The 118,485-nt window shown below is 35.1% G+C and overlaps 1 protein-coding gene across 2 annotated transcripts; it reads left to right on the top strand.

Annotated features, from left to right (window-relative positions):
• Positions 1-30,447: 30,447 nt before the first annotated feature.
• On the top strand, positions 30,448-64,569 carry LOC149535340 (cyclin-dependent kinases regulatory subunit 2-like). Of its 2 annotated transcripts, XM_089803559.1 has the most exons (5): positions 30,448-30,625; positions 35,138-35,257; positions 63,127-63,196; positions 63,952-64,012; positions 64,129-64,569. In XM_089803559.1, the coding sequence occupies exons 3-5, from the start codon at positions 63,144-63,146 to the stop codon at positions 64,273-64,275; spliced, it is 261 nt and encodes an 86-aa protein (XP_089659685.1). In that variant the 5' UTR covers positions 30,448-30,625; positions 35,138-35,257; positions 63,127-63,143; the 3' UTR covers positions 64,276-64,569. The 2 variants fall into 2 exon arrangements, with proteins under 2 accessions (XP_089659685.1, XP_089659684.1); XM_089803558.1 differs by lacking the exon at positions 35,138-35,257 and having other exon boundaries at positions 30,450-30,625.
• Positions 64,570-118,485: the final 53,916 nt, after the last annotated feature.

Here is a 118,485-nt window from a genome sequence, read left to right as displayed (position 1 = left end):
TAAACTATCTTAAGGTGGAGGTGAGACGATAATAAATCTTAGTTACTCATCCCTTTTGCATTAGGATTTTGTATTGATACTCCCTTGTGTATCAATCAAATCTAATCCAAGGGGTGGATCTTGGTCTTCCCCCTTTATTAATGTATGAGTTTAATTGCTTTCATTTTCCTACCTATAATACCTATATCTCTTTCTTGGAACCCAAGACCTATATCTCAAAGATAGGTAGTTGGTTGTGGTTGACTGGTCTCCTTGTGCTCTTCTTGTCTTGTTCGACGTGGGGGCATCTTGGTCTAATCTCATGGCATACATGACTGTAGTTTCCTAGCTACTATAGGGGATGAAGGCCTCTTCTATGATCTCCCACCCACTACTAGTGTATCCTCTCCACCCTTTACCCCCATCGCATCTCCATTTAGTGAAAGGTAATCATCATTGTTAGCATGCATTCACACCTGAGTTTTAAACTTTGAATTTTCCCCTATAGGAAGATTTTTTGGTGATTTTTTATGCTAATGATGTTGTTCTAAATCTTGATCTACAAATAAGGTGGTGTTTTGATTTTATTTTGAACTTGAACTTTGAACCTCAAAGTTTAGAGGTTTAAGTTAAAACTTCAGGATTCACTAGTTCAAAAATTCAATGCAAAAGTGATGGTTCAAAGAGGTCCTATAGTTCAAGTTCAAATGTTCAGAGTTTGAAGGTTCAACATCTATAATTCAAGAAGGAAGATTCAAAGGTTTAGTTTGAGAGTTTGGAGTCATCAGAGGTACATCGTTACAAGTTCAAAGTTGGGGTACAAAGTGTATGATTCAGTTTCATTGGTTTGAAAGTAATTACAAAATTCAAAACTTTGAATTTGAGGTTTTTGACGTGCAGATTCATCATTCCAAAGATTAGTTCAAGTTTGGAGTTTAAAACTAAATTTGGATTTTAGAATTAAAGTTCAGAGGTTCTTATTATGCTCAAATGAATGGCTATTACAAAACCCCAAAATAGGACACAAGACTGTGAAAGTATAGAGGTCTTTGAGAATGGGCCACTAAGTGTTTTTATGCTTATATTACCCATTATTGAGTTCAACTTACAAGTTTCTTGAAGGCATCGAATGGATTAAAGAACAACATCTTACCCCATAAGTCATTACTAGCAACAACAAATATCAAATCATATGATGAAGCCAACCAAGGCAATGGTATGACCTCATGATGTAGAAGGAGAAGATACTTTCTAAATTAGGTCATTATGCTTTTGAATCCTCTTCCCCACGTAGCTCAACCCAAATGCAATGTGTTGATAGTTCATGATTGACATTCAAAAATAAGATGCAAAATTAGCTTAGCAATTATAGGTGATTGAAGCACAATGACTCACATCAAGGTTTATCCTTGAGAGTGGGATACAAAGCATGAGTGCATGTGATGTTCTTGGTGGATTGCCATCAACCCTAAATTCATAAAAAGATGCTCAAGTAATAGTTGTGAACATATCCAGAGCTAGAGGTTTTGTGATATAGAGAGAAAGATCTAAAGCATTTGACCTGTTAGAAATGGTTTAGAATAACTGAGAGGGTGGGGGGTGAATAAATTATTCAAGATCCAAATGTCCTATTCAAACTTTTCACTAAGTATAGTGAGCCCATTCAACCATTCATTCATCCAAGCCTTAACTTTTCTAACCAACAAGTTATTGTAAATCAACATGTAAGCATAACACACAAGCAATCAACACAACACAATGATTTACGTGGAAACCCAATTTGGGAAAAACTACTGGTAACATGCTACTCAATTCCCACTCTTTTGAAGTGATGCCCTATGATGGGTCTGCCCTATTAAAGGTTTACAAAACACTATTAAATGTGACCTTGTTAGAAATGGGCCTGGTTAGAGGACTTTAGAACATTCACTTGGAATGCCACCTTGTTAAAGGATTTACAAATGGCTATTAAACCAACCTAAGTCCATAGGATTTTCATATCTAATACAATTGCTAGAGAGTATTAGAAAATCTTTGACCTAACTACAATATACAACTTAACTGGCAGATCTCATATCACTTCTCAGCTCATACCATTATCTGGCCTTCAATCTCTGTAACTCTGATAGCTTGCCCTTCTTTCGAGCTTACTCTCCTTGAGTCTCCATGCTCAATGTACCAGTGCAATCATATCTTCATGACCACTTTTAGAAGTAGAGCCTCTGTGCTCTTCCTTCTTCTAGATGCCTTCTCTTTGACACCCTTTTAACTACTTCGCAATTTGGCTCTTTGGTAGTAGCAACATCAACAACATTTTCTTCTTGGTCTATGACTCCTTAAATAGGAGTCTTGGAATTCCTTTTTTTGCTTGATTCTTCCATTCCTTAATTTCAATTTGTATGGATTAGGTAGGATTCATTGCATCTAACCCATATTTTGTTTCCTCTAGAAACTTCTTGAATAATTCTCTTGAATTTGCCCATAAATAGTTTACATAGAATTCTGTGCCACCAACTTATCATCCTTATCTACCAACTAGTTCACAAAATTCAAGGTAACCACTTTGTCAGCTTAGATTTGGAAAATCTTTATCATCTGAAATAATGCAGCAACTCGGCATTATTAAAATATTGGTGCTCAGCACATACTGTGTTACTTGGCATCAACTGCATTTTTCCTGATGCTTGGCACCTGAAGATCACTCGGAACCCACTAAGATTTTTTGATGCTCAGCACCTAAACTTCACTCGGCACCTAAAGATCACTTGGCACACACTAGAATTTTCTATTACTCAGATCCAACTGAGAATTTGCTCGGCATCCACTAATGATCTTAGTTTAAGCTTTGCAGTCAACCTTGTTACAACTTGTTCCTTCAATGTTTCTAAGTATGACCAATCTCTGTATCTTTGAGTATGTTATCAATACATCATTTAACCATTGCCTTAACTGATCCTTGCACTTCATTACAACATCATAACTCAACCTTTTTCCTTAGGTGCTCTTGTTACATCTTGTTGATAAAATCCTCTTCATCAATCAACTAAGTGATAGTACTTGGATCTTATAAGTGAATGTCATCCCTAAAAATAGTAGGTTTGACATCAATGACAAAACAATGATTGAAAACATTCTTTTAACAACAATCTTCCATCTTTACAAGAATCTCTCTCTTTGATCTTCAATAATGAGCTTTTCAATCATATTTCCAACATGACCAAATGTCGATTGAGGGCATTTTCATCAAAATAGTGAGCAAAAATTTCAAAGGTGGATATAAAGGTCAAATTTCATCCTGATAGATCACTCCAAACACTATTCCATGTATTAGATATTTGACACAATTGAGACATTAATGGTGGAAAATAACATAGCAAGATAAAGAGCCCAAACAAACCATCGAATATGAAAAGTGCAAGGCATCAATTGACTTTCCAATTAGGTGACTTGGCTAGTGTTATCTATCAAATTTTAGGTAGAGGTCATTGTGACACATCACAAATTACTTAGCTCAAGTGTCCAATTTGTATCCAAATTGGTATTCTACGCATCAGACCAGTAGGAGGCAGTGATGATATAATTTATAAAATGGCAATTATAAGGGAATTAAAGAAAGGAAGTAAATATTTGATAATATGATGAAGAGGATGGACTCCCAAGAATTGGTTATGTCAAGAATCAAAAGGCCATGGAGGATTATTTATTGAAAATCTTTTCTCGACACCTGGGGCTTCTTTTTCTGCATGTCAGGTGGCTGCCACGGGGAGTATATGTTCTATTTGTAATAGGGAAATACAAGGAGAATTTTTTTTTTGCAAAGTTGATTGTATTCATAGGGATAGAGAAGTCACGTGATTTTGTTTTGTTTTGTGTCTAAGATGAAGAGAAGGTTATGTTGATCAAATTTTGTGGTCTGAATATATCTTTCTTGGATTGATGTTGATCGTGTGGTCACATCTTGCATGTTTTGAATGCAGTCTTGTAGTTACATGTAATTTGTAGAATAAATAATGTTTTCTTTTATTTCCTCTACAATGTAAAGAAGGATTGGATGAATGGTCATTTGGCTATTTGTTGATATTTCTCTCTTTTTTCTAATCCAAATATAGCAATCTCATTCAATCCTAATTATGAATGAATGTCAGAAACCCTTGGTATCTTCAGGTTAAAGATATATCCTATTATTCAATTCATCATAAATCTTTCAATAAGGGAGTTGTACCTATTAATCCAAAGGAGAGTTATCAGCCTATGATAACTCATCCAACTGTTAGTTATGTTTGTTCCTCTCTCTAGGCATTTAAGAGTCTGTTTATTTTGTTAGTTATTTGAAGCACAATTTGTTTACTAACAATCATCAGCACCATCTTCATGTGTATCCTGCTTTTCTCTGTCACTCTATAATATGGACATGGCTCACTTATAGGATAGTGATCCAGGAACACATATCTCACACCCTATACACTAAAATATAGCAGATAATCTCTGGATAGTCTTGCATTGTCTAATATAGTGGAAACCTCTATGTCATCTGGGCTCTTGGTATCTATCAAGTCTATATCATCAACTGTTAAATGAGGTCTAGACCTAGGGCTCTCCTTGTATCTTGTCCCATGTGAATATCAGGATATGAATTATGGAGGATCCTCCTAAAGAAAAAAAATTGTTTCATCACTCTATCATAATAGTAGGGCACCACTATGTACTCATGTTGGAAATATTCAAGATTTGATAAGTTATTGAGAGGGGAGGGGTAAATCAGTAAGTTTAAAACTTTTCTTTAAATTCACCGCAAATCCATCTATACTATTGCATACATTAGTGCTGAAAGATAAAACATTCATCACACAAAAGAACACAATGTTTTGGTGACCCAGAAACCTTCCAAATAGAAAGTAAAATTGGGGTGGGGATGGTACCCACAAAACTTCACTACTGCAGCACAAAGTTGGCCTATTAAGGCTTACATTGACCACTTCTGGTGATTTTCCCTATTAGGAGCACAAAGGACTACTAGGTCCACCTTGTTAGAGGATTTACAAACATACAATGAAGTATGTACTTGGTTAAGAGATTTATACAAAGACTATTAAGTCTACCTTGTTAAAGGATTTAGAAATTGATTCACATGTTAGGATGAAGTAGTGGATCTACTTACAACTGATTTATGATAAGATCCTTTATGCACTGATCACCTTATGTGATAGATATGACTTTTCTGCTTCTGTATGGACCTTGCTACATTCCTTAAACTGCTACTGATATTCCTTCACATGCACTTCTCAAATATTTCATAGCACTTCCATACATTGATATCTTACAATGCATCTTACATATATACTTTTCCAATTTACAAAACTACAAGGTCGGCCAAAATACAAGTGTACAACACATTACAAAGTCAGCCCAAAAGTAAATAACTCAAGTTCACTGAACTCACTTGGTGACCTTCTGATACTTAGCATCCACTACATTACATGGCATTGTCATGCACTCAGTAGAAGTGAAGACTCAGTCCATACTGATCACTCGATGTAGTTCTGAACTCGGTGACCATTGATGACTCAATAGATGTAGTGTCACTTGGTAGATACTGCACGTTGATTTTACCTTGCTTTACTCAGTAAAAACTACTTCTTCCAATGCTTAGTTTACACTAAATTTCCATGACACAAAATTACTACTCAATAGACACTATGAATCTCAGTAGACACTATTGATCTTCACATTGCCTGTATTCACTCGGTAGCCACTGTTCTGCTTGGTGTAAACTACTGAACACTTTGAAGCTTGGTTAACACTAGAATGCTCGATGAGTGTAGGAAACTAAGTGCTGAGCTCGGTAGCTATACTGATATAGATAAGTGTTCTCACTAATAGCAATAATAACTTAATGCCAACAATCTCCCCCTTTGGCATTAGTGACAAAACACTTATAAGCCAAAACATATGTACATAATCTAACTCACTGAATTTTGGTTTTTCAAAATTGATCTTTGTAAAGCTGTTGCATATACATTCCTACATATATCTCCTTGATGACACATAATGTATATACAGAGATACTTATGTACATAACTATACACATATACATGTTGACTCTATTGAGTGCTATCTCCCCCCTTTCACTTATACTAATATCTCTTCTTATATACAATGTTTCCCCCTTTTGCTTAGTTTGATATCTCCCCCCCTTTTTGATAGTAATGCTAAAGGGCTACATATACTATCTATATAGTTATGCCAAAATGAGATAGAAATTATTGATATACCTTGAGAATGAGGGCAAATGAGTTATCCCAATTCTCTTGCAAAATTTGGCAGGTGGAGAGGGCAATCTGAACTTCTACTAATAATTTGATCATGTGATCAGCCACTGAGAAGTTCTGATCCTGGACCAATGTTTTACAATGAGCAATATGTTTCTACATTTTATCCATTATTGGCAAGACCATGTTCTGAATATCAATCAAGTTTGCTCTTATTCTTTCTTCTTCTCTTAAAAGTTCTACCTACACGTCTGCCAAATATTTCACCTTGGTGTGATGAGAGGAGCTGGAGGATGGGTCAACCTGCAACTTTGATGCACTTGATTTCATATCAACATCAATCTTGTTTAGCTTCACCTTTATTTCTTTAGTAAAACTAGAGACATCATAAAGTTTGGCAAAAAGTGATGCTGCACAATTAAAAGAATTTTGAAAATTACCCAAAAATGGAGACAACTCAACTTGTTTGATTGCAATCTGTTGAGCAATATGCTCTAGCACCTTGTCATCAAACTTCCTTTCAGCCTTTTCGATTAGTTTCTCTTGTCCGAAAGAGTCCTCATTATATTTCTATACAACCTCTTCTAACTAAATCAAAATGTGTTGAGTGGAATCCACTTCAACACCTATAGCTTATGTAATTATATTCTTGGCATTCTCAATTATTCTATACTCCTTATCCCTTTCAGACCTTAACTGCTTTTGTCGAGCTTTCTACTCTATGAGTTGACTTGCTAACCTTATCTCTTCAATAGTAGCAATGTCATAGTCAATCTTAGGTATTACTATCTCTATTTCTAAGTCAATGTCTTCTTCAATTTCCTTTCTAGTGATTAGAAGTTTCAATGGTTGCCTTTGTTTTACTTCTGTGATTACTAGTTTGACCTTTGGAATAGACACAATAGTGGAGATAGAAGGGCTAGCAGTGAAAAATGTGATAGGACTCAAGGATTGAATACCAATATGAGTACTAATCAAATCAAAAATTGAAACACTTCCCAAAAATGGTGCCACATTTGATAGAATACCCATAGAAATATCTAAACTAACTAGAATCAAAGTGGATGCAGATAATGCTGATGAAAACAAAACTATAGAGCTAACGAGAATCGATGAAGATAAGATTGTAGAACTCACTATTATACTTACTGATGATGCAAGAGTAGAGGGAGCTAACTTGGTAGTTGAGGAAGTAACAGTTAGCTTGGTAGATGAAGTGCTTGACACTTACATTGCTGATACCTAGAGTTGGGAGGTGGCAGGTGAAGATTGAGCAATTGATGTGACTGTTGTGCTCACAATCTCACTAGTAGAAGTTGTATCCATAGATGTGATAGTATGTGGTGGAGTGTGAGGAAGAGATGCAATTGCTTTGGTTGCTATTTTGACCGGATCATCTTCATCCTTATCATATATATTTAACATAGTTTGTAAATATTAATTTATTAATAATTTTGGTTAAATATTAATAAATTAACAATTAATGGATAGATTAAAATAAGTAATTAGATCAAATGATTATTGATTAATTTAATTAAAATTAGTTTAATTAAAGTTAATTAATAATAAATATTATCTGATTAAATAGTAGATTTGGAAGATTGACTTAATGGAAGTTATTATAGAAATGGGTTAATCGTAAGGGGTAGATATGAAAACTTTGTTACTTGAAATTCGACATTAAACTGAAACATAAACCTTACCTTAACTCAATAATATACTTTCAAATCCGATCTCTGAGACTTTGATGTTGTCTTTGTGCTTTGAATGTTATGGGGTTGGTTTAGCGTTGACCAGTTTAGGTTGTTACCAGAGGCTCGGGGTTGTGAATGTGATTTCATGATGATTTGGTCTCGATCTTTCTTAACCCAACCATGGTAATGTGATGAAGTGCTCTATGACATGATTGTGTTTACTGTTTGTTATTGCTTTCCAGTTTCCTTGTGTGAAGCTGAGGTGCATGTATTTAAGATACCTAACTTAACCATTTTTGAGTCTCGATCAGTTATTTTTGATAACCATTTTTGAGTCTCGATCAGTTATACTTGGATTGCTTTTCAGTCGCTTGAAAGGACTGAAGTGTTTGTTATGTTCTTGATGATGTCATGTGTTGACTTGACCATTTTGGAGTCTTCAATCAGTATTGTAATTTACTATTGGGATGCTTTCTGGTTGCTTATTGGAGAACCATTGGATTTTGTGACTTATCATTGAATGCCTTCAGTTGTTGATAGAGAATTGTCGTGATCATATGATTACTATTTGATATTATCTATTGCTCATGAAGAACTGATATAATTTTGTGGCTTATCCTTTTATGATGTCTTTTCAATTGCTTGTATAGGACTGATGTGGTTTTATTATGATTCTTTGATTTATGATTTCATGAGCCTAGGGTAGGTTATCTATGTGTAGAGTCAGGAAGTGGCTTGCAATGGGGGTCGGAGCCCTAAGAGGCTGCCTTGAGAAACCCATTGTAAGTCATTTTTAATAACTGAAAACATTTACACTAAATGAGAGAAAATGAACCTAACAAGATAATTGTATGTTCTCTCCCATGCCTTGAGTGCTAGTACAGACTAGGATGGGGTAGAGAGAACGCTTGGTTACGACCTTGCATTCCATAGTAGGCCTCGTCAGTACGAGAGGATACTAGTGGCCGTAGGATTAGTAGGGACCCGGGATTCCTAAGGGATTGCTCGGGTAACTTCTACATGACTTTTGCGATGACACTTTCCCGCTTGCATATTAGGTTTCCTACGTGTCTTGTGGTACCTCTGGGATTTAGATGTCGATATTTTTAGGAACCCTTGAGTTAGCATACTTATAGGATTTCCTAGACTTAGAGAGTATTTATGTTTATAGGTTTTGTTATCCTATTTGGGACTTGAGACTATCTCCTCAGCACGGTGGGAGTGGACCGTTTAGGTTCCACGCGATCGGGTGGTAGTGCTTTTACTCTTACCATTGAGATCCGTTCCGTGGTCACCGTGGCTGGAGTTTTCGTGATTGACATTTACCTTCACTATGTTCTTGGATTATTATGATGGATGGTTAGATTTTATGTTAGATGTTTTATCATTATGGATGTATGGATGTATCAAGTATGGTGAATAGTTTTGTATATATCTTTATTGTACTTTGTATCATGGATTTGAGGATGTTGTATCTTGATCTTTACATATGTATATTCTTTTAAGCCTTTCATACCCTATGACTTGTACAGTGGATGATTGGGCATTCCGAATTAATTTGCCGAGAGGCATTCGAAACAAATGTATATTATGGACATGGGACTTTCTGATTATTCTTTCATATGTGTGTGATAGTTGTTAGACTTAGAATTAATTAAATTTAAACGTGACTCAACGTCTTGGGATCTTTAAGAAATGTAACTTACAATGTATGTTTGTCGATGATTACATGTTATTGCTTCCACTACTATGTGTTTGATGTGTATGTTATACTTTCTTACTTAAAAAAAAAAAATGTTTAGCAAACTTAGTGAAACTTTAGGTTAATTCTTTTGGATCCCTTGGCGGGGTGTTACATCTTCCTCTTCTACTTCTTCCTCCTTTTCTTCTTCTTCCTTCTCCTCCATTAGAGCATGCAATTCTCCTGGTGTAACTATGATTGAAGGAGTATTGCCATAATCATCATCATTGTCACTGTTGTCATCATCTTTAATTTCAACATTTTTTTGTAATGGTTTGTTGAGATGATATATATCTCTCCAAACATCTGAGGCATGCTTAACCACTGATTCTATATTCTTCATTAATATGAATCATGTGTTAAGCTTTATAATCATTCTATCTTCATGCTCTTTTATTGCCTTCTTCACTTCTGCATCAGTCAAATTTGGTACCAACTGTCTTAGCTATTGTTCAAAGATTTCCTTTACAGTTTGCACCATGTTCTCCCATTTGACTTTGATTTTAGCAAAAAGATCTACATGGATTTGAGGTTGTATTTGTGCAGGGGAGTATTTCCAAATACCCATCTTTTCCATAACTAAGTCCTCAATCTCGTTTTGCTCAACTGGAGTCTGAGTCTCATATTTGAGAACTTTGAAGTTGCAAATTCCTACTCCAACTCTTAACTGTTTCATTCTTTCCTCAAATGTAGGTGCAGAACGGATAAATACTGGTTCACTTTTACCTCTCCTAGTGAACACTACAGTTGGTTGCTTGTAAGGTTTGGTGATAAACAGTCTACCTTTCTTCCTTGTTGGTTCCTCTTTCTTTGATTCTTCCTCTTCTTCTTTACATTCCTCCTCTTCATCCTCACCCTTGCCCTCAATAAGCATTGGAGGACCTTTAGTTGTCTTTAATTTAGTAACTCTCTTCTTGCCTCTGTTGAGAGCTTGAGGAATCTTAATACTAAGCTCTATCCTCTTCTTAGCTTCCTCATATGTGTCAAATGCAAGAAGATTAAGATTGGCTAGCTCATTTATTAATGCCTCAATGATGTCTCTAGCTTCATCAAAGTTAATTTCATAAGGCAATGGTTTTATCCATGCCACTCTTGGTATGATTGCTTGAATGTACACTTTGTCACAGTCCACCATGAAACTTATATCATCCTTGTAGTCTTCTACAAGCTTGGGTGGCATTCAAAATCTGTTGTTCATTTTCCCTTTGAACACCTCAAAATAGTTATCCAACACCCTTTGAAAAAATTTCACCCATTTCTTCAATAAATTCATTTATCTGATAAAGAATAGGGGTGTCTTTCTTCCACACGATTATGCCCTTAGATGGAAAGAATTTTTGAACATAAAAGAATAAGCAAGTAAGCAATGAACCAAACTTGAAGGGATTGCTCTTGGAACTCTTCACACTGTCAATTTTTTTGTTCAATTGCTTCAGTAACACATCTAACAGATCATATTCAAGGTTCTTCTTTATAACCTTGTATGCTAGGTCAACTGCCTCACAAGGAACACTGTTCGACTGGCTCGAGCTGTAGATCTTGTGTGCAATGATGTGGATGCCAAACCTAAGCTATATGTCAATGACATTGTTTATTCTCAAACCTCTACCATCCCACTCAACTAGGGTTTTCTTTTACAGTTCCTCTCGACCTAGGGTTTTGGTTGTCTTAGCTTTTCTTAGCATTGGCAAACCCATAACCTTGTGTATCATCTTCTTTGTAATCAAAATGGGTTACTCCAACCATAATTATCCATCATGGAACTGACTCAATATGTACCTTATCCATTTTACTTGGAAATTTTGTGACAAGTGAGGGATATGAGTTAATCCTTTCATTTTCAAATGCTTATGCTGAGGTTTCAAAACTTTATCAACACACATTTCAGCTAGGGAATTATCCATTTCTAATGTCCATAATTCTTGAATAGTACATTTAAAATGAGTTCTTATGTCATTAATTAGGAGTATCTTTGATGGGATTTGCGACTGAGCACCATAAGGATCAAGTGATTTGGCAATAGTCGGAATGAGCTTGAAGTTTGGTGCTTTCCATTCGATGCCCTTAACCAACATTTCAGAACCCTTCTTTGGTTTAGTGTTGCTTTCACTGGTAGATGCCATTACTGCTCGGTAGATGATAGAATTTGTGAAGATCTCATTGCTAAATTTCTCAAAAACACTATAATGCTCTTTCAAATCACTCTGCTCTTCAAATGTTATGAATGCGATGAAAAAATGAAGTCAAAATTGCCCCTTTTGTTGAGAAATTTTCATAAATGGTTGGTGCCATAATGACACAGTGCGTGACAGACTGTCATCCATTGACCTAAGTCAGCAAGAGTATCAACTCGGCAGACAAACTAGATTTCCTTTACTCCCGACCTCGCTTGGTAAGGTCTTCAACCAACTTTCCTTGGTGGAATCTAATGCAACTCGGTGAAAGATAACCTTATTGTGATCCTTGTGTATCTGGAATACTGATTGGATCATTTGCATTCTTCATATTTTTTGGAACTACTTATGATTTTCTTGCTGAGTACAGCTCCAACACATTCTTAGGAATTTAGTTTGAGAGGATGGAGTCACCCACTTCTTGAGTGACTTCACTTCCATGATTTGAGCTTGTATCCTTAGTGGATTTAGGAATCCATTGCTGCTTCATTTTTTTTCTTATGTTGTTAGCCCTTGCTTTCTTTTCATCTTCAACTTTGCTTATATTCATGCAATTTTTAGTTATATGACCGAGTTCAGTGCATGTGTAACACCTTATAGTAGTATCCTTCTTTCTTAGGTGATGCCTTGCACAATTTATGCCAGTGTGTCCATATTCTCCACAATAATGACATCTACACCAGGTATAGTAATCCCATCCAAATATTGCCTTCACAAGTTGTTCAGCTGGATTGAATGATTTGGATCTACATTGAGATGCCTTGTGACCATGCTTTTTGCATTTTTGATATTTACCTTCAAATTTTGGTTTCTCCTTGCATTCATTAGCTTTGTGACCATGTTGATTGTAGTTGTAACACTTTCCATTGAATTTTGCTTTTCCATTGCTCCAGCATTTGTTTGATGTATGACCAATTTTCCCACAATGATTGCGTGAGGGTTTTTTATTCCTTTTTGCACCTTGTTTGGAAGATTCACCTTCTTCTTCATTATATCCAAGTCCTACTTTACCTTTTTTCTTACAAAGATTCTGCTCATTTTGTTGATTCAATTGATTCATATCTTCTTGAGATTTCATCATTCTCTCATTGATTTGTTTTTCAGCATTTAGGTCATTCTTCAAATTTTCAATGATTTTCTTTTCAAATCTCAGTTCTCTCATTTCTCTTTCATTAATTTCTCTTTCATAATTTAGATCACTTCTTATTCTTTCATTCTGTGCTTTGAGAATCCTTATTTCTTCATTTGCTTCAGTGATTTGATCAGTAAGGTCTTCATGATGATTGGATTGATTTTGTTCTTCACTGTTTCTTGCCTCCAAGTCTTCTTTTGCCTTATTTCTTTGTTCCACAATCTCACATAGTCTGATTTATTGAATTTCTTGTTCTCTTTTCAATTTTCTTACCTCTTCTTGCAGAGAGCCATTCTTTGCTAGGAGTTCTTTGATTGCCTCATTAGCTTCATCTGAACTGCTTGATGGGAAAGTCTTTAATCTTTTCTTCAACATATTGATGATCATTCATTTGTCTTGCAAGTTCCTTCCTTCTTTTCAAGGATTGGGAAAGATGCTCCTTTGCTTCCTTGAGTTGAGCTATGGCCATCTCCAAATCTAGCTTTTCATTTTCAATTGCTTTGTCAAGTCTGAGTATCTCCATTTGTCCTTAGATCTTTGCTCAAGCTGTTAAACTTTATCTTGAGAACCACAATGCTCTGATAGCAATTTTTGAAAATATTAAAGATTTGATAAGTTACTGAGAGGGGAGGGATGAATCAATAAATTAAAAAAAATTCTTTAAATTCACCACAAATCCATCTATACTACTGCATACATTAGTACTGAAAGATAAAACATTCATCACACAAAAGAACACAATGTTTTGGTGACCCATAAGCCTTCCAAATAGAAAGTAAAACTGGGGTGGGGATGATACCCACAAAACTTCACTACTGTAGCACAAAGTTGGCCTAATAAGGCTTACATTGACCACTTCTGGTGATCTGCCCTATTAGGAGCACAAAGGACTACTAGGTCCACCTTGTTAGAGGATTTACAAACATACAATGAAGTATGTACTCGGTTAAGAGATTTATACAAAGATTTTTAAGTCTACCTTGTTAAAGGATTTAGAAATTGATTCACCTGTTAGGATGAAGCAGTGTATCTACTTACAACTGTTTGCTGATAAGATCCTTTATGCACTAATCACCTTATGTGATAGATATGACTTTTCTGCTTCTGTATTGACCTTGCTGCATTCCTTAAACTGCTGCTAATATTCTTTCTCATGCACTTCTCAAATATTTCATATAACTTCCATACATTGATATCTTACAATGCATCTTACATATATACCTTTCCAATTTACAAAAATGCAAGGTCAACCAAAATACAAGTGAACAACACATTACAAAGTCAACCCAATAGTAAAGAACTTAGGTTCACTGAACTGACTTGGTGACCTTCTGATACTTAGTGTCCACTGCATTACACAGCATTGTCATGCACTTGGTAGAAGTGAAGGCTTGGTCCATATTGATCACTTGATGTAGTTCTGAACTCGGTGACCACTGGCGACTTGATAGATGTAGTGTCACTCGATAGATACTGCACGTTGAGTTTACCTTGCTTTACTCGGTAAACACTACTTTTTCCAACACTCGATTTACACTGAATTTCCATGACACAAACTTACTACTCAATAGACACCGTGAATCTTGGTAGACACTGTTGATCTTCACATTGCCTGTATTTGCTTAGTAGCCACTATTATGTTCGGTGTAAATTGCTAAACACCTCGAACCTTGGTTAACACTAGAATGCTCAATGAGTGTAGGAAACTAAGTGTTGAGCTCGGTAGCTATACTGATATAGATAAGTGTTGTCACTAATGGCAATAATAACTTAATTCCAACAACTCATGCCTACCCTCTAAGACCCCCTATCTTTGCATCCATCTCAACTGCACTAATGAGTCTAGCCATGTTATCATGTGATAGTAGGGTCTTTGTGTGACATCAGTAGACTATAGTCAAATATCAAACCTGATCCTCTAGTATAGTATATCTCCAAATTGCTAGGAATGAATCAATGTATGTGTACATATTCTTGGTGGATCAATTGATATGTTCGTCAAAAACCCTGATGGCCTCAGGCATGAGAAATGATCAAAGGCCCACATCTATAGTAGTGTACATGTAGTAAAGGTTTGTGGTTGGTATTTGACAAACTTCCCTAGCTCATAGTACAAATGTGATAGCATGCTTTGTCCCCATGCATGGGCTATCAACTCTCTCTCCATATGCCTAACTATATGTGCTAGAGGAAGAATAGTGTACCCTTTGTATCGGGTATGACTATTGTGGTGATAACACAAAGCATGATCTTTCTAAGTAGAGAAGTTTATCCATGAACGATGCCCTTAAAGCTCAGTTGGTTAGCTCTCTCTCTCTCTCTCTCTCTCTCTCTCTCTCTCTCTCTCTCTCTCTCTCTCTCTCTCTCTCTCTCTCTCTCTCTCTCTCTCTATATATATATATATATATATATATATATATATATATATATATATATATATATATATATATATGCGTGTGTGCGTGTGCATGCGCGCGCGCGCGTGTGTGTAATACCCATGTAGTACTTAAAATCTACCTTGACCTTAGCTAGTGACCAATTTACCCATGGTCTAACCATTGGTCCACAGACTGGCAAGTGTAAGATCTAATACATGTCCTCCAATGTCACTTTCATATCTACCACTGATAGATGGAATGAACATGTGGTCTCGTCCCATCTCTCCATCAATGATAGTAGCATCCCTTTTTGAAACCTCACATGTGGCTATTGTGCTCCCTAGTAGAAGTTGATATCCCTAAGTATCTGGATATTGGTTGCCTCTAGATCTTTGATGTGCTTTCATATCTATACAATCAAATCCAAAGTATAGTTCTCTCTCATCACTAGTGGATCTAGCAAAGCCATCAAGAAGGATTTCATTAGTCTGTCAAATCAATATCTTTAAGCAACTTGGTCTACCTCTAGACTAGGTTGACCTTCTAGGGACTAGGTTGACTTCCTTCAGACCAAGTCAACTTCCTTAGGGTCTAGGTCAACATCACACTAGGATACTCTAGATGCATCCAGGACTAGATCGATCTCCTGCTAAAAGCTCTTAAAATAACTATCTAGCGAGATTTTATGCCTACAAAAAGAAAAAATGAAGAAAAGACATGGAATGAGACAAAGTACGGGATTTGATAGTTACCTCTTCAAGTGTGGAAACCATGTAACACATCCTATTGGAGAACCTCCATCCTGGTGGGCTACAACACTTTCATTATTGGAAATTTTCTCCTTTCTTTTTCTCCCCTTCAATCACAAGGTAAAAAATGAATTCCAACAAGGTAATTTGAGCATATACAAGCCTTTTTCTAGGTTATTTTTTAATATGCTTTGTAAAACCCTAATTTACTAGTGATATATCTCCTCACTCCTTTCATCATAACTTGAGCTCGATAACATTGACTTCTCTCTTATTACAAGTGTTGGAATAATGATTCTGTTACATAGCCTTCCAAATTCCTTTGAAGACATGTAGAGTTCATCTATAAGTGTTTTGAGGGCTAATTGTCATCATACTTTATATTCAGTTTGTTGTGGCAAGCATGATACCTTGTTTCACCTTTTATGAATGAGAAATTTGAAATAGGGGGCATAGCTACCTGTGAACTTCATCAACCTTTTATACTAAGTCCTAGGTGATTTTGGATTATCACTAACTCGTGGTTTTGTAGGATGCAATTACTAATATTTTCTTGTAGGAATTGCACATATGGACTTAACTATATCCTTTTTACAATTGTAATTAAGTTTTCTTACTTTAGCTTGGTTATGAATGTAGTGTCATATCTCATAAAAGTGGGGGCTAAATGTATTGTCTTAAATTGGATGCACCTCAATTTATGACCTCTTAGCTCCTCTTGAATGTTAAGCATTTCACAATCACACTTTTAGCAAAAATTATCATCTTTTCTCTTCTTTCTCCTAGGTGAAATTAAGGTAGGACCTAACAAGTCCTCCTTGATTTCCCTTTTCCCTCACACATCTTCTAGGGTAGGATTTAATACATAAGTATCCTCCTTTTGAACCTTATATCCAAAATTTGGACTCAGATTATCAATCATGAACACCTGTTACACCCTTGACTTTTGCCAACCTAGAAACTAGAACATTGAGTCTCAGAAGGTTGACCTTCTAGTATGAGTTGACCTAGGGTGACTTGGTCCATGTCTAGGTTGACCCATGTCGACCTTAAATAGGAGATTCCTATGATTTTGGGCTTGGTGCTATTTTACTTTATTGATAAAATCCCACTTTTGTAGTTAGCTCTTGTAAGGAAAATTTAGAAAATCTACTATAAAAAACATCAAACCCCTCATTTGCATATGATAGAGGCAAGAGGAAATCATGTGTGAACATCCCAATCCAACACAGGGAAATTGCAACATGAAAGCAAGGGTTGGTTTCTTATCATTCATTGCAAAGGGAGGCTTTTATCCTTCGTCAAGCATTTAAAGACAATATATCAACATGGAGTTGTGAGGGGATCTTGAAGATGGTTAGAGTAGTAAATAGCCCCAGGGGGTTGGTATGATTTCTACATCATATTTTAGATCCAATTATTTGCACCTTTGTACTTTTACATGCATTTACATGTATTCACATACATGTTAGGGTTTCACTCATGGAGTAGATTCTTAACATTTTAGCATGTTTACATTCCAAATCTACACATATAGGATACATATACAAACATGAATTTTTTCCTAATGGCTATTTGTGGAGGTGGAAATCACCAAAATGGGGGGTTGACTAAGGTAAATCCCTTTATAACCACTCACACACACAAAATATATTACATAATTACAAGATATTAATTTGGCGCTTGTGGATATAAAAAATACTCCTTAAGAGATTTCTGGAGAATTTGGTTTGACCTTTCTATAGTTCCCCTATAACATGGTGACCTCACAAAAACCTAACTAGTCAGGTTACAACCAGGTCAACCTTGACTCTACTGCTTTTCTAGAATTTTTTTTTTGGGTTTTGTCCAATTCATCATTTTATATGTGAATCATAATCAAATATTTAAAAATAGACTTAGATCCACAATTTTTAGAGAAAAAATACATCCTCCTAAGCAAATTCCAAGGTGATTTCTTCATCTCTTATCTTGTCTCTTAGTATTTAGTTATTTTTAGATATAATTAGGTTATTTGTATATATTTCAGATTTACAATCATCTTGCAGACATCACTTAGATCTCATTTTCTCATAATCAATCCCATAGCATTGCATGGAGGCCTTGCTAGAGTACTACCTTGATAAGTTTCTAGATTTTGTATTGGCATCCCTCTACCACATTTGGGATTTTGCTAATCAAACCTAGGGCTTATTGAGAGTTTATGCTTGGAATTTCCTCTTTCTCTTGCATTGAATGACTTAGGGAGAAAGTGTAAACTTGTTTCATTTAGTTTTTCATTGTTATCATTGATTTCATTTCCCCTGAACAACACCCACATGGAGAAGGATAACTTTGGAATCATCAATCTTGACAATACTTCCAAAAGGCTCAAGCATTTGTAGGACAAAAGCCTTTAAAACTACAAGAACATCCTTAAATGCAAGGGAACTAGGGAAGGGGAGGACAAGAACCTCATTACAAATGGAGTTAGGGGACCAACTAATAGCTCTAAAGGTTCAACTAGCAATAACACAAAAATGTCTATTTAAGAACTTTGGATTAAGCATCATAGTGATAAAAATAAATAAAGAAAACATATTTTTTAATCATTCTGTATACATTAACGCAGATGCCAATCTTTTTATTCCAAACATTATTAATTTGTTTATAAAAGAATTTATGAGAAGGAACTTTCAAAATATCAATAGCAATAGAGAAAATAAAAACATCTCTTTATCTCCCCTTTTCCACAGATACAACTTTGTCACCATTTGTTGATTAGATTCAATACACAAAGTGTTAACAGTGCAAGTGGGGTGCTTACCTTTTACTCTACCTATTTTCCATTTCCATTGTCAAATTTGATTAATCACAGTCCTTGTCGAGGGAGACACCACGATTTTAGATCCCACCGAAGCCTCAACAAAATATTTGGATTGTTTAGTGTTAGGGACAACCTCGTTAACCTTAACTAGGTTGGGGCATGGTCAAGGTCAATTGGTTTTCTAGATTCCTACGTAACTCAACAAGTTTGTTTAGTCCTTCACAAGCTAGAGCACTCCCAAAAATAAATAAAACCCCACACAATAATGCATATAAGGAGTGTGTAATGTTGGTGAGGAGGATACTTACCAAACCTACCTCCTCTAACCAACCCTTGTGAAATCCATCAAAGATTCAAAAAATGGTAGTTAAAGCATATGTTTCAAGCCCTAAGCTCAATTCTACATACAAAGGGATTACTTCATCCTAAATTTAGAATGATATCAAGTTTCATTCTCCACAGTGACATACTTTCATTCCACTTCTAGTTTTTAAGATGTCAAGGCTACAATTGGTTCAAAAGACCTTGTAGATGTGATTATAGATGTGTTTGGGTTTTTTATATGGTAATACCAAGGTATATTTGGATCAAGAAGAGCATTATAGGAAAGTAAGAAACACTCGTTAAAAACCTAATATTTTATTTGTCACACATCTTGTTTTAGAGATTGACAAGATAAGTTGCATCATGAACCTATTAATTAATGTACAATTCATATGCTTAGTTTTTTGCAAGATGTTTACTTCCTATTTGGTCTATTTAGTTGGTGCATGTCTTGACTTAGCTTGCTTGTAACAAGGGTTGACATTGACAAGGATTATTTAGTTTCTCTTATGGTATGGGCTCATTTTATTATACTCTTCTTAAATAGGAGATACTAAATCAGCAATTGCAAAATTATTTTACTGAATGCACCCTTGTTTAGATTAGTAATATTATTCTTGGGAAATAGGGCATTATAGGCACATATATCTCGTGCCATTAAACCTCAATTTTAGAAGACTTCAAAGATGAATTGGAGTTCATGATTACCAATAGAGACTAAAGTAATACAATGTAGAGTTGTTAATTCTCAATAATGACATAGACACAAATATATATATGGAGATCTTAAGCTTGGCATATAAAAATGCATTGAATTTTTGGTTATGTGGGAGAAAAGTCACATTTGGTCATGATGTGGGTATTAAAATATTTTTTGTCAAGATTCAAGGTTGACCTTAAAAAAATAGTTTGTACCTCATCATACATGAATTCTATAAGTGACAAGGTTATACCTTACTAGATTTAGATTAAGATTTATTGAATTCACTTGGTGAATTATGTTGAATTAATCAAGGACATCCACTTTAATATTTTAGATGATTAAACTATGGTAAGGTTTGCACAAGTTAAGGTGACAATTTGTTACTAATAATGATGTTCTCTAACAAGACTTGTGAAATTTGATAATAATTAGTCTTGAAGGAGTTTGTATGTCTTTTTGAAAGATTCAAAATTGAATTAAATGATGATACTATTTTTTTACTTCAACTTACATTTCAAATTATTTGTTTCTTTCTACACAATTATATCCACTTATTAGGACTACTAAAACAATTTTGTTTGATATTTGTGATATACATATAATCTACTTTATAGAATTTTTCTAATGTCTATATATCCTTATATACAACAAGGATGACAATAACTTAATTTCAAATTATAAAATTATGAAGCTACCTGTGCATGTTCAAGTTTCACTTTCCATCATTCGTTTACAAATTAGCAATGCCTAATCTTAATATATAAACTAACCTATTCTTAATACACAAACTGCTATATTGGTTTAACTCGTGATCCTTTTTCCCTTTTTGTCTTCACAACCATCCACATTGATGGTCCAAGCACACCCACCATAATTATTGTGCAAATTGCTTCAACCCCATTTGCCCATCTTCCCTGCCCTGTCTAGACCCTATTTGCTATTGGATTCTTCTTTGGATTCCACTTTGTCAACATTCTAGTTCAAGAACAAAACATTGGGGCTGTCAAGAACCTCAATATTGACATCAATCCCTTCTTCTACTAAATACTTATCAAACTAATGGGAATTGTTTAGCCTTTTAGTGTAATATAGAATAGGAAATTGAAGTTATAGTTTATGACAAGTTTCTTAGCTTCAAACTTATCCTAGTCTTTTATGTCCAGTATTGGGTATTTGGGAACTGACCTATTTCTCCACACAAGCCTTTCATAATGCTTTGATTTGAAAATTATTAAGTATTCATTTATATCCACTAACACCCTATTGATATCTATCACATTATCGCCTATGAGGATACTTTTGTAATTTTTCTTTATAATTTCCACCATTTAAAAAAAAGCATGAGTACCACCAAGAACATAAAGGCTATATAAATGATTATACAATCTTTCAACTTCAACTTACATTTTAAACTATTTTCTCATTTGTATGCTTATACCCACTTATTAGCACTATTGTAGCAATTTTGTCTTATATTTTGCAATATACATATAATTTACTTTTTGAGATTTTTTTTCCGTAATGTCTATATATCCTTATAACAAGTGCCACATAGTGGTGTGGTATTTTCCACTATAGTTAATTGTATTTGTTTTGACTTTATGGAATATAAGTTGTTATTTTGTTATATATTTTTAATAAAATTAATTTAGCTGAATGGATAGTTAGAAAATTATTGCAAGAAGTAAGAGAAATCGTAATTAATAATTTTTAAAAAAAAATTGAACTTTATGTTTATATATGTGTTTATAAGAAGTTGAATTTTATGTTTTGTAAATTTTAAAAAATGTTGTTAAATGATAATATACTCTAGTATTAGGCAAGAGCCTACAACACAACGGTGAATTGTGAGCCTCTTAATTGGAAGGTCTTAGGTTCAAATCTACTCAAGATTAACTAAAAATTGAAATAATTTACCACAACAAATAATATTAATTAGCCTTGGCTTTGGCCTCTTACCAATAAAAAAAAAACTCTAAGTATTAGTAAAAAAAAATTATATTAATTAAAATTTAAAAATTAAAAACATAGCTTGTCTCTTAATCAAAAAATTTAAAATGCATATTTTTTAATAATTTTTGTGACTTCGTATGTTGGAATTCTTTAGAATAACTGAGAGGGGGTTGAATAAGTTATCGAAGGTCCAGATGTACAAATAAAACTTTTCAATGCTTAGTAGAGTCATGTCCATAAATCATGCATGCATCCATTAGATCATAAAATACATAACTTTGTAGGTTACTATACTAGGTCAGAACAACTTTGCAGAAATGTAAATATGAAACATAACATATTCAATAACACATTTGACAAAAGGATTTTATGTGGAAACCCAATTTAGGAAAAACCACCAGTAACATGCTACTAATTCTCACTCTTCTAAAGTGATGCCCTGTGAAAGGCCAACCCTATTAAAGGTTACAATACACATTGTTAAATGCGACCTGGTTAAAGGATTTTAATCACCTTGTTAGGAGTGAGCCTTGTTAGAGGGCTTTAAACCATTCCATTAGAATGTCACCCAGTTAAAATATTTACAAATGACTATTAGCTCAACCTAAATCTAAAGGATTTACCTTGGACTAATATAATGATTAGAAAGTAACAGTAAGGCTTGATCTGATAACAAATTACAACTCACTTGTAGATTATAGATCTTTGTTCCTGTCCTCCATTCTGCTTGGCATTCACACACTTCAACTCTGTAGCTTGTTCATGCTTTAGTAATTCATACTCTTAAGCTTTCTTGCTTTGCATGTCAATTGCAGTCACTTCTATTTGGCCACTGAATGAAGCAATACCCTAGACTCCTTGTCTTCCTTAGGTTCTCACACATGAAAGCCTTTTCTTCTAACCAACTAGCTCTATAAAAAGAGAATTAAGATATTTTTTCACTTAACCACAATTGTCCATTTTAGGGTTAGGTAGGATATAATGAATCTACCCACTTTTCCATTTGGTTCCTTTGGAAACTTATTCTTCACAATCTTCCTTAAATTTTCCACAAAATGGTTTACCTTGAATTCTATGCCACCAACTCATCATAGTTATCTTCCACATGCTTCACATAATTGAAGAAAACAAATTAGTCAGCTCAAATTCATCAAAACTTTGGTTTAACATTGTTTGTTGTCACTCGACAACTACACTGTTCTATCACTCGGCCAACACTAGTTCACTCGGCAAACACTAAAGTTTACTGATGCTTGGCACCAACTAAACTTTATTCAACATATATTAACAATCACTCAGCTTGCAGTGTTCTTCATATTTTCTTAACACCTCCTTGTTTTCATTCGACTTCCACTAATTTATGCTCGGCTTGCATTGACTGCTTGGTAAGGCTTAACAGACATGTTTCATACTTGATCTTCTTCCAGTCTTAATTTGAGTAATCTTTCATTTCATACTTTAAGTAGATAAACAATACACCTTAGTATTAATGTCTTACTTGGTCTTTGTGCTTCTTTTTCATGCCAAATAACTCAACCTTTTTCTAAGTGCTATTGTTATCTCATATTTTTAAAACCTCTTCATCAATCGACTAAATGATAGCTTTCAGACCAAAAAATAATCGTCTCACCAATAGGTAGTAGGTTTGAAATCATTGACAAAATAATGATTATTCTATTACAAGTTTTTCACTTCAAAACAATCTTATATCAACAATATCCCTCTTTGGCATTGATGGCAAACCAGTACCAACAACAATACCAAAAAAAAATCTTTGAAATTTCTCCCTCTATTAGTGTAGTATATGTCCTTCCTCTATGTAGGGTAATGTGAGCTTTGTCAAGTTTCCTTTACTGCTCCCTCTTTCTTATATCTCCCTCTTTAGAGTATCTCTTTATGATATTTAGGTATCTATTTCTCTTTGCTCTATTGTTATGTCTCCCTCAATACTTTCTCCTACTTACTAGGTATATGCATGTATATGTATTTCTCCCTTAGTCTTATTTTCAGGTACTCTATCTCCCTCTACTAATCATTTCTCCCTCTTTGACAACAATGCCAAAGAGTTGTCATCTCTGTATGTAGATATAATCAATTTTATATTCTCTCTCTATCACCTTACATGTGACTATAAATCTTCTAATTCAACTCCTTCATTACTTTAGGCAACTCCTAAAGTAATATCCACTGCATCAAGTTATAAGATACAACATTCAAATTAGTTGATGCAAGGCACTACTCAGGCTTCTTAAGTAGCTTTGGATAGGGGTATCACCTCTATTTTACCTCTTAGATCTAACTCATGAGCATCCTTAGGTAAAGCTTTTGTGAAGATATTAGCTACTTTTTCTTTTGTATTCACATATTCCATCCTCACTTCTTTGTTTTAAACTAATTCTCTTAAGTAGTGATACTTGATTGCAATGTGCTTGGTCTTTGTGTACATCACGAGGTTCTTTGATATATTTATAACACTTGTATTATCACACTAAAGTACAACAGGTTTAGTGATTTCCTTTTTCATACCTTTGAGTAGTTATTTGATCCATACTACATATATACAATTTACTATAGCAGCCACATATTTAGCTTCAATAGTAGATTGAGATATGCAATTTTGTTTCTTGTTGGTTCAGGTGACCAATCTCTTTCCTAAGAAAAATGCTCCACCACTTGTGCTCTTTTTGTCATCAATGTTTCTAGCCCAATCAACATCTATGTAGGCTTTCAACTCAAATTTTTCATTTTTCTTGTACTATAGACCATAGTCTTATGTTCCTTTTAGACACCTCATAATTCTCTTAACAACCATCAGATGATTCTCCTTAAGATTTGTAGAGAATCTTGCAACAATCTCAATAGATAATGCAATGTCAGGTCTGCTATGCACTACGTATTGCAATTTGCCAATCATAGACCTATACAATGTTTGATTCACATAAGTTGAATCATCAATCTTTAAAGGTTTGTGTCCTATCACCATAGGTTTGCTTACTAGTTTGGAATATTCCAATCCAAAAGTTTCCAATATTTCCTTCACATACTTAGATTGAGTGATGTATATACCATATTTCATTTGATATACTTGCAAACCAACAAAGAACTTGATCTATCCAGACATAAACATCTCAAATTCTTTCTTCATTTCATTTGCAAATGCCTTACATAATGCATATTGACCTCCAAATATGATATTATCCACAAAAAATTTAGCTAGTAAAATACCTTTACCTCCTTTTGTCTTCAAGTACAGATTGTTGTTATCATCAATCTTCTTAAAACCAATCTTCACATGATAATTGTGAAGCCTTTCATACCATTCTCTTGGGGCTTGCTTTAAACCGTATAAAGCTTTGTGTAGTCTACATACCATGTTCTTGTTGTTAGCATCAACAAATTCTTTTGGTTGTTCTATATAAACCTCTTTTTCTAATATACTATTCATAAATGTTGACTTCACATCCATTTGATAAACTTTAAAACCTTTGTATGCAAAGTAATAAAGCAGAGTTCTTATTCCTTCCAATCTTGCAATAGAGGCAAATGTTTCTCCATAGCTAATTCATTTTTCTTGTGCATACCCATTGCAAACTATTCTTTTCTTATTCCTTGCGACTTCACCATTTTCATCTAACTTGTTTTTGTACACCCACTTGGTTCTAGTCACATTCTTGTCCTTTGGTTTGGGAACTAGAGTCCATGTTTTACTCTGCTCAATCTCTTCTCCCATGGCTTTACTCCAATCCTCATTTTCTTAATCATCTTTCATTGTCTTAGGCTCATGTATGCTCAACAAACATGCATCACTTCTCAGCCTGTTTCTTACATCATTGGTCTAACATCTTTGTCTCCAACAATTTGTTCAATAGGGTGATGTCTTTTGACATACTTTGACAATCTTGGTTCTGCTCTTCTTTCCTCATTGGGTCTATCAACTTCAGAATCACTATGTGCTTCACTATTTGGTAATTCAACATCTTTTTCATGTATCTCACAATCAGAATGAGCCTCAGCTTCTATTTGCAACTCGACTCTTAACTATAACTCGGTTCCTAGATGCAACTCGATATTAATTGTATGTGACTTGATAGTCACTGAAACTTGTTGTTGATTTACAAATTGGTTTACAACATCTTCATCAACAGGAATACCTTCATAAATAAAAATGATTTGTACTCTTCAGGTTCCTTCATAGGTTCAACTTCATGTACCTCAATATATTCATCAAACTTTACATTTGCACTTCCACAACTTTGTTAGTGTTAATATTTGAACACTTATTTACTTTACTTCTTGTGGAATTTCCAAGGAATATACCTTCTTCACTTTTAGCATCTAATTTTTCATTCATGAAATCCTTAAGAATGTAACACTTGCTTCCAAATAAGTAAAAATATTTTACATTGGGTGAGTATCCATACCATAATTCAAAAGGTGTTAAATGACTACCTTTCTTGACTTGCAAATGGTTCAAGTTATAGACAATTGTACTTACAACCCCTCTCTAGTATTTCAAAGCAACATTCTTCTCCATCACGAGTGTATTAGCATAGTCCATTACAGATTTGTTCCTCCTTTCAGCAATTTTATTTTGTGGAGGGGCCCTAGGTGCAAAAGTCAGTCTTTTGATTCCTCTGTCATTACAGAACATCTAAAACTCATTTGATGTAAATTCTCCACCTTTGTTAGATCTCAAACATTTCAAGCTTTTCCTTATCTTATTTTCAATTGTAGCTAAACACTACTTAAGCATTTGGAAAGTATCAAATTTTTGTCTCTGAAACATAACTGTCATCATCCTAGAATAATCATCAACAAATAGGATAATGTATTTGTCACCTTTGTAGCTTTGCACATCAATTGGCCCACACAAATTAGTATGAACAATCTCCAAAATTTCTTTAGAGGTGCGTGTCTTACTCTAAAAAACTAGATTTTGTCATCTCTCCTAACTAACATTGCTTGCATATCATATTGTCAGGTTTCTCCAGTTTAGGAAAACCTTTGACTCTTTTCATGTTACTGATATTGACTAAGTTATCAAAGTTAACATGACATAACCTCTTGTGTCATAACTACACATCATCAAATTCTAGAACAATTAACATCATTCATATCAAGATAAAATAGATTACTTCTAGTTTGATCACCTTTTACAAATAGTTTCCTATCAGTGTCATAGATCTTTGCTATCTTGTTCTCAAACTCAACTTTGCAACCTGAACTATTCAGTTGTGACACACTCAACATGTTATAGTTAAGTCCTTCTACAGAATAAGCATTGTCACACATGATCTTTTCAATGAGTTTGATAGATCCTTTTCCTTTGATTAGACATGGTGTATTATTACCAAACCTTGCACTATTTCTATAATAAAAATCAAGGGTAATGAACTTACTCTTATCTCTAGTCATGTGATATGAACACCCAGTATTAATGATCCATCTATCACTCTTGTTTACATTAGATATTAGTGTAGTTGCCTCATCCTCATCAGAATCATCCTTCATTGCAACATACACCACTTTATCATCATGCTCGTTAGATCCATCTTTGGTTTCCTCTTTATCAACATAGCGAGACTTCTTGCCTTTATCTTTGTAATCTTTGTTGTCCTCATCTCTTTTACTTTTGTATTTGTCTCCACTTCTATTGTTCTTATTCTCTAGACATCCAACAACAATATGACCAACCTCATTGCAATTAAAACACATGATAGGTAACTTACCTTTGAATTTTCCTTTGCCTCTGTGAAATCTCCTTGCTAGCAGTGCTTCAAGTTGTTCTACATCTTCCTCATCTGTGTCACTATCATTAGAAACAAATTTGAATTTTTTCTTATTCCCTTTAAGTTCTTTTAATGAAAATTTGGCTTTGAAGGAAAATTTAACAATCTCAGATTTGAAATTATCAAAATTAGAGAGTTCAAAGGCAATGAGTCTACCCATCAATCCTCCAAGGGTCAGGTTATTACCAGGTGTGCACCTCAGTTCCTGTATGGCAGAGACTCGAATAGCATAGATGGGCAACAAGGTTCTCAATACTTTGTTGATAATAGTCTCATCTTCAATCTTACTAGTTGCTTCTCTAATAGCTTTGACTACTTCTTTTACTCTGGCACAATATTGAACTATATTCTCAGCTTCTTGCATTCTCATATCATCAAAGTTACCTCTAAGAATTTTAGATTTGGCTCTCAACACATTTCTGTCTCCTTGATAGATCTTTTCTATAGCATCCCACATCTTCTTAGTAGTATCACATTCCTTGATGTCATCAAACTTGATGTAGCTTAGGGCAGATGCAATCTCTAACATTGCCTGGTTGTGTTCTTTCTTCTTTTTTAGATCCTCGGCATTTAGAGCTCCAATAGGGTCAACATGCTTAGTGGTGATGGTAGATTGTGCATGGTCACCAAGACCTCTTAGGTGTAGCTTCATCAGACTTTGCCATCCAGAAAAGTTCCCTTTGTTGAGCTTGGGTACCTCTCTTTTGGACATCTTGATCTTTTGCTTCCAGTACCTTCAAACTAGTCCTCTCAAGTACTATGGCTCTACTACCAATTGTTAGAATTCTTTAGAATAACTGAGAGGGGAGCGAATCAGTTATCCAAGGTCCAAATATATAAATAAAACTTTTTGATGCTTAGTAGACCCATATCCATAAAACCTTATCATGCATGCATCCATTAGGTCATATAATACATAAAATTTGTAGGTTACTGTCCTAGGTCAAAACAACTTTGCAAAAATGTAAACATGAAACATAATAGATTTAATAACATACTTGACACAAAGCTTTTATGTGGAAACCCGATTTGAGAAAAACCACTAGCAACATGCTACTAATTCTCACTCTTCTAACGTGATGCCTTGTGAAAAGTCAACCCCGTTAAAGGTTATAATACACACTATTAAATGTGACCCAGTTAAGGATTTCAATGACCTTGTTAGTAGTGAGCCTTGTTAGAAGACTCTGGACCATTCCATTAGAATGTCACTCAGTTAAAAGATTTACAAATGACTATTAGGTCAATTTTAATCCAAAAGATTTACCCTAGGCTGATACAATGATTAGAAAGTAACAATAAGGCTTGATCTGATAACAAATTATAACTCACTTGTAGATTACAAATCTTTGTTTCAATCTTCCATTCTGCTTAGCATTCACACACTTCAACTCTGATAGCTTGTTCACCCTTCAAACATTCATACTCTTAAGCCTTCTTGCTTTGCATGCCAATTGCAATCACTTCTATTTGGTCACTGAATGAAGCAATACCCTAGATTCCTTGTTCTCCTTAAGTTCTCACACATGACAACCTTTGTTTATGACCAACTATCTCTATATATAGAGAATTAAGATCTTTTGCCGCTTAACCACAATCGTCCATTTTAGGGTTGGGTAGGATACAATGAATCTACCCACTTTTCCATTTGGTTCCTGTACAAACTTCTTCTACAATCTTCCTTGAATTCTCCTCAAAATGGTTTACCTTGAATTATGTGCCACCAACTCATCATATTTATCTTCCACATGCTTCACATAATTCAAGAAAACAAATTAGTTGGCTCATATTCGTGAAATCTCTGCTTTAACACTATTTGTTATCACTCGACAACTATATTGTTCTGTCACTCAACCAACACTAGTTCACTCGACAAACACTAAAGTTTACTGATGCTCGACACCAACTAAACTTTATTCAACATATACTAACAAGCACTAAACTTGCACTATTTTAATCTTTGCTCAACACGTCCTATTTTTCACTCGACTTCCATTGATTTCTACTCGGCTTGCGCTCATTGCTCAACAAGGCTTAACAGACATGTTTCATACCTAATCTTCTTCCAGTCTTAACTCGAGTAATCTTTCATTTTAGACTTTAAGCATATAAACAATACACTATATTAATTCTAGGCGAGTTAGTAGGGTCTCCATAGAATTCTCGGCGAGTCAATAGGGTCTCTCAATGTCTTACTTGGTCATAGTGCTTCTTTTTCATACCAAATAGGTCAACTTTTTTCTAGATGCTATTGTTATCTCCTATTTTCATATCTTCTTCATCAATCAACTAAATGATAGTTTTCAGACTAAAAAACAATTGTCTCACTAGTAGGTAGCAAGTTTGACATCATTGACAAAATAATGATTGTTCCATCAGAGGTTCTTCACTTCAAAACAATCTTATATCAACATCATATCTATTTTTTCAACTATTTTCAATAATAGATGTAATGTGTTTCCAAAATAAGTTAAAAATATAATTATCTTTAAATAATCATATGATAAAATATGTTTAAATAATATAATTTATAAATTAGGCAATCATATATTTTCTATAATATTTAAAGTTTGTAAATACATTTAAAACTTTAGAAATATTTGAATTAGTTAAAAATAATTTGTGGTAGTTAGTGAAAATTAATTAGATTTGCAAGAAAGTGAAAACAATAATTGCCTACAATAATGAAATTAATAATAGCATAATTTCGAAATATAACATTCGAAGTTAGCTGCCCGTGTTCAAATTGCACTTTCCCTCTTCCGTTTACAAATTATAGCAACGCCTATAAATTATTGCCCGCCGCATTTGTGAGTTCGAAACCTTTGGCTTTTGTCGTTAAGCCACTTCAAACCAGTGTACATTTCACTTTTCTGAAGCCTGAGTTTCTGGTGGAGATTCCTTTTCTGAAGGACCGATTTGTTTGATTCTCAGGTTGGCAGTTTCTTATTACTCTTTTCACCTTCGGTGCTCTGTCTCAAATGCCTGTAACTCAAATCTTTAATATGCTGATTTCGTTTCGCTTTCTTCAATTTGGGGTTTTGTACACTTTTCTGGAATGCTGGTAAAGCAGGATGATACTCTGGCATCAATTCATCTTATTTATAGTTCAGTTCATAAATTTGAATCTATTTTCTACCAATTTGAAGAACTGCCTGGATGAAAAGATTTTGAAAACCGATGATCTGGGTCACATGATTTAATTATTTTCCCCTGTTGAGCTATCTTTGATTCAGTGCTGGATATTTTTGATCTGCATTTCGTTGTTGGGTAGGAGTAGGATGCATTTTGTTCTTTGTTTGTAAGCTTTTGTTGGCCAATCTTGGATTGCATTTTGGTCTGTTGTGCGACGCATCCTTAAGCGTTAAGCTTTTATTAACCTCACCCCACAATTCTGACGTTGAAACAATTTTGGGCAAGCTTGGGCGGCATTCTAGTGCAAAGATAAGCCTGGGATGCGTTTAGTGCCGGTTAATATTGGGCTGCGATTTGATGTTGAGCGTCAGTTTTAAAGTTTTGAGCTGCATTCTGAAAATTTAAATCTGTCACGTAAGCTTGCTACACTTTCATAAGATGTGAATCTTGTGACTTAATGTACGCGCAAAATCTCGAGTGCACCATATTCTCATCTTGTAAAGTGTCCCCCGGCCACTTTCCAGTGCTACCTATATTCGAATGCATAGTCCTATTGGGTTCAGCGGGAAAGCTTAAACGTAAGTTACCCACTTTGGAGTCTGTACATATCTTCATACAAAAAATCCTTAGCTTATCTCTTGGCTCTCCACTTTAGCTCAGGGCACGTATGCAGAACGCCATGTTCAAATTTGCTTATTTTGGGTTGATTTCTCGTCATTTGCTTTGTCTGGATAATGGTCAAGTGTATAATAATGTTTCTACCCTGGGGTCCCATGGGGCTTGGGCTCTATATTTAAGGAGCTGGAGGTCCCATGATAATATTTTGGGGGGGGCTAAAGCTTAATTTGGAATCTTTTCCTATTAACTAGGAGCCCCTACTTTTTAGTTGAGCTGATGCAAAAGTGGGGGGGTTGGAAATAGCCCCTACTGTTTAGGGAAGAATTCTGCCACTGGGCAAGAGCTTACCTTTCATTTCCCTCCAAATTGAAACCATGCTGCCAAAAATTCTAAAAACAACAATTTATATTTTTAATATTTCCTTCAATTTAGGAGCTAATATTTTAAAGCAGATTTATATGTAATGCCCATGGGACCGCTCCCCTTTAAATGTTCCTAAAAAAGCTTAGTGGCACCCGCTTTATTTTTAAGCAAGTGGGTGCCCATGGGACCCCAGCCTTACTCACACTAAAAGTAGTGTCCTGTCAGCGTCTTAATTTTTTCATATTGCCCGATGACTAGGTCATCTATTATTTGAAAACAGAGTTACAGTTTTGTAGTGATGGATCGAATTAAAGTTGCGGCTTATTAATCAGTAGAAATGAGCATTGGTGATGTCTTGGCCCCATAAGATATTTAACATTTTTATCATAATTTTGAGATGAGAAGCAGAATGCAACTTCATTTTTCCCAATTTCGGAGGCTCAGAAATTTTGAAAACAGTAACCTAGGTATGTTTAAGAAAGACACCAAAGTTCTAGAAAACATGGATAAAGTTTGATATATATCAAGCACAATCATTTTCCTCGGATTCAACATTGCAGTATCATGCGCATTTGGGTCATTGTTTCACTGGTTTATTTACGGTACTTCTCAAAATTTCCAGTAGAGGGCATGGGTTGTTGGGGGCAATACGATGATTCCAAAATACTAGGGTCAGAGGGGTATGTTGAGGGGATGACGATAAAATAATCCATTTTGATTAAAACACTAGTTAATAAAAAAGAAATACAGGTAACTTATATGTTTGTCTAATATAACCACAGAATCAGATTTAATTTGTTCAGTATTACTTCAACAGAAGCTATATTTCAACAATCCCTCTTAGTGAGGGAGAAGTAATAGATTCCTCAATGGATACAAGAATACAGAATGTTTGTATATAACAAATTATCTAACTTTTAACACTCTGAGATAGCGACAATTCAAATAATTAATATCACCATGCTATGAACACTATCATAACATATATTATGATCTCTAATTGTCTGAAACAATATCTAGAGTAATCATAATGCATTCGTTATCAATGACTTCCAACATAGCCAGAACAAACGTCATGATAACAGGCCTATCATTTGCAAGATCATCAGTTTACAAAGGATTACCTTTTGAATATATATGTTCATGAAAGATCGTCACCTTTCATTACATATCTGATGTAACTAAACAACCATAGAAGCATAAACACACATAAATTGATAATTTAAATTCAATATCCAATATTACAACTTAATCATACCAAGTTTTCCTCTGAAGTATTCCAACTTCACTATAGCAAGAGGCTTGGTAAAGATATCCACTGTTTGCTCATTAGTACTGATGTACTCTAGTTTGATAATATCTTGATCCACCATATCTCTAATGTAGTGATAAGAAATTTCAATATGCTTAGAACGATTGTGGAAAATTGGATTAACTGAAAGCTTGATACAACTCTGATTATTGCAATAAATCACAGTGGACTTCAAAGGCCTTTTGAACAAATCAACTAGCAACTTCCGTAACCATACAACTTCTCTGGCTCCCAAAGAAGAGGTAATATATTTTGCTTTAGTAGAGCTTAATGCAACCGAGGATTGTTTTTTACTGAACCAAGAAATCATTCCAAATCCAAGATTGAAGCAACATCCAGAAGTACTCTTACGTTCAGTAGGGCTGCCTGCCCAATCAGAATCTGAATATCCATGAAGATTGATGTCTACTTGATCATATCTGATTCCCATGCTAATAGTGCCTTTTAGATATCTCAAGATGTATTTAGCTACATGTAGATGTATTTTCTTTGGTGCACACATAAACTGGCTTAATGTGTTAGTAGCATAACATATATCAGAATGAGTATTCACCAAATACATTAAGGATCCAATAATCCTTCCTATAGTAAGTAGGATCTGTAGATTCATATTTGATCATATTATCCTTCAACTTGTGTAGGTTGACTTCCGTAGGAGTAGTAGTTGGGTTACATTCTATCATTCCAAATTTTGTCAAAATATCAACAATATATTTTCCTTGGTTTAGAAAAATGTAGCTCCCTTTTGCCAGACTTCCAGTCCTAGGAAGTAGTGAAGAAGACCTAGATCTTTCAGATCAAACTTTGCTGTTAGCTCTTGTTTGCACTTTTTATAAGATGTTCTTCACTTGTTATCAACAAATCATCAACATATATTACAAGAATAATAATGTCATCACCATCTATCTTGAAATATAAGTTAGGATCAACATCATTTTTAGAATACCCTAACTTTGTTAGATAGTTGTCTATTCTTTCATACCACGCTCTGGGAGCTTGTTTAAGATCATATAGTGCTTTCTTTAACTTACACACGTGAGATTTTCTGTCATGAGTGTGGAGCCCTTCTGGTTGCTCAATATAAACCTCTTCTTCAATTTCACCATTTAGGAATGCTGTTTTAACATCCATTTGATGAATTTTCCATCCTTTGGATGCTGTGATAGTCAAGATAGTCCTAACTGAAGTGTATCTAGTAACTGGAGCAAACGCTTCTTCATAATCGATACCTTCTTTCTGTGAGAAACCTCGTGCTACAAATTTGGCTTTATAGTTTTCAATGTTGACATCAGGTGCATGCTTGATTTTAAATAGCCACTTAGAAAAAGCAAGTGATTTGTTTTTAGGTTTTAGTACAACATTCCATACATCATTTTTTAGTATATAATTATATTCTTCAATCATTGCTTCTTTCCAAGGTTTACTTGATAAAGCTTCTTCAACATTTGAAGGTTCTGTTTTGATAAGTTTAGTTAATAATGCTACATAACATGATTGGTTTCTTGTTCTTTTACTTTCTCGAATTACTTCATCAGGTTCAACATGATTCTCTTCTATCATTTTCCTAGCCCAAAGTAGCCTTTTTTTATTGTTAACATTTTCAGTATCCTCAAGATTTGATGTAGTGGTAGAAGAAGGTTCAGTATCATTCTCTCTCACAATTTTTGTTGAGTGATTTTCATCTATTTTAGTGACAAGTTTTGTAAGTGATTCATCATTGTTTTTAAAAAGATTGAAGGCAATATCTTCTTCAAATTTCACATCTCTACTAATCTCAATTGTTCTTTGACCCAGGACAAAAATCCTGTAGCCTTTGGTTGTTTCATTATATCTAATGAGTATCCCCTTCTTCTTAGATGGTTCAAGTTTTGTTCTTTTCTTTTTAGGAATGTGAATATAAACATGACACCCAAATATTCTTAGGTGACTTATATCTAGTTTGATACCCGTAAATACTTCTTTAGGAGTGTTGTATTGTAATATTAAGTGTGGACATTTGTTTTGAATGTAAATTGCAGTGTCAGATGCTTCAGCCCAGAAAGAAGTATGAAGGTTTTGATCGTGCATCATTGCTCTGGCCGATTCAACAATTGATCTATTTTTACGTTCTGCAACTCCATCTTGTTGAGGATTATATGGTACAGAAAACTCCCTCTTAATCCCAACAGTAATGTAAAAATCTTTGAAAATTTTAGAAATGTATTCACCTCCATTGTCTGACCTTAGTATTTTTATTTTCTGTTCTGACTGATTTTCAACTAGAGCTTTGAATTCTTTGAATTTTGATAATACTTCAATTGATTCCTTCTATTTTAGGAAGTAGATCCAAGTTCTTCTAGAATAGTCATCAATAAAAATTACATAATAGAGACACCCATTTTGGGAAGGTACAGACATAGGACCACAAATGTCAGCGTGGATAAGTTCAAGAATAGATTTTGATTTGTGAACACTTTTAAGAAATGATAACTTAGTGTTTTTGCCTAGGGCACATTCTTTGCAAATGCTTAAGTGATAAGCTTTCAGACTAGGTAATCCTTTTACAATTTTTCCTATAGATGATAATGCATGATAGTGAAGGTGACCTAGCCTCCTATGCCAAATTTCGGAAGAATTTGAGGTTTCATGACTGAGGGCTAAATTTTGATTATTACAAAGTTTATATAGACTTTTGTCTCTAAACCCAATAGATATAGCTTTCTTAATGTTAGAGTTCTTTGGCCAAGATAGAACTTTTCCCTCTTGAAAGGTGACTTTGAAACCTTGATCAACAAGACCAGAGATAGAGATCAAACTCCTTTTCATACCAGGGACGTATAAATCATTTTTAAGTTGAAGAGTAATACTTGGATTTAGGTGGATTGAGCAGGACTCAATACCTTTGATTGGATGAGTAGAATTGTCTCCAATTGTTGCTCCTTCTAAGGAGTATTTAGATAAGCTTTCAAATTTGTCTCTAAAATCTGTTATATGTCGAGATGCTCCATTGTCTATAATCCATGTATTTTTGCTTGAATTTAATTCACTTGAAAGAGCTAAATAAAATGCAAAGTTTTCTTTTTCCTCTTTCTCTTCTTTAACTTTTGCTAGGGCTGCTTGAATTCTTTTCTGTTCAGGGCAGAAGTTGTGTGAATGACTAATTTTGTCACATTTAAAACATTTTACTTTTGACCAATCTTGTTTCTTATATGGTTTGTCAACTTCCTTCTTATTATGTTTGAATTTGCACGAAGGGCTTGGATTTCTCCCTCTTGATTTATGCTTTATCCCCTTGAAACTAGTCTTGATTCTTCTTGTGTGCACTCATTTTTGAGTAATTCAAATTTAGGGAGTTTAGGTTGAGAGCTTAGACCTCAAATAGAGGTTTCCCAAGATAGAGGAAGACCTCTTAAGCTATCATGCTCAGTTCTTTGTCATCAACTCGATTTTTAATTGTTGCAAGTTGATCTTTTAGTTCAAAAATTCTTAGGAAGTAAGATGTAATTGACTCCCCATTGTTCATCTTTATATATAGAAGATCTTGTTTTAAAGTTAGCAGTCTACTAGTATTATTCATTTCAAAAGTATCCCTAATAGTAGAGAACATTTCAAATGCAGTTTTAAGACTGGATATGGAGGGGAGAATACGATCCTTTACAGAGTCTATAATTATTTTCATAGCCTTGTTGTTGTGCCTTTTGCATGTCGTTTTATCTGGATCATTTTCAGGAATGTATTTGTTTGATTCTATGTACTCTTCTAATTTCTTTTCTCTTAATATTATCATGACTCTAATTTTCCATGATGAGAAGTTTGATGCTCCCTCAAGTCTATCCTCTAATCTTATGCGATTAACCATTTTTGAATTTAGAGGATAAATTTAAGTTTTATAAATCTGAGATTTAGATTTAAAATTCTGAATAACAAATTTTCTTATTAGGATAGCTCTGATACCATGTTAATGCAATAGGATTTTTGATAGAATAAATTGTATTTCAGACTATAACAGAATATGTAACTTGCTCTCAAATTTGTGTGTCGCAGATCTTCAATTCAGAACAGTGCTTTGGTGCTTGGAGAATTTTCTACTTGAATGATAATATATAGTTGTTCTTCAATAATCTATAAGAGGAACATATCTCTGGGACTGCATATATGACTTGTGATTGTATATGATAAGTCCCACCGATGCTATTTTATACATACATACATACATACATACATACATACATACATACATATATATATATATATATATATACATACATATACATATACCTATATACATATACATATACATATACATATACATATTACTTATATGTATGGAAAGACTTATAGTTATTACAGTTGATCGTTATTACAGTTATTTCAATTAATCGTTATTATAGTTATTACAATTATTTCAATTAATCATTATTATAGTTATTACCAATTGATTCAGTTAATCGTTATTATAGTTATTACAGTTGATCATTATTTTCAGTTGATCGTTGATATAGTTATTTTTGTTGAGCTTTGTTATTTAAATTAATCATTGGTAGTTAAAAGCAATTAATGTCCCATGAAAATGAATTCAATATATTTTTTCAATAATTTGTTGAGGACAACTCTTTCTAGATCGCCTTTATTTTGATATGAAAATCCGTTTGTTACAATGTGGCCTTTGGCCACGTAGGGTCATACCCCTACAGGGATGTAACTCGCCTTTATCTTGAATGTGACAGGTAGATACCTTCGAAGTTGTTTTTGATATGCAGTGACTGGAATGCCATATGTTAACAGGATTGTATTTTGTAATCTGCAATGTCTCTTTATTAGTCCTGGGACTGCAAGTATGTTATGTCTTTCATATTGCTTATATATATATAGTGGTAAAGAGTTGTGACCCTTTAGGGGCATGACTCTACGTGACCAAAGGTCACATAGGATCATGACCCTACGTGGTCATAAACCAATGTTTAGTTAACAATAAACATACAATGATTTAATCATACCTGAGGATATGTTCGATAATGATCTTAATACTTATTGAAGGCTATACAAGTAAGAGCTGATTCTTGATTCGACATAATGGATAATCCTGAAAGTAATCCAATGTAGTCAAAATGACGGAACCCGATGTGAATTGGTAACAACAATATGCTTGATTTGAACCATATCTGTCTAAACTATATGTATACATATCTGTACATATATACGTATGCATATTATCATATATATATATATATATATTATATTCAGATGATCAATATTATTCGACTGAAGCTAAACTTTCAACAAGATTTACCATCGTACTTTGCCACTTGCTTATCTAGAGATTTCACTGCTAAGATTGGGTGATATCTATCATCTGACTGGTCCCATATGTTGTTTAGGATTAGATATGGCACTAAGGTAACTATTAAATTAGAATTACTTGCAAACAATCACAGAGAACCATACGTACCTAGTGCCATAAATGCAATTCTACTTTCTTTTGATAAGGAAGATCATTCTAGTGCTCTTGGAACTAGGACCCACATAGATGATATCCTAGATATTTTATTTGATGATTGGGCAGCAAGTCAAGCTATTGAAAATCATTTTTCTGATTTCAAGCATGCTTGTTTGGGTACTTATGTCATTCATGAGCAAGATGTAGTCATCTTGAACTTAGTCAACACAAAAAATCAGATTGAAGCGGAACAAAATTAGTCGTGGGATTTTTATTGATTGGTCTAAAAGTAGAGATGGTGCTGTTGGAGGTGCTATGTTGGTATCACCTCAGGGTGAAAAGTATTTTTCCGCTTTTCGTTTCTCTTTTGCATGCTCTAATAATGTGGCATAATATGAAGGTTTGATTCAAGGTTTGGAGTGGGCAAAGAAAAGAGGAATCAAATGTATAAAGGTATATGGGTACAATGAGTTGATTGTGAATCAAGTAAGAGGTTTGAGTGTAGCAAAGAATGACATTTTGAAGATGTGCAAACATCAAATATGGGACATTATTAAGGAATTTTCTACTTTCAATATTGTTTCTATTCCAAGAGGTCAAAATCAACAAGTTGATAGATTGGCAGCAATTGGTGCTCAATTTGACATACCTGCAAAAGTCAGTACGAAGAAGACTCAACAACATGTTAAAGTTGTAGTAAGACCATCTATTCCTAATAATAACACTAACTGGTAAGTATTTGATAGCGATGAGCAAATTCTTAACTTTCTGTTGGAAGATGTGTTTTCTGTTTCAAATCAGGACAAGCTGAAACAATTTTATGATGATCAGATTATTCAGCTTAAGTCAAATAAGCTTCCTAAGGGTTTTGTCACTTTGGAGTCCATTTTTAGTAGAGATGATGAACAAGAAAAAACAAAGCTATTATGCAGGTCAAAGAAAATCACTATGAAAGAATTGAAGTGATCGAAGGTAAATTTTTGAAGGTTGGTAAAGTCTATATAGCAAAAGAAAAAGCTGAATTTGTTGATTTATATGCGGAGTTTCCTAATATTTTTTCTTGGGAATATTCAGATCTTAAGGGTTTTGATCCAGACATAGCTCAACATGCTATAGAATTACTTCCTAATACCAAACTTGTGAAACAGAAACAACAGTCTCTCAATCTCAAGCTGGAACCTTTGATGTTTAAAGAATTGACTAAATTGATTGAAGGAGGCATCATATATGAGATCAAAAACACCAGTTGGGTTTCTAACTTGGTTCCAGTAAGAAAGAAAAACAAAGAGATTAAATTATGTGTTGATTTCAGAGATTTGAATAGAGCATCGCTGAAGGATCATTATCAACTTCCCTCAATGGAGCAAACACTTCAAGTTGTTTTCGGTTCAGCAAGGTTCTCATTGCTAGATGGTTTTTCAGGAACCAAGTATGTGTCAAAAGGGAAGATCAATACAAGACAACCTTTACCAAAAAATGGAGCACAATGGCCTATCAAAGAATGCCTATTGGTCTATTTGATGTTGGTGCCACATTTTAGATGACAATGGATATGATTGTGAAGGGTTTGCCGTACAAAATGGTCTTGGTATACCTTGATGATATATGTGTTCTCAAAGAATGCTGATGATCGTTTTGCTCATTTAAAGCTACTTTTTGAGAGATACAGGGAATTTGGAATCTCATTGAATCCAAGGAAATGCATATTTGCAACACATGAGGCAAAGTTGTTAGTACATATTGTGTCAAAGGAAGGTGTAATAGTTGATCCAGAATGGGTAGAAGTGGTATTGGAATTGCCTTTGCCAAGCCACAAAAAAGGGCTTCAAAGCTTCATTGGGAGAATTAATTTTGTAAGAAGGTTTATGCTCGATATTGCTTCTTTACTCAAGCCTCTCACAACGATGCTTAAAAAGAATGTGATTTTTACTTGGACCAAGGAGGGTAAGCAAAGTTTCTAGTTGTTAAAAGAGGCTCTATCATCAACCCCAACCTTGTTTAATCCTAATTTTTCTAAGGATTTCATTTTATATGCATATGGGAGTATCGACACTATTTCAGCTGTTCTAGTACAAAAAAATGATGAAGGATATGAACAACCCATTTCTTTTTACAGTAGGGGTCTTGAAAGTTATGAGCAACGTTATAGTTTTGTAGAGAAACACGCATTTGCTATCATTAAAAGCCTTAAAAATTTTAGGCACTTACTTTCTAATAACAAGGTTCACCTTATGGTCTCTCGTCCAAGTGTCAAATATTTCTTTCTCAATAGAGATCTCAATGAAAGTGTGTAGGTTGGATAACTAAGGTAATGGAGTACGATGTTGATATCAAAATCACCAAATTAGTAAGAGGAAAAGGGCCGTGTGAACAAATGGCGGATCAACCATCACATGATGCAGGACATGATGATGAGATACCATTATTCAATAGTGATGCAAATGCTACAGATGAACAAGCAGCTAGCTGGTTGACTGAAATGATTCATATTTTATAGACTGGTGAATGCCCTCTAGGGTTTGACAGAGCCAAGCAAAGGTATTTTCTCTTATAGGCTATTCCCTAAGTTCTCATTAACAATGTACTATTCAGGAAAGATCATAATGGGATGTTATTGAGATATGTTGATGATGATAAAGTCAACAAATTGTTCGAAGAGTTTCATGATGGAGGGGGCCATTTTTTGCCCAAAGACAACAACCTATAAGATTATGAGGGTTGGATACCCGAATCTGTTCAAGGACGCCCATGCTTCGGTAAGAAAATGTAAACAATGTGCATTGTTTGCTGGAAAAGAAAGATTGGCTGCATTACCCTTGCGGCCTATATTGGTTAATCAACCCTTCATGAGATGGAGCATTGACTTTGCAGGTCCTATAAACCCAATTTCCAGTGCTGGTCACAAATGGATCTTGACTGCCACAGATTACTTCACTTGCTGGACTCAGAGAAGCCAATGAAAATTCTGTTTTGAATTTTTATGATGAATTAGCTACTAGGTTTGGGGTCTCAGAATCTATAATCTTTGATAACACTTTGGCATTTGTGGGTGCTAGAGTAGCTGAATGGGCATTGAGAAATGGATTGTACCTAAATACTTTGTCAAATTATTATCCTCAAAGTAATGGTTTGGCTGAAAGCACCATTAAGAATTTGTTGAAGATAATCAAGAGGATTGTAGAGGAGACCAAGCATGATTGCCATTCCAAGCTAAAATCAGCCTTATGGCTTAATAGGATTACTCCTAAGCAAATTTTGGGCAATTTTCCTTATGTTCTAGTAAATGGGAAAGAGGCCATGCTTCCTATCTCTATAGAGTTTCCATCACTAGAGCTTGCTGATCAGCTGATTTTGTTTGAAGAAGATGATCCTCTAAGGCAAAGGTATATCAAGTTGCCAGAGTTAGAGGAAGAAAGAAATAGAGCATTGCAAAATATGGAATACTAGCAGTTGATAACCAAGAGAGCATTTGATAAAAAGGCTACTGCCAGGATTTTCAAGGAAGGAGACTTGGTTTTAAGGTGGAATGTGTTGAAAAATAGGCTAGACCACCATAACAAGTTTGATTACATGTGGGCTGGGTCATTTCGGATAGCTGAATGCAAGGAGCACAACACATTAGCTTACAACTCTTGAAGGAAACGTTCTACCAATCCTTGAGATCGGGATACACCTCAAGCCATGCTTTGAGGTATGATCTATGAGCCCTATCTTATCTTTAGGTTAGGTTTCATTCTTTCAATAAATGCTTTGCATATTAGTTTAGTTTTTTCCCTAAGTGTTGTCCAAGCCATGTTTGTTTGCTTTATTTTCCTAGTGTAGTTTCCTGTTTTCCTTAGGTCTAGTTGTTGTTTTAAGTTGCTAGTTCAGGTCGAGTCAAGTTCCTTTTCATAGTTTCCTACATCATTCATACATATACAAAGTCATTTGTTAGATAAATGCATGTACTTAGCACATGCACACATATACACATGACTGGTTTATGCAACTAGGGTCAAGTTTCAAAAAGTTCATATTTATAGGCTTTTTGTCTACTCCACCCATATGTATATACATGAGTCTACCAACCACATGCATTTACCCAATAGAAACATTCATACATGCATGACTAATATACATAGCTATGAAAAGGTGTAATGTCCCCTATCTATCAAATTGAATTCCTTGTTTTCAACATTTGCACCTGCAAAGATTTCAGTACTCTAGTGGAGATATGAACAAAAATAGTTCCTATGGCTCTAGTTGTTTAGAACAACTCTCCACTAAGCATCATCCTCTCACTATACTTCCTCCCTTTAAGACTCTATTGATAATTGATCTCGATATACCCATCCTTCCTAGAAGATTTTTCAATCTAGGCCTTATGGATAATCGTAATAGGTATATCCATCCTTTCATATGCATATGCCTCTACTTTCCAGTATACTGACCTTTAGAGATAGATGACCTTTGCTTTAATCCTTATTCTTTTTGGATTCTAAGCTATTATGATCTTCCTATGTTGAAATGGTTCTTAGCTCAATATATCTCAAACTTGAGCCTATTTAATTTGCACAATATTCTAACTTTATGGGTGGGCCTCTAGTTCTTCTGAAATATAGCAATTTGATGATTATCTTTATTTACCTTGCAGTTATGTGAATGTTGTAGCGGAACAATGGATGACCACTTCAGAAGTAAACTTTGTTCCTTCTCTCTTGACTATGGATTATCACAGTCTCTACCGCTTGATTTTGCTTGTCCTCAAGCAATTTGATTGGTTCTTCCCTTTCCCAAGTGGCATCCTCCTTGGGTAGATTTCTCCATTGGATTAAATACTCTATAATGGTTCTATTCCTCAATTTTCTTTCTCGGGTATCTAGATGACTTCGGGTTCTAAGACCAGCTAACCTTCATCATCTAAGGGGGGTAATTCTGCACATGGCTTTATTTGTTTCTCGAATACCTTTTTGAGTCAAAAGACATGAAAGACATTGTAGATCTTACTCCCTTCAGGGAGTTGTAGTTCATATGCCACTTATCCAATTTTCCTCAATATTTTATAGGGTTTATAGAACTGTGGTTTTAGCTTTTCTACTCTATTCCTTTTTACTGAAGTTTGTTTATATGGTTGTAATTTCAAGAATACTAGATCTCCATCATCAAATGTTCTTTCGACGCATTTTCTGTTGGCATAGATCTTTTGTTGATTTTGGGCCTATTGTAAGTTCTCCTTAAGAGTTTTTAAAATATCTGTATTCTCCTGAATAAACTCTTGTGCATGAGCTGTGAACTCCCACAATGAACTTTCTGCCTATCCCGACCAACTTTGCCCCTGCGTGTTTGCATTCTGTGTTGCATTCTTTGCATGGCTCGTCCTTTGATCTCTCTCTTTCCCCACGCTCGGGTGCCCTTCGTCTATTGTCTTCTGTCTTTTCTCTCTCGTGTTGAAGCTCGAATTGTTATTCTTCATGTGCTCAGACTGGTGTATTCTTCATGGGCTTAGACTGGTGTATTCTTCATGGGTTCAAATTGGTTGCTTTCTGTCGAGTTGTTGGTGTTTGTTTCATGGGTTAGAGCTCGATGTTGTTTGTACTCAGACTAGTGTGCCTTCCATCTGTGCTTGGGTCCGTGGTTTCTCACGTATCCAGGGATCTCTGTGTTATTTTCACGAGGTGCATTGTCGGATCGTTGGGTTTTGATATCCCTTAAATTTTTGCTCGCATGATCATCTATTATTCCTCATTGCTTCGACCTAGCTTTGCTATGCTTGCAAGTTATTATTGCCTCACATTGAGTGCTCATTTCTTTGGTTTGTTGGTGTGTGCTCTCTGTTATGTCTAGAGCATATGTGCATCTGTATGTGCTTGGTTTGATACATACACAGCTTCAAGTTCTAGGTCAATTGGTTGTTGCAATGACCACAGGTGATAGTTGTCCACTACAAAATCAACCTCCGACCTACTAGAGGTTATGTAATCGTGTGTACAAGCTTGAGATTGACAACAATTTGCTTGGAGAATAGGTTGCTACATTGACAGTAGAAATTTCAGAGCTCAAACAGTCTACATAATTGAACATCTCACATATCAAATGCTTTTCCAATACCTTCATCTCTGAAACAACAGGCTTAAAATCCAATTTAGAATATGTTATTGAACAATTGGATGGGTTGGAAAAAATCAAGTAACAACAAACTGAAATGGCTGCAATACAGTCTTCTTTGATAGTTGAAACTAAACAAAAGGTGAAATCATGGGCCTCTCTCTGCACCAACACATATACTATTGCACCCCGACTGAGCGTAGACATGATTGTCAAGGGATAGATTGATGATGAGTGCATGCGATGTGCATGTGAGCTCAATTTGCGTGTTCGTAGTCTCTCATCCACTTCCAACCCTCTTGCTATTGGACATTCTTTCCTCTCTGATCAGCTCGGTATCTCCGATATCACTCTAGATAAGTGTTGGTTTGGTATGGAAGATATCCTTTTCATTAGGTTTTTCTCTTTTTCTAACAAGCTTTGTGCCCTTAGAGCGAAGAGAAAGTTGTTCTCTCTCCCTTCTAAAATTTATCTTGAGGAACATCTCACAAAGACACAGGTTACATAGCTGAAACATGCTCGGGGAATTGTGGTAGATGCTAGGCGGGTTGGTAAATGGGTTGTTATTAGGAATCTTAGAGCAATTGTTCGTGATTCTCCTCCTACTGGATGGATAGCGAGGACAACCTCCAAAATTGCATGATAGTTTAGACAGTGGTCTGACAAGAAGTCCCCTTCTCATCTTGTCAACTGTTGGAATGGTAATGGCTCTTTATGGTCATTACTTGGTCTCTTTCACGATGCAGTGGGTTCTATCGATATTTTGGCCGTCACGGAGACTCACGAGAGTCCCATGCGCCCTCTTTTAGGATACCAGAGATACCAATGGCTGTCAGTTTGCAAAAAAGAGGTTCGTACTTCTGGTGGGGTCTGTGGGTCTTGGGGTGTTGCTTGTTTGATTAGAGATGATATTTTCAGTTTCACATCAGTGGTTCACTCTAATGTCTTTGCCAGATTCATGTGGGTTCGTATTGGTCGTCAGAATCACCAACAAAGAGACATCTTTCTTGTAGTATGTTATTTTCCACTGACCTCTTCTCCATATGCCATTCATGATGTTGATGACGAGGATCCTTTTGGTGACCTTCAAGAGGGCATCTCACAATTTGCAGCTTTGGGTGATATAATTATTCTTGGAGACTTCAATGCACGAATCGGGAATCTTTAGACTCCTATACATGACTGTGGTTTTGATTTGATCTGCACTTTTGAGATAGATCTGACCAGTACAGGACTTCAGCACATCTCAGATGATGCTTCTAGACCGCTCTCTTGTTATGGTTGCCACCTCCTCGAACTCTGTGAGTCTTCTGGTTTGTTGATTCTGAATGGCCTATCCTTCTTCTTTGGCTTTGACTTTTTTACCTATTGGCCTTACTGTAGTGGTGCGAGTGTTGTGGACTATGTCATCACCTCTTCTTCCTTCATTCCCTCCATTCACAGTTTCACCATTTCTTGTCTCCCTTTTGCTGACCATGCTCTTCTTAGCATTGTTATACGCGTTTCATCTCGTTTGTCACCCTTCCTCATCCCAGTTGACATTGCCTGCACCCCTACTCGCTTGCGCTACCTTGAGGGCAATGGTGAGCTCTTTTCCAACCATCTTAGGAGACTTCTGACACCAGCTAGTTTCATTGATTCATATGCAGCCTCTGCCATGTTTGACTTACCTGCTTCTGCCATTTGGGTGTCTGCTCTCCTTTCTATCCCTCATTGCTCCCCTCCTCTCAGGTCTAAATGTTGGAATACATGTCCTATGAATCAATGGTTTGATGCTAATTGTAAAGCTTTCCATCGCTCTGTTCACTTTGCTTTTGAGACTCACTATCCTACCTTCACCCACCAACATTTATCTTATCTCTGTTTTCTTTGCCACAAGAAATGTTCTTTTGCCTCTTCTCAGTGCAAATCCCTTTACTCCACGCTTATTCAGAATCCCCAGATCTTCTGGCGTACCCTTTTCCTTCAGTGTCCCCCCCACCCTCCATCCTCAACTTCCACTCTCTGACCTCCCACACCATTATGCTTTATGACATTCCAAGGCAGCCACCTTTTCATTCCACTCTACCTCCTTATTGCCATTTGTTCACCCCCTCCAGTATTTATGAGGCTATTAGATCCATGAGATGCAATAGAATGGCAGACGAGGAAGGTTTCCAGGCAGAACTTTTCAAACTTGGTGCTTTGGTCCTTGGATCCTACCTTCCTACACTCTTTAATAGAGTTGTTTGTATTGGGTTTCTTGAGTCCTGGTCGCAATATGCGATTTACCCTATTCATAAGTTTGGGCTTGCATTTGACCTAGGTAACTACAAGACTATCATGATCAGGCATACATTTGCCAAACTTTATGCCACAACTCTGAACACCATGCTATCTAGATAGCTTGACAGGAGAGGTTGTAGAGTTAAAGGCTAGGCCGGTTTTCGGGCAAACTATCAGACTATGGATCATATCTTCATGTTGCGAGCTATTATTGAGGAGGCTAGGCACTGCTCTAAGAAAGTCTACTACTGTTTTGTGGACGTCCACAAGGCTTTTGATTTTGTTCCTAGGATGGCCTTATTTCAGAGACTTAGCGAGATTGGGATCTTAGATATGCTGTTGACTGCTATTATGAGACTATATGAGAAGGTGACTGGTAGACTCAGGACTTTGGAGGGCTTTTTTGTTCTGATTCAGAGCACCATTGGGGTGAAGCAGGGTTGCCCTCTTTCTCCCACCCTGTTCTAGTTGTATATCAACGAGTTGGAGGATTTCCTTGTGAACTCCTTGCAATCGGGTGACAGGTGCTATTTGCATTAGGTTTTGATCTCCATTCTCCTTTTTGCAGATGATATTGTTCTCTTGGTCTCTTCTCCTGACAGTTTACGCATACTCCTTGATAGTTTGGCTTCTTTTTGTGATCAACATCAGCTCATGGTCAATTTGACTAAGACTCAGGTTATGATCTTTAATTGTTTAAAGATCTCTCATCTTCATTTCTTCTTTTAGGGGTAGGAGATTGAGATTACTTCTTCTTACATGTATCTCGGGGTGAAGTTTTTGAGACCCTGCTTCAACTTGTGATCGACTATTTAGTCCAGAGTTGGTAAGGGCATGGCTTCCCTGGCCATGCTTGAAAGATAGTGCTTCAAACATCATTTTTAGGACATTTCATCCAAGTTGTCCCTCTTGGACTCCTTGGTTCAATCAACCGTTCTCTATGGCTCGATGGTTTGGGGACCTTCTCTTCTTGTTTCAAATTGGGCCTCTATAGAGCGTGCTCAGAAGTTGCTTTTATGACATATCATTAGATGTCATAGACTCACCCCCTACAACATTGTCTTGGCCGAGTTTGGAGCTCACTTGTTCAAACTTGCGACCATTTTTGACTTGATTTGGTTTCTCCATTAGCTTTGAGGCTTTAATGATTCAGATGTTGACTGACACAGATGCTCTCATCTGGCATACTATTCTTTTGTTGCAATTATGAGATTTGACACTAGTGCTAGATCTCGTTGTTGGTACGCCCAGGCCACCTCCATATTGGGTTTGATCGTGATTGAGATTGATCATCTTCCTCCTTACCAGTTCTCGTTGGATGCTCTTGCTCACCTCCTCCCCTCACATTAGGAGTTGAATGAGTATGTCAGACAAGATTTCTATAGATAGTACATTATCACTACTTGGCGTAACCCTCCTGGTGGATTATGTCCTAAGATTGCCTTTTATGCTGAGCATTCTCTTGAGATTTAGAATGGTATTATTGTTCGCGCTTCTTATCTTTATTGACTCTAGAGTCGCCCTGCGATTCTCTTTGGGCTCCTTTAGAGTTGGCTTCCACTGTCTTTGGGTCCAGACTGATCACCATATGGTTAGAGAGGATTGAATTTGTTGATTGTGTACTTTGGCAGAGGTTGAGATTGAGACCCACTTTATATTTCGCTGTCCTATCTACTATGAGATCAAAGGGAGACTTTACTGCCTATTCAGAGATCATCTTTCTCTTTTAGTGTTCTTCAACTATATTGTCCAGCGGTGTCTTGCACTTTACCTACGGGAGGCCACCCAGCTTTGTGAGCATACGTTGCAGTCACTCATACCTCAGGGCCATATCTCAGACCAGCTCATCACTGCCTTTTTCTCTCCCTTGTCTCCACCACATGATGTGAAGAGGCCATCTAGTATCACTCACTCTAGATCGGTTAGACACTGCTCTAGTCTTTCTAGGCAATGACACTCCTCCAACGGCTCTCGGCAACGATCTAAGACTCTAGCTCGTCCACGATTATATCCTTTTGTGATTGATTTCTTTGTACCAAGGAAGGATCCTTAGTCTTTACCTTGGGTTTTTTGGTTTCTTATCTTGTTTTGTTTCTTCTCAGACATTGTTTGGTGCTCGTGTTTTGGCTGGCTGTTTTGTTTGTATGCTTAGTCTCATAAACCCTTGTGGTTTTTTGTTGGACATTAATATTTTTATCTTATCTTTTCTTATCTATGCGCTTGGTACTCGACTATCTTGTGGGAATAAGCTTGCAAATGTTGGTGCCTCATACCTGTACAAAGCTTTGAAAGGAGTCATTCCAATGGACATGTGATGGGCTGTATTATAGCAAAAATTGCCTAAATGCAGCCATTTGATCCATGTTTTCTATTGCCTAGTTACATAGATCCTTAGATAGCCTTCTAACCACATGTTTACTGTCTTGGTTTGTCCGTCTATTTGTGGGTGATAACTTCTGTTGGGAGTTAAACTCTTTCTTGCTAACTTGAATAGCTCTTGCCAAAATTGATTGATGAATTTGCTATCTCTATCGCTGAATATATTTTGTGGGAATCCATGGAGTCTGAATACTTCTCTATAAAATAATTCAGTTACTTGATGTGCTGATGATTCAGTGGTAATTGGAAAAAAATGAGCATACTTTGTGAGTCTATCCACTACTACATAAATACTGTTCTTCCCTTGTATTTTGGGTAAACCAATTATGAAATCCATCGAAATGCTTTCCCAGTTCTGATTTGGAATGGGTAATGGTTGTAGGAGCCTTGCCGGATGTATTTGTTTTGCCTTATTCTGTGGACATGTCATACATGCTTGTAAATGCTTTTGGACATCTTTCTTCAAGCTGTTCCATGAATTTTTTTCTCTTATTTGTTTATGTGTTTTGAAATATCTTGGGTGGCCAGACAAGGGGTTATTATGATACTCCTTTAAGATGGTTTTCCTTATCCTTGATCTAGGGGTCAAAAATACTCTTCCTTTGTAAAGTATAATATCATCTTGTGTTTTGAAATGTTCATTTGGAGCTTTTCCTTCTGGTATTTCACTGGCTTCAGGGTCTTTTGCATATTCGATAATGATATCTTCCTTCCAATCTTTCGAAATACGAGTGACCATATTGAGGTGGGGACGTCTAGATAGAGCATCAACAACTCCATTATTCAACCCTTTTACATATTCTATGTCAAAATCATATGCTTGAACCTGGCTTACCCGTTTTTGTTGTCGATCATTAAGATCTTTCTGGCTTAGGAAGAAACGTAAGCTATTATGGTCTATCTTCACAATGAACTTACCACAGACTAGGTATTGTCGAAACTTGGCTAAGGCATGCATGATTGCCAACATTTCTTTATCATATATAGAATAATGTTTTTCTAATTCTGAGAGTTTACAACTCTCAAATGCTATGGGATGTTTCTTTTGCATGAGGATTGCTCCAATCCCATCTCCTGATGCATCACATTGAAGCTCAAAAGGTATTGTAAAATCAGGTATGACCAATATTGGACAAGAACTCATGGTTTCCTTTAGTTTATCAAATGCTTGTTGTGCTTTTTCATTCCATGCAAAGGCACCCTTTTTGGTTAAGTCTGTAAGGGGGGCGGTAATCTTAGAGAACCCTTTCACAAACCGTTTATAATAACTACATAGTCCAAGAAACCCCCGAAGTGGAGTTAGGGTCTTGGGTTTTGGCCTTTTTTTTATAGCTTTGATTTTCTCTTCATTTACACTTACTCCTTCAACATTGATCTTATGCTCCAAGTAAATAATCTCTTCCAATCCGAACTCACATTTTGAGATTTTCGCATTTAATGACTCAGTTCTTAAAATATTTACGACTTTGATGTTTTGCAAATGGTCTTCTCAAGTCTTGCTATAAATGAGCATGTCATCAAAATATATAAGGAGAAACTTACTTAATTGTTGTCTAAAAATGTGATTCATGCACGATTGAAAATTAGTCGGAGCATTGTAAGAGCGAATGGGAGTACTAGGAATTCGAAATGTCCATAATGGCATCTGAATGCTGTTTTGGGAACGTCTTTCATCATCCTGATCTGATGATATCCTGATCTTAAATCAATTTTTGAAAAGTATCTAGCACCATGTAATTCATCCATCAACTCATCTATCCTTGGGATTGGATACCTATTCTTGATAATTTTCTTATTTAAAGCTCTGTAATTGATGCACATCCTCATAGTTCTGTCCTTCTTGACGAGTACTACTGAAGAAGCAAATGGATTGTAGCTTGGTTGGATGTGTCCTATCTCCAATAATTCTTTAATAGGATGGAAAAACATTTATAAGCAAAAGTGAAATTCAAATCAAGTAAGTATGAGAAACCGGAATTTTTTTTTTGCCATCTTTCACAAGAATTTCTTAGAATCTGAAAACCCTGTAGCAGATTGAAGGGGAAAAGGCAAACACCTATCACCTAGAATACAAAAGAATGAAGAAACTTTGGGTTTGTGGAGAAACATTGTCTCTTTCAGCAGAAGGTTTTAGTTCATGAATACATTCAAATGACACTCAAGACAAACAACACCAACAAGTATGTGACTTTCTAATCAGAGGGCAAAATAGAAGTTGCAAGTAATTTCCAAATCCCAGCAAAACAATAAATGTTCTAGTTTTGAATCAATGTGATTGGTGCAATATAGCAGAGTTTTAGAAATGTGACCAGATTCATGTTTCAAACAAATGGAAAGCATTAATAGAAGGCACATCAAAACCCTCATGTCAAAGATTCAGTGAAAGGAAACAATAGAATATATATTTATTCAAAACCCTCAAGAAGAATGCCCAAAATGGTGACCACGTTGTATTTTGATAAATACAGAATGCAAAACTGAAAAAAAGGCATATATTTGCTTTTATCATGACGAATCTGCAGGAAATATGAGAACCTAGGTGAAGATTCTATAATGTTTTTCTCATAATCCGTAAAATCCAGCAAATTGGCCTAAGAAGATCAAGATGGTGGAGACCGTTTCTACTTCAAGCACCATCGATAGAGGTAATAATCAAAATCAAAAGAACCCAGAAAGCAAATGGATAGCTGTTGTAAATGGTTCATATATCAGAAGAAGAAAGAAGGATAAATGCCAAAAGCAAGATGTTCTTATAAGCTACAACTTGTAAGATTATATCGAGCTATCAAGAATTCTATGTCCATAAATAAAACAACTTACAACAGCAAGATTAACACTTGCAGATGCCTTCAATAGCATTTTTGAGATGCCAAAAATGAAGCCACGATTGCAAAGAAAACAAACCAAGTTGTGAATAAATCCCCAGATTTGGCGTTAAAGAAAGAAAGACATTTAAGCTTCACAATGATCAAGTAGAGACCCATCGGCATCAAGGAAACAAATCCAAGATGGTGTCTAAAATAGAAGAAATGTCATAGTATGAGACTCAAGGATCCAATTCACAAAAACACAGAGTTCTCTACCATGGTGCGGCTAGGGTTTCAGAACCTTATTTTTCTCCTTCAAAGCAAAATCTAGACTCTTCAATATGTCAAATAAAAGTTGTTTTAGCTTTTATCTGCCCTATATTGTTTTTTATTGACATTTTGGTTTTGCCATTTTGAGACTTAAGAAATATTTTTCTTATTAATATAATAGCATGTGGACGTGTATTGATCTTTATTTACATGCTATTATATTAATAATATAATGGTCTAGTACTTACTGTTGCATTATATTGACATTGTAATTATTATTTTTAGTCGATTTTTTATAAATTAACTAATAATAATAAAATTTTAATGCACAAATATGTAATTAGGAGGGTATTGGGGTTTTAATTTTAAATGAAGATAATTGAATCAGTTAATTGAAAGTGTCAAGGGATAGGTGGAGTTTCTATTTGCCTAAATTTTGGAGTAGAGTGTAGTTTGGAATTGTAGATTGAAAGTGACTTGCCGTGCTGGCATTTCAGAGAAATTATGTGTCTTAGTTATCATTTTGAGACTTTTAGTGTTAGGGATGACTTTTGAGTCATTTTTGGAAGGACTCTTGGAGATTTTGAGTTATCATTGAGTGATCATCGTGGAGACTTGGTTGAGGCACAGTTTGGAGGACATTTGGCATTATTTTTGGGATTATAGAGTTCTTTTTAAAGCAGATTTCTCTGATATTTGATCCAAACTTCCTATTTTATGGGAAGGTTGTTGAGTTTGATTGTGGATATATACATCTCATTTTAATGAGAAGAGGGTTCAGTTTTTTGAAGGACCTTTTTCATTTTCAGGCATTGTTTTATTATCCTACTGTATTAGATTTGTAGCATGTATTTTCCGACTGTGATAGTTTATACAACTTATTTTGGATCTATTTTTGGAGTTATACTTGTATGCCTTGATAGTGATTGATGTTATTTTCTTGTGTTTCTTTTTAGAAACCTTAAAACCATGTCTCATTTTGCATCTTTTATGATTTGGAGTACTATGCACAGGTCACAGGTTAAATCAAGTGTTTCAAGATATTGATTGTGATTAATTCCTTTTAATATTTCTAGGTTATGAATTTCCTTTGAAATACTTATGTGTGAACTATATAACCAAGAGTTGTATCTGTGTTTAGAATGTTACAAGCTGTCGGATTGTGGTTGGGAAGATTTTTGCTGGAGTCAAATTAATTGGTGTATCACCTTATATTTCTGCATTTCAATTTTTTTTTTCTATTATAAGTTCTTTCTTCATACCTTTTCCATCCAAGTTTTACAGTTTTCATTAGGATAGGTGAAATCATCAAGTCAATTATATAGGAACCGACCTAGAACTCGAAGGTTCAATCAGGACATAGGATACCCACGACCTCTAGTTGACCCATGTTGCTCCAAAATCGCTTAAGTATCAATAATCTGGCATTAGGGTGCAAATTTTGGAGTTAACAGCGGCTAGCATGTTGGCTGATGCTGTTGATGTGTGATGCCATTTTGGCATTATCTTGAGGAATGTTTACTCTTGCTCCATACCACGTCAATGTCAATGCTCTGTTGGCATTGGGAAGTAGGAACAAATCTGTTTGTATACACGATGCTGGCTAATGGTAGATCATTTGGACTAGCGGGGACTCAATGTTTGGTGCTTGATGCTCGATAATAATTTTTGATGTCACGATAGCTCATTGATTAGCAAGATTGAAATGTTGGTCTTGTCAAATATTGGCTCGCAGAGGGAGTTAGAGCAGCTTGAAGTGTGATGATTGGAAGGATGCTGTGATGTTGACAATATTGCAGCATTATGATGGCCAACATGCAGGCTGAAGTTGTCAATATGTGATGTGGTTTTGGCATTGCTGAATGCAGTGTTGTTACTATAAGGATGGTTGGCTTGGTTGAGAGTAATCAACACTTAAAACGTTTCTGGTGCAAGAATGGAAGTAAGAAATGCTAAGTGGAATGATTGAGCATTTGCGGTGGTCTCAAGTATGGGATTCAAAAACTATGGAGGGGAGATTTGATAAAAAAATTGTTGGCCATGTAGTTTATCTATTATTTAAGGAGGCTCAATATTCATATCTCTGCACATGGTCATATGCTGGATGATATATGTATACTCCGCGTGATCAAATTTCACTCATCGTTTTGGGACGCAAACCCCTTGCCTCCACCCCTGCCCCCATATTGATGCCTTTGGTGTAAGTTTATATCAGAGCCCATTTGTGTGTGAAATTGTGAAATACAGGAATGAAGATTCATGAACATTTTCAAGTGTTTTAATCAGAGTTGTAAGACCCAACAACATGGAGTTCTCATTATATATTGTGCTAAAGGGAAGAGTTGGAGATAGAAAGAGTGAGAGGGAGAGTGAGAGTGAGAGTGAGAGTTGTCGTGTGGAGAATGATATTATCATTCACATCGTATGTTATCACCCAAAGTAAGGCAAGACTGCCTAACATAGTTGGGTGGTTCTTAGATATCCTGTCTAGCCACAATAGGTAGCACTAGGCTTATTTTAATTGAGTTGTGATTGCTGGAAGAAACGTCGCTTGTGATCAAACTAGTAGCTGTTCATGCACAAGATGATTTGGTATTGTTGCTGCCAACGTGTTCGTGTGCCTCTTTAATTTTAGCAAAAGTCTCCTTAATATTGAGTAGCGTTGGTATTATTGGTTCATTCTTGATGCATATTTTTAATTAATAAAGTCTATTCATTTTGTAATTGCAGATTGGTGTCAGCTTGCCTTTATTTTTTGATTCATTCAAGCAGCTCAAAGAAAACGATAGTGATATAGCATGAGTTCTATTTTTATTTAGTTCTATTACGAGTTTGTCAACAAGTTAGAAACTATTTTCCATTTTGGAGTCAACTCCCGTGCAATAGTATTTGCTAAAATTATGAGATCAAACTTTTGAGCCAAAAGAGAGCTATTAGATTGTTTTGAACAAAATTAGGTAGAAGGTTGTCAACACAATTGCTCCAATTTCTTCTATGGTCAACTAAACAACTACTAAGGAGTTGGAGAGAATAGATGCATCGTTTCAACAATGTGCAGATTGGGCTCACTATGATTGGATGACTGAGGAAACCAAACAAGGAGATGAGTATTTTGTGATATTTGATTTTTTGCTATAACACTAGGAATAGTGTTTTGTTTTCGAATTGATCTCTACTTAATAAGCTGATTTTATGAGTTGTTAATTATTCTCTCTTGGTTGTAGGGTATAACAAGAAGCAAAGAGATAAGGAGAGATCATGGACACGAGGATGTTGCTTTGATGATACCATGATGTTCAAAGGGAGATGTTTTCAGTTGTAGAGGGAGATTGCATCAACTATCCTATTGGGGTGATCAAAGGTGTTCCTATTGAGAGGGAGTCTCTATGGAACTTGACCATTCTTATACATGCCACAAATGAGTTCTTTGAGGTCAAATTCCTTGTTAATGAGTTCTTCTCTGTGAGAGAAGTTTGAGGTGCAATCCCTTGTTACTGAGTTCTTCGTGAGAGAGGTTCAAGGTGAAATCCCTTGTTCCACCCTATGTGATGAGGTATGGTGGAAATGCATTCTTTTCAAGGAGAAGTTTGAGGTGAAAGTCCTTGTTCCACCCTTTGCAAGTAGGTATGGTGGATCCAGCCTCTTGACGAGACATGGTGGGAATGCATTATTCTTAAGAAGAAGTTTAAGGTGAAAGCTCTTGTTCCACCCTCTACGAGTAGGTATCGTGGCCAACCCTCTGCAAGTAAGCATGGATGAAGTCATGTGTGCCTACTATACTAAAGATCTCTCTCTTGCTAAGAGGGAGGGTCGAAGACTGTAGCTGCAATAAAGATCTTTACCTCTGATTTTGCCATATGTTGAAAATGAGATAATACCTATATATATTGTGCTATTTAAAAACTTTTATCTTCTAGCATCGATGCAACTAAATTGAGTTCTTAGGGTTGACAATTTAATATTTGATGACATTATTAATGATCTTGGAGTTGGTTTCAAACTTCACAATTTGGGAATTATTATTCAAACTCAGACTTGGCACACCGACCATCAAAAAATGCTGCACCTCAAACAACTCATGGTGTTGTGTTGTGAGGTTGTCACACCATCACCCCATTGCAAATAGGGACCCCCTCCTTTTTTTGCTTGGCTTTAATAGTAGTACGTGCTCTAGCTCGCCTTAGTTGAGTAGGAGTTTTGCATCTCTTGTAGTCTTAGATATGAGTTTGAGCAACTTTGGCTCAACTAGGAGTAAAGTCAGCTGGAAGGAGGAGAGTTAATCTAGGACGGAAAGGTGAAAAGTTGGAATCAGGAGAAGTATAAAGGGAGAAGGCCTTAGTGAATGTAACGATTGAGGATAGTCACCAAGTGTGAATTCAACATGAAGATGTGAGGTATGACAAAGTGGAAGCTTGGCATAAAAAGCTTGAAGGTTGAAAGAGTTTAGCATCAAGATAAAGATGGTAGGAGTCAACTAACAGTAAGTCTTTGGGGTTATTTGAGTGGAATATAGGATAAAAGTTCAAGTTTTTAAAGAAAGAAATTTACACTTGGAGAAAATTTTGGTGCTTCGAAGCTTTTCAAGACAGGGGTGTAATCCACCCTTGCTCTGAACAAGGTTGTCCATAGCAAGTGTGGAATCCACACTTGTCATGGACACAAAGTCCACCTTCCTCCTCTTTTCTGCCTTAAAATAGAAGTGCGAAAAACTAATAGGTGATTTCAAGCAGATATAAGGCATTTTAAGGTATGTAGGTCTGATTCAGGCATATAATCAGGTTCTTAACATTAAAAGAATCAGGATTTCAAAATGAAAATGTCTTACACAATCGCAGATATCATGGTGAGTTCTAATCTAAAACATTAAATAGGGATCCAAGAGTTAAATTTCAACATGAAAATGCATGGGAAGCAGTACAAATAGAGGGTAGATTGGAACAAAGTATAGAGGAAGGCAGTGCAAAAATGTTCATGTAAATTTTGTTTGGACATTGTCCAGAGGCAGTGCATAATTCACACTAGCCATGGACAGGGCTGTCAAAAGATAGTGTGGAATTTGCATTAGCTTTGGACACTTATGTCTATGATCCCTCTCAATTCTGTCCTTTGTTTTGGGTCAACTATTGTAGTCTAGGTGGTTCTCTGTCATGATTATTGCCATGTTGATTGCTAGTAAGCTTCTATCACACAAAGAAATCAGATCTAAAAGTTGTAAAAATAAGAAAGTTCAAAAAAAAGAAAGAAAAATCAGAGCACAAATCAGGCCTGAAATTAAAAATAGATGATTTTTTCTGTAAAAATGGTTTGTAAGTTAAATTCCTTCCATCCAAGCATTATGATGAAGTTGTCTTGACAATATTCTAATCTTGCCCATGATCATCATTTTATAAAATACAATTTGCACCTTTTATTGTAAGGTAACTTTGATAGAAGGAGATTGCTTAGAGAGCAACAGAGCTGTAATCCTAGCAAAGGTGGCTTCCACTCCAAGACATTAAGCAATTGCAATATGAAAAGTTTCAAGTATTCACAAATGGCCAACCATCTATCAAGAGGTCAAACAAGAAGGTGGTTTGCGATCAATACAAGGTGAAGATGTAATGACCCCAACAGGTTATAACTGCTTCAAGCACCAAAAATCTTTATACTTCAGTTGTTTGACATTTCGTCAAACACTTTGCAAGCAAGCTCTGATACCACTTTAACGACCCTCCTCAAATCTGCCCTCAAAAAATGCTGATGAAAGCTCAAGGAATTTCATCAAACAATTCACATGCAAGGGACGTATGACTGATATAGTATTTCAGCTAGCTTCAAATGACTTTTTCTTCAATTTGCATCAATGAGAATCTTGTGCTAGAAGACTACAATGGACTACACAATGACCTAACATGAGTGTGCTACTAATTTTGACAATATTCAGTGCATATATATGATCTAAGCATGAGAAATGAACACCTACAGCCAACTGACATTTTTACAAACAGTTGGTATGCAAACTAACTAGTTGATAAATAATAATATTAAATTGCTTAAATGGCACCAGCAACTTTATCTTCTTAATTGCAATGAAAATTACAATGCTCATGAAATATGGCCAAGACTTTGGCATTTACATGGATTACAAAATGATAATGCTGGTATAATGCACACTTACAGCTGAAAGCTTATAACACCCTTAAAAAAAATACTAACAAAGAACTTGGTTGTAGATGGCTGTAATAATTTTCTTCTATGCTGCCCCTTCTACTTTGCTTTTTTCGAACTGCTTTTTCTACCTGCTTTTTCGTACTCGCTTTTTCAGCCTGCTTTTTTGGTTCCGCTTTTTTCGGACAGCTTTTTCGTACTCGCTTTTTCCAACCTGCTTTTTCGGTTCCGCTTTTTCGGACTGCTACTATGTTGAATCTCAAGACCATATCTTTCAATGGTGTCAAGATTTCCAGCTTGAAGGGATTTCGTCCTCCAAACTATTGAGACATAATCTCCAGCAAATTTTCCAATTTCTTTGATATTTCCAAGCATATTAAAAAGAAGCTCTTTCCTTTCTTTTATAGTGTTCTCACAATAGCTCAATCTTTCATTTTCTCAATGTGGGATAAAACATAACTCCCTTTATGCAACTTATGTCTCCAATGTGTTATAAAATAAAGGGGACTCTTTTAATTTAAATATTTTCCACAAACTATAGTCTATGCATTAATAAAGTTAAATATTTAGGGAATGGGCAAGTATTTCGATGGACTTCATCACTGGTTTACCACGAGTGCAGGGAAGGGATTGTATCTATGTGGTGGTGGACCGCTTGACGAAGTTTGCTCACTTCTTTGCTATTCCGTCCACTTATACAGCAGCACAGGTGGCAGATCTTTTCTTTAGAGAGATATTCAGGTTACATGGGCTGTCCAGATTCATTGTCAGTGACCGGGATAGTAAGTTTATGAGTGTTTTTTGGCAAGAGTTGTTTAGGTTGTGTGGTACAGATCTTACACCTAGCACTAGTTATCATCTGCAAACAGATGGGCAAACAGAGATTGTGAATAAATGGGTGGAAGGATATTTGAGGAACTATGTAACTGCACAACAAAAGGCTTGGATCAGATGGTTGCATATGGGAGAGTATTGTTATAACACCACTTATCATATGTCCATCAAGATGACTCCTTTCATGGCACTCTATGGTTATGAAGCACCTAGTTTCATGGATTTAGTTTTGGGGGATAGTAGAGTGCCCAAAGCCAAAAACTTATTGTAGGATAGTCAGGACATCTTGAAAGTGCTCAAAGAGAATATACAATAGGCCCAGAATCAACAAAAATTGTATGCTGATCAGCACCGAATAGAGCGTAGCTTTGAGGTAGTGGATATGGTTTACTTGAGGCTACAAGCACAGTCATTGCTCAAGAAGAGCGGAGCTGAAAAGTTGAAACTTAGATTTTATGGTCCCTACAGGGTGATTCGCAAAGTGGGCAAAGTCGCCTATGAGCTTGAGCTTCCAGAGGGCAATCGAGTGCACAATGTGTTTCATGTGTCTAGGCTTAAGAAAGCCATTGGTCAGAGTGTAATGCCTTCTGCAGATTTACCCCCTTTGGATGAGGAGGGGAAGCTTGTGTTAGTACCCGAGGCTATTCTGGACACCACAGAGAGGAAGCTTAGAAACAGGATAGTGAAGGAGTATTTGGTCAGATGGAAAGACCTGCCAGAGGAAGATTCTACATGGGAGAGTGAGCAGGTTATTTAGCAGGTTGGATTGAGATTGCTTGAGGACAAGCAATTTCAAGGGGGGCGGACTGTAATGTCCCCATTTTAGCAGTTGACCAAGTGTGTGTGCCTTAGCCTTGTTCTACATGGTTCCGAGGGCTAACGAAGGGTTTAATGGGATCCTGGAGTGTTTTGGCCTAGTCATTTCCAGTTTGGGCCAAAACAAAGTTGATTTACTCAGTTTCAGGCATACTTACTATTTTTAGTAAGTCGGCAGGACCCAGTGTAGGTCAATTTTGGTGATTGGATTTGATACTCCTCGATGAGAGCTTTCTGATGAGCTATCACTCGCATTATTCGGAGTCCGATTGCTAATACATTTTAATGCCTGAAGTTTTATTAAAGTAACGCCTAATTTAATTGTAAAATATTAAAGTGTTACTTTAATATTTATTTTATGGGGATGTGTACCCAAGGGAGACATAATTGGTATTTAAATATATGTTTTATATATTACACATCTTTTATCCCACATTGCCGATATGAGTTGAGCGGACCCTTGGAAATACAATAAAAGGAAGCATTTGTGGCTTCATTAGACAGGGTGAATATGAGAAGAAATTGGTGTGTGAGTTGCAGCTCCGTTCTTGGCATTTGATGACGTTTATCCTCTTTTGTAACATTTTAGACATCATTCCCTTGGGGTTTGGCCTTTGGAATTCTTTGTTATCGGCTTCATTATCAGGCAGTTTAGTTGCATTTCCGACTACAGGCAAATTTGGTATTTTGCTCATATCTTCTTCACTACTTGTCCGACGCTTATGCTGCTTTGAGGGAATGATATTACGAAGGTAGTGGACTGATTGAAGGACAAAGTACTGTAGCAGCAAGTTCGAAAGCATGGGCTGGAGTATTATGTCAATAATGCTGAAGTAATTAGTGAGTTGATAAATCTGCCATGTATTTGGTTTTATGAATTCTGAAAATAACATTTTATTGGCTGTAGTTCATTTCCACTTTGCATATTATTGTAGTTTCTTTCTTGTTTATGTTGTATGATACCAATTCCATGCACAAAACACAACAAACAAATAAACGTTTGATTTCTGGAGTTATAAGGGGTTTAAAACATTAAAAAGAGAAATAAGAGGTTAAATGCAAACTGTTTGACATAATTCCTTTCAGCAATTTGGTTTAGTTTTGGGGACATTCAGGGGTGCCCATTACAGAAGATGCAAGTTCAAAATGGAGATCAAAGAACAAGTTATGCAGGAAAATGATCAAAGCTACAAGTGAAAGATGTTATCATCAACTTGAATTTCCTTTGGAAATCCAAGCTCAAGATTTAAGTGCATGAAGTACCAACATCACTTCTACAAGTTCAAAATTATGGCAAGGAGAAAATTAGTGAAGATAAAGCACTTTTGGAAGGATTGGGGATTTAATAATGTTGAGTATCAAGAGATATTTCCTCACCTTTAAGGAATTGAGGAGTGTATAAGATAAGCATGTTGAGGTGGCCCCTACTCATATTCAACCAATTAGAAGGCTCCTGTTGCACATGTCCAAACTCATTCATTTAGATCATGCCAAGTCTACATTTGGTCTACATTATGTCTACCAAATCTATTTTCTGATTGGTCAATAAAAGCAATGTAGGTTTCTCATTGGCCCACGAGGAGATGGTTTTACAAGATGATGCTTTTATGTAATCGGTCAAATATTTAATGCTTGTTAGTTGGATTAGGAGTCAGGACTGTGTTGGATTAATCTAGGCCCTTGATCTTCAGTCTATCGTGGCCATTCATTATACTGGGAGCCTGTATATAAGACCAACTCAAATCATTTGTAGAGTGAGACGTTGAGATTGCTGCAGTAATACTGCCAAGATTGTGCAAAATTCTTTGTTGGTCTTCATGGTGGATTACTTATATTGTTTTAGAGTACTGCACAGTTTTTCCTCACTTAGAGTAGGATATCATTTTATGTTGAGTAGAAGTAGTTTAGTTGAATGAAAGTAATTGTGGATCAAGCTTTGTGGAACTTGCCTAATTCATACCACTAGCTGCTTGCTGATTGTCAGTTTGCCTTGCATGGTCAGTTGAAAGTATAATGAGTTGTATTTCAATTATTTGCTTGCACATTGCTACACATCCATTGATAATGTTCATGTAATGGTAATGATTTGAACACCTTACATATCCCTTAGAAGATCACACTAGCTTGTCAGAGTTGATGACAGGACTAAGTCTTGTAGAGTCACAAAGACATTCACAAATTCTTGCATTCCAGGAATATAATAGCTTTCTAAACCCCTGCTTATTTGCACTTTGTTTTGTTAGAAGTAGTTGAAGTGTTGATGTCCATTGAATGAACAACTTAAGTACCTTTGGGATACCAGCATATCATATCATTATAACTGAGTGAAAGTCCACAACTAGAAGGAACCTTGGGGTTGCCTCATTTGATCACACCATCCCTATACATTGTTTACCATATGAGTATGCTTATTCAAGAGAGAGTTGGCAATTTGGTGTTTCAATGAGAATACTGAGTATTCAATTCTGCATGTTGAAGTGGTCTTAAAACTTGCATCAACAGGTTGCTTTCAGCAGCCATATTAGAGAACTGCCACAGACTGGTTTCTCTTTAAGGTTTCTTTGCTTATTGCTACTTGACCCTTCTTGATCAGTACACCCATAAGGGTTTTATTGTTTCAATTTTGCCAAAAATACAGTGTATTTGTATTTAACTTCAAGCACAAATTATTGGTGTTCCTGATTGGATTTTGCAAAAGAAGATTTTTTGGGTTTTTTTTCTACATGGATCTTGGCATGTTTATTATTTCTTCAATGTAGCATAACTGCATTAGAGGGAAATTCGAAGACCTATCACTCTTTTGTTCAGGTATTCAAATTCATTGCCAGATCAGTATGATTAGAATTTTGAGAAATCAAGTTAAAATCCTTATAGATTTTTGTCTTGATTATGCAAATGCACATATAGATCACTCTATTTTTTACTTTGTTCTGCAAGATGGATTTGATGTTTAGGATCTAAGTCCCTTTCTTGGCTCAAAATTTGGCAGGTCTCTACTTCATCAACATGCCTGACATCCGATATTCTGAGAAATACTTTGATGATACTTTCGAGTACAGGTTTCTATGCAGACCTTGTGCTCTTTAACTATGGGTTTTTATATTCATATTTCCCTTTGTTTTATTTATACTAAACATTTTTTCTGGCTTGGATGAATCTGCAGAGCCTAGAGCTCTATGTTAGACAAAATTGCAATTTATGTTTCCTTATATTCTGTGTGTATCTTTGAAGAGAGGGAAAAGTATCTGGGTCTTTCTTTTCCTCTTACATCTGTAATGCATATATAACGTAGATTGCTGTCACCGAGATACAAGTTGACCTAGGTGAACTTTCTTAATGTATGTATAGGTTCACAACAGTTCACAAGTGTGGACACACCTGTAAACACACACATATTTCCCGTACTTTAAAATTTACATCAATTTGTATCATCTTAAAGAGACCTATAGACTGAACTTTGTTTGGGAATGATTTACTAGTGAACAGTAATGCACTGCCTTGTTTGTGCTCCTTTTTTGTTTGTATGGACATATATGTACTTACCTTGAACACACTTACACTTATATTTCGGATTTGCTTACTCTCATATGAATGGATGCGCTTACAGTTTGGCCTATTCACATACATTCAAGTGCACCTACTTATGTTAATATCCATATTGCATATTTTATGTCAAAGGAACATCTCTTTGTTACTGTGTCTTTATTGGCATGCTTCCTTTTCTGTTTTGCTACTATTAAAATTTTGCTTCTTTTGGATGGACATCATTCTAGACATATCCTTTCCCTTACGCCTTTATATTGTATGTCTCTAGACATGTGATTCTTCCTCTAGAGATTGCAAAGTTGCTTCCAAAGAATCGGCTACTTGCAGAGGTAATCATACCAGCATTTATTGAAGTTACTTTGAAAAAATGTTTCTCTAGTGTTCTTCTAATAAAATGCATCGTGTTCAAGTATGCTTGTTAATGCTTTCATTTATTTTGTTTTAGAATGAGTGGAGAGCTATTGGAGTTCAACAGTCTCGTGGATGGGTACACTATGCCATTCATCGTCCTGAACCCCACATTATGTTGTTTCGGAGGCCTTTGAATTATCAGCAAAATCAGCAACAATTACAAAACCAACAACAGCCATAGAAGTGACATTTTTTGATTCTGAAGTTCCGAAGTGAATACTGAGTTGCTTTGTGCCTTCTTAATCATCTTTTTCGCTCCCATATAGTGCTGTCTAGCATTTTCTGTGAGGGTTTCCTCTCAGATAGCAGTTTGATGCCTTTATCAACTGACTTATTGTTGAGATTTTAAAGTTTTATCCTTTGGAACTCATTTTCAGCTTGAGAATATGATAGTTTAACCCAAGATTAACTTAATTATCGATGTCGGTATTTCATGTGATTCTTAAATATGATATGGCCACAGACAGTTTTAATCTTTTTTGAGTTTATAGTAGTGCAGTTTCTGTCTGTATTATCTCTAAACAATGCATATACTATGCCCTGATTTATGCTTAGTTTTGGGTTGAAGTCATTGCTTATTACATAAATTTGCACATGTTTTTGCAATTTGGTCATGGTGAAGTTCACTCTTGGTTATTTTGTTTGCTGATATTCCCCGAGATAAGAGTCATGCTACTTTGAAATCAACATACATTGGTTCAGTCTCGAGTAGGGAATTCAAAGCTCAATGCATCCCTTTTTATATGGCAGATAATATCCTCAGGGTTACTTTTTATTTTTTCACCTACAGATTATAACGTTTCAGTGATCTCAATGACAGTTGGCAGAAGAATGAACATTGAATATTGTTTGCAAAGTTGATTTTCTCAATGATATGCATTTCCATTAGAAATTTTCCTGTCTTTGTTGGAAAACTCAGGTTCTTTTTTCTGTTGAAATCCTTGTGAATTATTTTTAGTGAATTGGTAAGCCAGACATTTTGGGTTTGCCTTGTCCTTTGTTTTGCAATGAAGAGATAAACACTGCCGCTCATGCCTTTATATTTTCTCTCCCTAACACTAAACAATGGCTCTCATACCTTCTTATGTTCCCACGGACACTTAAATTTTATTACAATAAAATTCCAGGCCACAGCAGCCAGCTTTCCCTTTAGTGATTGCACTAGGAGTTCATTCAGGAAACTTGCTTGGAAATCAAGTACCAAACCAGTTAATATTGGTAAATAGGCTGAAAACAACATACCGATCAGTGTAAAAAAAGACCAAACCTGCCCCCTAGTTAACAGTCATTTTTTAGTGTGGCATCAACTGCCATATAAACCAAGGCATCCAAGTCTTTTTCCATATTAAAAAGCACCAAAGTATTGACTCAAATTAAGAAGAAAGTTATTCTTATTTCTAATTGTGGACTAACCTTTGTTTCTTCTTTTTAATTGGCATTGAGTTTCAACCTGTTGAGAATGAAAGCACTGATAATTTTATTGAAGAAAGAAGTCAAACACTATCTTTTTAAAATATAGTCGAAAGCTATATCTTCAAGCTTTTCCTCTATCTTTGGATGGGGTTTTCTCTACTTATTAAGGTAGGTGGTGTCTAGTATGGTATGGGGCCTCCCTAAGTTATGAATATGGTCATTGTCTTCCTTTCTCTTGAAATATATCATAGGGTAAGATTGAACCCTATGTATTTGAAGGACCCCTTTGATATTGTTAAAGCATGTAGCTTCGGTTTGACAATAACTATGATATGCACAGTTGAAACCAATGATCATATATATATATATATAGTCTAAGATCATTTAGGCATGATCAAAACTTATTTTGATTCCTTTGATTTTAGATCACTATCGATCTATATTATATTGGGCTGCTGTTCACAATGATTGGTTATACATTATTAGACTTGTGTTAAGTTTGTAACAAATCAAGCATGATTAGTTAACACTGAACTAGTGTGATGGTGAATGTTCATGTCTCCATTTGGAGACATGACCATTCATCCTCACATCCCTCTGTGATATGTATACTTGATCCACTTGACTAAACAAGGCATCAAAATCTACTAATGCAAGCACATCAAAGGATCAAAGTACATTTCAAGTTCAAGAACATTATATTATCTCTGTTATCTCTGTACTAACATAAAGAAATTTTGGAGCAAATCTATCCTTTGTCAATTGTGTTCATACTTGCAATAAAATCGTGCATCAACAAGCCACGAATTTGAAATTTGGTAAGAAACTTTACATGGTATCAGAGCCTTGTTAAGGAGAGATCTCATTGAGTTTAAGAGATCATATTTCACATTAAATTGTAGTCTCTCATTTCTCTTCAAATTGACAAATTTGAGCATTTGAATTAGATAGAGAAAGTAAGAGTAAATAAGAAACACTGCGAAGAAGGTGGAAAAATAATCACTGGAAAAATAATCACTGGTGCAAAGATAATCACTGGTGCAAAGATCGTTGGGAAATACATGGATCATAATTGGCATGTTAGATCCCAACACTTGCCTTACAATATTGGCCCTTATTCATAATGTTTGGTACAAAATGTTTTCTTCTATATCCAAACTTGGGCTTTGGAAAAAGTAAAAATAAGAGATGTCCATTGGTCTTGGTGCACACATTAGAGCAATCAGATCAAAGCCACATTGATTTGAATGTTAGCACTGGTAATACTATAGTTTCAATGTCTCATCAGGGGATATTGCAACCATAGCAAAACAAGAAGTATTGACAAGCGCACTGGACCATCTTCATTATCGAGGAATACCTCCTTTTCTAGAGCTGGTGGTTTTTGAAATTAAGGTCGTGCAAAAAGATAATGAGGATCGTGTAACTAGTGGATTTGACTATAACAATCAATATAGCATAAAGATTAGTAGTTTTGTCTTCACACCAAACTGCTTAAATTGCGGAAGATCAAACATTCTATATGATAAATATGAATTGCGAAGGTGACTGATCTAATAAAATGGATTGAATTGGGGGTGACTATGATATCTCCCTGTGCAAATGAAGTCTAGGAAGATGCCTAAGTTGGCAATGACAAATGAAGGTTTTAACACACGGTCCCCATATCCCATAGTTATCGTGATTGGATTAAGTATCAATAAATGATGCAGAAGATAAGTATTGTATGTGCATGAATCAAGAGGAAGCCATGTGAAGTAGTTTGAACACCCTACAACCATTGTGTTGATTGGTTAAAGTGTATTATATGTCTAAATTTGCTTCCACAAATTGATGTTTAACTGCGTCATGAAAGGGCCAAGATTTATTGTTTTTTGTTGATCCATAATTGAAGAATAACTCATCAATATTGGAGGATACTGAAGCGATTACCATGAAAGTCAACAAGCTCTAGTGTGCTTTGATGTCACAGACGAAAGATCAATAGTACCTCGTGAAGCTATGTTGGTTGGCTTGTTTTCAAAAATAAACAGGATCTTCATGAGTCAACTCTTGTTGGTGGAAATGGAAGGAAGTGTCTTCACTGTGGAGTTGCACCATGTTTAGATCTATGACAACCTACCTAAACTAAGTGGGCTGCCTCGTATGAGTAAGAGCTCGAGATCTATGGGCCTTATGCACACCACTTGCTGGGAGCACTATTATATGTATGCTGAAAGGGGTGATTGGGAGAGAGCCTCACTAAGAATCTCGATTGTGGCAGTATGATTGTAGAAATCAAATTTGATTGTGTAAGATGCCTTACGCGTATTAAATTGAAATCTTCATGCACTATGTGACTAGGATTCAGTTGCGTTGGAACAAAATAAGCAAGGTCGTAAAATCAAGATATCTCTTATTGATTCCAAAGTGAGATGAAATCATCTCTATGTTTGACATCGAGTCAAATTGCTAAATATTCATGAAGGATGAAAATTGATTCATGCATTATATTTCCTATATGGGCTCACCTTATGAAAGGAAATATTTGAAACACAAGGACGAAAGCATATGGAATTAAGATTCAGAGGGAGTCTGGCATCTTCGAAGAGGTCAAATTGTTATTGATCTTGAGCTTCAGAGGGAGCAGATGGGTTCAATTAACTTGTGACAATCTTGAGCATAGTGATTGAGAGGGAGTTTTACTATTGAAGTTGAAACACTTATGAGGCAAACTTGATTGATTATTATACTAATGAGATCATTTTAATGCCTTATGGGCCTTGTGTAAATCATGAAGAAGTGACAACTTCCAAATGATTATCACTTATATTTGTTGATGTGATTGGAAGATGACAATCTTACAATAACTTAATCTTCTATCATGATGGACATTGTGTGATGACTGGAACAAATTAGGATAGATGATTTCTAGCATGGTGGATTCAATTCCTTAAAAAACCATGACCTTCTAGATTGTGATAGACATCATATGATGGCTGAATTTGATCATATTCGATTACAAATGTTGCTATGGTAAGTACACATTACCTTTGAACAATTTTGAGTTATGGTGAATATCATGAGACTTGATATTCTTGATCAGACCATATCTCTAATATCATATTGAGATGATATCTAAAGCTGGGTATCACGTGTTAGGTGATTCCTCATATCACGCATTAGGTGATATGTAAAACCAGGTATCACTTGTTAGGTGATTCCTCATATCATGTGTTAGGTGATATGTAAAACCAGGTATCACCTGTTAGGTGATTCCTCATATCACGTGTTAGGTGATATAAAACTAGGTATCACATGGTGACATGTAAAACTAGGTATCACCTATTAGGTGATTCCTCATATCACGTGTTAGGTGATATGTAAAACTAAGTATCACATGTTCGGTGATTCCTCATATTAGGTGTTATGTAATCACAAGATATGTAATATGGATATACCATGATCCTTTATGGTGGATATCATGAGACTTGATATTTGTGTACACACCATAATTGGAAAGAATACCATGAGACTTGATTTTCTTAAATACATCTAGATGATATCACTTTTTAGAGGAGAACTTATATATATGCACTCTGTCTTCCCTAGCTAAGAGGGAGTGTTAAAGCATGTAGCTTTGGTCTGACAATAACATTGATATGCATAGTTGAAACCGATGATCATATATATATTGTCTGAGATCATTTAGGCATGATTGAAACTTATTTTGATTCCTTTGATTTTAGATCATTATCGATCTATATTATATCCAGTTGTTGCTCATAATGATTGGTTATACATTATTAGACTTGTGTTAATTCTGTAACAAATCAAGCATGGTTAGCTAACACTGAACCGATGTGATGGTGAATGTTCATGAATCCATTTAGAGACATGACCAGTCACCCTCACACCCCTCCGTGTGATATGTATACTTGATCCACTCGAATAACAAGGCATCAAAATCAATTAATGCAAGCACATCAAAGGATCAAAGTACATTTCAAGTTCAAGAACTTTATATTATCTCTGTAATCTCTATACTAACATAAACAGATTTTGGAGCAAATCTATCCTTTGTCAACTGTGTTCATACCTGCAGTAAAATTGTGCATCAGCAAGCCACAAATTTGAAATCTAGTAAGAAACTTCATAGATATGATGCTAATTTGGGTGCATTGAGTTTCTATTCCATTAAGGAATATGTTATGGGACTTGTATCATATTAATTAATATTTTATTAACATATTAAGTAGTAAAACATTTAAATGTTTTCTATATTAAAAATATGATATTTGAAAACAAAGTATATAGACATTTGCAATTGTGGCAAATAAGAGAACATTAATTAGGCTTTGAAGTGTTGACATTTTTTGTTAAGTATTTGGCTTCAACATCCAATGGCATTCAATCCGTAATCAATAGTCTATGCTACCCAACTTTGCATAGTTAGCCTCATTCCAATTGAAATAGATTGTCCATTGAGAGTTTCACAAGTTTATGTGTATGCCTCGTCTTCCAAGTCAATATTTTTGAGCTAAGGCTTGCATTGTTGGCAAGAATCGAGAAGAAACTTCATTGTTGAATCACCAAACCTCTCTTTGGTTGGGGAGTTTCAAATATGCTCAAAAACTTTTAATCACCACACTTGTGTTCCTTTTAAGGCCTCTTATTTGAAGGTAGAAAAGCTCCTTCAAGACTTTTTTTGGGTCTCTAATGAAGCTCATCATGGTTTCCACTATGTGGCTTGCAATTTTTGTTGTTTACTATGGGAATTTGTACTTACGGATTAACTTGTTATCAACAAGGTATGGCCTAAGCTAGATGGATAATTAGACCTCGTACGGGTAACACAACTTAGAAAATTCATGTTTGTCATTGCATTTGCTTTGGTTTCCCTATTGGTTGCGTGGAAGGGTTTGGATATTGGCATTCTCCTTACCAGAAAATAGTTTGTTCAAAGTCAAGGAAATTTGTCATCAAAAGCATGTGGAAAGCTTCATAAGTTATTATACCTTGGCTATAATGGGATGGATGATACTTAAGATGGTATTTTTGTTAACCAATACTCTATTTGGTGTCTCAATTGTTTAGCGCTTACAAGAGGTTGATAGCTTTCTCAACTTGTGGTAGAGCTTTATAGTTCTATAAAAGAGGCATCATGTTTTTGTTGAGTCTCATCTATTCAACCACCAAATATTTCCTCTCTTAGCCAAATTCCAAATAGAAGTTCAAACTTTCTAGTCAAGTCTCGGGAACTCACTAGTTGATTGTAGATTTGATTTCCCATCATTATTGCACAAATTGGAAATGCTATGTCAAATCTCGACATAAATGTTGGAACTGGTATCTAGATGCTCATTTTTCGAATTACAGATTTGCTAGGGGATACTCATGGCTCTTATCTCATTTGCTTGTGGTGGACCAACTTTCTTCATGTTGGCAATTATAGTCCTCTCACAAGTGTCAGGAAAGAGTTTGAGTTTGTGACACCATTCTTGAGGCAAAATTGGCTCATTTCGCTTGGTGTTTTCTATAATAATGTTTATTCATGAGAACTTGTCTCACACACATGCACATCTGGTTAACCCTAATTGATAATGTTTCTATTGTGTATAAAAAATTTATATCAGTTGTTATGTTGTCATTGATGTCAAGCCTTAGTTGGTTAGACATTTTGCTAATTTAGAAAAGTACCAGATCATTTGATTGATGAAGAGGAACTTGAAGAAAGTATGATGATGAAAGAGTTGATAAGTGTTGGTATTCAATGGGTACTTGAATGAATTGGATTGTGACAATATAATGTTGGTTTGATTTTTTTACAATCATGTAATGTTGTGATGAAGTTCATAACTAGTTGATCGGTGAAAGAACATAGTATTAATTGAGCTACTATAGTTTTCACTGAGTGCCTGGAAAAGAAGAGTTAAAGTTTAGTGTTAACCGAGTGATGTATTGCCTGAGTAAAGTTGCGGTATTCACCTAGCCTAAATAGGAAGAACAAGTTAATAAAAGATTAATCTGAGGTTGGCTTTTCATGAAAATTAAGAATGCTCGAGAAGCTCAAAGGATAAAGTCAAAGTTAGTTATGAGATCTATAGCTGAAGAAATGTAATGAAGATCTTATGGATGAGATTTAATAGAATGAAAACGAGCACAAAGTTCAAGTTGTAACTATTTTCCAAGTGACTAAATTCATTTAATTTGAGATCTATGATTGTGCTTAAGCAATAAAATCTAGAAGAGTCTTGAATGTAGATTACCTATTTAAGGAGATGAATGAGATTGTTTTTGGTTGTCGATATTGTTGATAAGTTGTTCATAAGGGTGCAATCAATCTAAGTTGAAGAACAAGGTGAATCGAGTAGAATAAAAGTGAAAAGATCAAGTAGAGGAAGTGCAAAGTGAAAGTAAAAGTGTGTGAAACTGCTAGATAGAGATCAAAAGGAAGAAGAAAGAGTGAAACATAGATGTGAACAAGTAAGGTAGTGCTAAACCTAGTAGATCACTTGATTGTTACTTTCTTACCATTGTAGTAGATAAAATCTTTTAACTAAATGAATCTAACAAGTCTTTGAAATCCTATATGGTAGCATCGATTAGTGATGTTTGTAGGTCCTTTAGAGCAAGCCACTCTTTGGTAATGACAAAGAGTGATAAGGTATAGATGATCTTTGGTTGAAATTCTCTAACTAGGTCACACTAACAATGCGCGTGTAACCTTTAATAAGGTTGGCTCTTAGTAGAGCTCACTTCAGAAGAGTGAAATATTTGGGTTGTCAGTTCGTAGGTGATTTTTTCCTATACAAGGTTTCCATGTTAAATATTTGCATCAAATGTGTGAATGCTTATGTTTTTCAAAGTTTATTTGATGTTATTTGTTTAATGTTGCAACTTGGTATAAGCTAAGTAATTACTGTGATACTCGGTATAAGTAAAAACAATGAGATAACATATTGAAGTAAAGTTGCTACAAATTTAGTTTGAGAAGTTGAATGTGATTACCAAGTTATTGATATGAAAGTTGATGAAGTTTGAATTGGTACTAAAGTGTTTAGAAGGCCTATAGGATAATTGGATATAACCGATTCGGCCCCCTCTCAGTTATCTAACAATTGGTACTGGAGTTGAGTCCTTGAAGGGACTTGAGCTAAAGATCTAACAATGTATAAATCAAAGGTACCAAAGTTGAACAAGGAGAACTTCTCCTCATGGAAAAACATGACAAGGCTACATTTATTTAAAATTGGAGACAATGCTACACACTAATTAAACTACACATCTGTTGCTCCTACCCCTCCCATGTTTGTGGAAGAGATGACACATAAGAAAGAACATAATAGTCTGATGATTGAGATTGCATTTGTCCTAAATGATGTCGAGTTTGATGATATCAAGAACTGCACTAATGCTAAAAAAATGTGGGACAAGTTGACACTTGTACATGGTGGAGATGATAATGTACTAAGAGAAATAACATAAAGTCTGAGAGGTAAATATGATGGCATGAGAATGAAAGAAGGTGAAAATGCTGTGCAGTATGTGATCCAAATCAAGGAAGACGTGAGTGTAATCAAAGTTGCTAGAGGAGTCATTAGTGATACTGAAGTTGTAAGGTTCACAAAACTCTCTTACCTATCTATGCTATTAAAGTTTATACAATTCAAGAAGTCAGAGCTATGCCTGATAATGCCCTTACTCTTGACATTTTGGTTGGTCGTTTGGCTACATTTGAAATTAAGTAATATAGATAATAGTGTGCCTACACTTGGGAATGCTTTCAAGACTTCACTAACCATTGGTAGTTCAAAGAAAGAGAAGAGCACTAAAGATGAAAGTGAGTTAGAATCAGAAAATGATATGGATGATATTGAAGCATTGCTTGCAAGGAGGTTACCAAGAGGTAAAGGTAAATTGACAATGATATGTTTTAAATGCAATGAAGTAGGTCATATTGCTGCAAGATGTCTTAATAAGAGTAGGAATGACATAAATGATAAGAAGGATCATAAATACAAAAGGAACAAAGACTACAAGGAGAAAGGGAAGAAATCATGCTACATTGCTAATGAGGAGCACACCGAATTAGACATTGAAGATGAGAAAGATGGAGTAAAGTGGTGTATGTTTTTTTTAAAGAAGACTCATATGAGGAAATGTATGAGGATGATAAAGCTTTAATTTCACATCTTAGCAAGAATGACACATGCATCATTAATAGTGGATGCTCACATCACATGACTATATATATTAGTAAGTTGATAAACTTGAAGAATGTGATGGTGGAATTGTTAAATTAGGGAATGGTGTTCCATGTCCAGTAAAAGGTAGATGTTCATTGATGTTGAATAACAAAATCAGATGTGATGATGCATATCGGGTGCAAGGAATAAAATACAAATTGTTTAGTGTTGCTTAGTTGAATAATATAGGTTACAAGCTGAAATTTCATAATAGAAAGGTCAAGATCTATGATGATGATGATGATGGAAATCTGATTGGCATTGGAGAGAAAACGAAAGGTAATCTATTTCATCTTGATCTTATAGTTAATACATATTTGTTTGCAAAAGTTGAAGATGTGCGGTTTTGACACAAGAGGCCATGTCATGTCAATTTTGAAAATATGTTCAAGGTTAGTATAAAGAGAAGAGTTACAAGGTTATTGAAGTTTCATAAACCTGATAGTGCTATGTACAAACAATGTCAGCTCGATAAGATGACGAATTCAAGCTTTTCAAGTAAGATACGTACTTCTAATGACATTCTAGAATTAGTGCATATTGATTTGTGTGGACCAAAGAGAGTAGAAAGTTATTATGGTGACATATATTTCATACTATTTGTTGATGATTATTCTAGGATGATGACTATCATGTTTATGAAGTTGAAGTTACATGCTTTTGATATGTTCAAATGGTATAAAACTAGAGTTGAAAAATAAATTGGTAAACAATTGAAATGTTTGAGATCTGATAGAGGTGATGAGTTTTTGTCTATCGAATTCACTAACTTTTGTGTTCAGCATGGAATTAAAAGATAATTGTCAGCATCGATGACACCACAACAAAATGAGATTGCTGAAAGAAGGAACATCTAGCATCAGTATCTAGTTGTTGGATCTATATGGAAAAAGAAACACTACCGCTCGACCTCATGGAACCTAAGTGGGCCTAGTCCACCGTGTAGAGGAGATGATCTCAAGTTCCAAATGGATAGTAATCCAGAAGTCACAACAAGAATCTAAGTCAAGGAACCCTAAAAGCAATCTATCTCAATGGTACAAAGTACATAAGGTAACATCTAATATTGAAGGCAAACAATACACATAGGAAACTTAACATGCATATGGGAAAGTGCCATCACATGTGTCCACTATAAGGTTACCCTGGAAGTCTCTAAGGACCCTGACCCCTTAGTGACTCTATGTGGCATTAGAATCCTTTCTTATAGACAAGGTGTACTGTAATGCAAGCTCCAACCAAGCATCATCTCTTGTCCCATCCTATAGAACTCAAGACATGGGCGAGGTATCAAACTGACTCTTGTTAATTTATTTTCACCCCATTAATGAGAATGTTATCACTTATTAAGGATACTTACATTGAGTTACTGTGACAACCTCTTTAGGGCTTCAACCTCCATTGAAAACCACTTCCCAACATACACAGAGAACCTACCCTAAGCTCATAGTAATGCATCTCATAAAATCAACATAATCACCCTCGTTCTATATGAGCAATTGGAATCACAAGTAGATCATAAATCAAAACTTCATAGGTTACATCAAAAGAATCACAACACATGAGCTAACATAAAGAACTAAATCTCATCATATATAACACATCAAAACAATCAAACCTGACATAAGTAACTGGAAAGCAAAACTCACTCCTTGCCTTTGGTAAACAACCCTATTTGGCCAACTACAAGGTTTCCCAAAAAACACACCTCTCCAGATAAAACACAACACCCTAAAAGTTATTAAAACAAGTATATTATCATCCATGTAGTTTTTAGTATAATTTTATAGCATTTGATCTGGGTGGAGTTGAAGTTTGCATTGCAAAAGTCTCAAGTGGTTCTAGTTTCCCAAGCTTGGTTTGATCATAATGTAAGTTTTATTTTTCATAGTTTAAAATCTATCTTTTCCTAATACACTAAGTCTCCATTTACAATGCAATTATTGTATTTTCCTTTGAATAACTAGTAGGAAACAATCTGAAATGTAATCGATTCTCAAAACTCAATAATATCCACAATTTCCAAAGCTCTAAAATAAATTGAAATTTAAATAGTAAAATCTTAGTTATGAATAACTAAATCTAATACTATTGAAATCTTAAATTATAATTAAAATTAAAATAAATTCAACTTAAATAAACTTGATTATAAAATAAAGTTGAATAAATTAAACTTTATTAAAATCTAAATTAAAATTTATTCATTTATTTCTTTTATAAACAAACCCAATTTATGGTGGGACTGTAGCTTGCCAGATTCAAATTTCTCAAATGAGTGTATTCAAATTCGTTTTTCACATAGGTTCAATAACAAAGAACAATTATTCTCAAACAAGGGTTTTCAATTGTTCAACCAGTTTTATGACAACAATTTCAATGTACATTTTTACAGATCTACCACAATAAATAACTGTTCTTGCAGACATATAGAAGACAAAGCTTTTGAGAGATTTTCTACAATATAATTTCTACAAACCCCAACAACCTAGTGATTTGTTGTGCTCACAAAGTCGTCTCTCTCAAAAGCCCACAAAATAATTCCCACCTTTCAATTCTCAAGTTGCTCCTTTAGACCTGTGTATAGAGAATGAGCTAAAATTCCTTACTAAAGGCCTCTAGCCCTAGTTGAGGTTTCTATTTTCCAAAATGCCTCTCACTTTATTAAATTTCTTATTATTTTATTTTGATTAAATCTTTCATGCGCACTTAGTGCCTTTTAATAAAATAATATTTTATTTTATAATTTCCACTTGTTTTAGTTTAGGAAGATGCTTTTAGAGAATAACATTATTATTTTAACTCCATATAATATTTAAATCTCCTTAATTAAAAATCACTTCTAAATTTATAATAATATCAAATTAAACAATTATAATTACTCCAAGTTTAACTTTAGCAATTTTAATTGCCATTAATTCAAAAGATTAGACTTTTAATTTTAACTCATTTATTTAATAAATTCTCAATTAATTAAATATATTATAATAATATTTCCTTTACAATTTTTTTCATTAAATTATTTATTCAAATAATTCTTTTGGCCATCTAATTATACCTAAAGCCACAAAGTACACCACATTTTCAAAAGAAACTTGACAAACAAACAAAACATGAAAATCAAACGCAAGGCTTAAGTTCTTGAATTCATGTCACCTTGACAAATTCATAAGTGTAGAGTAAATAGATACATTTCCTTTACCACATGAAAAAATAGGCTGGGTTTAGGATTTGGACTTGAAAAACTATCTCCCCTCTTTTACCATTGAGATATTACGATAGGGCACACTCGTCCTGGCAATTTAGGGAAGTCAATGCCTGAGACCTGCAACCTACATAAAACTTGAGCATGCACACACACACACACACACAAACTAAACATGAAATGGCAGGGAGTGGTACATTGTGTAGATCCCAACTCGTAGGTGACTATGACTTCTTGCTTCAACCACATCAGATATGTCAATCAAAAGTAAAAACATACACATACACCATACACATGCAAGTATGAGGTAAGTATCCATAATCTATATAAAACACCATCATGAATCTAATTTTAATAATTATATTAAAGAATTTAACATCATCATATGAATAACCATGAATCACTATAACACATGAAATATCCCAAGTACAAAGTAGCTTATCAAATATATGATCAAATCATAATATAGTATCAACCAACCACGTAACCAAGTACCACCAGATCAAATAACATATCACTAAAATTAGCCTAAAAGTGTTCGATAATATAACTAAAAATAAAAGGGGTAAGTACTACATCCTCCCCCCTAAAATTAGGCTTACTCCTAGAAGCCTATAAACAAGTAAGGATATAAATCCTATATTCTAGCTACATCCTTCCAATTAGTTGATGACTCATTAGTAGGGTCCCATTAGACTCTTACCTACTATATGGCCCAACCCCTAAGAGTCAACTCCCGTCATTGCAGAATGCACATAAGCTTCAAAGTCAGCCGCTCATCTTCCACCTATAATGCATTCCAATCAAGAACACATACCGCATTAGGAATAACAGTATAAGAATAAAATCATGGAAACCATCATGAATACGAGCCAAGTTGGGTAAGAATGCAAGATGGTAGGCAATTGGACCTATCCTCTTAAGAATCTCAAACAAACCCATAAACTGAGGTGCTAGCTTTGAACCCTTTCCACAACGGATTAGACTCTTATGCGAACACACTCCTAGGAATACCTTCTCCCGGTTGCAAACTTCTTATCCATCTCAATGAGCATCTACATACTTCTTCTGTCTATCCTATACTGTAGACACACACTCACGTATGCACACTACCTGTTGCTCCATATCTTGAAGCATCTTAGGACCCAAGAAGATGTGATCCTCTAGACTATCCAAACTCAAAGATAGTATGACAAGGACTACTGTATAATTTCTAAAAGGGTGCCATCCTAATCGAACTATGATATCCATTATTATTTGCAAATTCTACTAGGTATAGATAGTTCTCCCAAAGAGTCTGTTGGTCCATGACATACATTCTCAACATATCCTCCAAAACCCGATTTACTCTCTTCATTTGACCATATCTCTTAGGGTGATATGCTAAGATGAAGTTCAATCTCCAAGATCATGTTGCAAAGAAGTCCAAAATGTGGATGTGAATATAGGATCTCTATCAGAAATGATATTTTGGGGAATACCATGCAATCTCACAATGTCATGCATATAGAATTTGACTACTAAAGTCGCTATGTAGGATGATCTCATTGGTGAAAAGTGTGCCACCTCAGTCAACTAGTCAACAATGACTATGATAACATCATGTAGATAGGGAGTTATATGTAATCTCACATTGAAGTCTATAGAAATAATATCCTACTTCCATGAAGGAATGAGATTAGGCCAAAGAAGCCCTATAGGATTTTGGTGTTTTGCCTTAGTTCTCTGGCACTCAAGATACCTAGCCACAAAATCAGCTATATCATGCTTCATTCTGGGCCAATAATACAACTGTCATAAGTATGAATGTATCTTCTTTTGACACCTAGGTGTGCCAAGTAAGGTGCACAATGAGCCTTAGATAGGATCAATGTACAAATATCATCTAGTTGTGGTACATAAATCCTCCCCTACTGACACAAAAGGTTATCCAACTCTGACACATAGCCCAAAAATCTTCCCTCCAAAGTCTAGCTAAGTCAATCTCTACACTCACTTTCTGATACCATGTATTTGTAGGAAGTGCTTGAAGTATACAACTCCTCAAAATCAACACTAAGAGTCAACACTAAAACCTCATTTATTCTATGACTCAAAGTGCCATCTATAATGTTCTCCTTCCCCTGAATGTACTTTGATTTGCATTCATACTTGCACAAAAAATCCATCCAACATCTTTGCCTGATATTCAGGTTGGGTTACGTGAAGGTATATTGTAAACTTTGATGATCACTATGAAGCTCAAAATGATTCCCTAAGAAGAAATGTCTCCATCTCACTAAGGCATGAACAAATGTTGCTAACTCAAAATCATGAGTGAGATAGTTCAGCTCATGATCCTTGATCTTGTGAGACTTATACACAATCACTTGTCCTTCTTGCATGAGGACTGCCCCAATCCCTTCTAGGGAAGCATCAATACATACCATGAAATCAATTGCTAGATTAGGTACTGCTAGAATAGGTGCACTAGTCAAAATCTCTTTGAGCTTCTAGAAAGCCTCTTTGTATTTCACCGTTCGAAAAAAATTCTTCCCCTTTCTCTAGAGGGAAGTGATAGGATAAGAAAATTTGGAATATTTTTGAATGAATCTATAGTAGTACCCAAACAAACCTATCAAGGTATGAATCTCATAAATATTAGTGGGTGCAATCCATTATAGCTTGGATCTTTGTGGGATCCACTAAGATACCAACTCCTAAAATAACATGCCCCAAATATTGTACCTTAGACATGAAGAACTCACACTTCTCTACATTGAAATACAACTAATTTTCTCTATTGTGATGTGGAGTCTAATTAGACTCAGAGGTAAATTTTCTCAATTTATTCAACATGATTTCCCCCTAGATTTTACTACGGGGTTGTGAGGGAAGCGCCCCCATGCTCTAGGGGTTAAGGGGTATTTCCTATTGTGGGTTCCTAAGGAAGCACCCTTGGTGGGGTTAAGGGGCAGTGCCCCTTTCCAGGTCCTGGGGTCAGCTACCCCAGACGTGTTCATTATTGCGATAGAGGGTGAGGTCGATGTGCAACACCGTTGGAGCCAAAAATGAATTTACTATTACTAAAGGTGTTAGAAGTTATAGTTTTCTATTGGTTAGTTAGTTCTAGCCCTACTTTATAAGTGACAAAAAGCTTGTATAAAATGAATTAGGGCAGGGATTTCAAAATTTATGATGAGATTGTAGCTTCATGTGGTAGTATTGAGTTTTAAGGGATTAGATATTGTAATCAAGCTATAATCACTAGATAATAAGAATATTGGACTCATTTTTTGGTGGACATAGCCCAGGGATTGGGTGAACCATGTTAAATATTTGTATCTTGTGTTCTCTTCTATGTGATTTGTTTTTTTGATATTGGTTATATTTGCATGTAATTGTTATTTCTCTCTCATTAATCCTAATAGTCTCTAAGGAATTGTAGGACTAACCAAAGGTGCTCCTCATGTTCCTCCTAAAATTTGGAATAAATCAATATATCATCCAATAACACAAGTACTAATCGACAAATGTAAGCATGAAATACTGTATTTGCTAGATACATAAATATTGATGGAGCATTCATCAAACCAATGGAGCCACTGTAAACTCATAGGGATCATACCAAGTGAGGAATGTTGTCTTAAGGATGTCTACATCATGTATGCATAGCTGATGATACCCACACTTTAGATCAATCTTAAAGAACACCTTAGCTCCCTTAATTTGGTCAGATAAATTGTCGATCCTTGGCAAGGGATATATATTCTTAATCGTTACCTTGTTTAATTGTCTATAGTCAATACAAAAGCATACCAATCTATCCTTCTTGATAAAGAGCACAAGTGATTCCCATGGAGAAACACTCAGTCTAATGCAACCTTTAGCTAAGAGATCCTCTACCTACAATCCCAACTCACTCAACTCCTAAATAGTCATCTGGTAAGGGGTTTTAGATATGGAATCTTCTCTTGGAATGAGATCAATATAAGAATCAATGTCCCTCTTCAACGACATACATGGAATCTCACTTGAAAAGACATCAATAAACTTCTATGAAATGGGGTGGTATAGGGTCTTGTCCTTAGGTTCTTCTTCCTCTTCTAGTTCACTCATTGTAATGGTAAACACATTATAGCCCTTTTGAATTTCTTCCCTAAGCTACATCTTGGATATCATGCAGAGGGATATGGGCCTCTAGATACATACAATCTATGTTTCCTTACCCTCATCATCTTTGTACTTATTTATCTTCCTCCTATAATCAATGATAGCTACGTGCACCCATAACTGATCCATACCCAACACCACATCATAAGATCCAAGGGGAATAAATCAGAGGTCTATTATAGTAGCGAATGCGCCTAGGTACAACCCATACAAATGCACTAGAGAATCCATGTCTACCTTGGCTCTTGAAGCTAATTCCACTTGCTAACCTATTGTTGAGTTGTCGTTCACATGATGCTTAATGATAGGAATCCTTTTGAACTCCTTTCTTGAAAAGTCAATCTTTGTGGACCAACTCCAAGGTTTTGGGTGATCTTGTGACCTACTGGAATCTGCTTAGTTGAAGATAATTTTTTTTGTTCACAAGGAGGCCTTTGCTGGTTCGAATGATCTTGGATAAGATGTAGAATATGCTCATTGCTTCAAAATAAATATGGAAAAGAACTATGCTTTTTTTTTCTTTTTTTCAAATGAATGCAATCTAACAATGCAAATAATATGAATTTCTAATTTAACAAAGGGTTAGTAAAGAAAATAACAAGAACTTTAAAGAAAATAATATGAAAGTAAAATCCTATGGACATAAGCTACGAAAACAACATGTTTATGAGTTAAGCTTTCAAAGAAATCGGTAGGTAACCAATGAAAGTAGGAGCAACACTTCCTTGATTCCATTGATGCAATTGTTGATGGGAAACTTAATAATCGTATGATATTTCACTCTTCATAAAATTACAAGGCCATAAAAAGTCCGCTCATGCGAGATGAAAAGTTATGTAGACACAACTTTGGTGATTTCTTCTCGAGCTGGATACATCAATAGAATTCATCAAACCGTACGAAACACCAGAATTAAAAGATCGCACAACCAGAAATAACACTAAATTTTTGGCTCAATCACAATTCCATGAACATACATTCAAAAAAAATATGACACATTTAGGCAAGAATTACTACACTCCGAATGTGAGCACCAAAAACATAATATTATTGTAAAATAATGATGGCCTTGGTTACATATTACAATCCTATATTTAAAAGAAATCATCTCCTCAATTTATGTTGAGAGTGATAGATATGTTCATGCAATAATATGATTTTAATTTAATAAAAAAAAACTAATTATGTACAAACTAACAATCTAACTAGTGCTTAGTAGGACTCCATCCATTTTACATTCATTACTTGGATGCATGAGCTTTTACATGTGATAAAAAAAAGAAATTGAGAGAAAATAAGAAGAAGAAAGCCATTAGTTGAAGTAGAAGTGTTTGGAAGTGTCAAAAATAGAATTTCCTCCTTTACTGGGCATCTGTCAGAGTTAAACTACCATTAGAATGCATTTCCAATACATGAAAAACTAGCAGTTAACTGTCGGCGCACCTTTGGAAAAAGTGTACCTCAGAAGAAAGCACATTAGTGCACCTGCGCACCTTTGACTTCTTCAAAAAATCTTCCAACACCTTGTAAAAAGTGCACCAGTGCACCTGGTGCAACAACGCACCAGCGCACCTTAGAGGTCCAAAATTACAAAATTTCACCAAGTGTCAAAATTAAAATTCTGGCTTGTAGGTTTTGTCCCTCTTCATACCAAAGCTATGTCTGGATGCTTACCCTTGAATTTCTCAATAATCTCCATGATCTTTGCTGAATCTAGTAAATCCAAGGCATTATAATTATCCTTAACCTTCTGCCAATAATTATCTACCTCTATATGGGTCTCAGCAAAATGCCCGAGTTTAGTATCTAACTCCAAAAAGGCTTCTCTGTCCTAAATGCCTGCTGGATATCTTCATCACTAGAAGCTTCATAAAAAATCTTCCTAAATATTTGAACTACCACCTCAACCAATATTAGCTTCTCCCATGCATCGTCCTCAAAAATGTCGAGACATGCATCACTATAATGTTTGTTTGCTTACAAAATCTACTCTCAGGCTTGGTCCTTGAGCCGATGGATCTCCGCATGTAATGTTTCCATTACTTTATTACTATTTTCTATCTTTTCAATCCGATCATCAATTAAATCTAACTCTTCTATGGTATATACATCTATAAGTGTTCTATACCTCTGTCCCTTTATGACCTATAATACCTGTAAATCTTTTCCCCATGCATGTACCTCATCAATAATACTAAAATATTGCTTCAAAATTGCTACCATTTTATCCACATTTTCCTGCATAGCATGTAGTAGCTTCATATTTCCTTGGATTATGAGAGCACCTTTTTCCTCAAAATTTTTGCACCATTGTTGATAGGCATTCAAAAATGGATCCAACCATACTCCTCCCCTATCTCTTCTCTCTAGTGTAGCATTCAGAGTCTCCTTGGGGTGTTTGGGATCCAAGGGAACAACAACTTTGGCTAAATATCCTTTTAGGATTTCATTTTGCCTACAAAGTGTCATTAGTTCTGCCCCTTCTTGTTCCAAACTCCTAAATACCTCCTTCATCCCCATTGTGACCATCAACTTGGCTGTATCCAATGTAGGCTTCCCAAGCATAACCTCTCTAATTTGGTAGTCATGTGGAGTTCGATCCTCTACGTTTGCATTAGGAGGAGGAATAGCCACTTATGCAAATAAATCTTGGTTTCAGTCACTATTGATGAATGTTAATGCTCTAGCCTCTTTTGATGGAGACTTAGGCTTCCTTAGAACCTCAATCAAATTAATCATATCCTTTTCATAGACACTGAATTATTTCTTTTTACTTATCATTTCTTTTGGCAACCACCTTAGAACCTGTTTCACTGAAGGCTTGCCTCTCGAGGATGATGGAGCTTTCTCTGCTACCCCTTTTACCTTATCACTCCTTTCTGGGGTTTTCTCCCTCTCTAAAGGCTCTTCCTTTATAGTTTCTATTTTAGTGGAGCCCACAGTTCTTACCTTGATGTCCTGGGATGCTTGTTGAGGATATTGAACCATTTTCCCTTCTCTAGAAATTTCATCAGTAGATACTTGCTATGGCTCTTCCTCCTATTCCTTTTGGATTTTCTCTTCTTCAATACTTGGAGGCAGGGGAGTAGAAGAGCCTTTATCCACAAATAAAACTTACAATGGGGATGAAGGAGTTAGCTCAGGACCTTGTGACTCTGGTGGCATTTGAGTCTAGTATTCCTATTAGGGCTCATTTGTCAGTGTATCCCTAATCTTGTCCCCAATCAATTTCATCCCTACGGGCATAAAATCAAAATCTAACATCTTACCCTCCACATCGTACTCATTAATCCATTGTTGCATTTCATCCTCTTATGTAGTTTTCTGCAAAGGTTCTTCTAGGATTGGTGGCGGTGTAGTAGTGAAACTTCTTATTTCCTATTCCGTGGCTTTTGCTAGCCGGGTTCTTTAGTTTAAAGCCACATTGTCCTCATCATCTTCTTCTTCCTCTTCTTTAGGAATAGGTTCTATAATAGATGGGAAAGGAACTACCCTCCTCATCACCCTTTGTCTTTTTTTGACCAGAGTCTTAATATTTCTTCCTTTCTTGGGCATAGAAGGGGATGCTTGTTCTATTTACCAAGGTGGAGATACCTCTTGAATCTCAACTTCTGTCTTTGTTTGGCTAGGTGCAATAGCTAGTGGTAATTGTGGATCAATTTGAACTTGTGGTACCTTGGTATCCTCTAGCCATTCTACATTTACTTCTCCTTGTTGTTAAGGTGCCGTGATTTAGCCCTCTTCTGGTTCAACTCTCTTAGGGGAATTTCTTTTCCTCTTCCCTTGGCCTCCACTCTTCTAAGCCCTATAATAACCTATTGGCCTATCAAGTTGATGCACAGTTTCAGGCCTTATTGGAGATTGAGCTGCAAAGGTAGGAATGGTGACTTTCTTCCCTCTGCCTTTGGCCGAGTGGGCTTGTGCATAGAAGATTACAATTTTAGGTATTGGATCAAGATCAAATGACTTCTTAATCTAATCCTACATCATTTTAATGACATGCCTTTCCCAATGGTTGATATCTAAGTTTTCTTCCTTGTCAACCTCAACACTCATAATAGGCTTGTCGCCAATTCTATCCCTGTTAAATAGGGGATCCAACAACTTGTTAGAATCTTGTTGCCATATCTTCAAGAGAAATCACTTTTAGGGCCTTCTTTGCCAAGTACAAAGCCATCCTACAATAGTCCCTTATTCAGATGTCGTAGTCATTTGTAGCATTCATCCAATGGTCTTTAATGGCCTCCTCATGCTAGAATTCCTTGCCGGCTATATATTGTACTCTCCTGATATTATCAAAACATGGCCTCAAAGAATTGTACTTTTCTAAGGGATATTTATCCCATTCAAATTCAAAAGATGAAATATCTTATTTTTGAAGCACCTGAAAAAGGTCCTATGGTCAGAGGCCATGTCCAACAATGTTTGTGTTGTTTTCTGACTCTATCATATGTAGACTCAATTTTTCGAGCAATCCTCAAGAGGACGAGTCTATCAAAAGGGTACCTTGGAAGCTTCTTTGAGTTCACAGTGGTACTAGCTACCCTTAGATATGTAAATTTTTTGAATTTAATGTAATATGCTAAGTATTATTATTTGTGCCACCTCATCCTTTGATAACCTTTTTGAAAAATGTCCTTCTATGAATTGGATGATGACAACTATGAATGCATAATTCATGATTCTGTACTCTTTAATTTTCTCTGAGAGCTTCTTCTTCACCAACTGAGGGTAGACAATGTATGGCCATGCATTTGGATGGTACATGCTACCTCTTCTATATAACCCTGGATAATCTGTCACCTTGGTGGCTAGAAATTATACTAAATATGAGGTCATATAAAACTTCCTTTTATTCTTGGCTACCACCAATTACCCACATAAGTTGTCGCTCAGAGTGGAAGCCCAATCTAGTTGCATTGTCGCCTTCTTGATTATTTCAATGAAATGCACCATAAAAATGTTTAAATGCCCAGCTGCAGGTAAACCCATAACTTTTCTTAATAGGATAATGGAATATCTGATGTCTTTAACCATATATCCCCTAGTCATGTCAACCTTTCCAGTCTTCTTACCCAAAGGAGTCTTCTCGATAAGGTATGAGGACTGAATGATCTGTGATGCCTCCTCAATATGTTCTCGATACCACCTTTCTACTTGTTCATATGTAAGCCTAATGAATTGATCTGCTCATGGGAGGTGGAATACTTTGTTGATATTCTTGGGGTGCAAATCTAGGACAATTTCTCTAGTCACACTCTTCACCACCCTTTCCTTCAGGACTAAGTGTTCTGCAAGTGTCATCATGAGCTCCAAAGATTGCACCGATACTATGTGTGAAACTATGTTGACTAGTCCAGATCGGATAAGTGCATAAAACATTTATGATCTCTCAGTGGACTTGTTGAAAATCTTAAGAAATTCCCCCAATTATGTGTGTCCCAATCTTGTATCCTTGATTTTTGAGTAGTCATCTTGAAATCTTGATTTTGATGGAACTCCTTGGAACTTGAAGACCACCAATTTTAGTGCCATTTTTTTGCCCATGGATGCTAAAGAGGATGCCATTATATTTGCATGAAAGAACACCCATTAATTTGTAATTAAGAAAGAAAAAGATTATAGTAACACTTAATCCCATCCTGAACAAAATCATGAAAATTAGACGCATGAAAACACACACCATTATCCTTTAAACCTATTGGCACACTAGATGCACCTAATAGGTGTGGTTTTTGCACATTTTAAAACCAAATTCTCATATATAAGGTGTGTACTAGCACACCTCATCAGGTGTACTAGTGTGCACCCATTTTCTTTTGAGTTTGTTTGTACTTATGTTTTAAAGTCTTGGAGGCAAGGTGCGCACTAGTGCACCAGGTTAGGTGCACCAGTACACACTTAACCTTTGGTTTTTAATGTTTTTTTTAGGGGTATTGGGTTAGGTGTGCACTAGTGCACCAAATTAGGTGCATTAGTGCGCACTTAACCTTTGGTCTTCTTTTGTTTTGCTTAAGTTTTCAAAGTCTCAAGGGTGCGGATAGGTGCACCCAACTAGTTCTGCTGCTCTACACCCCACTTAATGTTTTGTGTGTGTTTGCGTAGGTAAGTAGGGAGGGTGTTGCACCTTGGTTGATGTAGATCTGTGGACTTGGGAGGTGAGGGAGCTATGGAGTTTGGAGATCAACTGAGCGCGAAGATGTGAGGAGAGAGGAAAGATGACAAATGAAGGTAGGAGCTTTAGGAAGGGGGGTCAAGGTTTTATAGACCTCAAATCTCTAGGGAGCTACATAGCTACGTAGCCCCATAGCTATGGCTACTTAAAAAAAAAAAGATTTTCCTCACTTTGGCGCATCAAAGCACCTAAATAGGTGCACTAGTGCACCCATTTTTTGCAAAAAAAGGCCGCCGACCTAAAAAATGTCTGAATTCTGAACGAAAAACTACTTGGGTGAGACTTAAATGCAAACTAAGGGGATCCAATAGCCTCTCCAAATGGCTCAGATCCTGGACTAGAATCCAAAAAGTCAAGGACAAAGTAGGGGGTCCCCATTTGCCTTTTAAAGGATATGGGTTGTGGATTGTGCAACCACAACAAATAGTCCTGACAAAAGAAAGAAATGATAAAGGCATTTATTCATCAACAAACATTCCTCTTACATATATCAAATACCAATTGAATCTCGAACGTCCCAAGCATATTTCAAATGACTTCATAGTCAAGAGTTTGGGATCCAAAACTTCTAAGCTCAGTGTGTGTTCTGTGTATTCATTTCCTTCAACATCTCAGGATGTGGTCTTTCAAAATCTTCTAAAAACTCAAAAAAAATCTTCCACCCCCCTTAGCACATCCATTGAGAACTTCCATGAAGGTCATTTGTCAATCTTTGTTTGACTAGATGATAGAATTAGTTCGAGGGCTCTTAGCGAGGTGTCACTTTATTTGAATTTCTTGGTAATCATTCAAATAATTACTCCATGTAGTTCATGATGTCACCATTTGATTCTTGGATGAAGCAATGTTTTGATACTAAATAACTCATTTTGTATCTATTTATCAGATTACCCCTTTTGGATCTTTTAGAATCCTTCAGTCTTAACATCGTTCTTTTCTTTTCTTTTCTTTCTCTTTTTTGTTTATTTTTTGTATCCTAACTATGCTTAAACTGTGTAGCCAGGACATCAATGTCATTTCTTGGATTTAATCCTTTTGTGAACGTCCCTTGCATTCCTCTTTTAGAACTTTTTAGAAAATCTCATGCCAAACATTGATCTTAGCAATCCTTTGAGAAGACCTCTCTATTTGAACCAATTGGGGTTTGGACCATCCCTTGCTACTTTCAACCTTAGTTTGATGACATCTACAGTGATTGATCTTTAAATTTGCAAAGTGTCGAGAAATTGTTGGTCTAGAATCCTAAATTCAAGACTAAAGGTCCTCGATTACTACAAGTAACATCCCTTCCTTAGTTGGTATAAGACACACAATCGTCCAAATGTTTTGACAAATAAATACCTCTTCCTAAAATCAAAACCAAAAGAGTAGTTAGTAAGACATGTCAAGATAAAATTTCGAGTGGACTTTACGCCCTACACTGACACAACTTTGAAAGCAAGCACATGATTGAAAGAAAAAACATAACTAAAAACAAACACACTTATAGAAAATAAACACACTTGCAAAAATGAAATCTTTTTTTTTTTTTTTGAAAAGATTCTTCTAGGCTTCAAAATAATGTTTTAGAAATTGCACATTCATTGGCAAATGAAACTAATTCCCCTTGTAAGGAACTAAGCCTAAAAGTATTTTCTGTAAGAATTTTCACAATATGATAAAGGCCAATCCACAAGAATTGAAACTTGGTGTGGCTACCTGGGTTTTCGCTCACCTTGTCCCAAAGTAGAACAAGGTCAAAAATCTTGAAGGATTTTGTCGTGGCCCTCTTGTCGAACCATCTCTTCATGACAGCTTGATGTTTTGCCATGTGCTCCAATGCAACTATCTATTTCTCATCCATCTCTAAAAGATTCATCAATCTAATTTGTACTTTTTTAGCATCTTTAGCATACCCACTCATGAATTTTTAAATAGGAATCTTGAGATTAAGCGAGAATATTGGCTCTTGTCGATAAACAAGTAAATATGGAGAAGTCCCCAAAGCATTGTTGACCCTCACTCGATTTGTCCATAGAGAATATTTGAGTTGAGTATGCCAATATTTAGGATATCCTTTAATAAGCATCTTATAACTATGATCAAGTTCTTGTTTGTAGATTTAGCTACCCCATTTCCTCGTGGGTAACAATTTGATGAGAAATTAATAATAACCTTATTTTCAAATACCTATTGAGTCAAGAATACTGATGCAAAAGATGATCCATTATCACATACAAGGGCGAATGGCATCCCAAATCTGGTAACAATATGTTTCTCCAAGAAGTCTGTTACCACCTTAGCAGTGCAATTTCTGAAAGTTTCTACTTTTTTCCATCTCGTACACTAATAAGTGGTTTTGAGAATGTAAGTGTGTCCAGTTGATGATGGTGGATTAACTGGACCAATAAAATCTAGAACCCACTTTGCGAAGGGGTGCACCTCGTACACTAGTTGTAACGACATTGTTGGGTACCTTTCTCTATTAGTACTACTCTAGCAAACATGACAAGAACGTACATGTTCAAAAGTGTCCTTGAATATCATGGGCCAAAAATAACCCAATCTTAAAATCATATGAGTAGTCACCTTTGCTAAACCATGTCCTGTACCATACTTATCATGAAATTTTTCTAGGACTTGCTTCGCTTCCTCACATCCTAAGCACCTCAAATAGATCCCTTTATAATTTCTCTTGTACATATAGGACTTGCACTTCATTTTAAGTCCCTTATGCTGTGAACTATTCATCCAACTAGGGTACTAGTTCTATAGAAGATAGTAAAAAATATCCTGGTACTAGACATCCATGAAAACACCTTGACCAATATCAACTTGAGAAACTATCATTCCCTTCTAGTCATTGTCATTTTTTTCACTATCAAACTTAAATTTCTTTTCGTCTCCAATTTGGTTATCAACTATTATTCTTGATAATTCTTGACCCTTGACTAACCTCATGGGTTGGATCTCTAGATAAAATTCTTGCAATATTGCCATCCATTTACCTCGTCTTTCACCAAGTTTATTTTGCATCAATAATGTCTTTACTGTTGGATCAAGTACAATAGCATACACCTTGCTCCTTAGTATATAATGGTGGAACTTCTTTACCACTTTAATCAATGCAAAAGATTGTTTATCAAGGTTGGAATAGTTCAACTCGACATTCCTTAGAGGGAAGCTCATAAAAGCAATATGTCTTTCATCTTCCTTCTCCTTCTTCTGGGTTAGGATCCCAGTTCATGAATGTTTCGAAGCAAAGGAATATATCTTAAAGGGAAGCTCATAATTAGGACTTACCAATACTGGAGCCATGGAAATGGCTACTTTGATGTCTTCAAATGATTTCTTTACATTAGGAACCCATTCCATTTTAGCCCCCTTTTTGAGTAAATCATTAAGGGGATACACTATCTCTACATATCTACTTATGAATTTTTGCACAAAATTTATCTTTATGAAGAAAGACTTGAGTTCCTTTTGACTGTTGGGAGGTGATAACTTCAAAATGGCTTCAACTCTATTAGGATCAATGGAGATGCCAATTCAGAAATGACATGACCTAGGAGCTTTCCCTTAGTGACCCTAAATGAACATTTCTTGGGATTGAGAGATATGCCATATTTAAGACACCTATTGAATACCTGTCTTAGATAAAAAATGTGAGTAGTTTGATCCTTTGAAAAGATAGTCAAGTCATCCATTTAGATAACTATACATTTATTAATCAATTCCTTAAAAGCTTCATCCATGGCTCATTGAAATGTATCCCCTGCACTAATCAATCTAAATGGCATTCTCTTGTAGGTTAAAGTTCCCCATTTGGTCGTAAATGTTGTCTTTAGCCTATCTTCTTCTTCTACCATTACCTAATTATATCTCGAATATCTATCCAAGAAAAACATCATTTTTGAACCATTCATAATTTATAAGACCTCATCTAGCGAGGGCAATGGGTAGTTGTCCATTTGAGATGCCAAGTTCAAATTATGAAAAATTTACACAAAGTCAAATCTCCCTAGTCTTTTTTCATATAGGGACTAAATTAGCCACCCACATAGAGTGGTGCATGGGAAAGATAATCTTAACATCCAATAACTTCTTGACTTCCTTCATTATCAGGGGCTCGAGAATAGGATTGGTAGGTCTTTGCCTTTGTCAGAAAGGTTTGGTGTTAGGTTTGAGTGGAATATCATGTGTAATAATCTGAGGATCATATGTCTTCAGTTCTTCATAGCTCCAAGCAATGACATCCTTATATTCCATAAGCAATTTGAGCATGTCTTCCCTTTATTGTAGATTGCATGCTTTCCCAATTCTTATTGTCTTAGGATCATATTCCATTCCTAAATTGTATGAATTGCATTCCTCAATCCCTTTCTCTTCAGTGGTCCTTTTATTAAACGCTGATTCATCATGATAAAAAATGCACTCCAACTCGATCATCCCCTTAGGAATAGTATCAATTTTTAGATTCAGGATTCCATCTTCATCTTGAGTTGTACCATCCTCAGGTCTATCATTTGGAGTATCATCAATTTCTTGCCCCTTAAAGTGGCCACTGCACATAATAAATTCAAGAATATGTTGATCATCCCAAAAAACTTGAAAGTTTGTGATATTATCGAGAACAGATGGAGTAGCAATCAATTTGACTGAAAACTACTTTAATTTCATTCTTTCAATTGGTTGTAATGCACTTGCTGAAATAGCAAAGGCATCTACTACCATGTTTTTCCTTCTTCGAATAGACTTTATGTTCAAAGCCTTAAAATCATCTAGTAGATCCCATACCCTCTTCCTATAAGAAAGCAACCTCTTATCATTATAGGAATATAATGATTTCACTTGTTGAATAACCAACTATGAATCTCCTTCAACTATGAGAATTGTAACTACTTTCTCAAGTGTAAAAAGAAGTCCTCGAGTCAATGCTTCATATTCTGCAACATTGTTAGTACATCTAAACTGCAATTGATATGCTACGTAGAAAGACTTACCTTTTGGACTAATCAACTCAATACCTACACTGGCTCTTGATTTGCATTTGGAACCATCAAAGCAAAGTGTCCAAATTGGGCTTTCCTTGGGTTTTCTAACCTTATGCTTATTTATCCTCAGTGTTTCCTTTACCTGAGCTTGGAAGGATTATCTCTTGGGTACCCATTTTAGTCTTTCACGAGGTGGGCTCACTGATTTTCCATTGTCATTCTTCGAAACTGGGAGCATATATTTTTCTTATTTTTCTTGAATTTCACCTATCATTTCTTTGATTTTATCCACTTTGGGTTTAGGATGGATGACTATTGAAGTCCATCCCTAGCCTTTTATGTACCATTTTCTTCTTTGTACTTTGATAATTCTTGGTGGAGAAGAAGACAAACCTCCACCATCTGAAGTATCATTGTATGATGCATTTAGATCTTTGGTTTTCTCTTCAATCTCTTTAATAGCATTAGACATGTTTGTAGAACTTTGGTTTTCTATGAGTTCATTTTTTGGATCATTGACTTTCTCTACTCCGATAATTTGTGTTACTATGTTAGCAACTGCTTCTTGACATGATGAACATTCAAACTCTGAATGGCTAGCTTTATGTAATCAACAAATTCTTGGAAGGAGGAGGATATCAGGGTCAGCTTCTCCTCCTAGACGCTGTAAATTAGCCATCATATGGTCTATGAATTGTGTTATGACTTCATCTTTCGAGGTTAAAATCATGGAATCCATATCTTGATCGTCTGATATTTTGACTACAACTATATCATAAACCATCACTTTGTAGGAGCCCAAATCTATTTGTAAGAAGGCTACTTCATTAGGAGCATTATATTCTATAATCATCTTTTTAAAATTTGGTTCTACATCTATTTTAATTTGATTTCTCAAACCTTTCCATGGCAACCAAAGTTGAGTAAAATCTATGGAAAACCATCCCCTTAGGCATGTCATCCATTCTCTACTTAGGAATAACCCATATGTTTTTGGGATATCAACCATATGTATATCAATGACATCCTGAATTTGTGGGTTGCTATTAACTATATTTGAACATCCTTTAATACTACAATGACTTTCACTTCTGTCTTGTCTAACTGTATCACTATTTAGTTGGTAGGTTGAGGCCTGACTCCTAACTTCTACACTATGGACAATGGCATGACGTTACATGAAGCTCCTGAGTCAATAAGACAATTGTGAAGATTCTTCCCATGTATTCTAATGCTAAGCAAAAATAGGGGCACTTCAACCTTGTCTTTAAACATGGTGGTTAATGCTTCCGTAGCATTAACTTGTTGGATGTTGTCTTTTGAGAGGTAGTATTCATATTTTGGGGTGCCTTGGTATGATCCAGGGTCTTCATGAGAGCTCATTGTTGTGGATAATTTTGCAACATGTCAAACATGGACATGTTGGCCTTTTTTTGCTTTAGGTCTTCTATGACACTATACTTTTTAGTAGACCAAGTAGGATTTTTCAATATTGTTGGTACATTTCCTTGGTTCTAATTTTGTTGTCCTCCATGTGGTGGCTTAATTGGTGCTGGATTATTACTCGCTCTTGGATTAGGAGGAGTTGGTTGTAAAGCTAGAGGAATTCCATCTATCATAGGTTCTTTTCTACTTCTTAGATTGTATGTATTTCAATTATCATTACAGAAAGAAAACATCTCTTCATGCTGAAGGTCAGGTTCCTGGCTAAATGGGAATGACAATTATTTGTTGATTGGTTGTTCTACCTGTGTACTTTATGCAGAATCATAGGATTCTAATAACATAGCATTAAATTGCACAGGTGGAATGTTGCTATTTACCTACAAATTTTGAGTCATTTCTTGATTTCCATCATAGTATGAACTATCGTTGTTAGATGCATTTTGACCATTATCATATTGATTGATATCTATGTACTAAACATCATTGTTGTTATTGTCTGTAGGGATGCTTCCATTATTTGGACGAGTGTTCCATTTTCAATTTTTTTATTGGAAGCCATTATTATGATCAGGAGGATTGAAGTTGTTCCCTCCATTATTGTTTCCTATATTGTTGTTCCCACTATTGTTGTTCCTACTGAAGTTCCTATTATTATTTTGGCCATAATTGTTGTTGTAGGGACCAATGCTGTTCCTTGGAAAACTGTTATTCTATCCTTGTGACAACCTTAGACGAGTCAAGTCATTGTTTATTTGTGACATAGTCTTTTTCATTTGACCAAATTCAAAAATAAAGATATTGTCTACTTTAGCGGGCATTGATGACTTTTGCTCAAAGAAGGTAGCTTTCAAAGGTTCATACCTTGGATATATTAAAGTGGGGTTTTTTGGAGCAAGTGCCTATTGTAATGGAATTGGATTCATAGGTATAAATTTACTAGGCATCATAGGTACTCTAACAGGGTATGTTGGCATTTCCATGATAGCTTGGGCTGGAAGCATCAATCCTCCTCCATTAGGATTGGCTTTCTTAGTAAAAGTTATTGCTTCTGTGAAGACTTTTTCTAATGTATCAATATTTGTTGTAGGAAGTCTTCTTAGAAAGATAACAGTAAGAGTGTCCATAACATTTAGGTAAATCTGAATAGCTTCTTCAATTGGTATAGTATATGGTGTTTCCAATTTGCAATAAGCCAATTGAAAGTGATGAGTGAAGTGTCGAACTATCTCAGTTGGGTCCCTTTTGATATGAGTTGTTGATGTATCACCACTAGGTTGATAAAAGTTTTGAATTGTTCTAACAACAATTTTTCGAACGTATCCCAATCTCCAATACATCCAGGTGGAAAATTGACCTACCAATTGAAGGCAACTTCCCCCAAAGAGAAAGGGAATAAATGGAGGACCACATCCTCATTGGCAATCTATTTTTGGTTACAAATTTCTTTGAATACTTTGATGTGATCTCCGACAATTCATGTTTCTCCATAAATGAACTTTGGGAAAAACTTCTTGAGATTCTTAGGGAGGTCATGGAGTGCACCTCTCAAGTTGATTAGTGAGTCTATAACATTTGTGAAAAAGGACATTTGAAGATTTAGTGGACCCAATGGTGGTTGTTGTGAAGGTGGAGTTGAAGAAGATGATGAAATGTTGAAGTGGCTAAATTCGAGGTATTCCTTTGTCATTGCAAGGCTTGTAGAATTGGTTAAGCTCAAGAAACTTATGTGTACTTGGGGAAGATCTCAAAGCTCATTGAAATGGGGGTTTTGGATCAAGATCCTCCAGTTTGCATCAATTCTAGAAAAAGCGTACCTTTGTAAAAGCACACTTTCTCACAAATAAGGCGTAGCTTAGAATTTAGCGCAGTAGCGCACCAGTGCACCAGTGCACCTGAATTTTCCAAAAAACTCAATTTTTTTTTAAAACTTGTAAAAGTGTAGAATTTCAAAACTTTGGTAGGCTTTCCTTCTATTCCAAAAATCAAAATGGCAGCCCTCCTTCTAGCCCCACTTCCATTGAGCTGTCATTTCGCACGATGCTTACTGGCAGGAATCCTTTCAAACTCCTCTCTTGAAAAGTTAATCTTTGTGGATAAAATTTAAGGTTCCAGGTGATCTTGTGACCTATTGGAATCCACTCAGTTGAAAATAAATATTTTTGTTCATAAGGAGGCCTTTGCTGGTTTGAATGATCTTGGATAAGATGTAGAATCTGCTCACTGCTTCAAAATAAATATGCAAAAGAACTATGTTTTTGTATTTTTTTTCAAATGAATGCAAGCTAACAATGTAAATAATATGAATTCCTAATTTAAAAAAAGTGTTAGTAAAGTAAATAACAATAACTTTAAAGAAAATAATGTGAAAGTAAAATCCTATGGACATAAGCTACAGAAACAACACGTCTGTGAGTTAAACTTTCGAAGAAATTGGTAGGTAACCAATGAAAGTAGGAGTAGTTCTTCCTTGATTCCACTGATGAAATCATCAATGGGAAACTTAATAACCATATGATGTTTCACTCTTCATAAAATTTCAAGTCCACAAAAAGTGTGCTGATGCAAGATGAAAAGTTATGCAGGCACAACTTGGTGATTTCTTCTCGAGCTAGATACGTTAGTAGAATTCATCAAACCATAGCAAACACCAAAATTAAAAGATCGCACAACCAGAAATAACACAATAAATTTTGGCTCAATCACAATTCCATGAACATACATTCACAAAAAATATGACACATTTAGGAAGGAATTACTACACTTCAAATGCGAGCACCAAAAGCATAATATTATTGCAAAATGATGGTGGCCCTAGTTACATATTACAATCCTATATTTATAAGAAATCATATCCTCAATTTGTGTTGAGAGTGAGAGATATCATCATGCAATAATATTCTTTTAATTTAATAAAACAAACTAATTATGTATAAACTAACAATCTAATTGGTGCTTAGTAGAACTCTATCCATTTTATATTTATTAATTAGATGCATGAGCCTTTACATGTCATAAAATAAAGAAATTGAGAGAAAATAAGAAGAAAGCCATCATTCAAATTAGAAGTGTCTGGAAGTGTCAAAAATAGAATTTCCTCCTTCACCGAGCATCTATCAGAGTTAAACTACTATCAGAATGCATTTCCAATGCATGGAAAACTCTAATTTTGGAACTAGCAGTTAACTGTCGACGCACCTTTGGAAAAGCACACCTCAAAAGAAAGCATATCAATGCACCTATGCACCTCTGACTTCTTCAAAAAATCTTCCAACACTTTGTGAAAAGCACACCAGCACACTTGGCATAACAGTGCACCTCAGAGGTCCAAAATTACAAAATTTCACCAAGTATCAAAATTAAAATTCTGGCTTCTGGGTTTTGTCCCTCTTCATACCAAAGCTATGTCTAGATGCTTGACCTTGAATTTATCAATAATCTCCATGATCTTTACCACATATAGTAAATTCAAGGCATTATACTTATCCTCAACCTTGTACTAGTAATTATCTACCTCTATATGGGTCTTAGCAAAATCCTCGAGTTTAATATCTAACTCTAGCAAGGCTTCTTCTATCCTGAATGCTTGCCAGATATCTTCATCACTAGAAGCTTCATAAAAAATATTCCTAAATATTTGAACTACCACCTCAAATGGTATTAGCTTCTCCTATGCATTGTCCTCAAAAATGTCAAGACATGCATCACTATAATGTTTCTTTGCCTACAAGATTTGCTCTCGGGCTTGGTCCTTGAGCTGATGGATCTCTGCATTTAATGTTTCCATTACTTTAATACTATTTTCTATATTTTCAATCCAATCATCAGTTAAATCTAACTCCTCTATGGTATATACATCCATGAGTGTTCTATACCTCTATCCCTTTATGGCCTATAGTACATGTAAATCTTTTCCCCATGCATGTACCTCATCCATAATACTAAAATCTTGCTTGAAAATTGCTACCATTTTATCCATATTTTCTTGCATAGCATGTAATAGCTTCAAATTTCCTTGGATTATGAGAACACCTTTTTCCTCAAAACTTTCCTACCATTGTTGATAGGCATTCAAAAATGGATCCAACTATACTCCCCCAATCTCTTCTCTCTAGTACAATGTCAAGAGTCTCCTCAGGGTGTTTGAGATCCAAGAGACTGACAACTTTAGCTAAATATCCTTTTAGGATTTCATTTTTCCTATGAAGTGTCATTAGTTTTGCCCCTTCTTGTTCCAAACTCCTAAATACCTCCTTCAACCCCATTTTGACCATAAACCTGGCTGTATCCAATGTAGGCTTCTAAAGCATAACCTCTTTGATTTGTTAGTCATGTGTAGTCAAATCCTCTATGTCTACATTAGGAGGAGGAATAGCCACTTGTGCAAATATATCTTGGTTTCGGTCATTGTTGATGAATGTTAATGCCCTGACCTCTTTTGATTGAGACTCAAGCTTCCTTAGAACCTTAATCAACTCAATCGTATCCTCTTCATCGGTATTGAATTTTTGCTTTTTACTTCTTATCATTTCTTTTCACAACCACCCTTGAACCCATTCCACTGAAGGCCCGCCTCTCAAGGGATGGAGTTTGCTCTGCTACCCCTTTTCCCTTATCACTCCTTTTTGGGGTTTTCTCCCTTTGTGAAGGCTCTTCCTTTGTAGTTTGTATTTTAGTAAAGCCCACAGTTCTTACCTTGATGTCTTGGGATTCTTGTTGAGGATATCGAACCATTTTCCCTTCTCCAAACACTTCATCAGTAGATACTTGCTGTGGCTCTTCCTCTTGTTCCTTTTGGATTTTCTCTTCTTTGGTACTTGGAGGCAGAGGAGTAGTAGAGCCTTTATCAACAATTGAAACTTCCAATGGGGATGGAGTTATCTCAGGACCTTGTGACTCTTGTGGCATTTGAGTCCAGTCTTCCTGTTGGGGCTCATTTGTTGGTGTATCTCTAATCTTTTCCCCAATCAATTCTATCCCTATAGGCATAAAATCAAAATCTAACATCTTACCCTCCACATCCTACTCATCAATCCATTATTCTATTTCATCTTCTGATGTAGTTGTCTGTAGAGGTTCTCCTAGGATTGGTGGCAGTGTAGTAGTGGAACTTCTTCTCCTTTCCTATTCTATGGCTCTTGCTAGCCAAGTTCTTCTATTTAAAGGCACATTGTCCTCATAATCTTCTTCTTCCTCTTCTTTAGAAATAGGTTATGGAATAGATGGGAAAGGAACTACCCTCCTAATCACCCTTTATATTTTCTTGACCAGAGTCTTAATCTTTCTTCCTTTCTTGGGCGCAAAAGGGGATGCTTGTTCTATTTTTTGAGGTGGAGATACCTCTTGAATCTCAAATTTTTTCTTCATTTGGCTAGATACAAAATCCGGTGATAATTGTGGATCAATTTGAACTTGTGGTGCCTCAGTATCCTCCAGCCATTGTACATTTACTTCTCCTTGTTGTTGAGGTGCTGAGATTTTGCCTTCTTTTGGTTTAGCTCTTTGAGGGGAATTTTAGTTTTTCTTCCCTTGGCCTCCACTCTTCTGAGCTCTATAATAACCTACCATAGTTTTAGATCTTGCTAGAGATTAAGTTGCAAAGGTAGGAATGGAGACTTTCTTCCCTCTACCTTTAGCCCGGTGAGCTTGTGCATGGAAGATTACTGTTTTAGGTATTAGATCAAGATCAAATGTCTTTTTAATCCAATCCTACATTATTTTAATGATGTGCCTAGCCCAATGGTTGATATCTAAATTTTCTTCCCTGTCAACCTCAGTACTCATAATAGGCATGTCACTAATTCTATCCTTGTTAAATAGGGGATCCAAAAACTTGTTAGAATCTTGCTGCCATATCTTCAAGGGAACTGTCATTTTTACGACCTTCTATACCAAGTACAAAGTCATCCTACAATAGTCCCTTATTTGGATGTTGTAGTTATTTTTAGTATTCATCCAATGGTCTTCAATGGCCTCCACATGTTGGAATTCCTTGCCGGCTAGATATTGTACTCTCTTGATATTATCAAAACATGGCCTCAGAGAATTGTACTCTTCTAAGGGATATTGATCCCATTCACATTCAAAAGATGAAATATCTTGTTTTTAAAGCACCTAAAAAGCTCCTGGTCAAAGGCCATGTCTAATAATGTTTGTGTTATTTTTTGACCCTGTCATATGCAGACTCAATTTATCGAGCAATCTCCAAGAGGACGAGTCTATCACAAGGGTACCTTGGAAGCTTCTTCAGGTTGATAATGGTATGAGCTACCCTTAGATATGTAAATGTTTTGAACTGAATGTAACATGCTCTGAGTACCATTATCTATGCCACTACATCCTTTGATAACCTCTTTGCATAATCTCCTTCTATGAATTGGATAATGAAAAATATGAATGCATCATTCATGATTCTGTACTCTTTACTTTGCTCTAAGTGCTTCTTCACCAACTGAGGGTAGATGATGTATGGCCATGCATTTGGATGCTACATGCTACCTCTTTTGTATGACCCTAGATAATCTGTTGCCCTAGCAGCCAGCAAGTAAACTAAATATGAGGTCATATAAAAATTACTTTTATTCTTGGCCACCACCAATTGCTCACATAAGTTCACGCTCAAAGTGGAAGTCCAATCTAGTTGCATTGTCACCTTCTTGATTGTTTCAATGAAATGCACCATAAAAATGTTTAAATGCCCAACTGCAGGTAAACCCATAACTCTCCTCAATAGGATAATGGATCGATGTCTTCAACCATATATCCCCTAGTCATGTCAACCTTGCCAGTCTTCTTACCTAGAGGAGTCTTCTTGATGAGGTACAAGGATTGAATGATCTATGATGCCTCCTCAATATGTTCCTGGTACTACATTTCTGTCTATTCATATGTAAGCCTAATGAACTGATTTGCCTGTGGGAGGTGGAATACTTTCTTGATATTCTTGGGCATAAAGTCACACTCTTCACCACCCTTTCCTCCAAGACCAAGTGCTTTGAAAGTGTCATCACGAGCTCTGAGGATTGCACCGATGCTAGGTGTGAAGCTGCATTGACTAGTCTAGATTGGATAAGTGTAGAAACCATTTGTGTTCTCTTGGTGGGATTGTTGCAAATCTTAAGAAATACCCCCAAATCCATGTGTCACAATTTTTTATCCTTGGTTCTTGAGTACTCATCTTGAAATCTCAAGTTTGATGGAACTCCTTGGAACTTGAAGACCACCAATTTTAGTGCCATTTTATTTCCCATGGATGCTAAAGAGGATGCTATTATATCTATATGAAAGAACACCCATTAGTTTGTAATTAATAATGAAAAATATTACATTAATGCTTAATCCCATCTTGAACAAAATCTTAAAGATTAGATGCATGAAAACACACCCTATTATCCTTTAAACCGCACACCTTGCACATCTAATAGGTGCACCTATTGTGTATTTTAAAACCAAATTCTCATATATAAGGTGTGTACTAGCGCATCTAATCAGGTGCACTAGTGCACACCCATTTTCTTTTGAGTTTGTGTGTACTTATGTTTTAAAGTCTTGGGGGCCAGGTGTGCACTAGTGCACCTAGTTAGTAGCCCAAGAGGAAAAAACTTTATTTCATATTATGGATGACTGGTTATGTAGAGACCATTTTGTTTATGTGGGTCGGTCTGGTTTATTGCTTTTTCCTTGTGCTTATTTTGCACTAGGCAGATGATTGACAGGCACAACTTTTGTAACTTCATGGTATACTCACAAGTTGGCCAGTTCCTATGTGGAAGGTTGTAATTTTTTAACTGCTGCAGTTTCTATGCCTGCTAATAGTTTGGCACATTCTTTGCTAATATTATGGGGTCTTGAAGCACAAGGAGATTTTATTCGCTGGTGCAATTAGGTGGTCTATGGACTTTTGTTGCTCTTCATGGTGTTTTTGGTCTAATAGGCTTTATGTTACACCAATTTGAACTTGCTTGATCTATGTAATTATGACCTTATAATGAAATTTCATTCTCTGCTTCAATTTCTATTTTTTTTTTTTGTATTCTTGATCTATCCATTAGGTTAGTCTAGTTGATTTTTTGCACCTAGTTTTGGCGTAGCAGCTATTCTTTGATTTATCCTCTTTTTTCAAGGTTTTCATAATTGGACATTGAATCTATTTCATATGATGGGAGTTGTCAAAGTATTGGGTGCTACTCTTCTATGTGCTGTTCATGGTGCTATTGTCGAAAATACTTTGTTTGAAGATGGTGATGGTGCAAATACATTCTGTGCTTTTAACCCAACTCAAGCCGAAGAGACTTATTCTATGGTCATTGTGAACCATTTTTGGTCCCAAATTTTTTGGGCTTGCTTTTTCTAATAAATGTTGGTTACATTTATTCATCTTATTTGTGTTGGTAACTGATTTATGGATGAGTGCCATTGGAGTAGTTGGCCTAGCTTTAAACTTACATGGTTATAGCAGGATATGCATCCAATAATAAATATTATTTTTTAGGTGGTATCTGAGCTACTGCTCAAGCTATTAGTTATGAAATTCCTTTAGCTTTATGTGTGTTATCTATATCTCTACATGTGGTTCATTGGAATATGAGATTCATTTTTCCCTTTTTTAGTTATAGTTATAAAAAGAGGGAAAAATAGAAGTTAATGGGATGAATATTCAGATAAAAAAACTAGATAGTCATATGGGTTAGATCAAATAGTTTACAAATCTTGAAGTAAGATGATTAAGTCCCATCCCCCATGTACAAGAGTGAGAGCATGCAAAATCAATGAAAAATGTGTGCCCCAGTTCATATATTAGTCATTGGGACCCAATAGCGAGGAGGAAAAGTATAAAAGTATGAAGTTACCATCATTATATACTAAAAATCAAGCAAAGATAGATGGTGGGAAACACCAAGATATAAAAAGGATTAGTGAAAAAATAAACTAATACCTTATCTAGACCAAAGATATTTCCATATAAATGGGATAACAATAAGGACTTTGGTTTTTTATGTGTTTTTAGGGGTATTGGGTTGGGTGTGCACTAGTGCACCAAATTAGGTGCGCCAGTGCACACTTAACCCTTGGTCTTCTTTTGTTTCACTTAAGTTTTCAAAGTCTTAGGGCTACAAATAGGCGCACTCAACTAGGTGCACTACTCTACACCCCACTTAAAGCTTTGTGTGTGTTTGTGTAGTTAAGTGAGGAGGGTACTGCACCTTGCTCGATGTAGAATTGCAAAGCTGGGAGGTGTGGGAGCTATAGATTTTGGAGATGCACTTAGCGCAAAGATGTGAGAAGAGAGGAAAGATGAAAAATGAAAGTAGGAGCTTTGGGGAGGGGGGTTAGGGTTTTATAGACCCTAGCTCTTTAGGGAGCTGCACAACTATGGCTACTTTAAAAAAAAGAGCTTTTCCTCACTTTGGCACATCAACGTACCTAAATAGGTACATTGGTGCACCCATTTTTTGCAAAAAAAGGCCTCCAGCCTAAAAAAAATGTCTAAATTCTAAACAAAAAACTACTTGGGTGAGACTTAAATGCAAATTAAGGGGATTTGAGAGCCTCTCCAAATGGCTCAAATCTCAGATTGGGAACCCAAAAAGACAAAGACAAAGTAGGGGGGCCCCATTTGCCTTTTAAAGGATATGGGGTGTGCATTGTGGAACCACAACACCTATGTCTTTCTTAACCACCTTAAGCTTGCACTTGGGTACTGTAGAAGGTGATATGAAAGAATCTATAACACTATAATCAAATAAAATAGAAAGAGGTGTACCTCTGATTGTTCATGTAGTCTTAATAAGTGTACTATGAAAATATGCTTGGTAGTGATCTACTACTGCATAGACTCTATGTAATCTCCTTGCATCACCCATTGTAGGCTCAGCTACTCTAGTCTCTATCTAGAATACTATGAAGCACATTATGGGAAGTTATCTATAATGTGCCCAAATTGTTCATATGAGAAACATCCTATACCTCTTCTTGACCCCTACTACTTGGAGGTTCACTTGACTACAGGTGCTGACCCTTACTAGAAAAAGAGTGAGTACTCTGTGTATGCTGACTAAACTGATTGCGATTATTGCATTAAGAGCTACATAAGTTCTAAAAGTTTGAACCATTGCCACTACTTTAAGCTATCTAAAAAGATCCCCTTTGCTGTTACTTCCCTTGGTTGCCTCTAGAGAAAGTATGCTTCTTGGTACTGCCTGCTCCCTAATTTTGTGTGCCCCTAGATCCTGAAGGTGCATGTCCACTAGCATGTGCCCCACAAAAATTACATGTCCCAAGGTGATGTTCTTATCCATAAGTATAGCCTGATGAACCTCATCCTTAAGGGTCTTAGGTTGGAATACCTTCACACCCCTAATGCTACATTTGTTCAATCTATGAATAAAGTGTTTTATCATCAGTGGTGAACTATCATTGATTCCTCCATATAACAAAAGTTCAAAAAACTCATACTCCACCATAGTCATGGTATATTGCCTCAGGTTATGAAACTCATTCACCCTCTGTTGGTGCTACTACTTTGGTGAAAATTGATCACAATGTTTTTCAAGGAACAACTTCCATGTGACAATATTCATGTGCACTCTGAGTTTCTTTTCCTCTTTATTCCATTAGTTTGCTGGATAGATATCCAAGTGGGTAATGACATACCTTTCTTTGACATTAGTGTCTAAGTCTTGCATCAAAAAGTATATGTCCAATGTAGTCAAATAGCTCTCCATATTGTAACCAATGCTTTCTCTTGTGAAAGGTTTATTCTTAACCTGCATTAGGCCCTTCATCTAGGTAGCCTTGATAGATCCTTTCCTATCATTAGATTGATCTCTTTCAAGGATCCTAGATCTATGCCTCTCATAATTCTCAAAATGATGTATTTCTCCTAATCATTTCTCTTTTGAGGGGGTATGCACTACAACGACTACCTAGTGTTGAGTTCCTCTGAGTAATCATGTTGCTCTTCACTATTCTCCTCCCTATTCTCTTCCTAAACATGAATATCTTTAATAGTATTGCAAGGATTGGGATGTATACCTCTCCCATGACCCCTGCCATGTCCTGAGCTACAACCTTTAGCAATAGATCTAGTCTTAGTTACCATACTCTTATAAAAAATAAGTGAGAGACAACATACTAAAATCAAACAAGGCATATCATAAAAAGAAAGTTCACGTAAATATTTGTTGTGGAAAACAATGATTGTAAGTTCACCTAGTTTTGCTAATTACTATAATTTTGTTTGATAAGTTTTTTGTTCAAGTTGTTTCTAATTATGTTTTTTTTGTAGTAAATAAATATTTCTTGTTTTAATTTTGGTTGTAAGTCATCTACTTGTCATCTAGTGGGTGCACAATATATCGAAAGTTCCTAGTGTAGAAACTTGGGCTCTAATACAAGATGTAATGCCCTACTAGGGAACCCAAGAGAAATTAACCTATAATGTCACTACATTTTCTAAACTTTTTTTTTTAAAGATTAAAATATACAAGTGAGAATAATGAGGAAGTAATAAGTCAAATACACATCACATACATACATAAGTAAAACAATACAATTACATCTCTCAAGTAATCCATAACATTGAATCACATGATTAAGTTTTATTAAGTTTAAATTTAATAATTAAACAAGTCCATGTCATAGGAATATCCACATGTGAAAAATCACACAAAGAATATACTAGTACAAAAGGTGCATACTCATCTATTGCACATGTCGTAGGGTATGAAATGTTAAAAGAATATACATCATGATAAGATACATCATCCTATAGGATCTCAACAACTAAAATATAAAATATCAAAGTATGAACATACAACATAATCATTACGTAAGAAGAATAGAACATCTGCAATAAAAGTACATCCAACATCAATATCTAGTTGTTGGATATCGATGGCAAGAGAATCACTACCACTTGACCTTGTGGAACCTAAATGGCCCCACTCCACCATGTTGAGGAGATAATCTCTAGTCCCAAATGGATAGCAATCCAAAAGTCACAAAAAGAATCTAACTTAAGGAATCTTCAAAGAAATCTATCTCAAAGGTACTCAATACATGAGGTAACATATAATCTAGAAGCAAATAAGACATGTAGGAAATCTAATATGCGTATGGGTAAGTGCCATCATATGATTCAACTCTAAGGTTACCCTAGTAGTCTCTTAGGACCTTGCCCCCTAGTGACTCTATGTGGCATTAGTATCCTTTCTTATAGAAAAGGTATACTAATGAAGCAAGGTCACAACCAAACATCCTTTCTTCTCCCATCCTACCTTGTACTAGCTCTTGAGACATGGGAAAGGTATTAAACTAACTCTTGTTAATTTATTTTAACCCCATTAATGAGAATATTATCACTTATTAAGACTACTTATAATTAGTCCCCTAGAAATCACTTTAGGTCTTCAACCCCCATTGCAAGCCACTTCCCACTTCCCAACATACACATAGATAGCCTACCTTAAGCTCATATTAATGCATCTCCTAAAATTGCCATAATCATATCAGTTCTATATGAGAAACTAGAATCACATATAGATCATAAATCAAAACTTCATAGGTTACATCAAAAGAATCATAACACATGGACTTATATAAAGAACTGAGTCTCATCACAGAAAACACATCAAAATAAACAAACTTGACATAAGTCATTGGCAAACAATATTCATTCCCCACCTCTAGTAAACATTCCTATTTGGTCAACTATGAGGTTTCCCAAAAAAAACCCCTCACCAAATAAACGTAACACCATTTAAGTTATTCAAACTAGTATATTATTAGCTATGTAGTTTTGAATATAATTTTATAGCATTTGTCTTGAGTACAGTTGAAGTTTGAGTTGCAAAAGTTTTCAATGGTTCTAATTTCCCAAGTTTTGTTTGATCATAATGTAAGTTTTATTTTTCATAGTTTAAAATCTATGTTTTCCTAACATACTAAGTCTCCATTTACAACACAATTATTTTATTTTTCTTAGAATAACTAATATGAAAATATCTAAAATGTAATCAATTCTAAAAACTCAATAATATCCACAATTTCCAAAGCTCTAAAATAAATTGAAATTTAAATAGTAAAATCTTAGTTATGAATAACTAAATCTAATACTATTGAAATCTTAAATTATTATTTAATTAAAAATAATTTCAACTTAAATAAACTAGATTATAAAATGAATTTAATAAATTAAACTTCATTAAAATCTAAATTAAATAAAATTTATTGAATTTTGTTTTAAAACAAGAAACAATAATTTTTTAATAAACAAACCCCATTTGGGGTGGGGCTGCAACCTTCTTGGCATGCACTGTGTTGCCAACACAGTTACTACCTAAGGCAACTGTAGTGTTGTTGAGGCAACTTCAACATTGTCTTTGCAGCGCATGAACCTTGGACAATGGGAAAATGAGGGGAGGAAGGGGGTGGTGGGTGGTGGCCCTCATGCCTCTGATCAATTTTTCTAATTTTTCCATAGGAAAACAAACATTATCATTCCCAAAAGCCATAACGAGTAACTATTAAATTGCTGATAAAAATAAATATGGTTACCATAGTAAAAATTTACTATGGTAATTCATATATATATTATATTTTTCAACAATAGATCTGATGGAGGAACAATATTTAACTAGATTGACTTTTCTCAAGCCCTAGTTGTGAAAATTAATTCCCAGATTCAAATTTATTAAATGATGGTTTTCAAACTTTTTTTTCCCAGATGTTCAATAACAAAGAACAATTATTTTCAAACAAGAGTTTTCAATTCTTCAACCAATTTTATGAAAACAAAATTTAAGCAAATTTTCACAGATCTACCAAAATAAATTTCCATTCTTACATGCATGAAGAAGATAGAGCTTTCAAGAGATTTTCTACAAACACTACCTCAATTTGATGCTAACAACCCAATGATTCTTTGTGCTCACAAAATTCCCATCCCTCAAAAGCCCATAGAACAATTCCCGCTTTTCAATTCTCAAGTTACTCCTTCAAACCTGTGTGTGGAGAAATGAGCTAAATTTTTTTTATTAAAGGCCTCTAACCCTAATTAGGGTTTCTATTTTCCAAAAGGCCTCTCATTATATTAATTTTCTTATTATTTTATTTTAATTAAATCTTTCATGCATACTTAGTGTCTTTTAACAAAATAATATTCTATTTTATAATTTCCACTTGTTTTATTTTAGAAAGATGCTTTAGAGAATAATATTATTATTTTAACACCAAATAATATTTAAATCTCATCATTTGAAAACAACTTCTAAATTACAATAATATCAAATTAAATAAGTGTAATTACTTCAAAATTAACTTTAACAATTGTAATTGCTATTAATTCCAAGATTAGACTTTTATTTTTTAAAGGGGTAAATGCTTTGACTTGGAGCTATGAACCAATGAGGCCAAAAATGGGGGACCTCATCCCCGTTAGATTTGGACCTTGATGGCAAGGATAACATCTCAACAACTTAACCATCACAACATGCCATTATTGGCTCCAAGATTAGACTTTTAATTTTAACTTGTTTATTTAATTAATTCTCAATTAATTAAATATATTATAATAATATTTATTTCCTAAAATTTTCCATAAAATTATTTATTTAATTAATTCTCATGGCTATCTATTTACACTTGAATCCATAAGGTACACCACATACTCAAAAGAAACTCAACAAACAAACAAATCATGAAAATTAAACTCAATGCTTAAGTTCTTGAATTATGTCATCTTGATGAATTTGGTAGGGTAGCCACAAAACAAAATAGACTTGGGTTTAAGATTTGGATTTGAAATATATCTCCCCCTTTTTACCATTGAGATACTGTAATAAGGCATGCTCACCTTGATAATTTAGAAAAGTTAATGCACGATACTTGCAACCTTCATAAAGACTAAGCATGTACACAAATATACATATGCACACACACACACACACACACACACACACACACACACATATACACATATACACATATTTATAAATATTTATACATATACATATATACATATATATGCATATGTATATGTATATGCATATATAAATACATGTATATACATATGTATGTATGTATGCATATACATACATACATACATACATACATACATACATACATACATATATATGTATGTATGTATGTATATATGCATATATACATACATACATACATATATATGTATGTATGTATATATGCATACATACATACATATATATGTATGTATGTATGTATATATGCATATATACATACATACATACATATATATGTATGTATGTATATATGCATACATACATACATACATACATACATACATACATATATATGTATGTATGTATGTATATATGCATATATACATACATACATATATATATGTATGTATGTATGTATGTATGTATGTATGCATATATACATACATACATATATATATGTATGTATGTATGTATGTATATATTGTTGAAAATAATTGGTTAATTATGTATTGTCTTTAATGTTAGACAAAATATCATATAATTGCCAATCAGTATATGCCAAGCTCATTCAGGCGATGAAGATAGTTTCCTATGTTTGCCAAGTATTCTAGAGTTTGCCTAGATCAAAAGATAGTGTCTACCGAGTTCACTCAAGGAACAAAGAGAAGTTCACAAAAGATTGAGTGTTAATTGAGCTCACTTGGTTAATAAATAAAATGTTGGAGGGAACCAATGTTAACTAAGCTCACTCAGTTACCAAAGGAACTTTGTAAATATATAGTGTTAATCGAGTTCACTTGGTTAACACAAGAAAATAGTTTCTGAGTTAGTCTCCATAGAGCAAGGTCGACTAACAAAGGATTTTATTTTGACATATTGAGTTCAATTTATTTCTTTGTTGGTTCTCATTGATTTAGGAGATGAATATTAATTATTTCAAGTTGTATTCAAGATGACTTGAAAATGTGTAAGATATAAATACAAGGTTAAGTTGAGGATTGAATGTGTGCAAGTAATAAAATATTTGAAGATTCTTAGAGGAAGCAAATTAGAAGGATGAGTAGAATATCCTTGTGGAGCTGCAAAGATACATTCGATCAAAAAGGATCAAGTACACAAGACATAATTGAGATCTGTAATTAGTAATTTAGTTGCATCAAAAATTAAGTCATCTCATTGTTACTCTCTAACCATTGTAGTAGTGATCTAAATCTCTTAATAGAGTTGGCTTAACAACTATTTGTAAATCTTCTAACAATATGGTATTTCTAAATTGAAGTGCCTAAAGACCTCTAAAAAGGCCACTCCTAATAGGATGATTAAATCTTCTAATAGGGTCACACCTAATAGTGTGTTTTGTAACCTTTAACAAGGTTGGCTCCTAACAGGGCTCAGTTTAGAAGAGTAAAAATCAATAACTAGTTGCAATTAGTGTTTTTTTTCAAATTGGGTTTCCATGTTAAATCTTGGTGTCACTTGTGTTCATGCTATTTATTTCATGTGTACGCAACTAAGCTAAGTAAGGTTAATCAAAGATTATATCTTAATATTTACATGTTAAGCATGTGCTAAGTTACAGTTGCTATTTCAGTGCTTACCGAGTTACAACATTTTCTAGTATAAATCGAGTGCCTGTGTGTTTTTCGGGCATCAATATTTTCAGTAAAGCTTATGTTCTGTGTTGACATCTAAGAGATATGGGATTTATTTTTGTGGTAATTGATTCACCCCTCCTCTCTCAGTTACTCCTCTTATATTTCCAACAATTGGTATCATAGCTTTTTGGTGCTTGCAGAGAAGGTTTCAAGGACCTAAGATAAAGATTAAGATGTCTTACAGAAGAGAGATTCCCAAGTTGAACATAGATAACTTTGAGGCATGGTAGGAACTTATGAAGTTGCACATAGCAACCATCAGTGGTTCAAGTTTGAAATACTTGGAAAATGCTTGCAAGGATCCTACTAGAACATTGACTATGGAACATATTGTTGGAAAGAAAAATCATAACATATTAATGATAGATATTGGATCAGCTTTTACCTATGCTAAATTTGATGAGATCAAAGGATGTGCTACTGATCATGACATGTGGACCAAACTAAAGGATATTTATGGAGGTGATGATAATGTAAAGAGAACCAAGGTAGAAAGCTTAAGAGGTTAGTTTCATCAAATGAAAATGAGAGAGGATGAGAACATTGCAAAATATGTTGAGAGAATAAAATTTAGTGTCAGTGCTATTAAAGTCTCTGGAGAAACAATTGAAGATATGACAGTGGTAATTAAGGTACTTAACAACCTTCTTCCTATCTATGTAATTAGAGTGTTTTCTATTCAAGAGTTGAGATATGATCCAAATAATAAGATAACTTTGGATGCTCTAGTTAGAAGTTTGACTATAATTGAGCTATATAACTAGGATAATTATACTCCTAGTTCTAGCAATCTTGAGTTTGCATTTGAAGCCAAGGTATCACTCAAGAAGAAAGCTAAAAATTCTAATAGAAAAAAATCTGAAAGTGAAGAGGAAGATAGTTCTGACAATGATCTTGAAGTCATTGAAGCATTGATTGCAAGAAGGTATCCCAAAGGAAAAGAAAATTATAAAGGTAAAATCCCTTTAATCTATCTCTTGTGAAGAAATTGGACACATTGCTACAAGATATCCAAATAGAGAAGACAATGATGAAAATAAGCATATAAAGTACAAAGATAAGAAGGATTTCAAAAAATTCAAGGACTACAAGGACAAAGGTAAGAAATCTTGTTTTATAGCTAAAAAGTCAGATAGTAGTGAAGACGATGAAATGGTTTGTATTGCTGTAAAAGATGAATCTGATGATGAAGTAGATAAAATGACATTTATCTCTCATGTTAGAAAAAATGATACATGGATTATTAATAGTGGTTTCTCATATCATATGACTGGTGACAAAACAAATTTTGAACATATGGAACATTATGGTGGTGGAAGTGTGAGATTTGAAAACAATGAACCATGTTGCATAAAGGGAAAAGGTTGTATCTCACTAACCAATGAACTTAGATGTGATAATTCTTATTGGGTTGAAGGAATAAAGAATAATCTACTGAGTGTGGTACAGTTGAATAACATTGGATTCAAGGTAGAATTCATGAATGAGAAGGTCAAACTACTGGAAGGAAATGGGCATCTAGTTGGATTTAGTAAACAAACAAAAGGTAACCTACTCTAGCTAGATCTTAGTGAAAGTTCATGTTTTATTCCTCAAGTAGAAGAAAGCTAGTTATGGCATTAAAGTCTATGTCATGTGAACTTTGATAATTTGATCAAGATAAGAAAGAACAAAAGAGTGAGAGGTATTCCTAGTCTAAGGAAACCTGATACAGGCCTATGCAAAAATTGTCAAATTGGTAAGATGGGCAAGACAAGTTTCAAAAGAAAGGACTATCATTTTCAAGAAGTCTTTGAGCTAGTTCATATAGACTTATGTGGACCTATTGGGTTAGAGAGCTACTGTGGAGATAAGTATTTTATTATTATTTTTGATGATTATTCTAGAATGATGACTATAATGTATCTAAAAGAAAAGTCTAAAGCATTTCAAAAATTTAAGTGGTATCTTGCAAGAGTAGACAAAGAAACTGGAAAGAAGCTCAAGTGTTTGAGATCAGATAGAGGTGGTGAATTCATTTCTAATGAATTTAATAGATTTTGCATTGAAAGAGGAATTAAGAGACAAATATCATCCCTAGTACACCATAATAGAATGGTATAGCTGAAAGAAGAAACATATCCATCATGGATTGTGCAAGAACTTTGATGATAGAAAAGAGAGTTGCAATCAAATACCAGAAGGAAGAAATCAATACTATAGTGCATACCTCGAATAGAGTACAATTGAAGAAAGATTCAAATCAAACTACTTATGAACTATGGTATGGCTACAAACCTAATGAAAGCTACTTGAAAGTATTTGATAGCAAATGTTATATCTTGAAGGAATCTAAGAAAAGAAAATTTAATGTCAAAGGTGATGAAGGCATATTCTTAGGGTACTCTTGCAGAAGCAAAGCATATAAATGTTTGAATTTGTCAACTCATAAGATCATAGAAAGTGCACATGTAAGAATTGATGAGTTTGTAGAAAAGAGTGAAGAAAAGAGCAACAAAGAACTTGAGGATTACAAAAAGTTTGTCTACTATGAACCTGATACATTACCAAATCCAATTAGAAGTCAATAGACTTCACCTCTTGAGTCCCCAAAATATCCAAAAGCTATTGAGTTGCAACTAGTGCAACCCAAGTCACATTTTGAAGGACCTGAGTCATAGTTAGAAGCTACCAAACTATTGCTAGAGAAAATTGAGTCTGATGGATTTGAGTCATAGATAATAGGACACAAGCTTGATATAGAAGATCATGGTGAGGCCAGTGGAAAAAATTCTAAATCCAAAGTACCTATGTTAGCAAGATATGTTAGAAGGCACCATGCACCTAATCAAACCATTGGAGGTAAGTCAAATGGAACAATGACAAGAAATAAATTGAAAGGTACATGTTTTCTTGCTGCGCTTGAACCTAGATTAGTTAAAGATGCTTTGGATAATGAAATTTGGATTGAAGTTATGAATGACAAGATAGAATAGATAGAGAAGAATAAGACCTGTACTCTTGTTCCTAGACCCAAGGATAAAAATGTAATTGGCACTAAGTGGGTTTTCAGAAATAAGTTAAATGAAGATGAAGAAGTTTTCATAGATAAAGTAAGGTTAGTATGCAAAGGTTATTCTCAAGATGAAAGTATTGATTATGGTGAAACTTTTTCTCCTGTTACTAGATTAGAAGGTGTTATAACTTTACTTTCTTATGCTACACATAAAGGATTTCAAGTTTATCAAATGGATGTAAAATCTACATTCTTGAAGAGGAAGTTTACATAGAACAACCTGAAGGTTTTGTGGATCCTAGCAAAAGGGATATGGTTTGTAAATTACAAAAAGCATTGTTTGGTCTCAAGCAAGATCCTAGAGCTTGGTATGAAATACTTCATAACTACTTGATAAAGATTGGTTTTCAAAGAACAAATGATAACAACAACCTATATATCAAAGAAGGATTAGACAATAAGATTGTGTTGGAAGAAATATTTGCGGATGACACTTTATTTATAGGAAATGATGATTTATGTAAGAAATATTTAGAAGAGATGAGTAAAGAATTTGATATGTCCATGTTTGGAGAGATAAAATTCTTTGTTGGATTAAAAATCCAACAAAATAAAGATGGTATCTATATTACTCAATCCAAAATTATCAAGGAGATACTAAAGAAGTTTGGAATGGAAGATTCAAGACTAGTTGGAACACCTATATCTATTGGACATAAGATTTCCAAGAATGATGATTTCAAAGAGGTAGATCAAACCACATACAAATCAATGATTGGAAAATTACAATATGTAGTGCACAAAAGGCTTGATATTGCATTAGCAATTGGTATGGTGGCAAGATTCTCAACAAATCCTAAAGAAAACTATATGATAACAATTAAGAGAATCATGAGGTATTTGAAAAGTACTAAAGAATATGTATTATGGTACAAGAAAGGAGGCAATCTAGATTTGAAAGCTTTCATAGATGCTAATTGGAAAGGAAGTCTTGATGAAAGTAAGAGCACTAGTGGTGAAGCATTATTTCTTGGTAAAAGACTAGTGTCTTAGATAAGAAAGAAGCAAAATTGTATTTCTTAGCCTATAGTAGAGGCATAATATGCGGTAATAGTAGTTAATTGTTCTAATGTTATTTGGTTCAAACAATTGTTGGCAGACATGAAGATAGCAATCAAGGATCCAGTGGTTATCTTTTGCAATAACACCAACACAATTAATATATTAAAGAATCCTATGATGCATATCAAAACCAAACATATTGTTGTAAAATATCATTTTTTAGGAGAATTGGTGTAAAATAGAGAGGTAAGATTGGAATATGTGAATACTAAAGAACAAATTGTAGACATATTCACTAAGCCATTACCTAAGGATGCATCTTTATCTCTAAGAAGTTAGGGGTCATTCCCCTATTTGAAGCTCACTAAATGAAGTTTAGTAATGCATCAACCAAAGCATGTTAAAGATCAGTCAGTTGATGTAGTATTAAAAATGGCATATTGCATATGAAACAATTTATGAGGTACACTCATATTCTCTAAATAATGAATTTTGGCATGAGATGTCAAAGATAGAGAGTTTTCTGTCATATCATAGAAATTTTGTTTGAAGATGTCAAAGAGTGAGAACTTGGTCTAATATCAAAAAGGTAGAGTTTGTTATCAAAAGAAGATGTTGAAGAGGTAGAGCTTGTAGACAAAGTGAGATACTGAAGGTGGAGGTTCACACTGATAGAGGGAGTTCTCATGGATGAGAATTAGAATGAAACTAAGGATATGTTCCCTACTTTATTCTTTCTCTAAAATTTCATTGTATTATGACATGTTGTGTTGCCATCAATACCAAACAAGGGGATCGTTGAAAAAAATTAGTTAATTGTGTATTATCTTTAATGTTACACAAAATGTCATATCATTTTCAATCAGTGTATGTCAAGCTCATTAGGGTGATGAAGATAGTTTCCTATGTTTGCTGAGAATTCAAGAGTTTTCCTAGTTTAGAAGGTAGTGTGTATTGAGTTCACTCAAGCGACAAAGAGAAGTTCACAAAAGATTAAGTGTTAACTAAGCTCACTTGATTAATAAAGGAAATGTTGTATGAAACCAATGTTAATCAAACTCACTCAGCTACCAAAGGAACTTTGTGAATATGTTGTGTTAACTGTGTTCACTTGGTTAACATATGAAAATTGTTTCTGAGTTAGTGTCTACCGAGTAGGGTTGGCTAATGAAGGATTTTTTTATTTTGGCATATTGAATTCAATTGATTTCTTTGTTGGTTTTAGTTGACTGAGGAGATGAATATTAATTATTCTAAGTTGCATTCAAGCCAACTTGACAATGTGTAAGATATACATATAAGGTCAAGTTGAGGTTTGAATGTGTGCAAGTAATAGAAGATTTGAAGATGCTTAGGGGAAGTGAATTAGAAGGATAAGTAGAATATCCTTATGGAGATGCAAAGATACATTCAATTAGAAAGGATAAAGTATACAAGCCAAAATTAAGATAAGTAATCAACAATTCAATTGCATCAGAAATCAAGTCATCTCATTGTTGCTCTCTAACCATTGTATCTGTGATCTAAATCTCTTAATAGAATTGGTTTAACAACTATTTGTAAATCCTCTAACAAGGCAGCATTTCTAGATTGAAGTGACTAAAGACCTCTAACAAGACCACTCCTAATAGGGTGATTAAATCCTCTAACAGGGTTAAACCTAATAGTGTGTTTTATAACCTTTAATAGGGTTGATTCCTAATAGGGCTCATTTCAAAAGAATGAAAACCAGTAACTAGTTGCAATTGGTGGCTTTTTTCAAATTGGGTTTCCACATTAAATCTTGGTGTCACTTGTGTTCATGATATTTATTTCATGTGTATGCAAATAAGTTAAGTAAGGTTAATCAAAGATAATATATTAAAATTTACACGTTAAACATTTGTAGAGTTGCAATTGCTATTTCAATGCTTACCGAGTTACAACATTTTCTAGTGTAAATTGAGTGCTTGTGTGTTTGTTAAGCATCAATATTTTTAGTAAAGCTTATGTTCTATGTTGACATCTAAGGGATATGATATTTATTTTAATGGTAACTAATTCACCCCTCCCCTCTCAATTACTCCTCATATATTTTTAACAATTGAATATATATGCATATGCATGTATATATGTATATCTACACACACACACACACACACACACACACACACACACACACACACACACACACACACACACACACACACACACACACACAAATATAAATATGTGTGTGTGTGTGTGTGTGTGTGTGTGTGTGTGTGAAATGGTGGGGAGTGGTGCATTGTGTTGATCCTAACTCACATGTGACTACAACTCCCTCCCTCAACCACATGCGATAATGTCAATAAAAAATAAAAAAGACAAGTGCATGATACACATGTAAGTATTGGGTAAGTATCCATATTCTATATAAAACATCAATATGAAGCTAACTGTAATCATTATATCAAAGCATTTAAACATCATCACATAAATAACTATGAATGAAAATAACACATGAAATATCTCAAGTATAAAGTAGCTCATAAAATATATGATCAAATCATGAAGATAGTATCAACCAACTAGATAACCAAGTACCACTAGATCAAATAACATAACAACAAAATTGGCCTAAAAGTGCTTGACAATATAGCTGAAAACATACACAGGATAGGCACTACATAAATGGGCACTTGAATGAATTGGACTTTGATAGTATAATGTTGGTTTGATTTTTTTACAATCATGTGATGCTGTGATGAAGTTCATAATTAGTTGATCGGTGAAAGAAGAAGCACAATATTAATTAAGCTACTACAATTTTCACTGACCACTTAGCAAAGACACATTAAAATTTAGTGTTAACTGAGTGATGTATGGCCTGAGTAGAGTTGTAGTGTTCACTAAGCTTTAACAAGAAGAACAAGTTAACAAAAGATTAATATAAGGTCGACTTTCGATAAAAATTAAGAATGTTTGAAAAGCTTAAAGGATTAAGTCAAACTTAGTTATGAGATATATGGTCGAAGAAATGTAATAAATATTTGATGGAAGATATTCAAAAAAATGAAGATGAGTACAAATTTAAAGGTGTAACTATTTTCTAAGTGATTAAATTCATTTAATATGACCCATGATCATGATTAAGAGATAAAATATGGAAGAGTCTAGAAGGTAGAAGTTACCTATTTCAGGAGACAAAGTACGAGATTATTTTTGATTGCTCATAGTTCCCTAATAAGGGTGATATTTATCAAGTTGAAGAAAAAGGTGAACTGAGCAAAACATAAGTGAAAAGATCAAGTAGAGGAAGTGAAAAGTGAAAGTGAAAGTGTTTGAGTCAACTAGACAGAGATTAGAAGGAAGATGATAGAGAAAAGCAAAGATCTGAATAACCAAGGTTGTGCTAAACCTAGAAGATCATTGACTTTTACTTTCTTACCAATATTGTAGGAGATAAAATCTCTTAACCAAGTGGACCTAAAAAGTATTTGAAATCTTATATGATAACATCAATTAGTGATGTTTGTAAGTCCTTTAGAGTAGGCCACTCTTTAGTAGTGACAAGGAGTGATAAGGCTTACACGATCTTTGGTTAAAATCCTATAACTAGGTCACACTAAAAATGTTCATGTAACCTTTAACAAAGTTGGCTCTTAGCAAATCTCACTTTAGAAGAGTGAAATATTTGGGTTGCCTGTTCCCAAGTGGGTTTTCCCTTTACAAGGTTTTGACGTTAAATATGTGTGTCAAACATGTGAATTCATGTGTGTTGCAAAGTTTATTTCATTTTATTTATTTAATGCTACAAATTTGTATAAGCTAAGTAATTACCCAAATACTTTGTATAAGTAAGAACCGTGAGATAATAGTTTGAATTAAAGTTGCTATAAGTTTGATTTGAGAAGTTGAATGTGGTTATTGAGTTATTGATATGAAAGTTGATGAAGTTTGAATTGGTACTATTGTGTTTAAAATTCCTTTAGGATAACTGCATATAATTGATTCACTCCCCACACCTCAGTTATCTAACACACCTCCACTATGAAGGGCCCCTTTTGTGGCCACATCTAGATGTTCAAGCTCTATTGTTCTTGTGTGCTCAAGGAGTTTGGAATTGAATTTATGATTTTTTCACTTCCTTAGAC

The sequence above is a fragment of the Cupressus sempervirens genome, chromosome 10, assembly GCF_028749045.1.
Source record: "Cupressus sempervirens isolate cs-2001-9-10 chromosome 10, ASM2874904v1, whole genome shotgun sequence".
Taxonomy (NCBI): Eukaryota; Viridiplantae; Streptophyta; class Pinopsida; order Cupressales; family Cupressaceae; genus Cupressus; species Cupressus sempervirens.
Note: the sequence above shows the minus strand (reverse complement) of the source record. Positions and strands in the feature narration are given on the sequence as shown.

What these genes read in the sequence shown, in the direction of transcription:
- LOC149535340 (XM_089803559.1), top strand. Translation starts at nt 63,144, where the DNA reads ATGCCTGACATCCGATATTCTGAGAAATACTTTGATGATACTTTCGAG. An exon ending in GATGATACTTTCGAGTACAG is followed by an intron (nt 63,197 to 63,951) that starts GTTTCTATGCAG and finishes GTATGTCTCTAG; the next exon opens with ACATGTGATTCTTCCTCTAG. An exon ending in AGAATCGGCTACTTGCAGAG is followed by an intron (nt 64,013 to 64,128) that starts GTAATCATACCA and finishes ATTTTGTTTTAG; the next exon opens with AATGAGTGGAGAGCTATTGG.